Source organism: Pelodiscus sinensis, chromosome 3, assembly GCF_052426305.1.
Source record: "Pelodiscus sinensis isolate ZL-2025 chromosome 3, ASM5242630v1, whole genome shotgun sequence".
Taxonomy (NCBI): Eukaryota; Metazoa; Chordata; order Testudines; family Trionychidae; genus Pelodiscus; species Pelodiscus sinensis.
In genome coordinates, this window is record NC_143054.1 from 171,602,334 (window position 1) to 171,744,126 (window position 141,793).

At 43.4% G+C, this 141,793-nt stretch overlaps 2 protein-coding genes across 6 annotated transcripts; both read left to right on the forward strand.

Annotated features, from left to right (window-relative positions):
• The first annotated feature begins 4,032 nt into the window (after nt 1-4,032).
• KCNG3 (potassium voltage-gated channel modifier subfamily G member 3) lies at nt 4,033-30,525 on the forward strand. Of its 4 annotated transcripts, none has more exons than XM_089777510.1 (3): nt 4,035-5,351; nt 23,605-23,678; nt 28,078-30,525. In XM_089777510.1, the coding sequence occupies exons 1-3, from the start codon at nt 4,687-4,689 to the stop codon at nt 28,146-28,148; spliced, it is 810 nt and encodes a 269-aa protein (XP_089633636.1). In that variant the 5' UTR covers nt 4,035-4,686; the 3' UTR covers nt 28,149-30,525. The 4 variants fall into 4 exon arrangements, with proteins under 4 accessions (XP_075781548.1, XP_014434457.2, XP_089633636.1 ...); XM_089777511.1 differs by having other exon boundaries at nt 4,035-5,318; XM_075925433.2 differs by lacking the exon at nt 28,078-30,525 and having other exon boundaries at nt 4,033-5,351; nt 23,605-25,768.
• Nucleotides 30,526-42,199: 11,674 nt separating this feature from the next.
• Nucleotides 42,200-61,030, forward strand: COX7A2L (cytochrome c oxidase subunit 7A2 like). 2 transcript variants are annotated; one of them, XM_025190087.3, is made up of 3 exons: nt 42,200-42,262; nt 58,159-58,293; nt 60,100-61,030. In XM_025190087.3, exons 1-3 carry the CDS (start codon nt 42,215-42,217, stop codon nt 60,241-60,243), a joined length of 327 nt encoding a protein of 108 aa, XP_025045872.1. In that variant the 5' UTR covers nt 42,200-42,214; the 3' UTR covers nt 60,244-61,030. The 2 variants fall into 2 exon arrangements, with proteins under 2 accessions (XP_025045872.1, XP_006134044.1); XM_006133982.5 differs by lacking the exon at nt 42,200-42,262 and adding an exon at nt 42,451-42,626.
• The last annotated feature ends 80,763 nt before the right edge of the window (nt 61,031-141,793 follow it).

Here is a 141,793-nt window from a genome sequence, read left to right on the forward strand (position 1 = left end):
TCCTACCCTTTGTTTCCTTTCTTTTAACCAGTTCTCAATCCAAGAAAGGACCTTCCCTCTTATCCCATGGCCATGTAATTTACACAAGAGCCTTTGGTGAGGTAATTTACACAAGAGCCTTTGGCTTTCTGAAAATCCAAGTATACTATATCTACTGGATCCCCCTGGTCCACATGTTTGTTAACCCCTTCAAAGAACTCTAATAGATTAGTAAGACAGGATTTCCCTTTACAGAAACCATGTTGACTTTTGTCCAACAAATTATGTTCTTCTACATGCTTCACAATTTTATTCTTTACTATTGTTTCGACTAATTGGCCCGGTACTGAAGTTAGACTTACCGGTCTGTAATTGTCAGGATCGCCTCTAGAGCCCTTTTTAAATATTGGTGTCACGTTGGCTACCTTCCAGTCATTAGGTACGGAAGCCGATTTAAAGGATAGGTTACAAACCACAGATAATAGTTCAGCAATTTCCCTTTTGAGTTCTTTTAGAACCCTTGGATGAATGCCATCCGGTCCCGGAGATTTGTTAACATTAAGTTTTTCTATCTGTTCCAAAACCTCCTCTAATGACACTTCAATCCGGGACAGTTCCTCAGATTCATCACCCACAAAGGACGGTGCAGATTCAGTAATCTCCCCAACGTCCTCAGCCGTGAAGACTGAAGCAAAGAAAGCATTTAGTTTTTCCGCAATGGCTTTATCGTCCTTGATTGCTCCTTTTATAGCTCGATCATCTAGGGGACCCACAGGTTTTTTAGCAGGCTTCCTGCTTCTAATGTACTTAAAAAACATTTTATTTCTTTTTGAGTTTTTGGCTAGCTGTTCCTCAAAATCTTTTTTTGCTTTTCTTATTACATTTTTACACTTGATTTGACAGTGTTTATGTTCTTTTCTATTTATCTCATTAGGATTGGACTTCCACTTCTTAAAAGATACCTTTTTGTCCCTCACTGCTTCTTTTACATGGTGGTTAAGCCACGGTGACTCTTTTTTAGGTCTCTTGCTATGTTTTTTAATTTGGGGTATACATTTAAGTTGGGCCTCTATTATGGTGTCTTTAAAAAGTTTCCATGCAGCTTTCAGGGATTTGGCTCTAGTCACTGTGCCTTTTAATTTCTGTTTAACAAACCTCCCCATTTTTGTGTAATTCCCCTTTTTGAAATTAAATGCCCGGGTGCTGGACTGCTGAGATGTTCTTTCCACCACAGGAATGTTGAATGTTATTAACAAAATTGTCGTTTTCAGATTAGTTTGCTTCCTAATATTCAGCAATATTGTTGTTATGGAGAACTCTGTATTAGGTGTCATGTTAAAATCACTAATTTATTTTAAAATGTCATCTCATGTCATCAAGAGATCCACTGGGAAAAGTGAAGTTTAATTCTTGTATTCCTATTCTCTAATCATCCTTCTGCTCCTGCCATACATCTTGTATATAACGTGTTATAAAGAATGTGATATAGTTTCTAGATGTACTGTTCCTAGCCATTGCTTTGTACTCATGTCTTAAAGTCATATTATTTATATATTGCTCTAAGGACTAGCTGATAAGGTGCTAAAAGGGCTGAATGATGGATTAAAGCATTTGAAATTGCCAAGTTAGGAATGGCTAGGTGAGTCATTATCAACATCAATGTGGTAATTGCTATTATTTGCAGCTTTTTAAAATATTTTAACTGGATCTTGAGCAATAGCTCCTGAAAGTGTGAAATACAGAGACATGAAATTTAAAGAAAAGGTGAAGGTTAGTACAGTGATTACTTATCAAATAAAAATGCAAGCAAGGAACTTTGAATTAAAGTCAGCATTTGATGATAGAAACCTTTCCAACTACATGAAAATAGAAACTAGAGTTTGTTATCCATACAGAAATCTAGAAAATAATGTATTGTGGGACATAGGGATGTTAAGAAGCGTGTAATTTGTTATTTATATGATCGACAAAAATGTGCTGACTACATGATTAATCGATGAGGGGTAGCATTGCTACCACTCAATCCTGGCTCCTGCTGGGTCCAGCAGCTACCCCCACTGCAGCTCTGCACTCTGCACACTTATATTGCAGAGCCATAGCAAGGGTTGATGCCGGATCCCGGCACTAACAGCCAGTGTGTGAGCAGGCTGGCAACCTGGCATCAACCCTTCCTGTGGCTCTGCACTATAAGCACTAAGAGCCCGCTCAGGGATTGATGCTGGGTCCCAACACAAGCTGGGACTGAGACAGCCTGTCAACCAGCCTGCTAAAAAAATTACTTGTAGGGGAGAGGGGAAGTGTTGCGTGTAGTTGATAACGTAAACGGATAAGCACCTGCTTATCGGTTAATCGTGTAATAGGTTACACTGTAACATCCCTAGTGGAACATTGATTTGTAGGCTTGACTACTTTCTTTCCCCTCTCTGTAAATTACCAGAGAAAAATGGCTCTTACTATGACCTCTAGTGGACATAATGCAATCAAGCATAAAAATGACTGGTCTTATACAGAGACATGGTGGGTGCAGTTATATCGTTTATTGGTGTACAACTTATTTTGGTTAAAGACAAGCTTTTGAGCTCCTACAGAGTTCTTTTTCAGTCTGGGAAACTTAATCAGTGTCATAGATAAATACAAGATTCCTCCCAGTAACAATGTGGAAATTTCATCTAATCTTCCTAACATATTGTAGGAAGATGATATAAACTGATTAATATCAATAGCATTTATTTCATTATCTCATTGTCTTTGAAATCATTTCTGACTAAATGGCAGGACTATTCACTCCTTTTTAAAGCTTTATAGGTGTCCTATAAACATCAGCTGTCAAGGTAAATGGCTAGTAACAAAACACAATAGCCCATAAAACAAACACATATATAAAGAGCAGCAGAAAGATACAACAGTAAAACAAAGTTTATTTTGTCAGTGCTTAATCTCTTTAGAACTACTAGATTCTGCCCAGGTTTGGCATCAGTTTTGAAGAGAGATACTTACTTGCTCTTCCCCTTGGAGACAAGGAGCCAAAGCCAGTAATTCCTGGTGTAAACTGAACAAGATGGATGGAGTTCTCCCGTGGATGATTCCAAGGTGCTCCCAATGCTATGAATATGTGCATTGCTTAGAAAAAAATCAAGGGAAAGTAAAAATATCAAATTCCCTTGTACTAAATTCCAAACCAAGAAATATGGGACAGGCTCATTGTATTGGAACACTATTTTAAAATTATGTTCAAAAGGACAAACTCCTGCATAAGGCTAGGCAATTAAGAAAGGCATATCTAGTCTTAGTAAAACAAACATTCTGTGCTGGTATAACAGAAAAATGAAGATAAATAAAACCAGTTTATAAAAACGATACTGAAGTGGCTATAAATAAGACAGCCAGAAAGAACTGATGCTGTTTTCTAAATTATATGTTGGTCTGTAAAAGGACAGCCAAAAGATAAGAAGCAAGCGGGAGGAATGTAATCTAACCCTGACATGCATCGGGCATCTTAAGAACAAACACATCAGAATACAGGGGAAAAAATGAACCCTAACGAGTGTTGTTTCCCCACCCCATTTTCTCAATCCTGTGTGGGAGGGAGCGCGCTCTGCCCACCCAGTTCCTAACCCAGCGAGCTTTAAACAGCGGGCACATCACATCACCTCGAATATGAATGTAAAGATACGGTGAAAGCAAACACTGCTGGTTCCCAACTGGGTTAAACAAGCGTGATCAAATTGCTTCTGCTCCAGGGACTTTTAGTCACTTTGTTGACAGTTCTTTGCTGACTTCTCCAAAGTCTTTGTATGCAGAAAGCTGCCAGAAACCAACCTCCCTCTCTCCGCAGTTCTGCTGGAGCCAAAGCCCTCACCTTTGCAAAAGTCACGGCTTGCTCCCCCTAAATCCACCCTGCGTTTGCCTTGCGCCCTGCCGGCTGCCTAGGGAAGAAGGCGAGCTCGGTATTAAAGCTTTTAGGGCCGCCTGCAAGTTCTGCTCTTGTGAAATATTAATGCGCTCGTGAAATGGAGCTTTTAGCCAACCCTTTCGCAGGCCAAACCCGGGAGAGTCCCAGGGGCCCGCTGGAGAAGAAATGACCCGCGCTCCCCGGGCGGCAGCGTTCCGGGCGAGCCAAGCAGGCGGGGCGGGGGCGGAGGAGAAAGCAGCCGCTGGGTGAAGTCCCCCGGAGCCGCCACCACCACCACCACCCCTGGCGGCTCTGCCTGGATAGAGGCAGAGTCAAGGTGGGAGGCAGCTCCCCTCCCTCGCCGTGCCGGGGAGGCAGGAGGAGGCGTGTCCCCTCCCCGCCGCCTCTTCCCTGGCTCCGCGGAGCCGCTCTGTCTCCAGCTCGCCTCCGAGCAGACAGCGGGCGGCGGCAGCGGGGCGAGCGGAGGAGGCAGCGGAGCGGGGCGCTCCAACTTGGCGGAGCTTCCCCCTTCCTGCCTGGCCCCGCGGCGGCACCATGGGCTCTGCGCCGCCTCCGCCTGCCCCGGCCGGCGGCACCAGCACCCGCGCACCGGGAGCCCCGGGCGCCGCGCCCAGCGCGCTCCTGCGGGACCCTCGCTCCGCGCCCCACTGAGGCGGCGGCTCCCGGCTCGCCTGCGCCCCGCTAGCTGCGAGGGGGCGTCCCGCCCTGTCGCCGCGGCCGCCCGCAGGGGAGGCATCAGCAGGGGGCCCCGGGGCCAGCCGCCGCCCCGTGCGCCCCCGCCGCCCGCGCAAGCCATGAACTTTGGCCGGGGCCGCTCGGTGGTGTTGAACGTGGGGGGCACCCGCTACTCCTTCTCCCGCGAGGTGCTGAAGGACTTCCCGCTGCGGCGGGTGAGCCGGCTGCACGGCTGCCTCTCGGAGCAGGACGTGCTCGAGGTGTGCGACGACTACGACCGGGAGCGCAACGAGTTCTTCTTCGACCGCCACTCGGAGGCCTTCGGCTTCATCCTGCTGTACGTGCGGCACGGCCACCTGCGCTTCGCGCCGCACATGTGCGAGCTCTCCTTCTACAACGAGATGGTCTACTGGGGGCTGGAGTGCGCGCACCTCGACTACTGCTGCCAGCGCCGCCTGGACGACCGCATGTCCGACACCTACACCTGCTACTCGGCCGACGAGCCCGAGGCCGCCGCCCCGCCGGCCGGCCAGGACTCGCGGCCCCCTGCAGAGCCGCCGCCTGCGGCCGAGGGCAGGAAGTGGCTGGAGAGGATGAGGCTGACTTTCGAGGAGCCCACCTCGTCCGTGGCCGCCCAGATCCTGGCCACGGTCTCCATCCTCTTCGTCATCGTGTCCATGGTGGTGCTGTGCGCCAGCACCCTGCCCGAGTGGCGGGCGGCGGAGAACCGCAGCGTGGAGGAGCAGAGCAGGTACACAGCAGACTCAGTGAGGGAGCCCTCCGGGTAGGATGCGTCACTTATTTTCCCCCTGTCCGGTCCAGTGTGTCCCGTCCAGTGTGTCCTGCCGCTCGTCGTGACGGTTACTGACTCTTACTGAGCGCTTAGGGAAGCACAGAGTAGGATACTGCACCCTCCCCTGCGGACTCACAGCCCGGCCAGAGCCAACCCGAAACTCCCCGGCCAGGAACACGCTGCCCTGGCAGTGTCTGCATCGGAACCTCCTTGTGCCCGGCACGGTGCTAACTCCCTAATGCCAGGCCCCTCGCCCCCTCCCCGTGAGCTCACACTCAACGATTCCCTCCTCTGTACATTAGACGGCTCCAATTATTTATTATAGTAGAAACCTCCTAAGTAACACAGGAGCCTTGTAGCTATTCTTAGAAAAAGGAGGACGGATTCTAATCTCAGTTACCATGGAGCAAAAACGGAGCAACTTCATATCGGAGTAGCTGAGCTCAGAATCTAGCCCATCCTCTTTATAAGCATATTCCTCTCTGGGACATCCTGCAGCCTTTCTGTCCTCCAATAATTATAACTCATAGGGATAATTCTTTTGAAGTCTATGAATCTCTTCATAGACGATACAAGAGAGGAAAGAATGTGGGATTGGCCCTGCTAAGTGAGGGAAAAAAGAACTAAACTCCCAGACTTTAAGTAGGTGTCTTTTGCCCATTTTAAATTGTGCTCTAAAAATTAAACACAGTATATATTCTAAAAATACAATGTACACAAAGTAAGTGAGTAATTTTACACTTACAGTCCTTGACTGGAGCAGAGTCTAAGCAGTCTGTTAGACTGTCCCCTTACAAGTATATTATGTAGTGTTGCAACATATTTAAATTGATTCCATACATTATATTTCATCTTAACCAAAACATATTTAAAAACTTTAAAGTTGTGAAAATGTATGTTATGGCTTTATGAGCAATCCTTATTGGACCTGATTCTACTCTCGCACCAGTTTGTAAAACCACTGATGTCCTAATTTAAGCCAGTGGGAGAACAAACTCACAGACTTTAATACAGTCTCTCTCCTAAGTAAGGTTGCTCATCTGAGGAAGATTGACATTTGTACCACTCCCCTTTCCCCACAAAAACTCCCACCCCTTCCATTTTTTCTGTTCATCTTTGCTGATTGGGGATGCTTATCAGCAGAAGTTTTTATCCTCCACAGTTCGAGCTCTCCTGCTTTTCCCTATGGTAAAGTCATCCCATCATTATGAGATCAGTCTGTTGACATAGAAGTAATTGATATATATTATGCACTGGTAGTCAAATTCATTCCTTGGAAGTATGTTCATGATTTCCATTTACTTAGATATATGTGTATACAGTAGTTCCAAGTTCACTATAACTGGGCCAAAGATTTCACTGCAGGATCAAGTGGAGGTGGAGATGGAGTGAGGGAGTTGGCTCCTGTTTAGATACAACTACCCCAAGTAAAAATAATCTGTATTTAAGCTTAATATGTGAAAGTTTCTTGTGGTTTAAGAACTTCAGCTTTAAGTTGTCCCCAGGCTGCATAGTTATTTCAGCTATCTCCAAAGAATAGATGGGTTGGATGATTTTTATACAACAAAAACTCAATTAGATCAGCTAACAGAACACCATGTGCTGTGACACTTAGGCACTATTGACTTTATTCACAATAATTCTTCATGGCATGCACGCCAACAGTAAAGTTGTTACACATATCCAAATGAATTTTTATTTAAAGCTGGGCAGTACATGTTCTGAGTTTTATACAGAGCTTAGTACGCAGTATCCCTTCCACCAAAAACAAAAACATGTCAATAAGGTTATCTTAATGAGTAATGTTATAAGTTCAGTAGTTGCATGAATTGGCCCTAGGCACCAACATACAGTGTGGAGAGTACCTCACTGGGGTGGGAAGAGAAAGAAAGGAATTGAACAGTGATCTGAAAAAACTCTGTAACAAGGGTAGTTGAGAGCTATTAGTGATAGCAAGGGAAATTGCAAATGACTGGCCTACAACATGGGGAATCGCTGTTATGCATCAACAATCCCTATGCAGCTCTTGCAGAAATTTTTACTATCTGACCAATGATGTAACTTGGTTCATTTGAAATATGGCTTCATTCATGCATTATTGCTGAACAGATGTGCATAGTCTGACACTGAACAGATTGCAAATAGGAGTGTGTTCTTCCTGTGTTTGCCACCATATTTGCAGGACACATTAGTAGCAGTGGCATAATTCTTACCTAGAGTGGATATTATAGCTACGCATATCCATATTGAAAATCCTCAAGAACTGGAAGCACATGAGTCTAAAGCAGAATTGTAAGCAGTGTAAAAACTGTCATAGGCACATTGTCATTAGCTTACTGAAGTTAGTTTACATCTGTTGAAAAGCTCAGCCTGTGGGCATGTTTACACTGGGGTGTTATTTCAAAATAATTCCCCTTATTTTGAAATAATGAGGCGAGTGTCCACACTACGAAGCCTGTTATTTTGAAATAATGGACTTGTGATTTCAAAATAATAACTCCTGCTTGTGAAGAGGAATAAGCTTATTTTTAAATAGTTATTTCAGGAGTTATTATTTCAAACTGGTAGTGTAGACATAGCCTGAGAGTCCAATCCTGCAAACATATGAGTATTTAAGTTACTCACATATTTTTAAGATCAGGCCACAGCAAACTATCAGGTGCGTTTACTGCCTCACTGCTTGCTTACATATAAATTCCCTTGCTTTGACTGGTATAGTCAAAAATTATATTTAGGGCCAGATTTTCAAAAAGAACTTCACACTAAAGTTTTCCCATGACATCCAGTATCTTTTTAAATGTAAGTATCTGCTCTGTTTTTAGTCTTTACTATGTCCATTAATAAAAAAAATAGTCCTTTTATTAACGCAATGATCTTCCTCATAAGAAAAAACAAAACAAAAAAATCACAGTGGAACAAACTACCACTAGTTTCTTTGCAAGAGGACAAAGAAATAGCAACTTCTGTTAGATTGGATCTTTGGGTTGCAGCCCACTGTTTTACAACATTTAACAACAGACTCAACTGTGCTTGGGGGTAGGGGTGTCAATAGATCCTTTTCTTCTAGGGATTTGCGACCACTGAGCTGAGTAAACATATTTCTTAACAAATCATTCATCCATCCAAAAGGAACATAGCACAAGAGCAAAAGGTAAAAGCAGTAGAGGTCTATATGCACATTTCCCCTTACCTACACCTGTTCTTTTCTTAGGCCAGGTTTATACTGCAGGGGAAAGTAAATAATGTAGCTGAAGTTGACATACCTTAAGCTGAGCTTGGCACTGTCTCCACAGTAGATCTGATTTCCCTTACTCCTCGCTACAGCAAGGAGTAACAGTACTGATGGGGGAGCCCTCAGCATTAGATTTAGAATGTCTTTACTAGACCCTCTAAATTGAACTGCAGAAGATCAAGCACCAGACCATCAATCCTCTGGTAAGTGGCCTTAGAAATTTAGTAGATTCCATCCAGCCCAGTTATTACGATCTCTGGACTTGGAGATAGCTTGATTGCTGCGTCTCAACCCAACAATAAGTAAACTAAGGTGCATATGAATAAATAGACATACACACACTCTTAATTCCTGTAGTCTCTATACCTATACTCTGTTAAGGACTAACCAAAAAGCCAAATGAAGTAAATGCAAAGATTCCCATTGGCTTGCAGCAGGTTTGGATCAGGTCTCCCAGTGGTTAGCTATCCAGATAGACTACTTCCTTCCCTGATTAATCTCCTGGGATATTTCAGTATATTCTGGGGGCGCTTTCAAAGAGAAGATGAACAAAATAGTAAAATACCAGAGTGTTTACTGCTTTTTTTAAAAAAAAGATGACACATGCAAGAACTGAAATTAAATTTAATGCCACTGTCAGAACCTTGCTATTCCCCTCTCAATTCTTTACCTGTGCACTCCTTATATATATTTATCATGCCTCATTTTAAAATGTGCCAGCCTGATACAGGCATCTGTAAACTTTATAAAAATCAGTTTAGAATCAATATTTTCTAAGTTAGAGATCCACTCTCACTCACTAGTGTAGAATAAGCTATGACAGTTACACTTAGCCTTCATAAAATAATTCTATAATACAACATAAAGAGATGCACTCTGTTGCACCAGTTTTGACTGGAAACCACAACGTTTTGTTGTGTTTTTTCCCAGGTTATTTTTCAATAAAAAAATTAATTTGTCTTGGAAAAGGCACCAGACTTGTCACCCTCCACAAAATAACTGATGAACAGTATAGACAAAAGCAGGGCAAACTTTCTATAAATAGCCCTACCAATTAGCCTTGACCCTCTTCTCTAGACATTACTACTAAGTGATAGAGTAGTTCAGCCCACAGTCTAGTCAATTCTCTGTTTTATGGAGACTGCTAGCAAGAATGGTGTATGATAATGCCAGTTGATACCAGCTTCCTGCACATGTGTAGAAAATGGACTGAGATCAACAAACCTTTCACATCTTCTAAATGGCCATCAGGAGATTATGAGTTTTGGTCATGACCATTTAAGTCATGATATGAACTGGTGACCTAATAGCAAAAGTCTGTATTTTTATCGTTCCCCTGGCACAGGAGCGGGCAAGAGGCTGCCAGCAGGCTAGATCCAGTCCTCCAAGCCTCTAGATCCAGCCTGCAGCCGCCTTGCTGAGAACGGGCATGAGAACAGCTCATGCTGTAAATCAGCGGGGCACAACCTGGGGGTCTTCGTAGGGGGTCGCAGCACTGTGATCTGGCTGGCCAGTATTTTCTGCCTTTCCTGACTCTGCGCCCGACAGACGTGTGGCGAGGGAGTGGCCTGGTAATTAAAGGGGCCATGACTGCATTTTGGTGGCCCAACAGTTATTTTTTTTCTCAACAACTGGGTCCATCATTTTTGGCAATTCAGGGGTCATGAATGAAAAAAGGTTACACACCACTGCTGTAAATAGGTAGCTGCTCTCCACCCTGGATGGCTGAAGAGGCAGGAGGGAGTCTTCACATGCTGCCCCCTCGCCAGCAAAATCTCTTAGCTCCAAAATGCCAGTTTCTGGCCAATAGGAGCTGAGAAATTTTGCTCAGCAGGGACAATGTGGGAAGCCTCCCTCCCTTCCTCTCATGCCCAGAGCGGAGCTACATGGAGCAACCTTGGACTGCAGCAGACAAGTCTGCCTTATCTTTCTGCAGGGCTGCTGGCTGGGTGCTGACTAAGTAAGCATTTCCCAACCAGAGCCTGCCTCTGGCACCCCACCCCCTCTGACTACCTGCCCCAGGCCACAACCCAAACCCTCTGTACCCCTTTTCCAGGTTACAACTCCCTCCCAGATGCTGCACCCCCACCTGCACTCCTCCCACAGTCCAGGATCCTCTCCTGCACCCATACCCACTCCCTGATCCTGCACCCCATTCCCTTGCTCCAGTTCATCACCCAAACCCTCTGCACCTCCTTCACAATTCCCTTCCAGACCATGCACCCCCTCTTAGAGCCCTCCCCCAGGCCAGAATCTTCTCCTGCACCCTTACTCTGTCCTGGACCATTTCCACAAGCCCCTCATTACAGTCCCCTCCTTCACCCAAACTCCCTCTCAGACCCCAGACACCCTCCTGCACTCCAGTCCCCTACCCCAAACTTTCTTCTGCACCCACCTTCCATCCCAGACCCCACACACCCTCCATAGAAGTGTGGCCCTTGACCACTTGCCAAAATCGTGGAGTGGCCCCCAATACAAAAATGTTGCCCACCTCTGCCTTGGAGTAAGATCCCCTTTCATTAAAGCCATACCTTATCATATTACTCCTGGGAAGAGACAGATACTTAGGAACTCAGGAAAAGTCATGTAATGATCCTTTTAGGGAGAGATATAGAGATTATGAGAATTCCAAATCCTGCAAATCCCAGAGATTTGCAGGGAATGGGGTTTTTGTTTTAAGTACCAAACTGAGTCCTCCACTGATTCTTCTTCCTCTCCTAAACTCTGAACATCTCTTTCTCATTTTCCTTTCTCCCAGGACTCTCACCCTAGAGGACCACTTTACTCTTAAAGTTCTGTCCCATGGAAGTATATTCTCTGGAGCTTTTCTTCTCCAGGCTTGCTTTAGGAACTACCTTCCTCTCTCCATTCAGGGATAGTTCAAAGTATAAGCTTTTCCCCCTTAGAAACACACAAATTCTTCTCACCCACGTCTCCTCTTCCAACTAGGGTTACCAAGTGTCCGGTTTTTGCCCCATCCGGTAAAAAAAAAACCCAGAAAATACCGGGCATGTAAAATGTCCAGTATTTTCTGTTTTTCTCTGATGGAAGGCCGGTGGGGACATTTGTCCCCTGCTAGGTCTGGTGGGGGAGCAGGGATCGGTGGGATTTAAAGGTGCAGTGACCTTTTTTTTTTCTTTTTTTGCTCAACAACTTTGTTCCCCCCGGGTTTTTTTTGCTCAACCCATTTTTTTCCCGCCATGGTTGAGATTTTTTGTGAAAGTATCTGTCAACCCTACTTCCAACTGCCCAACAGTCCCTCCTTTAGAGAAATTACCCAATCTGGTTCTGTAGCTGGGTTTAATTAAGGTGCCACAGAATGCAGTATTCAGGCTTTCTGCCTCTCCTTAATCCTGCCTCTACCAGTGTGCAAAATTCACCTTATCACAGAGCCATTTGACAGAAAAAAGCCATTACAACCTATTGTGCCAATAGACTGTGGTGCATGCTCATTCTAAAAACTATTTTTCCATAGAATAATTTATTAGCATCAGGGAGAGACCTACCCCCAGGGCCTCCACATACTGAAAGCATGGGTGACTTTGTGTTGAATTAAACCCTCAGTTAGCAAGCATGTATAACTGCTGCTTTCCTAAGTAAAGTAAATAAAAAATAGCTGCTTTTCCAAACACCTCTCATTACCAATTATCAGAGGGCATTTGATCACATTATAGACTAGATATCTGCAAAACTTTAATTAAAAAACTTAATCTGTGTTTGAATCTCAGGAGTCCAGAAAATACATTTGAAACCACTTGTGTTTAGTCTATCTTCACAAAACTTCAAAACATCAAATACATTCATTTCCAACATTTAATGAAAACCAAGACCTTCTTCCCACTCTCAGATCCAGTTTGTCATGTTTTAGCTCCAAACACCATTTTATAGCTAAATCAAAATCCTTTATATAGAGAGCTGTGATACATAATAGAACTACATCATTTTAAATATAGTGAAGTGAATGCCTCTGTTATAACTGAGTTTTCTCATAAGACATTCATACAAAGGTACATTTAGTCAGGGACACATTGTAACTAGCCCTCTGTGTGGGTGTATCAGAGAAAGAGAGGGTGTCAGGAGCTGACATCTTCCCTTACTTCCTCACGTGGCCTGGCTGTAATGGGCATGTGCAAGGATTGCTCAGGGCTAGGTGCTGCAAACTTCTGCAAAATGGATAGGAGGAGATAATTATGAGGCACAGCTAGAATTTTCCCACTCCCAGCAGACAACTGAAAAGCAAGTGCACACTGTAGTTTCTTTAGGCATAGTAACCTCACGTTTCTCCAGGGCAGAACCTCCCACGGTGTCTATTGGAAAAAGGCACCTTGTGGCTGCCCTGATTTGGGGCTGCAGTCATATATGACACAATCTAGCCCATTAAAATATACTATCACTGGCAAAATGTAGAATGTAAAGATGTTGACAGGGAAGTTTTGAGAAAATATCTGTTGAGAATTCCTATTCACCTTACATATTCTGGCTCTGATTCTGCAGTATTTGTTCAGGCAATACTCACATTAATTTGGAAGGTATGTGTGGAAGTCATTGGGAGTTTGCAGGAGCAAAGACTTGACCATTGGGACCAGTGGTTTGACATTTTTCTAGTTTAATGCTGCTTTTATGTGGAAATAAGGTTTTAGGAACAATTTATGCATAAATGGAGGTTGATGGACTTTAATCTCTTATTGTCTTGTCTGTTTTCTTCTTGTGTCCTGTTGATTATGTATGTTTTATTTAGAAGTTTAATAGAGGATAAAGCTATTCCAGGGAATTCTCTTTTTTTGAGATTTCAGCTAATTTCTTGGCGAATATTAGAAAGAAAAGAAAATGATCAGTTAAAAATAATTCACAACTGAAGGATGCTTTGTGATAATTCAGAATATGATTACTTTGAATACAACACTAGTCTTGTTAGTGACTTTAAAAAATCATTTCTGAAGCAGTCTAAACCAGTCTATATGTAAAATAGGTTATTCTGTTAGGGAGTTATCAGTCAGAACAGAAAATTAAAGAAAGTGATTGGTTTAGAAAAAGCTACAGAGGACTGATTTTCGTTTCTCAGGCAAAAAGAGAACCACATTAAAAAATGCTGAGGTTCTTATTTGAAAACTGATAAATACCTAAGGATTTAGCATTTTTTACGAGAACTAAATTTGCATCATGCCTAGGTACAAGTAGGGGGTCACTGACGCAATAGAAGATTTTACGTATCATCTGTGCTGGAATATCTAGCCATTGAATAAAAATGCGGTTTCAGCATTTTCTCTGAAATCTCAGATTTTGTGAATTTCTGAGGGAGCATTATTTTATGTTTGTTTAAAAAATATGTTCTCAATTTGTAGGTAACAACTGGCAAGTTGTTTTTAAACTGAAATGAAGAAGGGGAAAAACCTGCTAAAAACCTTGCTTGCAGATATATGGAGTAAATGTTGCTTTGCCTAATCAACATAAAGTCTGTTGTAAATATGTATTTAAACTTTTTAAACTTACATATTATTTAACAATGGACTATAACATATAGTCTCTCAGGTAAACATATAGTGAGATAGTTTTCAAATGTACATGCTTTATTTATCCTTTTCCATACTGTCTCCTCCTTCATTGAAGAATAAGCCAGGTATTGATGTAAGTAATTATTCAGTTTATTTTAAGAAAAGTGAATACAGAACATGCTGTGTCCTCACATTTCCAAGTGAATGCATCTTGGTTTGAATTTCATATGAAATATCAAAGATAATTAGGCCATATTAAGGGCTAGCTCCTAAATCTCAGTTTTCTTAACTGATGCTATTTATCTATTAATGAGCATACAAGTAACAAACAATGAATCATTTCAGGAAGAGCTACTCAGTCTGAAGTTGCAGAGCTAACATGTAGCTCTGCTGAGTCCTCTTATAGGCCATAAGTCTGATCATCACATTATTCTTGCTCTTCCTGGTCTCAGTAGCACCAACTACCCATCCGCCGTGACACATGTGGGACAGGACAGGACATGATGGAACAAAGCTTATGGAATTTATCTATGAAGGGAAAGAGAGAATGGTCACAGAGAGGAACCTCATCCTTCCTATCAATAACCAGGAAATGGGGAAAGGGAAGAGGAATAAAAAGAAGAACGTTCTTTTCAATAGCCAGGAAATATGTGTGGATATATGACAGGGATGGAGAACTTTTTTGGGTCGGGGGCTGCTGAACCACAAAAAAAATCAGTCGCGGTGGGCAGGAGTGTCAATGTGGGTTACCCAATGCTGGTGGGGAGCCCTAAGCTTTGGGGCCAGATTTAGGCAAGCCAGGGGCCACATCCAACCCCCAGGCCTTATGATCCCCACCTTTGATATATGGAATAGGAAGGGGAGAAGAGCAGATAAGAAACGAGGAGTAATGGTAGTTCGGAATAGGAAGCCTAGTCCAAACTACCTAGTACGTGCCATGTGTAGCCACGCAGCACGGAGTCCGCACTAGCGGACATTTAAAAATGGCGGCACCCGGCGAGATGCAAATGAAGGCCGGGAAATTCAAATCCCGGGCTTCATTTGCAACTCCGGTTGCCTACATTACCACCCTAGTTCGAACTAGGGTGGTAGTGTAGACATACCCGAAGTCACCAAGACTAGAGTCTGCTGTTCCTTATATGTTCCACATCCAAGTATTGACCCAGCTAGACCCTGCCTCATTTGGGTTGCTGACTTTCTATTTGCAGAATATCTAATAGCCTTGCCCATCCCCGCCCTGAGGACACACCCCTGTCCTGCCCCTTCTCTGAGGTCCCATCTCCACTCCCTCTATCCCCCCTTCGTCCAGTGCTGTCTTTTGCCTAACCTTGCTCACTCATTGATTTTCATGAGGCTGGGGCAAGGGGCTGAGATGTGAGAGGGGGTGAGGGCTCTGGCTGGGAGTGCAGGCTCTAGGGTGAGGCTAGATATGAGGGAAGAAGAGTGTAGGAAGGAGCTCCAGGCTGGGACTCTGGTGAGAGGGTGCAGGCTGATGAGGGGTGCAGGGAGTGAGGCTTCCGGTAGGGGTGCTGGCTCTGAGGTGTGGTCAGGGATAAGGGATTTGGTGTGCAGGAGGGGGCTCAGGTCTCGGGCCTAAGGGTTTGGATGGTAGAAGGGGGCTCAGGCCTGGGGCAGAGGGTTGAGATGTGAGATGTGGGGCCTTCAGGTGGGGGCCTAGAGTCCAAGGGTGCAGGAGGGGGCTCAGGTCTGAGGTAAGAGATTTGGGTGCAGAAGAGGGTGTGAGATAAGAGAGGGAGTTTGGGTATGGGAGGGGGCTCAGATCTGGAGTAAGATATGGGAGCATGGGAAGATGTAAGAGGTGCTGTCTCCAGATGAAGCTTACCTCAGGCAGCTCCTGGAAGTGGTGACATCTTCCTCTTGCTCTAAGGCAGAAGTGTGACCAGTTGGATCTGCATGCCACCTCCACCCACAGACACTGCCTTCACAAATCCCATTGGCCATTGTTCCCGGCCAAAAGGATCTATGGAGCCAGAGCGTAGGTCTCGGGCAGGACACACAGCCCCGTGGCTACCCCTATGCCTAGGAGCCAGAGTGAAATGCTGGCATCAGGTCTGTCCTGCTGTGGGCTTCCAACTAAGGATGTTAAGCAGGTAATTGACTAATCATGTACTCAATACAATTTTTCGATAAGGGGCCCCTCTGCGGCTCTGCAGTTTAAATGTAGCCCGGCTCCGTCTGGGGTTAGGCCTGCGATCTGGCACGAGCTGGGACTCCGCAGTCCCAGCTCGCACCAGGTCCCTGACCGCTGTACCTCAGTCTCCCTTCTCCTCCCCCAGCAGAGATGGTGTTGAGGAGAACTGGCGTTTAAACCTGCTCCCCCCAGCCTGCTTTCCCCTCTCCTTGCTGCCTCTGATGTAGAAGCAGTAAAGTGGGCTGTGTCAATGTAAGTAGTCGACTCGACTACCAATAAGCCTAGGTCAGTGTTTCTTAAACTGGTCCTCGGATCCACTCTGAGAAACTTACTTACTGGCCACTCCGGTTTGTTTATTTACTGGTTTGGCAGCCACAGAGCCTCATGACTCGCATTGGCTCTGGTTCACCGTTTGCAACCAAAGGGAGCCACGGAAAACCCGGCTGCAAATGACGAACTAGCACCAATGGGAGCCGTGAGCAAGTTTCCCAGAGTGGATCCATGGACCACTTTGAGAAACACTGGGCTAGGTTTATTGGGTAGTCAACTATTCGACTGCTTTTTTATATCTTTACACCCAACCAGACTTTTAACAGCCTTGTCAGTAGTGTTGTCAGGGTTCCTATTTGACCTGAGGTTCTGGTTGAAAATCAGATGCCTAGGAACCCCATGCCTAGCTTGTATACATGAAGGGATCAATGTGTGCTTGAGGCTTCAGGAGGAACTATCAAGTGGAACTTTTTTGAATATGCAACTACCCCTCCCTTCTGTTTCACTTAAATGTTCACTGCCAAGGGTCAGAGTCACAACATAAATCCTGGAAAATAAATCCTAGAAAATGAATTGGAATGGAATGAAGTCCCCTTAAATCTTCTTTACTATATATTTTAGAAATGTGCTTCTGTATGTCCATCTGTCTTTGAATCTGTTTGTTCGAGAACTTATCCTAAATGGTAAGAGTTAGGTCCACCAAATTTGGTATGCAGCTTCCTGTTACCATAACTTAAAGCAAGGTAAGGATTTGATTACACCACAACAATGAGATGTGTCTGCAGTTTGATTGGGAAAGGGGTCTGGCAGGAAGGACAGTTATACTGCAGAATGACCAGAGGGGGGCAGCAAGGGGCCAGACATGGGGACTGGGACAGCTATAAACCCATTGGACCAGCAGGGGACAGGTGTGGAGAAAGGGACAGCTATCTACTATATAGTTCACAGAGTTTGTCTGTGTGTCTGTCTGTCCCCCAGCCAGGAGACATGCACCTCTCCCCAGGCTGTGCCTGTTGCAGCGACCATGGACAGATGCTTCTCACATAGCCAGAAGCAACTCTGGGGAGAGAGGAGTGAGGTTGTCCTCTCTCCGTGGGGCAGTCTGTATACTAAGACCCTCATCCCCAGCCCAGAACAATGATTTAAATGAAAAAAATCAAAACTTACTTGAATCAAGGACCCAAGCAATGCCGGGTAAATCTTCTAGTATAGAATATTTTGGGGGCACACTTAATATTGTACATAAATTCTGTACCCACATCTAGGATTTAATTATTATTATTAAGATCCCAGCCAGTTCACAACCTATAAAAATGTGCAGACCCTATCAGTGTCTATATTAGGATAATTTGTATTAGTTTGCATTTGCTATTCAGTAGAGGGACAGAGGAAACAGTCAAGAAAATTCCAGAGACATAGTTTTTAATTTTTTTGTAGAGCATGGGAGAGATATAAAATGATGTAATATTCTTAAGGGAACCACATTCCTCTGCCAGCTATCTTAACAAAAAAAATATGAGCAACAAATAATCTGTTTACTAAGTTCAATAATGTCTTCATTGCAACATATAATCTGTACATTTCTGGGTGTTGTGTTTTGAAATAACATTTAGGTCTGAACTGAACTGTCAGATGCTGTAAATCTAAGTTTTTAAAAGTGGAGATTTTGTATATCTGAAGGGCATCCTTATAACTTATGTTTAAGGTATTCATTGTCTCTATTATAATAAACACTAAGGGTATGTCTAGACTACATGGCTCCGTCGACGGAGCCATTTAGTTGAGTTTACTAGAAATAGGAAATATTTACTGGACATAGGAATATTTAAATAATCGCTGCCTCATTTACGTCAAAATGGCCGCTGCGCTGTGCTGATGAGCTGTTTGGCGGCACAGCAGGGCAGTCTGGATGTGCTGCGGTCGACAAGGGAAGCCTTTGTCGACCGCTCCAGTAAACCTCATTTCACGAGGCATACCGGAGCGGTCGACAAAGGCTTCCCTTGTCAACCGCAGTGCATCCAGACTGCCCCGCTGTGCCACCAAACATCTGATCGGCACAGCACGGTGGCCATTTTGATGTAAATGAAGTGGCGACTATTTAAATTGCTGCTTCATTTTCCTATATCTAGTAAACTTATCTACATGGCTCCGTCAACGGAGCCATGTAGTCTAGACATACCCTAAGATTTCCAAATCTTCAGATCATTTAGAGAACAGGTCCTTTTACTGTATTTCACTGTAATTCTTTAGAGGAAACATTTTAGTTTATGTGGCTCTATCCATTAAACATTTTTAGGGTAAATTAAGTTAATGTATTTGTAGAGGCCTTATTTGAGAGAAAGGCCCCTATCTCATAGATGCTTAATGGGACTCCCTGGCTTTATCTCCAAATAGTGGCTGCTTCTGACTGAATGGGTGCTTACCTCTTCATGATGGCTGCAGTTAGTTTAGAGCAGGGGTCTCCAAACTTTTCTGCCCGAGGGCCGCATTAACTATCAAACAGCAGTTCGGGGGCCGACTACACACTTGAGGTCCAAATAAAAAACAATCAAAACATGGATGTTGTTTTTAATTATTTATTTAATATTATTTTATTCAGTTATTATTTAATAACACATTGATACACTACACATGAACACCTGTATTAGTGTGAATGGTGAAATTGTTTCCTGGATGCCAAAATAGAGCCCAGCCCACTAGTGACCTCATGAGAGAGCTAGCCAATAGGATAAGAACGCACTGGCCAATAGGGAGCAATTGTCCACGCCAAGTCCCAACCCCTCTTGCTGTGAGGGACGCGCAGAGCCCGGGCTCGGCCGTCGGTCCGCAGGGCGTGTGGCCGTCCGTTGGCGGCTCCGATCCCCCGCACCCCCGGCCGGGGAGTCTCGCTGCCCAGGGCAAGGGCTGCGCGGGTCCAGAGTCCCTCCTCCGTCCCGCTGGCTCCTCCGGCTTCCCTCTCCTGGCTGCCTGCCCAAAAGAAAGTGAGTGCCGGCCGCCCCTGTCCTTCCGGCCCCTCCCCCTTTTGAGCCGGCACGCACGGGGCGTGCCGCTCACCCTGGCGTCGCTGCCCCTTCTCCTCCTGGGTCCTGCCGCCTTCCTCGCCTGCCGCGCCTGCGGCTGTGCGCCCTCGCTCCCCTCCCCGTGGGCTTTCCCCTGGGCTCCGCTGCGCTGCGCCGCTCGGCGCTTCTCCGGGGGAGGGGCTGTCAGTGTGGGGAGTTTCTTCCCCGCCCCAGCTCCGCGGCGCTGCGCCGCTCGGCGCTTCTCCAGGGGAGGGGCTGTTAGTGCGGGGAGTTTCTTCCCCGTCACAGTCTCCACGGGCCGGATGAGAGGGCCTCGCGGGCCGCATCCGGCCCGCGGGCCGTAGTTTGGAGACCCCTGGTTTAGAGGATAGAAATTATGTTTTTGCTTTTGCCTGACCATTACTACTCCCTCCATTTTTGAGACTGAGGTGTCTCTCTCTCTTGTTAAGAAAAAGGACCTGCCTTAAAAGCCAACCCATAGTGGCTAATGGAAGTGATGAGCTTCAGGAAGCTATAAAGAATATGATCTGTCTAACAGACCGCTATCTTCATGGTTCAGAGGACATCAGCATATGGGCTAGATTCTGTGCTGTGTCTCTCAATAGAACTTGTTTTTATTACAAAACAGACAGAATATTCTCTGGTTTCATTTCAGCCTATAATGCTCATAAGGGCTCTGAAAATGTTTGGGCACATAGACGACTGTTATCTTTGAGTTACAATTTGACCCTCCTGGCTGGTGAAAACCAATGCAGGCATGTTGTTTCTTTGTTAGAGCTGATTTTTAGTGCTTCCATGAGGCATATATTTTCTTGAAGCCATAGATGGATTCTTGCTTAACAAGTAATCTCATAGCATTGACCATCTTTCCAAATATTGCTCCTTTCTGGATCTCCAATGGTAGTGAAACAGCTCCAGGAAATCTAGAGGTTTCAAAACTTTTTGACCCTAGTCAGCTGAGTTTTAGCCCTGTGATGATACTGAGATGACACTGGTCATGTTGGATTTTGAGCTTCTGCATTCAAAGGTGAAGGTGCTTGTGAGATGGGGAAAGCAATGAGAGAAATGTCATATACTATAGTAGCCCCCTTAATTTACAAGATATGCTCAAGATGAGTTAAGTAAGAGGGCATGTTTCTGCTTGCAGGATATTATCCTGGACCCCCAGCAGCTATTAGATACGCAGAAACAGTAGTTGCTATTTGTGCCTTTTGCTGGCCCCAATTCTGGAAAACATGTTATTAAATCTCACAGACTTCATTGGGCCTTAAAGCTAAGTCCTTGTTTAAGCACCCTTCCAGGACAGGATACTTTCCTCCATCCAGGACGTATGTACTTGGTGAGAAAGTGGTGCTCTTCTCTTTCAGATGTAGTTCTTGTCATGGACTTGGTTACTATGAAATCAGGTTATCGCAATGCATTTTACATTTTTAAACGCTTTAGAAATTTCAGCAGAACGTGGTGGCTCTACTTGTACAACACACAGATAGCACATTACACTGGTCACCATTATTGGGTTTACCTATAAAGTTCAGGTAAGGCATAGGTAATAATTTGAATCAATTAATAACTACAGCTTAGTGACACTGCCTTGGCTAATTCAATATGTAGCAACTGGGTTTAGAGGAATGTCATTGACAGACAGACTCCAGTGCAGTATACATGCTGGAGAAGTGGGAGGCCGAGAACAAACTTTTATGAGCTGTTTTCCCTAAATGTGGATTTTCAGCTTCCCAGTGCTCACTGTGTGGTTTAATTTTTGTGGCCCATGTCAGCTGACACATCTTTCTTCGTATATATGTTGCTCTGCTAATGTGCTGCCACTCCGTAGCCTTTATTAGATTTAGAACTTGCAAAGTTATGGAGATCTTAAGCTACACAGGGATCTAGAGTTTTAGATTTACATATTACTAGCATATTTACCTGATGTTGCTTGTGTCCTTAAGAAGGGGCTCAGGATGTGGGGAGTAGAGTGGGTGCAGGAGTCAGGGTTGGGGGGTCAGGATGGCCTCTGGGCAGGGAACTGTGTGTTGGGGAGGATGGGACCCCCAGGTTTGTACCAGGGCTGCTTGCTCTTCCCCTTCCTGTCTCTGTCAGGGAACGAGAGCAAAGTGCACAATAGGAACGTACAATTTTGATTATTTGGCTAATCATATAGTCAATAAGGGTGCTTCTGCCTTTGAAGAGTAGCCACAGCCCTGGGGCTATAGCTAAACTTCAAAGGCAAAAGCGCTGTGGGGAGCATGGGGCCAGAGGGGGACTCAAGCAGTCCTCAGCTGGCCTTGTGCTCCCAGCGGCATTTCAGAGTGGCAGCGCCACATGGAGCCTAGGCTCAGCTGGGGACTCTGAGTCTTCAGCTGACCCTGGGCTCCATGCAGCTCTGCTGCTTTGAAACGCCGTGTGGAGTCCAGGGTAAGCTGGAGACTCCCCCACTGACCCTGGGTTCCACGTGGTGCTGCCACTTTGAAGCACCCCTCATTTCCCCTCCCCACCGCTTGCTGCCTCTTTCTGATAGAGGCAGCAAGGATGGGGGGAAGCAAATGGTTGACTAGCCTGTTGACTATCCGATAAGCATTTGCTTATCAGATAGTCGACTAGTTGTTCACATCCCTAGTGCACATCTTATATGCCCCCTGCATTCCGCAGCCAAAATGAGGAATTCTGCAAACTGTGCACTTACCTCTCACTCCCTGATGAAGAGGGACAGCCACCAATATCCCCATATGATTCTGGGGGGAGGAGCTTCAGCCCTCCCTCCCCCCTCCTTAAAGAGCACCTGGGAAGGGGGATGTGAGGCTCAGAACTAGGGCAGTCCTGGATAGGGGAGGGGGAACTTCCTCAGCCAGCCCCTTTCACTTGCTTGGTGATTTTATCTCTTTTCTGTATGGTTATGCAACACTATTCCGGGCACATCCCATTTCCCTGGCATAACCAAACTCTTATGTTGCTTTTAATTATGAAAAGAGGAAGCTGTATACTGAATTTGGTAGTCCTAGCTCTTAACAGTTTAGGAGGAGTTCTTGAACAAACAGACAGTCAGACAAACTCTCTCAAATATATAGGAAGATTTATCCAGCATTGCTCAGCCCTTAACTCAAATACATTTTGTTTTTCTTCATTTAAATCATTGTTTCAGGGCGGGACTAGGGATGAGAGGTTCAGTATGCAGGCTGCTCTAGGGAGAGAGGATAACCCCAGCCCTCTTAACCCAGCAGCTAGGGGCCAGGGGAGAAGTGTCTGTCTATGACTGCTGCACATCCAGGGGAGGGGCTAACAGACAAACAGACCCACGAACAGACAAACTCTCTGAAGTATATACTAGATAGCTGGCCCTTCCTCCACCCTTGTCCCCTGCTGGTCTAATGTGGTTGTAGCGGTTCTGGTCCCTGTCTCTGGGCCCTTGCCCCCCCACTTCCCACTGTGGTCATTCTGCAGTATAACTGCACATCCTGCCAGACTCTGCCTTTTCCATTTTATAAGAAAAAATTGAATTCCAGGCATATTCCACTGTCCTGGCACAACCAAAGCCTTACCTTGCTTTAAGTTATGTTAACAGGATGCTGCATGCCAAATTTGATGGTCCTAGTTCTTACTATTTAGAAGGGGTTCTTGAACAAATGGAGTCACAGACGGACAGACAGACAGGTGTACATTTCTAAAATATTTAGTAAGATGGATAGGTGTCTACTTTATTTTAGACATTATCCTAAATTGTGAATACGTGTTCCTTAGTGTTCCTGACTTTGCAGAAGTGAAGTATCCATATATAATGATGCTGGTAATGTTAACAATTTGTAATTCCAACAAAGCATGTAGAAAATAAATTGCAGATATATTCAAATCCTTATCAGTAATCAGTTCTAAGTTGCACTCAGAAGTACACATTGCTATATTGTTAATGACTGCAGCCTTGTATTGCATTTACACAAACAAGCTCAAAATAAGATAACGTGGCTCGCAATTTGATACACCCTCCACTGAGGGCCTGAATTAATATCAATTTAGTAATATTCACAAAGAATCATTAATGCAAATGTTCATATAGAATTACAATGCACCACTTTGTTTCTTTTGACAGGATCATTGAAGCTATCTGCATAGGCTGGTTCACTGCCGAGTGCATTGTGAGGTTCATCGTCTCCAAAAACAAGTGTGAGTTTGTCAAGAGACCCCTGAACATCATTGATTTGCTGGCAATCACTCCTTACTACATCTCTGTGCTAATGACAGTTTTCACAGGGGAAAATTCTCAGCTCCAGAGGGCTGGAGTCACCTTGAGGGTCCTTAGGATGATGAGGATTTTTTGGGTGATTAAACTTGCCCGTCACTTCATTGGTCTTCAAACACTTGGTCTGACTCTGAAGCGTTGTTACAGAGAGATGGTAATGCTTCTTGTCTTTATCTGTGTTGCTATGGCAATTTTTAGTGCACTTTCACAACTCCTTGAAAATGGGCTGGACTTGGGAACAAAGAATAAGGATTTTGCCAGCATCCCTGCTGCTTGTTGGTGGGTAATAATCTCCATGACCACGGTTGGTTATGGTGACATGTGCCCCATCACTATACCTGGAAGGATTCTTGGTGGAATTTGTGTGGTTAGTGGAATTGTTTTATTAGCATTGCCTATTACTTTCATCTATCATAGCTTTGTGCAATGTTATCATGAGCTCAAGTTCCGATCTGCGAGGTACAGCAGAAGCCTTTCTGCTGAATTCTTAAATCAATGAGTGTGCCTGCTTTTTGTAATAGTGCTTTGCTTAGCCTTGGTGGAAGAGAAGATGGACACTGCTTGTGCACACCCATTTTGCTGGATGATCTAAGGAATTGCATAGTCATCAGCCTCAGAAATACATCAGTCACCATGCTCATCTGAAGGATAACTATTTGCTTTGGGTCTCATGGTAAGAAGTGTGATCACCAGTTTATTTGAATCTGATGTTGAGATCTGAAAGGAAGAAAATCGTATCTTCCAAAATAACAGTGAGCCTGGAAAGTTCTCAAGACCTCATGGGGTCTGAACTTCTCTCTGCCCGTCCAGACAACTACACACACAAAGCATGGGCTTGGTACCAAGAAAGAGGATGGCCTGCGGCTCAGTGGGAATTGCAGGTACCCACCCTTCTTCATACTGATATCCCATAGCCTTCCAAGGAAGCTATAGCAGATATCATTCTAACGTTTTTAAATCTAGAGTTTCCTTGGAGGAGTAGATACCTTGTTGACATAAAACCTGCTTTAGAAGGGTTGGCATTGGAGAAGAATTCCTGCTACTTTTAGTTCCTCCAAGTCATGCAGCAGTTGGAATAATCTGATTCTGCAGTTGAAGGAAGAGGAAAAGAATTTGAATACACAAAGCAAAGAGAGTCTCCCAGCCCAGTTCTGATGTCACGTAAAGCCACAGTGACAGTGAAGTCAGTGGAGTTACTCCAGATTTTTACTGGAATAACCAAGATGAGTGTACTTCCCTTTCTATTTTGTGTCATATGCTTAACCACAACTGCCATGTCTCTGAAAGTAAGATATACAGTAGCAACTAAGGTCATATTTTATAAAGATCAGAGTAAAATCGAGTTGTTGATGATGTGATCAATATTTCAACTGGTAGTTCAATGGGATAGAGATTAGGGTTGTACACAAATTTGAAACGTACACAATCTACTAAGTATAAGCTTTGATTTTCCACCATCCCTTTTTATTAACCACAAATATCACCTTATAGAGAAATAGTATTCCAAGGAACATGATGTGAGTCTGTCATTTGAGATGTTCTAAAATTTCCTGCACAAAGCACTAGAAAAGAGGTCTGCAGTGTCTGTTTCCATTTTCAAATTGTATGATTATTCTTATTGAAAGACCTATTGTGAATTGATGCAATTAATTTAAATTTTAACAACTGTAAAGCAGCCCAGGTGATATTAAAAAGTAGCATTTTAGCTGGGTAGAAGCAGTGCTTAACAAAAAATATATTTTCCCCTGTAAGTATGGAATTAAGATGAAGTTAGGTTCTCACGTTTCATATAATACATTTCTTATGTAGTACTGCTTTATAACATTATTAAATATGACTTTGGAAAGTTACCATGTAGAACTGTGCTGTTAAATATTAAAACAAATTTAGGCACAGCTAAACCAATACTATTTACCACCCACCATTAACAGGAAGGCTACGTCTAGACTACATCCCTTTTTCGGAAAAGGGATGTAAATTAGACGTATTGCAATTGCTAATGAAGCAGGGATTTAAATCTCCCGCACTTCATTAGCATAAAAATGGCTGCCGCTTTTTTTGGCATGGAGCGTTGTCGGAGAAAAGCGCCAGTCTAGATGCTGATCTTTTGAAAAATAAAGCCTTTTCCGAAAGATCCCTTATCCCTTATTTCAAGAGAGATAAGGGATCTTTCGGAAAAGGCTTTATTTTTCAAAAGATCAACGTCTAGACTGGCACTTTTCTCCGACAAAGCTCCGTGCCAAAAAAAGCGGCAGCCATTTTTATGCTAATGAAGCACGGGAGATTTAAATCCCCGCTTCATTAGCAATTGCAATACGTCTAATTTACATCCCTTTTCCGAAAAAGGAATGTAGTCTAGATGTAGCTGAAATGTTTTTATTACTCAGAATCACCAGTCTATTTGAATTTGGTGTGCTTGCCTGAAAGTCGCTGTAAACTGTTTACTGTGTTTGCATTGTAGAATCACCTTTGGATGTTTTGTGTACATTTGTCAGCTTTAGAAATAGAGTGACTGGCACCTAGTTACAGAAGTCTTTAGTATTTATAACTAAAACTAAAAAATATTAGGAAGGGTGCTTAGCTATTACTTAAAGGCCATATGCTGAAAAAAGAAATATGTTGCCATTTTTGCTGCTGAAGACCTGAAAAGTTATGAATCATGTTAATTGGCAAGCTGTCACTTTTAGGGGAAGGGGATATGTACTGATAAAGCCAGTCATGGAGAGAATGGAAATTATTGTACTGCCAGGAGCTGTAAAGTAACCTGAATGAAAAGTTGACTATATGCTTGATTGCAATACCCATAAGTTTACACTTCCCAATACTAGTTTGCTTAGTTTCTTTTTTCTGTAATAGTTTCTAAAGCAGCATTCCTCAAAGTGGCCATGAGCCCACTTTGGGAAATCCACTAGCAGGTGTGCATCACTTTGTTTATCTAAAGGGTTTGTAGCCACAGAGCCTTGCAGTTCCTATTGGCTCTGGTTTGCCATTTCCAGCCAAGTGGAGCCGTGGGAAGCAGCGTGGCCCAGTGAACCAGAGCCAATGGGAGCTACAAGGCTATGTGTCTATGGACCTTCTAAGTATTCAAAGTGGCGCAGACCCACTAGTGGTTTTCCCAAAGTGGTTCCGTGGCCCACTTTGAGAAACACGGTTCTAGAGAATCTATTGTTGTGTAGAGCTGCTGCTACAGCTTTGACATCTCTGTATTTTGCTCAGAGGTGAATAATCCTTGCAAGATGAGGAGAAGGGAGAGGGCAGAAAAGGGGGTCACTTTTGGAGCAAGAGCCTCAGCTGGTATAGGCTGGCCATTTCCCATGACTCTAGAGCATCTGTCCCTGGTATCACCAGCTGAGGTTCTGGGCCTTACCATAAATAATACTCTTAATTAAACAAAAAAATTCCCCTAAAAAATGAAAGTTAGCCTTTTCACCCATTGAAGACTGAAGATACTTCAGCCAAAGTTAATGTTTTGATAGAAGCCCAACGTTTTTTTGAAGAAAAAAAAAACTCTACAAAAAATTGGCTTTGACAAAATGAAAAATTTCCATCCATATAATACTGAATTTCTATTATGTTCTTCCACTAGTGTTTAAAAGCTAGCACTACACATTCTTCATATTCTATTTTCCAATTATTAGAAACACTTGGGTGAATTTGTTTTCCATGTAACTTTTTCCAGACTACAGTGCCTTCAATCTACAGATTATATTTAAACAGATTAATGCCCTCTGCTTGGGGCAAAATACAATATACAATTTTAGCAATTTGTGTCTATCTCATAGTTTTAAATGTATACAGATATGAAATATGCTTCATGTGAAATAAAGCAAAGTCAGTTATAAATTCATGTACACTATGACTTTCAAGTACTGATTTGTACTGTACAGGCAATTGAATATTAGATATTCCAAAGACAAACAAATGTCTAGAATATGTCTGACGTAGGTGTGCAGAAAATGTACTATTTTATAAAGAGTTTCCAATGGGTAAATTCTTATAGACTACAAAGAATATAGTCACCTACTTAAAATGCTTATGTAAAGGAATATATGTTTATGAAAAGAGAAGATCATCTTAAATACAACTTTTAGATTGCTGTAGATCAATTTTTATTGCAGAAGGTAAACAAAAATACCTAATGTATTTTAAATTTGCATTGCAGTAGAATAATTTTGAATAGCTGAATAAATATTAAGTAAGAGTGTAGTCCATATAAACTTACCCTAAATATAAGCTAGTAACAGAGAGACATTTGCTCTTTTCTTTATTTTAGTGTAGCATGGCTATTAATATATTGACAAGAGGTCTCCCTTATTCTTACAGGGTACATCTACACTACGTGGAAGGTCAATGCTGCCACGATTGATGGGTTTGATGTAGTGGGTGTAGTATAGACCCACTAGATCAAACTCAAAGGACGCCCCATCTGCGCCAGTACTACTGCTTCTCATGAGGAGTAAGGGAAGCTGACAGGAGCGTTTGCTCCCATCGGTCTCCCTCTGTGTGAATGGCATGGAAACGCGATGTAATATACTTTTCTGGAGTTATGTATCTTATTTTGACCTTTCAACTTAGTGTAGACCAGGCCTTACAAGCCAAGTTGAAGTAGCCTTATATCAGAGGTAGCCTTAAAACAGAGAGCCTTATAGTGAAAGGGTTAGGATATTTTTATTTATAGTGATGCTTATTGTCTTATTTTCAATAGATTAGTTTTCCTAGTGAAACTTTCTATAAATATCCTATATATATTGAATTATATATGTGCATAACGATAAGCATTTATTTAAAATGGTTAATAAGTTACTTCATCAAAATGCCGCTCGGCTTTCTTTTCAGTTTTATATAAACATTTTGGTGTAGAGTTCTCTCCACCTAATACAGCATTTCAAAAACTAAAAGAGGATAATTGACTAATTCTCAACCACTTTCCTCACCTCCACACCAGAACAAAATTGTGTTCCTATATGTAAAGTGCTCAGTAACATCTCTAGGGACAAGTTACCAAAGAACATAAAAGACAATTTTTTATGTGTATCCTGACAATTTAAATAAAAATATGAAGAAAATATGAATGCAACAAATCTTAAAGAAATAATAAGTTGTCACAATAGTACACAAAGGCTTCAAAATTCAGCCAGTGTAAATTAATACCAACCTCTGGAAATTTTACCACTTGACACCAAAGGCTAATTATCAATTAGATTTTGGGCTCAAACCCACAAGGGGTGCTAAGTATTGGAGAGTGCTCTTCTGCTGAAATCAGTAGGAGTGGAGGGCACCCAGCAACTTGCAGGATTAGGCCCAGAGTCTGTTTTTTTTTCTTACTCTCCTGCACAACAAGATACCACCCCTAAATCTTCAGTTGTGGAATATTAGTTACTGTCTTTGGATATCAGGTTGCTCCAGCAGGGATACTCGATGCTTCTAAAGGTACATATAAGAAGAGGAATATAATCTTTGACCTTTTATCCTAAAAATCAGATTAAGACAAACAAAACACCACAGAGACAAGTGATTGCAGTCACAGTGGCCATTCCCAGGTGAGACTAGACTCCACATTGACTATTTTCAAAAATGTTGTCTAGATGGGTGCAGGTTGTCTAGGGCATGAATTTAAATTTTGAGGTTTAAAATATCCTCTGTTAGAGGGGCATATTTTGAGCCTTGTGAACATTGCAGAGAGCCCAGTGAATATGAAAATCCTTTTATGAGATTCATGACCTGACTAACATTTATGTAAGGGAGGGATGGTGGATGCAATTTCCATTGTGCAAACAATCTGTGGCTGTAGTACAGCCTTCAGCCAAATCCTACTGATGGCTTTGTGGCTCCAAAACCAGAGGCCTATCTCTCTTCAACTAACTTAATCACAAATACCGTAACAGATCTGAACTTCAGCCCAGGAGAGGACATAAAGCCCCAACATTTACATTATGCCAATTTCTTCTCACAAGCTATCCATGGTAAATTTATCAGTCAAGCTCTGGCTATTTTTAATTTGTATTTGCAGTATACAAAGGCCCAGATGTTGCAGTTTTGTCTATCTAGGTGCAGGGGTCCTTTCACAAGGAGGCAGCTGCCAGATCATAGCCCAGGGCTGTGTATAATGATTGATCATGTTGATTGAGAAAGAGATTTTGTTTTCATGACTTTTCATGAATCTGGTTCAAAGAAACAAAACATACTTTGTTTTTTTAATTTTCACATTTTGAAATGGATCATTTTCTTACTGATGTTTGTCTTTGTTTTACTGATTCTCTTCTCCCCCTGCTGCATAAAAATAGCTCCTGTTTATATTAATGAGTGTGGTAGATTCCTAGCTCCATTGAACCTATCATAGTTTATACCAGCTAAAGATCTGTTTCAGTAGGTAATGTAGTAGACAATAAATTGCAATTCATATAATTAAACACTGAAAATTAACTAACGTATGTATGGTTTATTGAATAAAATGTGGAATAAAAAAACCTTTGTGAATGGCATCATGGGTAAAAACTCAAGAGGAATATGTTGTGAGATTGATATATACATTCAGTGAAATTGTTCATCTCTCAATCTAAATTCTAAGGGTCAGAGATTAAATATAAACTTTGATCAAATTATTAAAGTGACAATGTTGACTGATGCTTTTTAGAATCCTTTGTTATTTGCAAATTTAGTAATGAATAATTTTTATAGAATATTGATTTTATATGGTTTGCATAAGTGTAAAAAACCATTCTGTATAACATTTGACAAGTTAATAAATTTTTGCTTCCTTAACTATCTGAATACAGTATTATGTACATGTCATCTCCACATAAATCTCCTGGATTCTCCAATGTATTTTCCTGTGTGAGGCATAAGATACAACACAAAATAAAATTTATCAGACTTTTTAAATAGAAGTCTTACATTATTCTATTTTATTTTAAGATATTGCAATTTTTTTTTTTACCATCAGTTATACCAAGAGAACTTCTTGTATGGATAGCACTATATTGGTGGGAGAAGCTACTGCTGCTTCTGGAGGTGGTTTTATTATGTCTATGGGAGAGCTGAGTCCCACTGGCATAAGTGACTACACAAGCAATCTTACAGCATCTGCGTCAATACAGCTGTCCATTGTAAACTCAGTAGGTAGACATGGCCTTACTTTTCAACTCCCATTAGAACTTCAGAGTCAATAAAGTTGTGAGAGAATGAGCTGAATTTGAATCTAGCAAAGCATCAACATAATTTTACAAGACCCAATTCTATCCTCAGGTCCTTCTCGGTAAAGACAGTAGAGACAGTAGTGGTAGTGATGGGTGACTGGTGTAATTATGAACAGAAATTGGCCTGTAGAATCTTTTATTACTAGAGCCAAGGCAGAATAATTTCAGAGTCCAGGCTGTGTTTTTAGTTCTGAAAGTTAAGATGAGTTATTTTGCATACATTTAATCTGAAAGTCACTGAGGCACAAGAAATAATGAATCCCACGGCACTGTTTTTACAGACTCACTTTTCATAGTAAGAACTAGATATATTTCACAACCACAGGGGACAGAGTAATCAGAATAGTAAGTAAAGCACCATGTAATTGAAATATGTAAACCTTTAGACTAATTCTGATTAAATCATAACCCAGAAAACAGATGGAAGCCTGATTTAACTCCACTGAATTCATTGAAATGTGTTCACTTAAAAAAAAACCTACTACTTAGCTCTGAATTGTTCCAAAGTTTCAGACAACTGAAATATTATCTAGTATAACATTTACTGTGGAAATGATTGATATTATTGTATTAATTACTATTAGAGAAAGGTAAAAGGATGCAAGACACTGTGGCAATTCTTTAACTGAAGCCATCTCAACTATTGTTCCAAAAATAATCATAGATAACATTCTTCAGATTTCTTTAAAAAAAAAAAGAATTTAAAAATTAATTATTCGGACAGCAGATCAGATCAATTTTGATTTTTTGGTGACAGAGCAATTCAATTATGACACAAATTAAAAACGCAGATTAGAAAATAATCGTTTGTTATTGTATTTGTCAGTTTAAAAGGACAGATTAATCAATGAACAAAAACCAAAAGACTTCTAGGTAGTAATATCAGTGTATATTGTAAATGACTCAATTGAGAGCTTCTAAGATACCTGGAGAAGAGGAAAAGAAATGAGAATTAATTTTGAGCACCCTATTGAAATACCTTATTTGAGGTACTGATAACCTGCAACTCCCATTAAACTGGAGTTATGCGTGCTTAATACTCTAAAAAAATAGTCCATTTAGTCTCAGAAAGTATTTTTATAATGCTTCATGTTGTAGGAACCTTAGTCAGATACTAAACAGATTCATTAAAAATTCACAAATCAAAAAGTGCAACCTCAGAATCAGTCCCAGAATTACCTAAACAATCTTTTTGGTTATTAATCTTCAGTGTTTGTGATCTTGGTATATTATGGTGCTTTGCACTTTAAGAATAAATAAAAATAAACTCACATAATGGAAAAGAAAACACTGGAGAGTCATTGGCCAACAATTTTCTCCAACATTTGGTTGTCTTCGCACAGCGCTGAGAAGCATGCTATTCCGTGTCTCATCTCATGAACTGCATACTCTCTGCCCTTAGCACCGGTCTCCACAAAAATCTTCCTCTATTTATCTACCCAACAAGCTCAGGTTTTCTACAGCTGATTGTCTTGTTGATATTAGGAATCACTCCAATTAGACTGTGAATTTGGACACTTGCTTCTTCATTAGCTATACCTTGCACACAAACAAAGGGCTGCAATTACTTGTAACATTTTAATTTAAAGGCAAAAAGCCTTTTAGGGTGTGTCTATTCAGCAGGGCTTATATTGAAATAAGCTACCCAAACTGAGCTACATCAATTGCATAGCTTATTTCAAAATAGCTTGTTTCAAAATTGGGAGCATCTACACAACACTTATTTCAAAATAGAACACTTTTCCTCTGACTTCCCTTACTTCTCATAAAATGAGGGTTACGGGAGTCGGAGTAAGAAGTTGGCCAACTTGAAAGTATTTCAACATTATTTCAAAATAACGCTAGTTATTTTGAAATAATATTGCTGTGTAGATGTTACCCTTAATGTCCTGTTTCCTTAGCATCCAGGAAGGTGAGACTGCAGCAGTGTCACTTTTCAACTGTAATCTCTTTGCTTCTCCAAAATGGCACTAGAGCAGTACAATTCTATGGAAGACGTCTAAGTGATGTTTAGAGTCTAAGGGTAAATCTAGACTGTGTTCTTTTTTCGAAAAAAGACATGCAAATTTGGCATTAATTTGCATATCTTCTTCCAATCGCTTTTTCTGAAAAAGAAAGCAGTTTAGACGCGGTTCTTTCGAAAAAAAACCCCTCATTTTTTGAGGAAGAAGGGTACTTTTGAAAAAGGGTTTTTTGTTGTTGTTTTTTTTCAAAAGAACCATGTCTATACTGCTTTCTTTTCCAAAAAAACCCAAGTGGCTTTTGAAAAAGCAATCAGAAGAAGATATGCAAATTAGCACCACATTTGCATATCTCCTTTCGAAAAAAGAACGTAATCTAGATGTACCCTAAGTGCTGTTGAGGCATTCTACTCAGATATTTCAAGTGCTCAATGCACTCCAGTTCCTGTTCAGATTTGAGAAGGAATAGCTTTCCCTTTTTGAGCAATTGTCTTTGTAGAGTCAGGTGATATCCTTAGACCTAACTACTCCACTTCCACTCTGTTTCTCTTTTAGCAATTTTAGCCACTCTTCTTGCAATGAAGAGTCAGTATGATCAGCAAAGCACAAATGCCTAATTTTTTCTCCCCTCAGGCTGTCTGCACTACCAGGTTATTTCAAAATAAGTTATTTAGAAATAATAACTCTTGAAATAACTATTTTGAAATAAGCTTATTCCTCTTCACAAGCAGGAGTTATTTTGAAATAACCAGTCCATTATTTTGAAATAACAGGCTTAGTAATGTGCACGCTTGCCTTGTTATTTCAAAATAAGAGGAGTTATTTAAAAATAAACCCCCAGTGTAGACATGCCCTCATTTACTATCCTAAATAAGTAATCAGCATAATTAGTTCCAAAAATACGGGTAGCTCCTCAAAAACCTGTTCTTCTCAGTGACAGATGACAAAATGAGGAGCAATGGGCTTAAGTTCCAGTGATGGAGGTCTAGGTTGAATATTTGGAAAAAAATCTATTTCATTACTAGGGTGATGAAGCATGGAATGGGCTATCTAGGGAGGTGGTTTAATATTCTTCTCTGGAGACTTTTAAGTCCTGGCTTGGGTAAGTTTATATTGCAAGGCTATTTTGAGATACCACAGGTATCCCAAAATAGCTACTTCACATCTTTTGAATGCATCTACTATTGCAACATATAGCGGACCCAGTATTTCGGCATCCCTGCAAACCTTGTTCCATGAGGGATACGGGATGTCTTGAAATAGTGTGTTATTTCGAAATTTGGTGCTGTGTAGACATGCCAAATTTTGAAATAAACTATTTCAAAATAGAATTAAAATAAGATATGCAATTTGCACAGCGCAAATTTGCATATCTTATTTCGAGCCCAGGGTGCAGTGTAGACGCACCCTTTGACAAAGCCATATCTGGGATGATTTAGTTGGGATTGGTCCTGCTTTGAGCAGAAAGTTGGAGTAGATGACCTTCTGAGGTCTTTTCTAATCCTAATCTATGATTCCCTGAAGAGGAAAATAACTTTTCCTTATTCACTTTCTCCACATCATTCATGATTTTATAAACCTATTTTCTAAGATGAATAGCCCCAGTTTTTTATTCTCTTTTTATATGGAATCTGTGCCATACTCCTAATCATTTTTGTTGTCCTTCTCTCTGTCTTTTCCAATGCTGATATAGCTCAGTTGATGTGTGGCTACCAGAACTGCACACAGTATTCAAAGTGTGTGTGCACCATGAATTTAAACAGAGGCATTTTGATATTTTCAGTCTTATTATCTATCCCTTTCCTAGTATCTCCTAATATCTGTGAGTTTCTTTGACTGCTACTGCACAGTGGGCAGATATATTCAGAGAACTATCCACAATGACTCTGAGATCTCTTTTTTGAGTGTTAACAGCTAATATAGAATAGTGGTAGAAATGTAGCCGTGTTAGTCTGGTGCAACTGAAACAAAAAACAGGACAGTATAGCACTTTAAAGACTAACAAGATGGTTTAACAGGTGATGAGCTTTCGTGGGCCAGACTGTTCTATGTCATAGGGATTATTTGCCAGTGAGCAATGTTCCCTCTAATTTTTTCCATCCATGTTCAGAATAAATTTTATGTGTATTGAGACACGTACAGATGTGCAACACCAATAGAAATGCATGCTGCTGGCATGCATGCACGCACGCATGCCGCCCAGCACTCTGCTAATCAGCTGAGTGGCATCTGAATCTCTCCTGGGCAGCTACCCAAGCTCTCAGCTCACAAGAAACAGTGCCATTGAGCACTAGTTTGCATTCATCAGCACTGAATTTCATATGCCATTTTGTCACCCAGTTTTTTTAGATTCCCTTATAACTCTTTTTAGTCTGCTTTGGACTTAACTGAGTAAATATGTATGGTCTGCGAACTTTGCCACCTCACTCTATACTCCTTTTCCCAAATCGCTAACGAATATGTTGCACTGCATAAAACCCACCCACAGCCACAATCGCAGAAGTGGGCCAAAAGAGCCGAATAACCAACTGTGTGGACTTACAGCTCCATCCATGATTGAGACTCAAAATCTAAATGGCCATACTACCTCCCACATGCAGGAAAAATTAGGTTTGATCTATACTTAACATTTAGATCAACATAGGAAAAAATCCACACCCTAGCACCTATCCCAACCTAATCCCTAGATGCATCGAGGTTGGTGGAAGAATGTGGCTGTTGTCTAGCTACTGTTGCTGAGGGATGTGGTGTTCCTTCAGTGACAGAAAAACCCTTTCTGTTGCTGTTGGCTGCATCAGCCCTGTGGGATTATGGCAACAAAGGTCCAGTGCTGTAACTCCTTAGCCTTGGTGTACACTAGGGCTTTATTTCAAAATAACCCCTCTTAGGTCTAATTTGAAAGCAGAGCGTCCACACTACCTAGCCCATTATTTTGAAATAAGGGGCTGCTTGTTTAAAAATCTGGACTCTTGCTTTTCTTGGGGGAATAACGCTAATTTAAAAATAATTATTTTGAAATCGCATTAGTGTGGACACTCTGGTGTTGTTCGAAATAACTACTCTCCGGATTAATTTGAATTATTCCCCAGTACTTCCTGGGGCTCTAAAGTTGAGATAGCGTGTCCACATTAATGGAGCCTGCCTCAGCCTAATTTTGAGGCTTCCCTGTAGTGGGGACACGCTAGCTCGATTTTGTAAAATCAGAAGTTAAATTGAATTTAGTGATTTTTAATAGTTTCCTATTATAGACATAGCCTTAGTGTAAAAGTGGCCTTAGTTAACTCTCTATTTAGTTTACATTTAGCTTCTGACATTTAAAAATCAAATTTACCCCCATTTCAAACAACTTGTGTAATTAATTTACTTGTCATCATGTGTGCTGCTATGGATTATTTGTGCGTCACTCAACCTGGGCAAGAAAATAGCCCCATCAGTTGAATGTCATGGTTCTCTACTAAAAAAACAATGCTCTCTGCAATGTTTGTTTCATAAACACATTTTGTTTCCGATAGTTGTCTTTCACTCCCCATTGCCACTGGAATTATATAGGGAAAAGACCATGAGGAGCATGGCATCTTCATCTCAGGCTTCCCAATATGGATGTGGAGGGCAAAACCCCACACAGCTGATATGCAGAAATGTGTAAAACCTTTGGGCCTTAAAGGCAAGGGCACAGCTCCTATTGACTTCAAAGGCAGAAAGATTAAGCTGTCTGCTGCCCTATTTTCAAAGTGGCTATTTGAAAGACAAGCATATTTTAAAATGAAATTGTGTTCAATTATTTCAGGATTATGTTTGTCTTCTGGTGAAATTCTTAATGGTAACTATGTGGCAATCAATTCATTATCTTTACTCCAACGTTTGCTTATTGGAAAAATAAAATTAAAAGAAAATCCAACATTGCTTTTGTAGTTTAGAAATATGTAGAGAACACAGAGCAATGACAGAAGACCCAAAATAGTAAATGTGCCATGTATTAAAAGTTCCTGTAGTGCTGTTGGTACCAGGAGCTATAATAGTAAGTGACATTTTACTGCTAATTGTAATTTACCTATTGGCTACGTCTAGACTGGCATGATTTTCCGGAAATGCTTTTAACGGAAAAGTTTTCAGTTAAAAGTGTTTTTGGAAAAGAGCATCTAGATTGGCACGGACGCTTTTCCGCAAAAGCACTTTTTGCGGAAAAGCGTCCGTGGCCAATCTAGACGCACTTTTGCGTGAAAAAGCCCCGATCACCATTTTCGTGATCGGGACTTTTTTGTGTAAAACAAATCTCAGCTGTCTACACTGGCCCTTTTGCGCAAAAGTTTTGTGCAAAAGGGACTTTTGCCCGAATGGGAGTAGCACAGTATTTCCACAAAAAGCACTGATTTCTTACAGTAGGAAGTCAGTGCTTTTGCGGTAATTCAAGCAGCCAGTGTAGACAGCTGGCAAGTTTTTCCGGAAAAGCAGCTGATTTTCCGGAAAAACTGACCAGTCTAGACACAGCCATAGATTTTAATTCTTCTGTTAAGCAATATTACAGAGAAATAGCCCTTGAAAAACACTGTGATGTCTATTCTGCCCAAGCACTATGGGAGTTTGAAGGAAAAGAAATTACAGACAATAAAAGAAAAATAATTCTGAATGCATTTAATGTATATAAAAGGACACAAATGGCTATTCTTCCCTTCCCAGCTCTGTACTGCTCCCTCCAAAATGCCACCTCCAAACTTTTGGGGCAGGATCAAACATTTTGGCCAAATTTATATAATCCAGTAATATGAGAATTATATCAATTGTATGACTTGAACTAGCTCAAGATTAAAGACAAGATATCTGTTTTTTCATCATTTTTAATGGTGCTAAGTCTGTTGTACAGAAACCTGCTCACTGACAATTACAGACTGAAGAACATATTTCTTACTGCATCATCTGTGCTTGTGTTCAGCATATAATAGCAGTAAAGCATTAGTAAATTCAGGGGCACTTTTTATAAAACAGCTAGTCTATTGGTTGACTGTTCTGCACATAAGGCTAAATTGTTTTTGACAATCCATAAATGTGTTGGTAAAATATCTTAATGTGGCAGTTTTACATTTATATAGCATATTCTTAAAGAATATCTTTTAGTTTGGTTGATATTGTGTGGGTGTGTGGTTCATCTCTCTCACACACATACATACAAAGGCAAACATTTAAAAAAGTTGCCATTTCAACCTTTTAGAAATGATTGCTGCATAAACAAAACATGAGTGCACACAGCAATTTCATGTTCTAAATCCACCCACTCACTTGTTCTCTGCGATTCAAGAATCGAGCTGCATGGGCAGATTCATAAGGTTTGAGTTACAGACATCTGTGCTGAAATAATGTTCAGCATGTTAAGGTTTGGTTCATTAAGTAATTTGTTCAACAGAAAAAAGATTTTTTTAAATTGTTTTTATTTTCCCTTTAAAACATCAAAACAGATAGAGCACTATACAAACATGTGACACAACCTCAAGGAGTAGCCTTATGTAGATGAGTGAAAAAGATGGTCCATCTTAAAAAATACTATCCTAATGTTCTTTTTATATGAAACCAAATGAATCCAAACACAGGAACAGAGGAGTGACCATCTTAGATCAGGCTTATGGTCCATCTTGTCTTGCATGCTGTCTCCAACAATGGCCAGTGCCAGAGGCTTCTGAGGAAGGAGCAGGAACCAAAGAGCGGGCAAATATGGGATAATCTGTCCCCACAAATATATTGTCCTAATCCCTAACAGAGACAGGTTTAAGGTCTGAGACTTTTGTCCTCTGTGCATTTTTTTTGCATTAATTACTCTAACTGTAAATATTTTTGTTGTCCACATAAACATTTTATCACCCATTGAAACTTGTTACATTTGTGGTCTTAATGAAATCTTGTGACACTGAGGGTGTGTCTAGACTACAGAGTTTTGTCGAAAAAAGTGGATTTTTGTCGACAAAACTATACCCGCGTCTACACTACTACTGAGTTCTGTCAACATAACGTTGACAGAACTCAGCAGTTTTGTCGACGCTGGCAAACCTCATTTTACGAGGCATAACGCCTTCTGTCGACAGAGTTCTGTCGACAGAAGGTGTTATTGCATGTAGGGTTGTGTCTAGACTACAGGGTTTTGTCGACAAAGCAGCTTGCTTTGTCGACAGAACTGAATGTAGTCTAGATGCTCTTTGTCGACAGAAGCTTAAACTTCTGTTGACAAAACCCTGTACAGGCAGTCCCCGAGTTACGCGGATCCGACTCATGTCGGATCTGCAGTTACGAACAGGGCCCTCTCCCTGGTCTCCAGCAGACCAGGGAGAGGAAGCAAAGCGGCAGAGCACGCGGGCAGCGGACAGCCCAGACGCGTCTGGGCTGTCCGCGTGCTCCGCCGCTTTGCTCTGCTTTGCTCCCCGTCCCCCTGGTCTGCAGACCAGAAGGACGGGGAGCAAAGCAGAGCAAAGCGGCTGAACACGCGGGCAGCGGACAGCCCAGACGCGTGTCTGGGCTGTCCGCTGCCCGCGTGTTCCGCCGCTTTGCTCCCCGTCCTTCTGGTCTGCAGACCAGGAGGATGGGGAGCAAAGCAGAGCAAAGCCGCGGAGCCCGAGGGCAGCAGGATAGCCACGGCGCGTCTGGGCTGTCCCGCTGCCCCCGTGCTCCGCGTCTTTGCTCCAGACGCCTGTGGTACAGCAGCTGGGGCGCTGCCGGTTGGTCCTGTAGCACCGTTCTGGGCGCTACTGGACCAACCCGGCAGCACCCCAGCTGCTCTGCCCCAGGCGTCCTGATTCAGCCACTGCTGGTCAGTTTCAGCAGCGGCTGAATCAGGACCCTGGGGCAGAGCAGCTTGGGTGCTGCTGGGTTGGTCCAGTAGCGCCGAGGAGCGGCGGCGCTACTGGACCAACCCAGCAGCACCCCAGCTGCTCTGCCCCAGGCATCCCCAAGTCAGCCGCTGCTGAAACTGATCAGTGGCTGACTACAGGAAGCCCCTGCCCCGGGCTTCCTGGAATCAGCTGCTGATCAGTTTCAGCAGCAGCTGACTTGGGGATGCCTGGGGTTCTTAAGTTGAATCTGTATGTAAGTCAGAACTGGCATCCAGATTCAGCCGCTGTTGAAACTGATCAGTTTCAGCAGCGGCTGAATCTGGACGCCAGTTCCGACTTACATACAGATTCAACTTAAGAACAAACCTACAGTCCCTATCTTGTACGTAACCCGGGGACTGCCTGTAGTCTAGACGTACCCTGAGTTCCACACTCGAATTACAAGCTCAATGAAAAAAATATTCCTTTTATCAGGTTTGAACTTTCCACTGTTCAGTTTTATTTAATGTTCCCTTGTTCTTTTTGTAACTGATAGAGAAGATTCTTATCTCACTTGTATAATTCATTATGTCATATACTCTTCTCATGTTGCCTCTTATTTTCTCCTTTCCAAAGTAAACAATCCAAATTGTTTCAGTTTCCCTGAGGCTAAAATCTTTGAACAGAACAGAAGAAGGAAAAAGACTAGTTAGTCTCTGGGAACCATACCCTCCCCGCCCCCAGCCACCTCACAACATGTATAAGCAAGAACAATCGTTTCATGGAGTCATGTTAGTATCAAGCTCAAAACCCTCTTTCCAAAGGTGAAGGTGAGTTCAGTGTACACAGGGGCTTTTTATGCTAACAGAATCAGTGTTATCTTGCAGAGTAAATCCCTGTAGGTTGTGGGAGGCGTGCTGTGAACAGGAGGCCATTCCTGTTAGTAGACCCAAAATTACGGAGCCAAAAAAAAATTAAATTAAAAAAAAAAGCCACCCCAAACAAGTACATAGTGATCAACAGACGGGCGGGCGGAGGAATCTTTTCATTTGTGTCTCTTCTGGTAAATGGGTCACTTTGTCTCCTATTGCATCTCCTATGGAATTATTTTTTCCCAGCCTTCTTTTTTTATGATTGCTAGGCAACACATTGTGATCATATCTTTTATGGGTGACTGGATGGCACCCAGGACTGATAATTGGATAGAGAGTCTTTCACTTGTAGGAAATCATAGTGAATCTGATCCAGGTCAGTAATGACTAAAAGTTATCAGTGATCTGCGAGCGTATGATAAGAATTTAGGGAGAAGGGGGGAGGTAAATTTACCTCCCACTGTGCAAGCATGCAGGTTAACAAAAAGCAGTCATATTTGGCATCCTTGTTGATAATCTCAGAGAGGACAAGGACTAAGGCCCCAACCCACAAAGATATTTAGGTGTTTCATTGCTACTGATTCTGGATCTGAGTGCATGATTTGGAACCCATCCATGCTAGAAGAAAGATTCCTATTGATTTTAATTGGTCAGCCTGAGGTGAGACAGTTGATTGTTGATTAGCGTTACTAATGTTGATTAATATGGGGAAGCTTCAACAGTTGTTAACTAAGCTGTCTCCATTCTGTGAATACAGAGAGGACTTAATTTTCCAGAGCTGCCACAACTTCGAGGATTAAATTCACTCAAATGAAAGAAGCCTCATCATGATCACCTTTGCAAGAAAGGAAATCTTCACAAAACAAACTGCAGTGTAGATTTCATTTCCACTAAAAAGATAATAGGTGCGGGGAGACAGGAATTGTTTGGCAAATAGATCCGCAAACACATGTTAAACTTCAGGAAATGAAACTGTATTTCCAAGTTATTTCCAAGCTTTTGACAGGAAATGATTTTTTTAAATTCTGTGTGATTATAAAGGGAGTACAATACTAGCATGTCCAATACTCACCATTACCACAGCATTTGTTACCAGCGCACATCAGTCTGGATTCCGGTTTCACAGGGCAGCGGAGTGGGAGGGAAGAATGGTGGCAGAGCAGTAACAATGAAAAGTACCGACAATCGTAACGACAGAGCAGGGCCACCCGAGTCCTCATTTGCATAGGCACGTGCAGAGACACACCCACAAGTCAGTCACCTGGAGCCACAGTTAAAACCGACGCGCAGGGGAATGAAGGGCGCTCAGCCCTCACGGGGGAGGAGACTCCCTTCGCCTGCCCCCCCGCTAGGTTCGGAAGCAGCGCACCGGACCGCACGTCCCCTCCCCGGGCATCTTCTCTGCCGCCCCGCCCCTACCCAACGGCAGCCCCCCCACGAGCTCAGCTCCTTCGAGACCCGGCCCGCTGCTTCTCTGGCCCGCAGGCTGCAGACGCCGGCATAGAAAGCGTCCCCCGGCTAGCAACAGTTGTTATGCAGGAGGCGGGGTTTCAACCGCCCTCCGTCGCTTATTGGTTGGCTCTTGGGCCTTTCCCCAGAAGCCGAGCGAGGAGGGTCTCAAGCCCGCGTGCGGAGTTCCAATGCGCAGGCGTATGAGGCTCCAAGCTGCCCAGCTGCTGCCTGACTGGGTACTGCCGCCCACCCTAAGCGTTCGCTACAGAACACGAGGGCGGTTAGCGCTCCCGCCATGCACGAAGGACTCGCCTTTATTACTCAAGTCTTCCAGGCACCGCTTGTGGCAGGTTTCCGAGTTTGTTCTACAGGCACCCGGCGCGGCCCGCTACAAAACTGGTTTCCCTAGCCCGGGGCCCTGGCGGCTGAGGAAGCCCCGGAAAGGGGAGGGTCTTTTCCAGGAGTGTGGCGCGGCCAGCCGGGCGCCTGGGGGGGAGGTAGCGCGGCGTGTGCGCAGAGCCCGGCACCATGTATTACAAATTCAGCGGCTTTAGCCAGAAGCTGGTTGGGGCGGTGGCGTCCGCTGCCTACGTCCCGCAGGTGAGCGCGTGGCCGGCCAGAGTCCGTGACCTTCCCTGCCCTTCCCTGGCCGCTTCCTCCGGGGCTCGGAGCGGGACATTCCGCTCGGTGCCTCCGCGAGCAGGTCTCCGCGAGCCTGTGGGATGGTTGCCACGCGCCCGCTGACAGGAGCGGTGCCTTCCTGGGCGGCCGGAGTCCCTGCCGCGGCTGGCGGCTCAGGCCTGGGACAGAGGCTCCGGAGCGGCGTTTCTGCCAGCGGGTCTCACGTGGCGTCCGAGCCCATCTAGTCTGGGTCGGGGGGGGGGGGGGTGTCGTTCCCGAGGGGCTTGTGCGCCGCGCCTGGCAGGGGTCGGGTCAGGGCTCCCGCCGGCTGCTCCTGGCACTGCGGTGTGACCTTGGGCAAGTCGTCACCTTGCTCCGCTGTTTACCCGCCTGTAAAATGGGGCTGGTCTTTCAAAGATGGGAGCGGCTTAACCACTGTCTGTATTCAGAAAAGTAACACTGCTTCAGCAACTAACACTCAACTGCCTGTTAGTCAAACTAATGCCTTAAGCTATTTGTAAATGTGGATAATATCTGTTCAGCGTCAACCATAAGTTTTCCTTGTCTCTGAAATCAGATAAACAGTGCTGACAACTAACTGACTACTAAAATGATGCTACTTTGAAGTGCAGGGGAAGCCTTAGTTAAAGATATTTGGTCTTAGCCAAAAGGCCAAGAAGCAATTCACTAGGCTTTCTTCAAACCCAGATGCCATAATTTCTCAGCTGGAGGGGGTCTACAGTTTTTTTTTATTAACAGTGAAGGGTTTGGCTGTGATTTGAGGCAAAAATCAAATAAACACTAGGTTGAATTGGCATTCATGAATGCTTTCTTTTCCCATGGTTGGGATCTGGTAAGCTTAAGGTAAATTCAAAGGTCTAGGTTGAAAACAAGAAACCATAATCCATCTCTGTGTTCCCTCACTTTTGGAAGACTAATCTCTGCAAAGGATTTTTATCACCCAATTACAGAGGGAAATTGCTGAACTAAAATTCTATTATAAGTTCCATACTATTAACTTGGAATTGAATAAAGATATTAAGTGCTTCACACACTACAAAGACAATCTTTCTCTTCTCCCTACTGCCTCCTCTTCTCTCTCCCCCCCCAGTCGATATTCACAAGTACACATCACAAGTTATGAATTGGACACATCCAGCCTGACTCAATTAACTTCATTAACACTGATCCTACAATCTTTTGTATATATCCTGGATTCTGTAAATTACACTCTGACTAATCTGATGAATTTTAGTTTAGGTTTGTTTGGGTTTCTTTAGTTTAGAAAAGAGACGATTGAGGGGAGACATAATAGCTGTTTTCAGGTATGTAAAAGGGTGTCATAAGGAGGAGGGAGAAAACTTGTTCATCCTGGCCTCTGAGGATAGATCAAGAAGCAATGGGCTTAAACTGCAGCAAGGGAGGTTTAAATTAGACATTAGGAAAAAGTTCCTAACTGTCAGGGTAGTCAAACACTGGAATAAATTGCCCAGGGAGGTTGTGGAATCTCCATCTGTGGAGATATTTAAGAGTAGGTTAGATAAATGTCTATCAGGGATGGTCTAGACAGTATTTGGTCCTGCTATGAGGGCAGGGGACTGGACTTGATGACCTCTCGAGGTCCCTTCCAGTCCTAGTATTCTATGATTCTAAGTGTTTTTTAGCCACAAAAGTTCATGAGATAATGTTTGTTAGTCTCTAAGGTGCCACAGGGCTGCTTGTTTTTAATGTTATAGACCAGTGTTTCTTAAACTGTGTTCTACTCTTTTTTTTTTTTCTCAAACTTCTCCCTGACCCTTTTCCTCCAACCTTTTTTTTTCTTTCCTCCCTCAACAAAAAATCCTTGGTGGTGTTCTTAAAAAAATGGTTTGGTGTTCCTCAGTCTTAAAAAGTTTAAGGAATGCTGTTATAGACAAACTTGGCTACCCTCTGAGACTGTGTTCGTTTTTGTCGCTCTTCCTTAATGTACACTGTATTGGTGGCATTTTCAAATTTGCATATGCAGTTGAACATATCACAAATAAGTAGAGCCCAACTCATCCTGGGAAAGATCTAACTCAGCAGGCAGGAAACATTGATTTGAATAATCAATTTTAATTGTTTTGTACTTGTCCTTCATTTATTTTCTTAGAGAGAGTGCAACTCTCACAGGTTGGCAACAATTAAAACATTTGATTTCCTGCTACTTTAGCCTTTATGCTAAAGTTGGTGTTTCTTGCTAATAAGAAAAATGCACTGTATCTGTATATGTTTAAGTAATTAAATAGCTTACATGTTTACTGGGGATTACTTTTATTTACTTGCAATATATGACAAGTTGCATTTGGTAGAATATTCAAATTCAGTTAAATACACAACATTTTAAACAGATTTAAAATTCTTAAATTCTAGATCTGTCAAATTTTTGCTTTTGAAAAAAAATCAGTTTTAAAAACGAAAGTTGTCTGTAGTGAATTGGACTGATACTATTTAATCACCATGTGCTTCAAGATTTTAGAACTAGTAGATTTCATCCTTGTGCACCTAACTTCTATTCATAGTCTAGAAGAGTGGTCCCCATCCAGTAGATTGGGATCTACTTGGAGCCTCTGACAGGTGATCCTGACATTTTTGGCCAGGAAGCTATCAAGGCTGGCACTTTAGTTGCTCTTCCACCCACTGCCCTGCTGCTGCTGCTCCTGCCCTCTGCCTTGGAGCTGCCCCCCCCCCCCCCCAGGACCCTTCTGCTTGCTGTGCAGGGTGCTGGAGGGAGAAGGGGGTGCGGATGTTAGTGTCCCTCCTCCCCCCACTCCTGTACCCTATCTCCACACTGAGATAAGGGGATGGAAGGAGTTTGGCAATGCAAATCTGGTACTCACACTGTGTGTCTCTTTTTCACAAACACGCACTGTCCTGTACTCTCGTCTCCTGACCCAACACACATGTGAGGGGTCGTTGTTACTACTTTTACTGCCTGCAAAGTGGGGTGTTTTGAGGGTTTGACTGGTCTGTGCTTTTCATAATTTTCATTTCTCTTACATTTAAATTAATTCTTTGAGTAGTGAGTTTTAAAATGTCTAACCTGGCGTGGCTGAAGTCATTATACCTATGGTAATTGCTGCTCCTGGATGTAACAGGCATGCTCCTGAGAGAGGCAGAGCAGGCTGTCTCCACATGGTGTCCTTACCTGCAGACACCACTCCTGCAGCTCCCATTGATCAGTAATGGGGAACTGCGGCCAGTAGAAGCTCTGGGATCAGTACCTGTGGTTAAGAGGCAGCATATGGTGCCATTGCTGTACATGCCAGGTGCTTTCAGGAGTGGTGCAGGCCAGGGCAGGAGTAAGCCTGCCTTAAGCACACTGCTCCACCACCCAGATGCTGTCTCAGTTAAATGGTGCCCAGTCAGAGCCTGCTTCCTGAACCCTTATCCTAGCTTTGAACCTCCTCCTGCCCCAGATATGGATCCCCCTGCACCCAAACTCCTTCCCAGGGCTTGCACCCATAACCCCCTCCTGGGCTATGTCCACACTGCCCGCTCGCTCTTGCGCAAGAAGATTTACAGTATGGTGTCAGAAGACAGGGCTTCGTGCGTAAGAGCTATGCTCTTTTCTAACAACTGTAAGCCCTCTTATGCATGAGCTCTTGCACAAGCGGGCAGTGTGGACGTGCATCAGAGGCTTCTTGCTCAAGAAAGCCTTATGGCTAAAATGGCCATCAGAGCTTTCTTGCACAAGAGAGCGTCCACACTGTCATGGATGCTCTTGCTCAAAAGCACATGGCCGTGTGGACATGTTCTTGTGCAAGAGTTCTTGCACAAGAACCCGCCAGTGTAGACATAGCCCTGGACTCCAGTCCCCTGCCCTAGGCTAAGCCCGGAGGCCCTCACACACTCCCAACCCCTGGCCCAACACCAGAGCTGGCACCCCCATCCTTTACCCCAGCATGGTGAAAGTGAGTGAGGATGTGGGAGGAATGGGGCTGGAGTGAGAAGGGTGAGTTTTTAGAGAGGGGGTGGAGCAGGGGTCGGGGCCTCAAAGAAGGATATTTGGGATTGAGGTAGATCTTAACATTGCCCTTAAATTGAAAAAGTGATCTTGTGGTTTAAAACGTTAGTGACTACTGGGCTAGAAGAAGACAAGCTTTCTTAAACTCTGAATTGGTCATTGAACTGAGCAAGTTGAATAAGCTGCAGTGAAAAACCTATATTCTTGGCATCTGCAGAAGTCTACTGCTTAAAAAAAGTGGCTTAGCACTTCAACAGTCTCTAGTTCCAGGTTCTCAGCCAGTGACTTCCAGTTCAGTGGTCTGATTCTGTTTAGACCTTGGGAGAAAATATGTACTAAACATTTTTTGCACTTTATTTAAATCATTTGTAGATTATAATAGTTTTAGGCCTTAGCACAGGCTTTTTCAATTTAATTTTAAAGAGGTTTAGCTTTTTAAAATAAACCTGCATTTAATTTCTATAAAAATAATGTTTTTAACATATTTTTTTAAAACTATTCTGCAGTGATTTCTTCTCGCAGAAGATAGTCTATACTGGAAAGCCAGTTTTACACTAAAAAGAGCTCACCAGTATAAGGATATCAACAATCAAGTTCTTTTGCTGATGTTATTTAATTTCCCTTATGAAACACACTCCACTAGCAAAAGAACTCTCAGATAAGTCTACAGTAGGGCTTTTGTCAGCATAGCTCTGTTGGTTAGGGGTGTCAGTATTTCACATACCAAACTTCTGTAACTTTTCATCATAGGGCAGGCCCAAATCTTCAGCCACCCCAATGTTGCTTCCATTGTTGCACACATGGGCTGTGTCTACATTGGCACCCCTTTCCGGAAAATGGATGCTAATGAGACACTTCGGAATTGCAAATGCCGTGGGGGATTTAAATATCCCCCGCGGCATTTGCATGAACATGGCTGCCGCTTTTTTCCGGCTCGGGGTTTTGCCGGAGAAAAGCGCCAGTCTAAACGGGATCTTGCAGAAAATAAGCCCTTTTCCGGAAGATCCCTTATTCCTACTTGAAAGTTTAGAGTAGAAAATCCTCATGTTTAGAGCCACCATAAAAACTCCTGCTGCACCCCTCAGCCTCACTTCAGTAGAAGTCTCTGGGACATCTTTATAATGCATCTGGTCGCTGGCAAAACTTAAGCATGGCCCAGCAACATTATAATGGAAGATGATTTAAACCCAAAGCTCAGCATTATTCAATAACATTTTCCTTTTAGAAATAATTTTCTACTCTAAACTGAGCATCCCCTTTGGAATTATTTGGGGGCAAAACTATATGGGCTTTTAAGAAATACTCTATTCTACATTTTAAACATTTCATTTAAATATTTATTACTTCAAAGAAAGGCAGAGGCAAATACATAGAGAGAATGTCCTCTGTTAATCTGACCCTAATGTTCATTTAAGTGTGATGGTGTATTTAAGGAAAGCAGTATATTCTGCAGACATCACTATGCCACACTGTTTAATGATCTACTGTAATCTTACTTTTAATTAAATTATTAAAATGGAGCCCTTTTATAAATTGTATATGTAAACAAATTTCTGTATATTACAGTCTAGCTTATAGAAAGGTCTTGCAAAAATGTACAATTTCATAAATACTATTGCATGTAAAGAATTTAGAATTGGGGTTTAAAATGTTTTGAAGAAAATGAAAAAAAATCACTACCCAGCTGAGGGAGAAACTTTTTCCCTTGGCTCTTTAAGCTGATCCCTTTGGGATATTAAAATCACATAGAAATCATATGGACCCTTATGGTGTGTCAAATCATCTCATATTATCAAGAGCTGCTGTTTGAGATGATATAGTTGAAAAATGGGAGCACTAAGCATATATTTTTTATGTAGAATACTTGCTTGGATAAAAATACCTTGTGTTATCTCCCTTCATAAATATGTATTTTGCAAATATAGTGTTGTATTGTTAAAGAAATACAGACTCCTGCATTTGGCTTGGATTATAAAGGACCCAATTCTCAGATATGGTTTAAGTGTGTAGAGCAAAAGGATGACTGGGAGCAGAGGTGTCTTTAAGAAACCTTTGGCACTTGCCTGACTCTGGGCTAGCTGTGTGCTGGATGCTTCTTTCATGTATTAAGTTAGAGTGTCCTGCTGTAGATAGTCAGCTCATAGAATTATCACAGCAAGTGTAAGGGTCACCAAAATGCAAGGAACCTTGTTTTGGGAAGAGAGTGACATAGGAGAGTACTCGCATTATGTCTGCCAGGACTGCCTATTCTGTCTCTGAGGCTATGTGCTTCAGTTTAACTGAGATTTGGGAACAGCATGGTTGTCTTAGAAAAATTGTCTAAATAGGCTTTAGGACATGGGATTTATAGCTTAATTTAAACTACCTCATGTGTATTACTTTTTAAGAAAGCACTTGCTCTTAAAATCACAATTCACTTTTGTAAATCTACTTGCTTTCTGTACGTGTAATGCAAACAAAAAAAAGCCCTTTTGAACTGTATTTAATTTTTATCATTCTTTTGCAATTTATAAATATGGGAAGTTGTCATTTTTTCTCTGAAGGTAATAGTTTTAGAACTGCAACAATTCTAGTAGTATTCTGTGAGGGGTGTATGTGTGTGTATATTGCAGCACAGGACCCCTTTTAGGGTATTACTGGAAACTTAAACCAATTTTTTTGGTTTGCCATAAAGATTCTTTGGTAGCTTGGTTTTACAAGTTACAAGGATGGCACCTTTAAAATTAAATTGTGATGCATATTAGCCTCAATTTTGACTGCTTCATAGTAAAACCAGCTGGATGCCATCCTTTTGAGACAATGGGAGTCCACTTAGAATCTGCTGAAACATACCTACACTAATAATACTGTAATGTTTGATCACAGTCTTTAACATTTGAAAATTGTCAAGTTACAATTTTAGGAAAGATAGAAAATACGGCAAAAGATCAGCTTGGCTTAACAAGGAGATCTTGCATGATCTCAAAATAAAAAAGGAGTCCTATAAAAAATGGAAACTAGGACAAATAACAAAGGATGAATATAGGCAAGCAACACGGGAATGCAGGGGCAAGATTAGAAAGGCAAAGGCACAAAATGAGATCAAACTAGCTACAGGCATAAAGGGAAACAAGAAGACCTTTTATAAATACATTAGAAGCAAGAGGAAGACCAAGGACAGGGTAGGCCCACTGCTCAGTGAGGAGGGAGAAGCAGTAACAGGAAACTTGGAAATGGCAGAGATGCTCAATGACTTCTTTGTTTCGGTCTTCACCGAGAAGTCTGGAGCTGTGCCTAACGTAGTGAATACAAGCAGAGAGAGGGTAAGTTTAGAAGATAGGATACACAAAGAACAAGTTAAAAATCACTTAGGAAAGTTAGATGTCAGCAAGTCACCAGGTCCTGATGAAATGCATCCCAGGATACTCAAGGAGCTGATAGAGGAGGTATCTGAGCCTTTAGCTATGATCTTTGAAAAATCATGGAAGACAGGGGAGACTCCAGAAGACTGGAAAAGGGCAAATATTGTGCCCATCTATAAAAAGGAGAATAAGAACAACCCAGGAAACTACAGACCGTTAAGTTTAACGTCTGTCCCAGGGAAGATAATGGAGCAGGTAATTAAGGAAATCATATGCAAACACTTGGAAGGTAATAAAGTGATAGGGAAGAGCCAGCATGGGTATGTGAAGAACAAGTCATGCCAAACTAATCTGATAGCTTTCTTTGATAGGATAACGAGCCTTGTGGATAAGGGAGAAGCGGTGGATGTCATATACCTAGACTTTAGTAAGGCATTTGATACAGTCTTGCATGATATTTTTATTGATAAACTAGGCAAATATAACTTAGATAGGGCCACGATAAGGTGGGTGCATAATTGGCTGGAAAACCATAGTCAGAGAGTTGTTGTTAATGGTGCTAAATCCTGCTGGAAAGGGATAACAAATGGAGTTCCACAAGGGTCTGTTTTGGGACCCGTACTGTTCAATATCTTCATCAATGATGTAGATATTGGGATAGAGTACGCTTATTAAGTTTGAAGATGATACCAAACTGGGTGGGATTGCAACTTCTTTGGAGGATAGGGACATAATTCAAAATGACCTTAGCAAGTTAGAGAAATGGTCAGAGGTAAACAGGATGAGGTTTAATAGAGAGAAATGCAAAGTGCTCCACTTAGGAAGGAACAATCAGTTCCATACATACAAGATGGGAAGCGACTGTCTAGGAAGGAGCATGGCGGAAAGGGATCTCGGGGTCATAGTGGACCACAAGTTGAATGAGTCAACAGTGTGATGCTGTTGCAAAAAAAGCAAATATGATTCTAGGTTGTATCAACAGGTGTGTTGTGTTGTAAGCAAAACTCGTGAAGTCATTCTGCCGCTCTACTCTGCACTAGTTAGGCCTCAGCTGTGTCCAGTTCTGGGCGCCACATTTCAAGAAAGATGTGGAGAAATTGAAAAGGGTACAGAGAAGAGCGACAAGAATGATTAAAGGTCTAGAGAACATGCCCTACGAAGCCAGGCTTCATGAACTGGGCTTGTTTAGTTTGGAAAAAAGATTAAGGGGGGACATGATAGCGGTTTTCAAATATCTAAAAGGGTGTCACAAGGAGGAAGGAGAAAATTTGTTCCTCTTGGTTTCTGAGGTGGGGTGTTCTGGCTCCGGCAGAGCACTCGTGGAGCAATGGCCACAGGTATGGTTATAGAATCACACAAGGTTATGGCAGAAAGAGACCTCAGGAGGGGCATCTAGTCCAACCCCCTGCACAAAGCAGGATCAATCCCAACTAAATCATTCTAGCCAGAGCTTTGTCAAGTCAGGGCTTTAAAAACCTCAAAAGATGGAGATTCCAATGCTTCACTACCCTCCTAAAGAAAGCTTTTCCTAATACCCAATGTAGACCTCCCAAGGCCATTGTTCCTTGTTGTCTGCCATCGCTGAGAACAGCCTCACTCCCTCCTCTTGGGAATTCTCCCTTTGGTTAGTTGAAAGCTTCTGTCAAATCCTCCCCCTTCACTCTCCTTTTCTGCAGACAAAGCCCACTTTCCTCAGCCTCTCCTCACAACTCTCATGCCCAGGCCCCATAATCATTTTTCATTGCCCCCTGTTGGACTCTCTCCAATTTGTCCACGTTCTTTCTCTAGTGGCAGGCCCAAAACTGGATGCTGTACTCTAGATGTGGCCTCACAAGTGCTGAATAGAGGAGAATACTCACTTTTCTGGCATTGCTTCTACTAATGCATCCCAATGTGCTTTTAGCCTTGGCAGCAAGTGCACACTGATTCTCATCGAGCTTCTTGTTCACTGTAATCCCCAGGTTCTTTTCTGTGGAACTACTGCTTTGCCAGTTGGTCCCCAGCCAGTACATGGGATTTTTCCAAGCTAAGTGCAGGACTCGTCACTTGTCCTTGTTGAAGCTCATCAGATTTCTTTTGGCCCAATCTTCCAGTTTGTTTAGATGACTCTCGAACCTCTCTCTCCTGGCACGCTGCTTCTAGTTATTTCTCTTTGTATAACCTACCCCTCAAGATAAAAGGTTAAGACCAAAGCAGACTCTGAAGAGCTTAAAAAAGATCCCACAAAACTAAGTGATTGGGCAACAAAATGGCAAACTAATTTTAATGTTGATAAGTACAAAGTAATGCACATTGGAAAAATAATCCCAGATATATATATATACAATATGATGGGGACTAATTTAGCTATAACTACTCAAGAGAGTGATCTTGGAGTCATTGTGTATAGTTCTTTGAAAACATCCACTCGTGCAGCGGCTGTCAAAAAAGCCAACAAAACGTTAGGATTCATTAAAAAGGGAACAGAGAAAAAGACTGAGAATATCTTATTGCCTCTATATAAATCCATGGAATGCCCATATCTTGAATACTGCATACAGATGTGATCGCCTCATCTCAAAAAAAAAAAAAAAAAAAAAAAAAAAAAAAGATTTGCATTGGAAAAGTTTCAGAAAAGGGCAACAAAAATGATTAGGGGTTTGGAACGGGTGCCATATGAAGAGAGATTAAAAACTGGGATTTTTCATCATAGAAAAGAGGAGACAATGAGAGAATACAATAGACTTATGAAATCATGGTGGGTATGGAGAAAGTGAATAAGGTAAAGTTATTTACTAATATAAGACCTAGTTGAGTCACCAAATGAAGTTAATAGGTAGCAGGTTTAAAACAAAAGGAAGTTTTTCTTCACACAGTGTACAGTCAGCCTATGGAACTCCTTGCCAGATCATGTTGTGAAGACCAGGACTTTAACAGCATTCGAAAAAGAATTAGATAACTTCATGGAGGTCAGGTCTATCAATACCATTCCTACCCATCCTGGGTAATAAGTATCCCTACCCTCTGTTTGTCAGAGGCTGGAAATAGATGACATAAAGGGATCACTTGATGGCTACCTGTTCTTTTTACTACCCTCTGTTTGTCAGAGGCTGGAAATAGATGACATAAAGGGATCACTTGATGGCTACCTGTTCTTTTTACTCCCTCTGGGGCATCTGGTATTAGGCACTGTTGGAAGACAGGATACTGGGCTAGATTGATCCTTAGTTTGCCGCAGTACGGCCATTCTTATGCCTGCACACAACGATTAGCTACCTCCTGCCTGCACATTGTGTAGTTTTTCAAACTTTTTAGCTGAACCCTGTCCCCATTTGAGTTGTTATTTTTGGTTGCACTCTCCCAAAATTCAGACAGGTTCCATGCTCTGCTGAAATTTTGCTGTTGATACTATGAACAAACAGCAAATAGGAATGATCCCTTCTAAAAATGCTCGTGCATTAGCCTTGTCAGTATGTAAATGTAATCTTGGTTAATAGTTTATGCTCAGTCTCTGGAATGAAGCTCTCTTTCGACATTTTGAGGAGCTGTTTATTATGTAGGCTTTAAGGTTTAGTGAATTCATACACACCTCCTTTTAAAACATTCTGTAGCACTAACTTAATTTGTTTTTCAAGCATAAACTGTGAGCAATCTTACATCTTCCCTTCCCCCTCAATCTAATTCACTTTGAGGAAGTTGCCCACTCTATTGGATGTGGTGTGTGTTGTATTAGAGAAGTCTTCTAAGTACAGGCAGTCCCCGGGTTACGTACAATATAGGGACTATAGGTTTGTTCTTAAGTTGAATTTGTATGTAAGTTGGAACTGGCTCCAGATTCAGCTGCTGCCACTGAAACTGACCAGGGGCTGACTACAGGAAGCTGGAGACAGAGTTGCTCTGCCCCCAGCTTCCTGGAATCAGCCTGATCAGTTTCAACAGCTGCTGAATCTGGAGCCTGGGATAGAACAGCTGGGGCGCTGCCCGGTAGGTTCCCACAGGACCAACCAGGCAGCACCCCAGCTGCTCTACCCGAGGCGTCCCGCAACAAAAGCCTGGTCTGCTGAGTGTGCCCCCTCCCCCCCCAGCAGACCAGGGAGACCCGAGCAAAGCCGCACAGGCGGAGGGACCCCGCCGCCCGTGTGGCTTTGCTCCTTTGCCCTCGAGCAAAGCCGCACAGGCGGCAGGATGCTGCCTGTGCGGCTTTGCTCCTGTCTCCCTGGTCTGCTGGGGGGGGGTCCAGCGGTTTTTCTGGACCCCCCAGCAGACCAGGGGGACAGGAGCAAAGCCACCCAGGCGGCGGCTTTGCTCGGGTGTCCCTGGTCTGCTGGGGGGGTCCAGTGGCTTTGCTGGACCCCCCCAGCAAACCAGGGAGACCGGGAGAAGTTTTTCTCGCCCCGGAGGACGCAGGTGGCGACCCGCCGCCTGTGAGCTCCAGGGCGAGAAAAGCCCCGTTCGTAAGTGCGGGGACTGCCTGTATAGCAAAACACTGCAAATGGAGAGTAATGCTGAAAAGTGAACATCATTCTGTTGCATTTGAATTTTATTTTAAGTATATATTGGTTTTGATTGTCTGCTTTTTGAATTTATGGGTAGAGATGTAAAATCCAATTTAGACATTATGTTTAAACAGTTAACCTGTTCAACTGGCTTGGGCTGGCCCCATTGGAAGGTATGTGGGAGGGCTGTTGGTTAAAGCACATGCTTACTGAGCAACTGATTAACCCTTTTTCATCCCTAATTTTGATCATTTGAAAGTGTTTTGCATATTGCTGCATTATGAAAGATCTAATCAGATCACATATGACTATATTCAATTTGGATGTTCCTTAATTCATTCCCCTTGCACATATTCATGATAGTACATGATTATGTAACTTGAATTTTATTTACATATAATATAACTTTTTACACCGCACCTTTTCCCACTTTAACTAAACCAGTGGGAATGTTGGTCTCCCTCTATCAGCTCCTTGATCCAGCTGTTTCATTTCATGCTGTGCACCTGATCTGATCAGTTGCCTTCCTTCACCCCATCCAGTTCCTGTTTATTTTTCCCTCTTCCACATCACCAGGCTTCCTATATTAATCTGTCAGGGACCATTTTTCTGGACCATGATTGTCAGAGCATAGGGCTTTATGCATCTATGCCCATGTGCTCTCTGAAATCCTCTTGTTTGCGCAGAGGAGAATGGGTGGTAACATTCTGGCTGTATGTATTTGGCACAGAAGATATTTACCAAAAGTCAGCAGTCTGGCCCATTATATTCAGTGCTCATAAATAGACTCTTGTTCCAAAATACTTTGATTTGGGGAAAAGGAAGAAAAACTAAGCTTTTAAACATTTCACAGCAGCATGAACTATAAATAATTTCTATTACACAAAAGGTATTAAACATTGGCACACTTTATTAAAAATAGAAAAATGTTATCAAACAGTAAAAATCTGATTCTCAGCATTTCTTGCACTGTAACCTTTTAATGTTGTGCACTTGCGCTCCCCATCCAGTTCAGACTTCAGTAATGGTCTCTTTCTATGACTTAAGAGAATAAATAAAGATTAGTGTCATGGTACTACAAACTAATCTGAAAATTAAAGCAAAACAGATTTTAAAAGTGTAAGTAATCATTCGCAATAGCACAAGTAGAAATTCTATCCTTTGTCTTAATGTACCTAGCTTTTTGTTGTTCACTCAAGTCTTTGAAACATTTTAGACTCTGGGGGGAGTGAGGGGGGTTAAAGATCAAGTCTTATCTGAATTTTCTTTTGCCAAAAAGTATTTTCATTGGATTCTTTAATTTCTTTAGAGGCTCACAGTGTAAAAATACTACTGACTTTGCTCTTTGATAGTTAAAAAAAAAATTAAGTAGTAAAAAAAACAAAATAGTGAGAAGAGAGGCTGAGGCAAATTAGAGCTTGCTTGTCAGTATTGAGTAAATAAGACACTGATCAGTGACCTTGGATTAAATGTAATTCCAGGGAACAGTTAGGTTTGCATTTCTTGCATTACTTGAAAATATTTTGCCTGTCTCTGGATACAATAAAAAGGAAAACCTCAGTGCATGATATCTCTTAAAGTCTTAGTACACAGTAATTCTAGATATCCATTCTTTCTTACTAGTCTAATCAAAATCCTATACAGTACATGATGGGTGGTAGTGGTTTAAAATAGAAGTGATTTTTTTAAGTGACTGATATACTGTGAAACCTGTCTTCTTTTTTGACCAATAAAGATAGGTGTGGGATGAAAAATTCAGGATGGATGATAAACGATGACTGTAGCACAGAACTTATAGAAATGGCTTGCAACTTACTATGACTCAGCTACAGCACATTTCAGTTTATTTATATATATATATATGAATAGCGAGAGTCTAAAATATAAGTAGGAAAAGAGCAGATTAATTGCAGTGATGCGGAATTGGAATTTTAAAAGGTAAGTGTTAGAGGGAGAGAGATGAAAGTTCCAGTTTGTTAGAGCAAAGGGTGGGAAGGACTGTTCCATCTGGCTGAATATAGTATAACTGAATACCTGTGTAGATGGACTTCTCTGGAAGCAGAGGAGCACATGGGGGTTCAATTTGACTGCATCAATTTGCAGTAGACTAAAAACTAAAATTTCTGTATATAATACATTTCTCTTGTGATTGGGAACACTCCAGAATATAAGATCTACTGGAGTAGTCAACTGAAAAGTAAATTAATATATTAGTTGAGTTGACTACTCTTATTCTCCCCCTTCCCACCGCTGCCTCTATATCAGCTGGTTCCCTCCCTCCCCCCAGCACTGTCTCTGCCCCCCCTCCCTGCTGCCTCCTATTAGAGGTGGGAGTGGGGGCAGGGGAAGCCGCTCCAGCAGTAGTCGCTGTCTGTGGGTCCCAGCAGGGAGTTAGGACTGACTGCCCGCAGACAGGGGCTGCTGCTGGCTGGGCAGGCAGCCTAGCTCATTCCCAGCTCGGACTGAGACCCAACTCCACTGTGACTCTGCAATTTAAAAGGCAGTAGGAGGCAGGCAGCCTGACCCCCAGTTTTAAATTGCAGAGCCACAATGGGGTTTGGTCCCAGCACAAGCTGGGACTGAGCTGGCTGCTTTCCCCATTGAATAGTCAATAAAAATTCTATCAACTACCCAATTACTAAAATAACCAAATGTTAACGTTCCTAGTACAAACTTCTGATCTTTCTCCCTTGTAGTAATCTATTCATTATTCAAATCCTAAATGATTTTATTACACTTAGGGCTCGTCTACATTGGCCCCTTTTCCGGAAGGGGCATGGTAATTTTTGAAATCGCAATAGGGAAACGCGCGGGGGATTTAAATATCCCCCGCGGCATTTAAATAAAAATGTCCGCCGCTTTTTTCCGGCTTTTAGAAAAGCTGGAAAAGAGCATCTACACTGGGCCCGATCCTCCGGAAAAAGCGCCCTTCGAAGTAGGAATAAGATCCTCCGGAAAAGGGCGCTTTTTCCGGAGGATCGGGGCCAGTGTAGATGCTCTTTTCCGGCTTTTCTAAAAGCCGGAAAAAAACGGCGGACATTTTTATTTAAATGCCCCGGGGGATATTTAAATCCCCCGCGCGTTTCCCTATTGCGATTTCAAAAATTACCATGCCCCTTCCGGAAAAGGGACCAATGTAGACGTAGCCTTGATGCTTAGAATCATAGTAGCAAAAACTCTTAATTTGCTCATCAGTCCTTCTCTCCTCCCTCCCCCAGGTGTCTAAGGAATTCCCCTGCTGTTCAAACAGTGCCACAGGGTAGAATTTTGGCCTTGAGACACTCTTCACTTCTGTTTCAGGCTGATTACCATTTCAGGGGTACATTACTTAGTTGACTTTAACTTTGCATTTGGAAGGTCCTCTCTGCAATAATAAAAGCTAGAAACAATAAAAAATAGAGAATTAAATTGGTAAAACAATGTACATCATGTAAAGTTGCCTACTTGGAATTGACAGGTGAATTTCTCAAGTCCTGAGTCAAAAATGAGATTTGATAGTCATCTCCCAATATATTTTAATTGGCTATCATTCTAGATTTTTTTTTTTAAAGTACGGGTGTCTGTAGCCAGGTTAGTTTTCTGTGTGTAATGCTTTTTCATCTGAGCTGTGGTATGTGTGGTGTTTTTTTTTTTTTTTAACATGATCAGTGGTACGTTCTTTTCAACTGTTAAATATCAAGGTACTCAACTCTTTGAACTCCATTTTCCAGGGACTCAAACCACTGGTATCAACAGAATCACCAGCTCTGATTTTTGGAACGCCAACTAAACTTGCCTCAGATTCACCAGCAGCTGTTTCTTATTTGGGTAAAAACAAGGTGCCAGACCTCCAGAAACTATTTCAGGTAAGAAATGCTTTAAGGGTAAATGTAAATAAACAGGGCTTAAGATAGTGGATCATATTCTGCCCTCCATTGAACCTGTGCAACACCTTCAGTGGGTTTGCATAATGGCATATACACTGTATAATTCAAATTCTGCAACATTTGGTCCAAAGAATGTTCATATTTGAAACTTTTAGAAAGGGTTTGTAGTAATTTTCATAATATCCTGTAGTTTAATGTTTATAGATTGATAATGAGGACCTGTCTGAATTCAGTCTATTTTGGTCATTTTCACAGTCACAGGATATTTAAAATCTCATGATTTTACCTATTAATGTGAAATGTCATGGTAGTGTAATTTTAGGGGTCCTGACCAAAAAAGGAGTGGGGAAGGGGGGTCACAAGGTTACTGTAGAGGGGTTGTAGTACTGCTACCATTGTATGCTGCTGCTGCTGGTGACAGTGCTGTCTTCAGAGGCAGGCAGCTTAGTTTGGTGGCTGTGGGCTAGAAGTCCAAAGGAAGAGCTGTCGCAAGCAGCAGTGCAAAAGTAAGGATGTCCTGGGATGGTATTGCTGCCCTTTCACATAACTGCCTGCTGCTGCTCTGAAATCCATTCAAGAATAAAGGTGGCAATACTATGTGTGTGTTTTATGGCCATGAATGTGGTAGGGCCCTATTGATGATTCATCATCAGTCTCTTGACACTGCACAGGAATTCTTGTACTGGCAGGACATCTGCTAGAAAGGAGAAATTCAGCACTCCTTTCTTCCTACTGCTACAGTGCTCATCACATTCAGATGAGTTGTGAACATGTTTTCTTTCTGGGAACATAAGAAAATCTTATAATCCAACAAAGCTTCTGAATGTAAGGAACAAACTGTGGACTAACCTGCTGTAGTGTCCTCCAGAGCCATTGTGTGGATTAAGAACTTGTTTGGGATGGACCAATGGATGGAGTTTTTAAAAATAAGAATAAACTTCATATAACATTCTGTTACGAGAATTACAAGGGGTTGTGATTTTTAAAATGTACACAGCTGTCTTGCATGACATTTTTATTTGGACTGTGTAAGCTGTCTTGCATGACATTTTTATTTGGACTGTGTAATGCTAAATTGAACATTAATTGATACAAATCCTCAGCTATTCTCTTAGGCTACATCTAAACTACAAGTTTTCACATTAAAAATATGCTAATGAGGGACTCATTTGCATGAGTCATGATCTCATTTGCATATTTTCTGCCAACCCGTTTTTGCACTGGGGACGTTTTCTTTTTGTGCAAAACCCCCTTTTTCCACAAGATCCTTATGCCCCCCAAAAAGGAGGTATACTGATCTTGCGGAAAAAGGGTTTTTTGTGCAAAAAGAAAACGTCCACACTACTTGTTTTTGCGCAAAAAATGGATTGGCAGAAAATATGCAAATGAGATCACGACTCATGCAAATGAGTTCCTCGTTAGTATATCTTTTGCTGAGAAAACCAGTATAGACGTAGCCTTAGTGACACTTTTCAGTCAAGTGTCTTTTAGGATGGATTTTGAGAATATATTCTAAGACATGGTTACGCCTACAATTTGCAAGGTGACTATGACAAACAGAGGCACTTAAAATAAAACTAGTTTGCTCTTTGTTTTGTGCAGTTAGAGGTAAAACCCTAATTTTTTTGTTGACGGATTAGTTTACATAAAGGTTTGTGAGGGTTTTTTTTTCCTTTATCTTCCTCCACTATCTCAGCTTTCTTCTTATGTTAGCTGTGGTAGCTTGTTTGTGATCAGTATGCACTCAGCCTTTTTTTCATTTCCTGTGCTCTTGTTCTTCCACAGAAAGCTGATGGATTGCCAGTACATCTGAAACGAGGAGTTCCTGATCAGCTACTATATCGGACCACTATGGCTCTAACAATAGGAGGGACCATCTATTGTCTCATAGCTCTCTACATGGCTTCACAACCAAAATCCAAGAAGTGAATGAAGCCTAACTTACGGGACTGCCAGCATGCCTCTGAAGGAACAGTTATCTTACCCCTTTGAATTTACTAGTTAACACCACTTTGAATTTACTACTTAACCCTGTGATTATATGTTGTGAATTCTTCAAATAAAGGCATTAAGAAAACGGTTGCCTTCTGATACATTGGAAAGCAAGATAAATATCCATTTTAAAAATCATTCAACCTCGCTTGTCCAGGTCTCCAGTTTCTCTTTCCCATTTCTAATGTAAACTGGACACACAGTTGTCTTAAAACAGCCTCTGAGCACTTTAAGGTGGTAAAACTTGCACCCTACCTTTCAACAATGTTAAATTGGAAACGAAAACTTAATTGTCAAGTTATACCTTAATACCCACTTTCTCTGAAGGGAAGGAGAAAGAGAATTTTAGGGTACTATGGGTTTATGGAAGCAATAAGTGATTTATGTAACTTTCTACTTGATGTCAAAAATATTTTTTTCTTGTCATGCATGTTCACTTTAGAAGGTATAGTATGAAATACTTCCAAAGACTGATAGTGTTAACGACGGAAACATGGTTACTTAAATTTGTACCATTAGTGAATAGTATGACAGGGTTATGGTGTCCAAATCTAATGTCACATATTTATTCCTCAATATGAACACAGCTGCTGGTAGCAGTGTTGCACTTAGGCAGTGTTCTTTATTGTAACACCACCTATACAACTTTGTCCTTTTCTTTTTGTCAAATTATATTTTTAAAGTACTGTTTTTACTGTGGAATAAATACACCAATACACAAACATTGAAACGTTTTTGATTTAAAAGTCTTGTTCGATCTTTTCACAGGGCCCTATATTTGTTTCAAGTTTCAACTTACACTTTCTGAAACAGGCATCTAGTTGAAAAGTCACTAAACCTCACAACTATGCTAATAGCCAGGTCTTTTAGTAGTCTTTTACAAGAAATAATAACCAATATCTGCTTTAGTGAAAGGTTGCTCTATTTCATATCGTAGTTGCATGTTAACTTTTCCGTCAAAAGCATTTCTGGAAAATCATGCCAGTGTAGACGTAGCCCTTGTTTGTATCTATCCAACACATATTGAATTACATCCTTCATCTACATTTGCAGAAGTTGGCAGTCGCTTCACTAAAAGTACACCTAGCGGCAATCTCAGTTTTTCACCCACATATAGATGGTGTTTCAGAGGTAGCGCATCCACATTAAGGGAGCCTGCCTCAGACTAATTTCAAGGCTACCCTGTAGTGTGGACATGCTATTTTGGGAGTTATTTTTTCAAAATAATTCCATAGTGTAGGCATGCCCTAAGTGTAGTACTTTGCATTTGTCCTTATTAAACTTCATCCTATTTCCCTCAGACCTTATCTCTAATTTGTCCAGATATTTTGAATTATGACTCTGTCCTCCAAAGCACTTGTAACCCTTCCCAGCTTGGTATCATTTGCAAACTTTATAAGCGTACGTTCTATACAAATATCTAAATTGATGAAGATATTGAACAGAAATGGTCCCAAAACTGACCCCCTGTGAAACTGCATTTGTTATGCCCCATCAGTGTGACTATGATCCATTAGTAACTACTCTCTGAGAACAGTTATCCTTCAGTTATGCACTCACCTTATAGTAGCCCTTTATACTAGCCCCATCTAGATTGTATTTTCCTAGTTTATTGATAAGGTCATGGAAGACGATATTAAATGCTTTAGTAAAGTCTAGGTATGCTATCTCTACCACTTCCCTCTTATCCGCAAGACTTGTTATCCTATCAAAGTTATCGGATTGATTTGACAACGTTTGTTCTTTACTGGATTTGTTACCTATCAACTGCTAATTTTCCAGATATTTACAGATGAATTCCTTAATTATTTGCTCCATTATCTACCCTGGCACAGAAGTTAAGATGACTGGGCTATAGTTTTCTGGGTTGTTCTTATTTATCTTTTTATAGATGGCACTGTATTTGCCCTTTTCCAGTCTTCTGGAATCTCTCCCAATTTCCATGACTTTTCAAAGATGGTAGCTAATGGCTCAGATACCTTCCCTACCAGCTCCTTGGGTATTCTAAGGTGCATTTCATCAGGCCCTGGTGACTTGAAGACATCTAACTTTTCTAAGTAATTTTTAACTTGTTATTTTTTATTTTAAGGTCTAAACAGACCCCATTTCCAATAGCATTCACTATGTTAAGCATCCAGTCACCAGAAGCATTTCTTCTTTGTGAAAACTAAAACAAGTCATTAAGCCCTCTACCATTTCCAGGTTTTCTGTTATTGTTTCTCCCTCTTCATTGAGGAATGGGCCTGCCCTGTCCTTGGTCTTCCTCTTCCTTTTAATATATTTGTACAGTGTTTTCTTGTTACTGTTTGTCTCTAGCTAGACTGAACTCATTTTGTAGCTACACCTTTCTAATCTTGCCCCTACATATGTGTTATTTGCAATATTAATCCTTTATAATGTGACTAGTTTCCACATTTTATAACTCCTTTTTGATTTTTAATTGATAAACTAAACAGTAACAAGTCATCAGGACCAGATGGCATTCACTCAAGAGTTCTGAAAGAACTCAAATGTGAAATTGTGGAACTATTAACTGTGATTTGTAACCTATCCTTTAAAATATCTTCTGCTCCAAATGACTGGAAGATATTTAATGTGATGCCAATCTTTAAAAAGGGCTCTAGAAGTGATCCTGGGAACTACATTTTGGCAAGTCTAACATCAGTACCAGGCAAATTAATGGAAACTTAAAGTAAAGAACAGATTTGTCAGATACATAGATGAACATAATTCATTGGGGAAAAGTCTACAGAAACCATGTAAAGGGAAATCATGTTTTACTAATCTACTAGGGTATGTCTACACTAGCTCGTTAATTTGAGGTAGGTAGGTAAATCAGGCAACTGGAGTTGCAAATGAAGCCCGGGCTTTAAATATCCTGGGCTTTATTTGCATGTTCCTGTCCAGCTGCCATTTTTAAATCCCCCTTAGTTCCAACAAACTGCCCATGGCTTCACACGGCAGTTTAAAGTTAATCTGAACTAAGTCCTTAGTTCGGATTAACTGTTACACCTCATTCCATGAGCTAGTTCTTTGAGGGCATAAAAAAATGTGGACAAGGGAGATCCAGTGAATATAGTGTACTTTGATTTTCAGAAAGCCTTTGACAAGGTCCCTTTCAAAAGACTCTTAATTAAATTGTCATGGGATAAGAGGGAAGGGTCCTCTCATGGATTAATAACTGATTAAAAGATAGGAAACAAAGGATAGGAATAAATGGCCAGTTTTCAGAATGGAGAGAGATAACTAGTGGTGTTCCTCAGGGGTTCTTCCTGGGACCAATCCTATTCAACATATTCATAAATGATCTGGAAAAAGGAGTAAACATGGAGGTGGCAAAATTTGCATATGATACTAAACTGCTCAAGATAGTTAAGACTAAAGCAGACTGTGAAGAGCTTCAAAAGGATCTCACAAAATTAGTAGTCTTGGCAACAAAATGGCAAATGAATTTTAATGTTGATAAAACATATTGGAAAACATAATCCCCACTATACGTATAAAATGATGGGGACTAAATTAGCTATTATGACTCAAGCAAGGTATTGAAGTCATTGTGAATAGTTCTCTGAAAACATCCACTCAAAGTGCAGCAGCAGTCAAAAAAGCAAACAATGTTAGGAATCATTAAAAAAGGGATAGAGAAGAAGACAGAGAATATCTTACTGTCTCTAAAAAAATCCACGTTATGCTCACATCTTGAATACTGCATACAGATGTGGACATCTCATCTTAAAAAAGATAGCATTGGAAAAAGTTCAAAAAAAAGGGCAACAAAAATTATTAGGGATTTGGAATGGCTGCCATATGAAGAGAGATTAAAGAGACTGGGATATGACAGAGGTCTATAAAATCATGACTGGTGTGGAGAAAGTGAATAAGGAAAAATTATTTATTTGTTCCCATAACATAAGAACTATTGGTTACCAAATGAAATTAATAGGTAGCAGGTTTAAAACAAACCAAAAGAAGTACTATTTCATGCTACGCTCAATCTTCCTGTGGAACTCCGGCTTTGTCTACACTACACTGATCTATTGGAAAAAGGTATGCAAATTGCACTCCCCAATTTGCGTAACTTTTTCTGACAGTTTTCTCAGAAGAGGCTTTTCCAAAATTTGGTCCATCTACACTGGGCCAAATTTTGGAAAAGCATCTTCTTTTGAAAGAGCCCTTATTCCTCATGGGAGGAGGAAGAGAGGGCTTCCAAAAGAGCGAATCTGCTCTTCCACAAAAAAAGGTGGAAGAGCAGACGCATTCGTTGGATGCGGCAGAGTTTTTCCGGGATACTGCCGGTATCCTGGAAAACCCCCAAAGTGTAGGCATAGCCTCCTTGGCCAAAGATGTTGTGAAGGCTAGGACTTTAACAGGGTTCAAAAAAGAACCGCATAAATTCATGGAGGTTAGATTCATCAGTGGCTATTAGCCGGGATGTGCTGGAATGGTGTCCTTATTCTCTGTTTGTCAGAAGCTGGGAATGGGCAATAAGAGTGGGGAACCTGTTCATTCCCTCTGGGGGCACTTAGCATTGGCCAGTGTTGGAAGACAGGATACTGGGCTAGATGGACTTTTGGTCTGACCTTGTATGGCCATTTTTATGATCTTATGTTTTAGATAATTTAAGATCTCCTAGTCAAGCCAAAGTGATCTCTTGCCATAGTCCCTAACTTTTCTTTGCCATGGAATAGTTTGCTCTTGAGCCCTTACTAATGTCCCTTTGGAAAAACTGCCAACTATCTTCAATTGTTTATCCTCTTGTCTTGCTTTCCATGGTACCTTACCTACCAGCTCCCAGAGTCTGCCTTCCTGAAATCCATTGTCTTTATTTTGGTGTTCTCCCTTCCTTAGAATCATGAACTCTATGAACTGTATGATTTCATAATCACTTTCCCCCAAGCTGCCTTCCACTTTCAAATTCTCAACCAATTCCTCCCTATTTGTTAAAATCAAATCTACAACAGCTTCTTCCCAGTAGCTTTCTCAACCTTCTAACTTAAAAAATGGTCTCCAATTCAGTCCAAGAATCTGTGCCCTGCTGTGTTAGCCTCCCCACAGATGTTTGGACAGCTGAAGTCCCCCAAGTCCTGTGCTTTGGATCATTTTGTTAAAAAAAAAAAAAAAAAGCCTCATCCACCTCGTCTGCCTGGGTAGGTGATTTGTAGTGGACCCCTAGCATGACATTACCCTTGGTTTTTTACATCTTTTAACCTAACCTGTAGACTCTCAACAAGTCTGTGTCCTATGTCTATCTCAACCTCAGTCCAAATTATACATTTTAAATATATATGGCAACACCTCTGCCCTTTCTTCTCTCCCTTTTTTTCTGTTTCTCTGCAGGTGTTCTGGAACAAGTGTAACTTTGTCACCACAGAAATCAAGCTTTCTCCCTGACTGGGCCATATTGCCTTTGAGTGGTAACCAAACAGTGCCCCTGGAGGCTGAACCCAAGGAGCAGCTGAATATGTGCCAGCTGCAACCAGAAAATGAAATTCAACAGACCAAAATGTCAGCAGTCTTTCTCTCACAAGATATGTTTTAAAAATGACTGGTCTCTTGGCTACAGTAGAGCTGGATGGGTACAAAATTGGTATCCACACCCACATTTGCATCTGTAAAAATGATCTGTAGGTATCATGTAGATATAAAGCAGATATCTGGAAATGTGCTAGCTTCTAGATACAAAAGTGGTATCTGCATTCATAGCTGCAAAAATGAGCGGTGGATATCTACATCCACAGATGTGGATATTGGTGGACATAAAGTGCACATCTGCTAATTTGCAGGCTGATAGTGGTTTTTTATGAGAATGTACAAGATGGCTTAGGCCCTAATGCTAGAAGAGCTGTTACAGCTGACAATCTTAAACTCAGAGGCAATGCCTTTTGGTGCATCGATCAAGTGCTTAAAGCTCAGTTCAATGGTGGCTAGACACGTACATATTTTTGAGGCTATAGGCCTTAGTCCTGCTGTTTCTTCTCTGCATTTCACTCTTGGGTGGCTTAGGTAGCACCCAAGTCACACTAATCAAAATAAAATCTAGCAGGAAAAGTCTTATGCAGGAGAAAAGTCTATTGGATGTTTAAAATAGGTCATTTTTGGTTTGGCATGGCTCCTCTCCAACTGCAGATTTCCAGAAGACTCAAATGGATTGAATGAAATATGCTAAATGAGTCACTGTTATCAGTGATGATGCCAAAATGAGCTCTTTCTGTCCAAAAACCTAGTAGAACCACCATATCTTTAACAGGAAAAGACTCTTTTTACCCTCATGGTGACCAGGTGCAAGTACAAAAACCTAAACTTTAATAAAAGTAAATCAGAGTGATTCCTCCCTCATAGCATAAAAGCCAGATCCATGTAACCAAAAGCTCCTTTCTGTCTGATCTCTTTAACCATATAAATAGGAAAGGCAGCTGATGTCTTGCTCCAGAAACAATAAATGAACCAGAGGAGACATTTCTTGGCCATCCAAGCTTACCTTCCAGTTCTGAGAGTTCAGCTTTCCTCTCTACCCTTCTTTCAAGGAAGTGATCAGAGTTTATTGGACTCAGCACCAATTCAAAAGATAAAGCTTCTCCACTCCTATGCTATCATAGATAGTGGAGTATGGCACCCAGTAGACGGACAAACAGCTTTTCTGGCAAAAGCCACAGCTAGGAGACTCCCCAGAACTCTCTAGACAAAAACAAACAAACAAAAAACTACAGGGAACCCTTGGTGATGCCTTAAATCATTGCCTACTAGGCATAATGTTTCTGTTTCAACACAACACTCCTGTTCCAGTGTGATGGTCTTAATAATAGACTCCCTGAAGAAGCATTGCTCAAGAGTAAAGCTATCCAACAATTGTCAGCTGCCCCTCTTCTCAGCTTGTCTTTCAGAAAGAAAGCAGGTATGATATTGCCTCCATTCTAACCATCATGCTCTTAGTTACAGTCTCCATGTCTCGTGTTTCCTTCCACTCTTTCTCTGGTGTCTGCACACACCTTTCCATTCACTGGTCCTTTGTAGTTTACTTCTGAGAAAACACCATGGCTACGTCTTCAAAGTAGGAATAAGAGATCCTCCGGAAAAGGGCTTTTTTCCAGAGGATCGGGCCAGTCTAGACGCTCATTTCCGGCTTTTCTACAAGCCGGAAAAAAGCGGCGGACATCTTTATTTAAATCCCGCGGGGGATATTTAAATCCCCCGCGGATTTCCCTATTATGAAGTATAAAATTAGCATGCCCCTTTCGGAAAAGGGGCCAATGTAGACGTAGCCCATGGGTTTGCACAATGTCCTATCTTCTTTTTTGTTCTCAAAGCCATCGCACATTTACAACCTGCAACATGCTCTTTCTGTACTAGCTTCTCAGGCTAACATGCCTGGATATATGTTGGAGAATACCACTGCTTCTTGTCAGAAGCTGTCGGGGGTTCTCACTACAGATTTTTAGTGGCTGCTCTGAAATTTTTCCTAAGGTTCTTAACTTTAGGAAAAACAAGTGCATAAGCATGTGTATGTGTCCAATCATTGTAATTTATGTGTGTAGGATTTTTTGCAGACTCAGTATTAAAAATAATGTATAATTGTGCACAATTCTTGTCTTTTTTTTTTTTTTTTTTTTAAGACTTGCTAGCTAGCTGCTAAGCCTGAACCCTTCCCTCCCCCAGCCCCAAGATTGCTTGCTGGCTGCCTGCTCTTTTAGCTTTTGCATCTCCAGAGAGGGGCAGGGCCCAACCACTGCTGTTGGCCCCCAAAGAGGGGCCATTACTTTGTGCCCTCTCCAATTACTGAGCAAGAGGCTGTGGCCATAAGAAAATCCCCTAGTGGCCGCATGCAGGCAGGGTGGCCACATTTGAGAAATACTTATCTAGATTGCAAGATCTACAGCTAGGTGAAGAGAGTGACAAAAGACAAAGTGCCTTGGTTGCACACACAGGGAGAGGCCATGACTCTTATCAGTGTATTCAATGGAAATGCAAGAAATTCCTAGGCCTAGTTGTCCACTCCACATTTATTGATGTTACTGAAGCTGACAATTTTGCTCAAAAGTAAAAAGAGCTGGATTTTTTGATAGAGGCAGGATAGAACACTTCATGCCCTGGTGCATTACCCAGCTGAATGTAAACCCCAGTGGTGTGAACACTGCCTTAAACAATTTATCTCACAGAGCTTGGCATGCTTCCATAATGGGCCTATGGAGATTTCACACGGTAGGCTTGCAGAAGCTGGTCCCAAAGGCTACATACATAAAATAGATATTGAGAGGCCAAGGGAGAATCCAGCTTCAAAGTACTGTTGTCTTAAGAATGGGCTTGAATTGTTCTGTTAACCAGGATGCATTTTTCTACCTATGTCAGGCCATGTTCTAGTGGAGCTCAAGATAGTGAGCACTAGCTGTCAATACCCTTTTTGAGAGGAGCAGTCGGCAGAAGGCACATTGTTTTATGTTGCATTTCTTACTGCTAAGAAAAGCTGATTTCATACTTAGTAATCTTGCTACCTTGGTAACCAGTGTAAAGGAAGAGACAGCCTGTCATACTCACTCATTATCAGGTCATTGATAAATTCCTGTATTCCTGTAAATAAAACTTTTTTTTTTCCTGAGGAAAGATGTAATTATCCTTAATTGTAAATTCAGCATCTGGGGAGACATTTCTCAGGGCTCTCTTAAATTAATAAGATTCTAAATGTCCTCTCATAAAACAAAGTTAAAGTTGCATTCTGTGTGAACATTATTAATTATAAAGAATCATAAATGCACATGGTGCTTTACAAGCATAGGAAGATGAAGTTCATTACCTCAGGAATTTGCGATCTAATTCCAAGACAGACTAAAAACAATTTATTAGTAGTAGTAGTCATTTATATTTTGGCTTGCTGATATAGGGGGGAGGGGCAATTGCCCCAGGGCCCAGCAATTCAAAGGGGCCTGTGGCTCCGGCTGCTGTTACTACCACAGTAGCAGTGGTGGCAGCTGTAGTCCTAGGCCCTTTCAATCGCTGCCAGAACGCCTCACAATGTGCCCTAGGCAGCACTAAGGGCCCAGGGGGAAATGTGTTCTGGGTGGTTCTGAAGGCTGGCTGCCCCTTCAGGAAGTGTGAAGCCAGGCCTCTCTCACCTTGCCCAGGGGCCCACATAGGCTGCTTATATTTTCATAGCACCCAGAAGTCTCTGTTGGGTCCTGATGGACAAAGTTCCATGCAAACAAGGACACAAAATGTCCCTGCTTTTGAAAGCTTTCATGCTAAGAAAAACTGTACAGGCCTTTCTGTAGTACTGCAGTATTAAAGCTCCTCTTAAATACATTAGTAACTTATCCTTACAGAACCTTGTGAGGTAGGTCAGAATTATATTCCCTAGCTTATGAAAGGGAATCCAAGATTGTGACTTACCCAAGGAGACACCAAGTCTGTAGCAAAGTCAGAAACAGTCCTATTTACATTACTTCCTAACACAATTGTGCATGTGGGCAGGAGAGGAAAGAACGCATGCTTGTAACTGGCATTATTATTGCCTTGCATTAACATTTTGCTTTGTTTCTTAAAAGAGCCTCTCAATATTATTCCATATTTTACAGCAGAAATCTTAACACCAGCACCCATGAGGACACAGGAGAACAAGATGCTTTTTAATTAGAATGCAAACCCTGGCTTTTAACATTTTAGCATGAATGCACACCAGAGAATGAAGTTTTAATGCATAATCACACCCTAGAGTATTGGGGGAAGAAGGAGGAGCTGGTAAATTCTACACTGTTCAGAAGAGTGATTATCTTAGAATAATCATCCACCTCTTTGGCATTTTCTTATTATCATAACCCTGTAAGCGGCAATATGTTAAATGATGATCATTTACCTTCATAGGGTATGTCTACACTACAAAGTTAATTCGAACTAACAGACGTTAGTTCGTATTAACTTTGATAGGCGCTACATATACAAACTGCTAGTTCGAACGTAATTCGAACTAGCGGTGCGCTTAATTCAAACTAGGTAAACCTCATTCTACGAGGACTAACGCCTAGTTCGAATTAAGTAGTTCGAATTAAGGGCTGTGTAGCCACTTAATTCGAACTAGTGGGAGGCTAGCCCTCCCCAGCTTTCCCTGGTGGCCACTCTGGGCACCACCAGGGAAACTCTTCTGCCCCCTTCCCAGCCCCGGAGCCCTTAAAGGGGCATGGGCTGGCTACGGTGCCCATGCCAGGTGCAAGCCTGCCAGCACCCAGCAGGCAGATCCTGCTCCTGGCACAGCTCGAGCCAGCCACCCGCTGCCACCCAACCCTCCGCCTCTTCCCGGGACCAGGCTGGCGGCTCCCAGGAGCCTGCCCAGGTCCGCAAGAGGCGGACGCCCGCCTGGTCTAGTGCAGACATCGTGGACCTCATCCACGACCTCCACACTAGGCACAGGAAAGTGGCCGTCTAGGGCAGGATAGTTGCCAGCCTGGCCACCCAGGAGCAGGTTTGCATGAAAATCAAGATGGTCCACTGAGACCCCTGACTTAGAATGGCCGTACTGGGTCAGACCAAAGGTCCATCTAGCCCAGGAGCCTGTCTGTCAACAGCAGCCAACACAAGGTACCCTGGAGGGGATGGACCGAAGACAATGACCAAGCCATTTGTCTCGTGCCATCCATCTCCAGCCTTCCACAAACAGAGGCCAGGGACACCATTTCTACCCCCTGGCTAATAGCACTCCATGGACCCAACCTCCATGACTTTATCTCACTTCTCTTTAAACTCTGTTCTAGTTCTAGCCTTCACAGCCTCCTGCAGCAAGGCGTTCCAAAGGTTGACTATTTGCTTTGTGAAGAACAACTTTCTGTTATTAGTTTGAAGCCTGCTACCCATTCATTTTATTTGGTGGCCTCTAGTCCTTCTATTATGGGAACTAATGAAGAACTTCTCTTTATTCGCCCTCTCCACACCACTCGTGCTTTTATGGACCTCTATCATATCCCCCCTCAGTCTCCTCTTTTCTAAGCTGAAAAGTCCCAGTCTCTTTAGCCTCTTTTCATATGGGACCTGTTCCAAACCCCTGATCATTTTAGTTGCCCTCCCCTCTTCCACCCTCTCTCTTCCCCTCTCCCACCTCCTTTTCCCAGTCTCCCCGAGTTTTGTTCAATAAAGAGAGTTTCTATTTTTGAACACACGTGTCCTTTATTTTATACATCAGGAAGGGGGGCTAAGGAGGGGTAAGTGGAAGGAGGTGAGGGAGGAATGGGGTACGAGTCCCCGATGGGGAGGACTGGGCTGGCTCTGCGGGCTCCTCGGGGTGGAAGCTCTCCTGAAGCCCCTTGATTGACCCCCCCCTCCGGATGGCAGCCTGCGGCAAGTGCAGCCGGGCTGATGGCCGAGTGCTGTGACGTGCCGAGTGTGGGCACTCAGGGCACTCCAAGCCAGGACTGCTTTGCAAGCGGGGAACCCCTGAGAACTGTCTGTCCGGGGTGGGAGTTGGGTCCCTTTAAGCACAGCCCTCGGCTAGCCTGAGACAGCAGCTGCATGCTCTAAGTCCTAATCTGATGCCCTGCCGGCACTGCTTCCAGCCATCCTTAACCTCGGTTCAGGGTCCACTCAGTGTGGACATGCTAGTTCAAATTAGCAAAACGCTAATTCGAACTAGTTTTTAAGTCTAGATGCGCTAATTCGAATTAGCTTAGTTCGAATTAACTAATTCGAACTAAGTTAGTTCTAATTAGTGCTGTAGTGTAGACATACCCATATAGATGTAGCAGCCTGAATTCAGTTCTATCCACATAACTAAGGGCAAGCTTACAGTACAAAATTAAGTCAACTTAAGTTATATTGACGTACAGCCACTGCAGTCATTATGCTGTGCTCGCGTCAGCGGTACACATCCTCACCAAAATGACTTGCACTGATTTAGCTGTCAGTGTGGGCCACTGTGGGATTGTTTTGGAGAGACAGCAATAGTCGATGTAAGCAATACAGTATCTACGCTGACACTATCGACCTAGCAACATTGACATAAGCAGTATGCCTCTTAAGGTATGCCTACACTGCAGTGCTATTTTGAATTAACTTAATTCAAAATAATTAATTCGAATTAAGCTGATTCGACATAACACATCTATACACAAAAACTATTTTGAAATAGTGTTTTGCTGTTTTGAAATAGCACATCCACGCTGAGTGGACCCTGAACCGAAGTTAAAGCTGGCCAGAACCAGTGCCGGCAGGGCATCAGGTTAGGACTTAGTGGCTACGTCTACACTGTCCCCTTTTCCGGAAGGGGCATGTAAATTTCACGAGTCGTCGTAGGGAAATCCGCGGGGGATTTAAATATCCCCCGCGGCATTTAAATAAAAATGTCCGCCGCTTTTTTCTGGCTTTTAAAAAAGTCGGAAAAGAGCGTCTAGACTGGCCCCGATCCTCCGGAAAAAGCGCCCTTTTCCGGAGGCTCTTATTCCTACTTCAAAGTAAGAATAAGAGCCTCCAGAAAAGGGCACTTTTTCCGGAGGATCGGGGCCAGTCTAGACGCTCTTTTCCGGCTTTTTTAAAAGCCGGAAAAAAGCGGCGGACATTTTTATTTAAATGCCGCGGGGGATATTTAAATCCCCCGCGCATTTCCCTATTGCAATTTCAAAAGTTACCATGCCCCTTCCGGAAAAGGGGCCAGTGTAGACGTAGCCAGTGTGTGGGGCTACTGCCTGAGGCTAACTGAGTTCTGTGCTTAAAGGGATCCTCCCCTCCTCCCCTCCCGGACAGACAGTTCTCAGGGTTCCCCGCTTGCTTGTCTACCTGATGAGGGACAGCAAAGCAGTCCTGTCTTGGAGTGCCCCAAGTGCCGAAACTTGGGACACCACAGCACTCGGCCACATGGAGCCAGAGTTGCCCCTGGGCATGCTGGTGCATCTCGTGGGGTCGTTGCCATCAGCCTGGCTGCGCTTGCTACAGGCTGCCATCCAGAAGGTCCATTGGGGGGGGGGGCTGTCAGGAGGCTCTGAGGGAGAGCGTCCACCCTGAGGAGCCCTCAGAGCCTCCCTGGTCCTCACCACCAGGGGCTCGTGCCCCATTTCTCCCTCACATCCTTCCACTTACCCCTCCCTAGCCCCCCTTCCTGATGTCAAATAAAAGACACGTATATTCAAAAATAGAAACTGGGTTTATTGAAACTGGGGGGAGGGGGATGAACCTCTGCGGAGACTGGGAAAAGGAGGTGGGAGAAAGGAGAGGGAAACCTGGGAGCTGGAAGGGGGAAGCAAGGGGAAGAAGGGGGAGGGGAAGCTCAGGGCTCAGGGTTGAGGGTCTCGCCGGACCAACTTGACTTTCATGCAAACCTGCTCCTGGATTTGCATGTAGCCTTTGGTGGCCAGGTTGGCAACTATCCTGCCATAGACGGCCCCGTTCCTCCATCTAGTGCAGAGATCATGGACGTTGGGGGCACCCCCCCAAACCTGAATAAGGTTCATGATCTCCACCCTGGACCAGGAAGGCACCCACCTTCTCCAGCCCCTGTCTCGCTCCTGGGAGCTGGCAGACTGCTCCTAGGGAGCAGTGGAGGGCTGGCTGCCAATGGCTTGCTGGCTCATGTTTTGGAGCCACTGGGTCAGGGGCCCCGGTGGCCACTGCTGGCACTGGGCTGGAAGGCTTGGAGCTGGCACAGGCACTGTGGCCAGGGTCTACCCCTTTAATGGCTCCGGGGCTGGCGGAGAGGAGAGTAAGTTTTCCTGGTTGTGCCCAGAGTGGCCACCAGGGCTCCCTGAGATGGGCTGGAGGCCCCCTATTTCGAATTAAGTGTCTACACAGCACTTAATTCGAAATAGCTATTTTAAATTTGGCATTACTCCTCATAGAATGAGGTTTACCAAATTCGAATTAAGGGCTCCACTATTTCGAATTAAATTCAAAATAGCGGTTTGCATGTATAGATACTATTACAGTTAATTCGAAATAACGGCTGTTATTTCGAATTAACTTTGCAGTGTAGACATACCCTTACAGAGTTGGTTATTTAAACCATTTTCTACACTAACAAGCTTATAGCACAGCTGTACTGATGCACCTGTGCTATTGTAAGATTGTTTGTTTCTCCTCAGGGAATTCTGCACCAAACAAATTCTGTGCCCAATGTTTTAAAATTCTGCAAATATTATTTGTTAGTAAATAAATGTGACTCTAGCATGGCAGTGAGAAGCACAGGCCACAGGTACAAGGAGGTGGGTGATCTCTCTAAAGCCCCCCCACTTCCTCCCAGATGGCCTTGTCAGTAAGGCTGCGTGGGTGGAGGGGCTTAGTGTATGAAGATCCTGGTGTGGGGTGAGAGGTTACTGTGTGGGGCAGTCAGAATGTGGGTAGCTCGGGAGATCTGGATGCACGGGGCAATGGCACTCTGCAGGGGATCCAAGGTGGTCGGGTGAGAGGGGGTGGAGAGTCTATGTGTGAGGAGATTGAGCTCAGCGCGGGATGGGTCCTGGTGTGGGAGGTGCAGTGTGGGGCTCTGGGCGATGTGGTGCCTGGTGGGGTGGGGGAATCCAGATGTAGGTGGTTCGGGCTCAGTGAGGTGAGTGTCTCAGTGTGGGGGGTTTTCAGGGTGAGGCCTGCTTAATGGGGGAACCTCCACTGCTGCTGAGCTGGCACCACATGCTGCATTCCTGCTTCCCCCATGGTGCCCCATCCTGCTTTCTTCCCCATCTCATCCTCCTTTCTTGTTGCTCCATGTCCCGTCCCCCTTCTCTGTCCCTCAGTCCCACATTCCCCTCCCCCCTCCCTAGTCCATCTCCTTCCTTCCCTATTGCCTGTACCTCACCTTCCCTCTCCCCATCCCCTTTCCTTATTTCCCCTGCCTCTCCTCACCCAGCCTTACTATGGACACTCACTGTTGCACAGAAAATAGAAGGCTTCTAGCACACAGAAGGGGAGCATGACTGGCACTAGCATGTCAGGAGCAGTGTTCAACTGCACAGTGTGGGGGGTAGAGGCATGTAATCCTGTGTGCCCCCCCATGCCTCTCTTGTGCTGGGGGGGCAACATCGCCCAAAACTGTACCAATGGTCATCCTCTCCCACACCTTCTCTCTCTACCCCCAGAGTGCCTTCTCTTTGCTTCAGTGCCCATTTTCTGCAGGGAAGCAAAGAAATTCTGGGATGGGAAGGGCTTTATTTTTGGAGGGACAATACCACAGAATTCACCCAGGAGCAGCTTATGTAGCTGCTCTATGCCAATGGCAGAGTGCTCTCCTGTCAACATAATAAAACCATGTCCATGAGCGGCAGTAGCTATTCTGGCAGGAAGCATTCTCCCTGTGTGCTGTACACATTACCACTTATAGGCTACGTCTAGACTGGCATGATTTTCCGCAAATGCTTTTAACGGAAAAGTTTTCCGTTAAAAGCATTTGTGGAAACGAGCATCTAGATTGGCACAGACGCTTTTCCGCAAAAGCACCTTTTGTGGAAAAGTGTCTGTGCCAATCTAGACGCGCTTTTCCGGAAAAAAGCCCCGATCGCCATTTTTGCCATTGGGACTTTTTTGCGCAAAACAAATCTGAGCTGTCAACACTGGCCCTTTTGCGCAAAAGCTTTGCATAAAAGGACTTTTGCCCGAACGGGAGCAGCATAGAATTTCTGCAAGAAGCACTGATTTCAGACAGTAGGAAGGCAGTGTTCTTGTAGAAATTCAAGTGGCCAGTCTAGACAGCTGACAAGTTTTTCCGCAAAAGCAGTTGCTTTTGCGGAAAAACTTGCCAGTCTAGACACAGCCATACTGAAGAAATGTATATGTTTTGTTAACATAGCAGCTAGTGTAGACATGGTCTTAGTGTAGTTACTGAGAGAGCTAGGTCAACGTGAGCAGCCTTATGTCAACCCACCTCTGTAGTGGAGACCAAGCCTAACTTTAAATAAGATGCTTTCTGTCTTCTATGGGAGTATTGCATAAATACACTTTCAGAGGTCAATGTCTGACAGAATACAAGCCCATCTTTCAACTGCTTTAGAAGGGTGGTAACAAAGGACTGGATTCCTAAATGTAATTTTACAGTGTGATCAAGCATTTAATCTGAAACCTGCTTTTTAACATGTTAGTCCTCTAACAATGACATTTTAAGTAAAAGCCCATATGAAAACTTGATTGTTGCTATGTTCAATTATGAATTACATGATCCTGCCCTAAAGTGAAGTCCTGAGAAAAGATGTTTTGATTTTGCAATGATGAAAACATAGTCAGGAATGCAGGGAAGTGGTACCCAAATCAGAAATCTCAACCTACCACAGAAAGCTGTCTGCGGATGGTGTACATAATAAGAAACATAGATTTCAGGTTTCAGAGGGGTAGTTGTGTTAGTCTGTAATTTTAAAAACAATTAATTATCCTGTGGCACCTTAGAAATGGAAAAATATAGAGGATCATGAGCTTTTGTGGGTGAAACCCACTTCATTAGATGAGCTGGAGTGGAAATACAGAATCCTAAATATATATAACAGCAAAAATGGTTACCTGTCTATTACAGGACCTTTGTTAATAAAGCTAATTAAGTTTCATGGCCATTTGCCATGTACATGTGAGAGACATTGCTTGTCAAATCAGTGTGAAATAGGAGAACAGCTTCTCTCTCCAGGTTGCCTATCAATTACTGCCCTTACTAACAAACAACATTCATTTCAGACTGTAAAACACATTTTATTAGCAAATGTACAAAGAAAATCAGAAAATAAGCTAAGTGTAAATCTAAATGAAGGAATAACAAGGAAAACATTGTTAAGCTGCTCCTAAAATTAGCTACTGAATATTTAAATATTTACTTGCACTTTCCTGTAAGGTATTAGCTTGCCTTTAGCTCCTGACCTTTTTCAAAGACCAAGTGTTCTCACAGGACCTTGTTCTGGCCTCAGTACACTGCTGTAAATTGTAAGTAACTCCACTGAATTCAATACATGGGTTTTAGCATTAGGGCTTAAAGAAAGTGACCCTGAGTATTAATTTACTCTAAGATAATTTGTTTTGTAATTAATTGGAACTGATTCCGATTAGCTGCAGCATGAAAGCTGGGCAGGAACTGCTAAAGATAGAAGAATGCTTGATGTGAGGTCTTTGGGGGAAGCTACAGATAACATAGTTGCAGAGTGGGGAATGGGGGCTGAGGAAGACAAGATCATGGGGTGGCTCTAGGCTGCCCCAGACTCACCTGTAAGGGGGTCTCATACTGGACAATCCCAACAGTTGTTATGGGACCAGAACAGGTCAGTGGATTGAGTGTGCAGCCCTAAAAGGTGGCATAGGGCAGAAGCAGAGTTAGATGTGAGGATTTGTGTGAATCCCCCCCCCCCCCAAAAAAAAAACAACTGGATAGGGTATGGATTCAAGGCTCTGGGGTTTTTGCCCATTGCTAATAGGCAGCATATTTTAAATAAGAAGACATCTATCTTGTACTTTGGCTCCAAAGGAGGCTATTCCATACTGGAAGATCCACAGACCTCACACCCTCACTACACAGAAACTCTGCAAAAAAACACCACTGTCAAAGTTTTTTTTTCTTGAGAAAAAAAAATGTGCTTCATTTTTTCACAGCATTTTTAATAGTCTATGCCTTGCCATGAAAGGAATGAAATTGTAGACACTGTTTGAAGAGTATCTCTGGAATGTTCATATTAAAAGGAATAAAGCTGTTGTGTTTAGTGTCTTTCTGCCAGTTGGAGCAATTCTCTCTTGGGAAGTACAGAATCTTGTTAATCAAGCATCAGCTGTTGGCTGGGGGTTGTCAAGTGGCAAAAGCTTCGAAGAAACTTTCATACCTACGTCCATTTGTAAAGGCATCAAAAACTTGCTAATTTCAAGCATTCCACTGTCTGGCTCAAATAAATGCTGGAGCTATTCACTCACCTGCAAAGTTCTTACATTTACAGTTCTGTAACTTACAAATATACATTTATTTTGTACACTTTTTAGTCCTGGAGGAATTCTGCAATTGTTGCATTTGAAGCCATAGTAAAACTGCAGAATTCCCCCAGGACTGACCTTTGTATGTTTCATCAGTCTTACTATATAAATTGCTATGTCTGTACACGGCTTGACATTGCCTTAAGACTCCTGACTGCCTCACTGACTCACTCTGGTCTCCAGTGCTGGGTGTCCAGACATTCAGGGCTAGATTATATTTTCTGTACATTATAACAGGGATTTTGCTTGGGTGAAGGGGGTGGGGAAGTGATTTGTAACAGCTTGATACTGCCTCCTGCCCACGGGGGAAGGGCATTGTCATGGTTTAGCATAATCCCTGATGCTTCTTGGTGAAATCGTCCTCTGGGGATCAACAGCACCTAGAGCCCTGATGTGGCCACACTGTGATGTAGAGAGGGGAATCCTTACACCCAACTATTCACCTGCATGACTGAGTAATGACTAGATACAGTCTAGCCATTGCAATGTTCTTACTTCATTTTCAGTTAATACAATCACAGAAGCAGGGAGGACAGGCCTTCCTGCTGCAAAGATGCCCAGGGGACACAGGAGCCCAACTCCCCTTAGATGCTCACTACTACTGGTATCACTAGAGTGACCACCTGTCCTGTATTGGGTGGGACAATCCCAAAATGCAGAGTTCAAGTCCCAGTCCCAGTTCAGCATTGGTTCCAGATTTCCTGTAGTGCCGCTCTGTGCCTGCCCAAGGCTCAGGGGCAGCACTAGCTGTTTCCTGGGAGTGGTGGTGGTGCTGAAGTGGGCCTTAGCTCCCTTTTGCCATGAGGTCCTGCCCTCTAGCCAGGCCAAAAGTAGTAAAGGCCACACAGGTGGTGTTTTAGATGCTGCTTGTAATTATTAGAACTGGGAGCACTGGCTGTTGCGAATCTGGAAGCACAGGAAACAGGAAGGAGGAGGGAGGAGATGGGCCAGGCCTGAGGGAGAGCTACAGAGGGGAGCAGCAGCAGCTTTGTAAAGGGGTTCCACCTTTGTTAAATAAAGGCCTGTTGAAGTTTGTTACTACCTTACTTGCATGATACAACTTCTGGGCAGCATGCTCCAGGGGCAGAGATGCAGACCAGAAACTGCTCCTGGGCACCTTGGCCACACACCCTGGGCAGCTGGAAGCGCCAGGGTACCCCAGTCAGCTGTTACCGTAGCCTGGCTCCAGCTGCCAGCCTGGATTGGGGTGGTGTCCTTGGGGAGGAGAGAAGGAACAAGGGGAGGGCCATGGAGGAGGCAGGGCTCCTGCATGTGTCCCTCTGTTGCCTTTTGAAAAGGTGTCACCCAGATATTACAGCAGTCAGTCTGGATGTGCTACTCTTAATTCCCTGGCCTTTTTAAGGCCATGGGGAGAAGCAGGATAACTTTGCAACACTATGGGCTTTGAATCATGCTCCTGGCCAAAAATCTGGAGCAAGTGATGTGGCGGGGGGAATAGCCCCAGGACACATCATCACCCTGTGACTTGGCATGACTAGAAACCACTCAGGGATATTTGAAGAACAGGAAGGTGTGCCTGAGAATGCACAGCGGGCCACTACACTGCCAGCAGCAGTCAGCCTAATACCATAGATAGATTAATCATCCCGAATGAGTGCTGTAGTAGAAGCTGTCAGTGTAGCGCCACTATAATAGGGCTTATCTCTATTTCCTTTTATGTTTACAGTACTCTGGATAATCAGGGAATATTGTGAAAGGCACCTGGGATTAATATTCAGTATAAAACACAAGTATCCTATACAATGGAGCCAGGTGTTATTTGTAAGTACAAGAATCACAAACAAAGGAGAAGTGTGATTTAGTAATCATGTAATAATCCATATGGAAGCTCCAAGCTATTCTAGTATAAACTCCATTCTAAGTTATGCACAGGGTACGGATGCTTAAAGAGGCTGTTCTCAGTTAGGTTGTGTCTAGACTGCAGGGTTTTTTCGAAAAAAGTAGCCTTTTTTCAAAAAAACTTCACCTGCGTCTAAACTACAGCCGCGTTCTTTCGAAATTAAATCGAAAGAACGTGGCTTTTCTTTTGACAGTGGTACTCCTAATTTCACGAGGAATAACGCCTTTTTTCGAAAGTGCTCTTTCGAAAAAAGGCGCTATGTAATGCAAACTGTGCTTTTTCGAAAGAGAGCATCCAGACTGCCTGGGTGCTCTCTTTCGACTAAGAGGTTTGGTTTTTCGAAAGTACTGGTTGCAGTCTAGACGCTCTTTTTCGAAAGAGGCTTTTTCTAAAGTATCTTTCGAAAAAGCCTCTTTCGAAAGAGGCTTGCAGTCTAGAAGTAGCCTTAATGTCAGGGAGTCCAGGATGGACATTTTTGCAGCACAGTTCTGCCCTACTCTGTTAAAAAGAGAGTTGCAGGGTTCAACATGTCTCTTGAGATCTTCTGGATCAAACTTGCTCATTTTAAAAATAAAATGATGTTTTTCGTCTAACTGCCAGCTCCGCAAATTCAACCTGTCTCTTACAGTCAAGCTGGATTCTTTTCTCCTGTGCATCACTACCAGGAAAGACCAGTAATCAACAACAAAACAAAACTAAGTGTCCAATGCTAAAAATTACACTCACAAGTGCGTTTTGTATAACCCCACTGTTGGGGTTCACCCAACTGAACTTGAACCTCAGACCTCCCTGCCCTCCCCCTGACATGGGGCTGGAGTGCCAGAGGAATGAGGTGTCTCAGTTGGGGGCCACATTAGTGAGGGTTGGAGGTTTTTGGAACGGTTGGTTTTTTGCTTCCCACTTGTATGATCCCGACTGATTTTTCTGTGGGATAGTGGCCCTTTACCCAAAAAAGGTTTCCCATCCCTGCCATTAATAAAGACAATGTTGAAACCTTTTGTGTTGGGCATAATATTTTACTGTATTTAAAAATGAAGCCTGGCCAACAAGCCTCCAATTGGGGCCCAGCCCCCATCTGGCCACAGCATTATAACGCTCCTGCACCCTGACACACCCCAACTCTGAGGCCATCATACAGCTAAATCCCCTGTCCTGAGCCCCTCATACCCCCACGTCCCCAGGCTGCTGCCATAACACTCCCGCACCACTCACACACCCCAAACCTGTGTCCTAAGCCCATCATTTATACCTAACCCCCCTGCCCTAAGCCCCCTCATACACTCCAACCCAGGCTCCTGCACACCCACATCACCAGCCTCCACCATAAGACTGACAGAGACAGCCTGAATGTGGGCATGAAGCTGGATTCGATCAGTTATGATATAAACTTCAAAGAACTGTGCGAAGATGCAGCAGCAGAAGTCCCATTAAATAAAGTCTGTGAGTACAATGTTTCAGTTATGCTATTATTAATCATTATGTCAATTATCAATAATATTAAGTTGTATATTTTCAGTCATGCAAATGGGCATGCTTATATGGCTCTTTGTTGACCACTTGTTCTGAATTTTGAAGTAGTTTGGCTCTTCGGCTTGAAAAGGTTGCTGACCTGTGATTTAGCAATTCAGTACCTTCCAGCCTGCAAAACACACCAGCAAATGCCCTCTGCAGGACATTCATGGTACACGCGTGGTCTATCAGAATGGATGTAATCCTCTCAATCTCCCAGAGGCGAGGGAAACTAGACCTGTTTGCCACCAGGGATAACAAGAAGTGCAAGAACTTCTGTTCAGTTCAGAACTTCTATCATGGTTTTGTAGCAGATGCATTTGTGATTTAGTGTGTGTGTGGGGATAGCTGATGTAGGCTTTTCCTCCAATATTTCTGATCCACAATGTGCTGTTTAAGGTCTGCAGGGACCAGGCATACCTAAACCTGGTGACACTGGCTTGGCTATGCCAACAGTGGTTCTTCACCTTCCTCGACATGTCAGTGGAAGCCCCAATAGCCCTCCCTCTGTAACTGGACCTTCTAACACAAGATCAGGGGCATCTCAGACATCCAGACCTCCAATCTCTCCACCTCACAGCATAGAAGAGGAGTGGCTTAATCCCTTAGAGCTTCAGGTACAGGAGGTCCTGCTAAGTAGTAGGAAGCCCTCCATGAGAGCTGCATACCTGGCTAAGGGGAAGAGGCTCTCCTTTTGGTGTGTGCAGCGTGATACTCTACCTGCGTGGGCCCTGGTTTCCATAGTTTTAGGATACCTCCTAAACTTGAGAACCCAGGGATTGGCACCCTCTTTCATCAAAGTTCACTCGGGTTATTCCCACTATTCTCTGTTTGTACACCCCATGGTGACTCATTTTAGAAAGGGATTGGATAGACTTTTCCTTTATCCCTACCCTCTTATGCCTAAGTGGGACCTCAACTTGGTTCTCAATAATCTCATGAGTCCTCCCTTTGAACCACTGGCTGCATGCTCATTGCTGCACTTTTCACTTAAAGTTGCATTCTTGGTAGCCATTACATCTGCCAGAAGGGTGTCCAAGTTGAGGGCACCTTCATCAGAGCCTGGTACAAGGTCTTCCACAAGGACAAGGTGCAGCTTAGACTATCCCCTACCTTGCTACCTAAAGTGGTCTCCCAATTTCACCTGGGTCAGGACATTTCACCTGGTATTTTACCCTAAACCCCACACTAATGCTAGACATAGGTCTGGACGCACTCTAGCTATGTGTAGGGCCCTGGCATTTTATATCAAACAAACAAGGCGCTTTAGGATGTGTAGGGCTGGATTAAGGGGGGGGCTAATTAGGCAGCTGCCCGGGGCACCAACCTATGGGGGGCGCCTGATGGCAGCTGTAAGGGGCGCCACGCGCTCGGCCACATGGCACCCCTTACAGCTGCCATCAGGTGCTGCGTCCCTGGGGCCAGGGGCTGCGTGCGCCCCTTAGAGATGCACTCCGGCGCTGCACGCCTGATCACCGCTGTAAGGTGTGCAGCACGCCGGGGCCGCGCATGCATCACGTGCCTGCTGCCTGGGGTGCAGGGATGGCTCGAACTGGCCCTGTGTCCATGCAGTTATTTGTAGCAATAATGGACAGGCTGAAAGGTGACCTGATCTCAACCCAGGGTATATCTTCATGGGTAGTGCAGTGTATATGCACCTGCTATGACTTAGCAGCGATTACACCCTCTTTGGTGAAAGAATGCTCCACTAGGGCACGTTTCCTCCATTGTGTCCCTGGTGCAAGCTCCCACTCAAGAGATATGCAGGGTGGCAACATGGTCATCAATAAACATGTGAACAGCACACTGTGCTATCAATAAGTTATCAAGCAGGGCAGTGCTCCTAATTCGAACTACCGTTAAACCTCCTTGCAGGAGGAATAACAGGTAGTTCAAATTAGGGCTTTAATTCGAACTACCGGGTCCCTGCTGCGTGTAACCGTGGGCAGTTAGTCCGGACTAATGGCATTTAAAAATGGTGACTGGATGGGAAGATGCAAATCCCAGGCTTCATTTGCAACTTCAAATGCCTACATTAGCCTCCCTAGTTTGAACTAGTGTAGACATACCATTAAAGCCCTGCCTGAAGTGGTTCTGGGTGGCCTTTTATGTGACAGAATATCCAGTCTGGACACTCTCTTTTGGAAGAAGTTTTTTCAAAAGATCTCTTCTGAAAAAAGCTTCTTCGGAAAGAAGTCTGCAGACTAGATGTAACCTGGAAGAAGAATAAAGCTGTTTGCTTCCCTTCTGTTCTTCTTTCTCGGTTTGCCCTTTGCTTTTTCAAGAGCCCAAGGGTGTGAGGTGCTCAACTCGCAATGAAATTCAATGGCAGTTTAGTGTCTCACTCCCTTAAAATATCCTAGCCTCAGTGTTTTAAAATTCTCTTCTTTGTGTCTTACTTACCAGCGATAGGTAGCATTAATGATCAAGGGTAGAATGAACTTGCTGGAAAGCCAAAGAAAAATCTTTGCAGAATTTCTGCAGATATCTACTGATTATGACAGGAAACCCCAACAGATTTTTTCTTCTGTCCCTATATGTGACATCAAGTAGCAAATGTGTCATTGTTTTTTTTTTATGTAGTTAGCTGTAATGGGCCATATCTTGCAAAGCACACAGAACTCAAACTGACGTCAATTGAAATTCTAAATTTGAATTCGTGGCAGGACCTATGATCCAGTTTTATGCTCTTTAGGGACTAGAAAACAGCAATTTTAGTTAATGGGACACAGTGTGTCTAGGTCATGGAAGTACAATTCTATTCTACCAAACAATCAGGCCAAAATGACTCCTTGTGCTTGCTTCAATGAATGTTTAAAGTCATATCTGCCCACTTTAATGATACAAATACATTTGTACTAATTTTCTCTCCTAAAGAAACAAAGAGAGTGAGCTGGATTCTATTCCTACAGGCCATTAGTAACATAACTGTTTATTAAATTGCAGTGAAAAGGTCTTTCATCAGAGCTGGATCTCTGTCAACATTCTAGCAGGATCAATGAGGGCATAATATGAAGACAGTAGACTAGGACAAGTGTCCTTGAAGGTACTGGTGAAGGTGTATAGAGGAATGAGAGAACTTTGCTCCATTTTGGGCCTCAAGATGCTTGTGAGGCTGTCAATGAAGAGAAAAGCTTTTTATTTATAAAATGAGCACTTTTGATCTAGAAGCCACCAAAAATCAATAAACATGGGACACACTGATGCCATTTTTGCAGTCTGTTTTCAAATGATAATCACCCTTTAATTGATCCTGTTGCTTTAGTCCGTCTTCAGCTTTCTTCTTATATACTTGGTGTTTTGATAGATGAGGAGAAAAAAGAGCTATAAACAGGAGCGATTCGAGGAGAGCTGCCTGCAACTGGCACCTTAGGCAGAATATGCGATCGGCGCCCCCACCTCCATAGCTCTCAATGGAGTGATATCATCATTGGGTGCCACGTTTAACACAGCACCCGAGGCAACTGCCGAGGTTGCCTACATCCACTGGCCGTCCCTGACTATAAAATACAAGACTGTCTTCTGATGTTCCTTCAAGCCAGTGAGAAATTAAAGCATTGAACAACTGACAGAATCTGCACTTAAAACAAGTTATGTCTTCTTGCTAAACCAATTTTTTAAATATATAAATTCTGGAAGGGAATAAAGGAAGCCTATTGTTCTATGTATTGTAATACCCTGCCTACCTTTTTATTAACACTCAAAAACACACCCCAGCTATTAATGCTATAAAGCTAACTCTGCAGTCCTTTCTCAGTTCTTATTAATTAACTTTGATAGGAATTTTGCCTTCATAAATACAATGGGCTTGGGATACAGTTAATTGATCATTTGCGTTTAGTATAGCAGTAAGGGCCAGACTCTGATTGGAGTTACACTGGCGTACCTCTAGCTTCCATGCATTTACTCCAGATCTGCACCAATATATCTCAAACAAACAAATGTGAGCATCAGCTGGTCTGCTATAAATTGTAAAAGCTGCATTTTGAATACTGTAGGAACTGACAACTCCAAACACAAATTAATAGCTTATACAGTTAGGAGGGCCCATTAGATCACCTTGTGTGACCTCCTGTATGACACAGGCCATAGAATTTCAGCATGATGATGCACATTTGTTCTCTTCAAAGACTGAAACAATCTCCTGCATTAATCATGATAGTTTCATTTTAGGCTGGAGAGAAATGCCTTTTGGTTCCAAATGAATAAATCAAATGTGAGTTGTTGTGTTAACCCTTCGTAAGCATTGCTAGGGCCATACCGTGCAGGGTGTGCTTTTCAGACTCAGTTCCAAAGGTTTTGGAATCCATTTGAGATTGTGTGTAAAAGGATTTAGAATAAGTATGAGGTCTTAATTCCCCCTCTCTGAGACTGCGGGTATATATTTACACCTGTGAGCACAGCCTAATGCCATTCTCATTTGGTCTAGTTTTACCCTCATGTTGAACAGGTATCATTGACCATGGATGGCACAAGCCAGGATTTTAGGCTACTCAAGAATAAAATAATTTTTTCAAAAATTGATTACAAATTTTGAGTCAGAGCCTCAGCCTGTGCAAATCAATATATGGCAGCTGTATTGGCTTCCACAGTTTATGTCAACTGAAGCTCTGACCTTGCATTTTAATATCACCATAAAGAATTCCAGCACTGACAAAACTGGAAACTCTGGGCTTATCTACATGCTGGCATGATGTGCTAGACAGGTGTGAGCACGCTGCACATTAATTGGTCCATGCAGCCTCTGCTGGTGCACAGTGAGGTTCCTATTGTGCTATAATTCAGCAGCACTTCACAGGTGGGCCGACAGACTCGTTGAGGCTTAGGAAAGAGGGGGAGGGGCAGTTCTGCGCTCTCAGAAGGTGCGGGGCCTCAGGCAGAAAGGGTGGGGCTGAGGCAGCTGGCTCTCGGCACTGTCCAGAGCATGCCACCCGGTGCTCAGCAGTGCACTATGTGGGGCTTCAGTGGCAATTTAAAGGGACTCGGGTTCCGGCTGCTGCCACAGTAGCAGTGGCTGGGAGCCCAGAGTCCCTTGAAGTGTAGGGCCCCAGTGCAGTCGATCCCTGTGCCCCGCCCCCCCATCAGCAGGCTTGGCACTCCATTAAATCACACTTGGGCTATGTCTACACTCGCGGCTTCTTGCGCAAGAACATCTTGCGCAAGTGTTCCTGTGCAAGAAGTCTTGCGCAAGAAAACATCCATACTGCCATGTGCGCGCTGTGCTTTTGCACAAAAGCTCCCGTGGCAGTGTGGATGCTCTTTTGCGCAAGAAAGCTCCAATGGCCATTTTAGCCACAGGGCTTTCTTGCGCAAGAAATCCCTGCCGAGCATCCACACTGCCCTCTTGCGCAAGAGCTCCTGTGCAAGAGGGCTTACACCTGTTAAAAAAGAGCGTAGCTCTTGTGCAAGAAGCCCTCTCTTACCACGCCGTACTGTACATTTCCTTGCGCAAGAGCGGGTGGGCAGTGTAGAAGCTCTGCGGATTCTTGCGCAAGAATGGCCATATTTGCGCAAGAAGCCACGAGTGTAGACATAGCTTATGTGTATCTTTAGTCCACACCAGCCTGGTTTGCACTGACCAATTTATGCGCAATATGTTAGTGCACCTCAGAAATCATAACCTTGTAATGAGCCTTATCCCACCATGCAGAGAAGCCTGTAGTCAACACCATATCCACTGGATGGCTTAACTCAGGTTATGACAATGTAAGTTTACACACATTGCTTCAGTCACATGCCTGACTGTTTTCTATTTGGTGTCCAAATCATTTCATTCTGTAGCCTGTCTGCTATGAACATCAGTTATGAAATGGACTCTTGTCCTCTTGGTACAGAATGGAGAACATTAGCCCTTTTAATAGAATCATGGGCAGTTTTGTCTGAGCAGAGGAATTTCCTAATGAAGGTACTCAGACAGTTCAGTAAAGATTGGTTACAGGAATGCTTATACAGGAACTAAACAAATAATGTGTCTTGATTACCACCATTCAGGCATTTGAACCCTTAATCTAAGTGTGGCAGGCTCTCTGGATAAAATTATCAAAAGTGCTGGAGGTTCCACTGATTTTCAATAGGATGTAGACACCTAAGTCATGATACTTTTGAAAACGCACTCTATAACATATTAACAGTCTCTCAGGTGTTCAGTGTCGGCTACAGCTAAATGATTAATTCAGAATGCTACATTTCAGCACATTACTATATTCCTTCTTGAAATTAAAAACCTTTAGAAATAAGTTCTGCTTCATTGATCTTAGTGCTTTACCTCATCTAATGAATTTTAATGTTTAGATAAAACATTTCTCTCATCCCCTTGCTGAAGACCTGTGCTTTCTTCTTCAGTCAACATATGACTAATTTCTTATTTAATGTTAAGCATCACTGAATGAACTTCATTTGAATATGAGAAATACCTGACATCATGTAACACAAATTACATGGATGCTGACAGCTATGTGGAAAGGAGCATTCATGTAGCGTTAAAGAAACTTTTCTGAACACCCAAAGAAGACATGAGGCATGAAATATCATTGGAACACCCTTTCCCCTATTTCTAAAGTGCTATATGAAGAAAACATGGGAATTGTGGGAGGAGCCAATCTTCTTCCTGGCTTTCTTCCATCCTAAAATGTTTGGCATTTGTAAAGATGTGCTGTGTGTTTGAAAAGTAATCTATTTTAGATGTTCATTTCAATGTACCATGCCTTGAAGTCCCTACTCAGTTTTAATGTAGGGTTTTGTCTACATGGGGACACTCAGGAAAATTAGTTCAATGTAACACAGAAGAAAGCAAATCTATACAGCATAATGGAGGATGGTGATTGGGTATGTCCAGATATTGTAACATTTTAGTTAATTTATTTTAACATAAAGATGTATGTACTCTCCCCCATGTACTGCAAAACCTCACTGACATTTGGTTTCTTGAAGGTAACACAGTGGAAGTTAGTCTTCTGGACATTTGAATAAGGAAAAGGCATTAGCTTTGACAACCAGCTAGGAAAGGACATTCCACACAAAGCCCTGCTCTTCACTACGGAGTTATTTCAAAACAACCCTCCTTATTGCGAAATAACAAGTGGAGCGTCCACACTACCACACCCATTATTGTGAAATGACAGGCAGGTTATTTTGAAATCTGTGCTCCTGCTTTCCTCCGGGAATAACACTTATTATTTCAAAATAGTTATTTGAAATAGCGGTAGTGTGGCTACTCGGCTGCTGCTATTTCAAAATAGCTACTCCCCAGAGACATTCAAAGTAATTAATCCCTAGTGCTTCCTGGGGCTCTAAGTCGACGTAGCATGTCCGCAATAATGGAGCCTGCCTTGGACTAATTTTGAAGCTCCCCCGTAGTGGGGACACACTATTTCGATTTTGTTATTTTGGGAGTTATTATTTCAAATTTAGTTATTCTGAAAAAATTTCCTAGTGTAGATGTGCCCATAGGGTGCAGCATGGAAAGAAGTACAGAAATACTTCCAAGGCCAAAATATCTTTTTTGAGGAAACCACATCTGTACACAGTATTCAAGATGTGGGCGTACCATAGTTTTATACAGGGGCAGTAAGATATTCTGGGTCTTATTTTCTATCCCTTTCCTAATAATTCCTAGCATCCTATTTGCCTTTTTGACTGCCGCTGCACACTGCGTGGAAGTTTTCTTGTGCAAGAAACCCCTTTTGCCCGTCCACACTGCCTTCTTGCTCAAGAGTTCTTGTGCAAGGGGGAGTATTCCTCATGGGGCAAGGAATAACTCTTGTGCAAGAAGCCCTCTGTTCCAATGCCTTACTGTAAATTTACTTGTGCAAGAACGCACATGCAGTGTAGACACTCCACTGCACAAGAGCTGACTGGCCGTTCTTACGCAAAAAGCCTGCAGTGTAGCTGTAGCTTAGGGGTTTTACACTTCCGTGGAAAAGGGTGTCCAAACCATTCATAGGGCACACAAAGTCCTTCAAGTCTGAAAACAAGTAATAATGTCATAGTCTCTTTCAAAATCCCTCTGAGCCTCTGCATGCACAGTCTGCAATGTGCACAGCTTCCCTAGTGGGTGAGGGAACAGGTCCTTCTGCTCCTTGCATTATTCCATAGCTGAGGCCTCTCTCTTCCTTAAACTTCCCTTTGGCCTCACCCTATGGCTATGCCTACACAACAGCATCATTTCAGAATGACATCAGTTATTCTGAAATAACAAAATGTGTTTCTACACTACAAGCCTTTATTTCGATATAATGTGGAGCTGAAGGACTTCTTACTCCGACTCCTGTAACTCTCATTTCACAAGGAGTAAGGGAAGCAGAAGGAAGACTGCTCTTCCTTCGGCTTCCTGCTGTGTAGACAGCACCAAATATTGACTTAAGCTATTTCAACTTAAGTTATGCAATTGACATAGCTGAAGTTGTGTAGCTTAATTCGACTTTAGCCCTGCTGTGTAAATGTATCCTCTGAGAGCAGGTCTGGCATGTCCTGTTAGGAGGCTTGCCCAAAATGGAAATCACTCAACTAGCTTCAAGCAACTACAGGCAGTCCCCGACTTACGCGAATCCGACTTACGTCGGATCCGCACTAACAAACGGGGCTTTTCTCACCCCGGAGCTCATGGGCGGCGACCCACCCGTGTCCTCCGGGGTGAGAAAAGCTTCTCCCGGTCTCCTTGGTCTGCTGGGGGTGTCCAGCAAAGCCGCTGGACCCCCCCAGCAGACCAGGGACACCCGAGCAAAGCCGCCGCCTAGGTGGCTTTGCTCATTTGCCCGGGAGCAAAGCCGCCCAGGCAGCGGGACTCCCAGGCGGCGGCTTTGCTCGGGTGTCCCTGGTCCCCCCCAGCAGACCAGGGAGACAGGAGCAAAGCCGCACAGGCGGCATCCCGCCGCCTGTGCGGCTTTGCTCGGGGGCAAAGGAGCAAAGCCACACGGGCGGCGGGGTCCCTCTGCCTGTGCAGCTTTGCTTGGGTCTCCCTGGTGTGCTGGGGTGGGAGGGGGCGCAGCTAATGTGCCCCCCCCAGCAGACCAGGCTTTTGTTGCGGGATGCCTCGGGTAGAGCAGCTGGGGTGCTGCCGGGTTGGTCCTGTGGGAACCTACCGGGCAGCGCCCCAGCTGTTCTGTCCCAGACTCCAGATTCAGCAGCTGTTGAAACTGATCAGGCTGATTCCAGGAAGCTGGGGGCAGAGCAACTCTGTCTCCAGCTTCCTGTAGTCAGCCCCTGGTCAGTTTCAGTGGCAGCAGCTGAATCTGGAGCCATACAAATTCAACTTGAGAACAAACCTATAGTCCCTATCTTGTATGTAACCCGGGGACTGCCTGTAATGAGTATGTCTCACAAGCCCCCGCCCAACATCCAATTTCTGGATGAATTTGATCCAGTCAGAATCACCATGCCCAACTCTGGCACACAGAGTCCCCCAGAATAAAAATAAGAGCTATGTACCATTTTCACTATTTCTTCCTTTATTCATATCACTAAATACTGTAATACAAGCAATTTATGGTACATATGCACGTTCCTTTCATTGACTTATGTTGCAGCTAGGTACGTAGCAGGATCTCCAAAAGCACCTAACTGAGTTAGGTGCCTAATTCCCTTTCACTTCAATGGGAGTTAGGTGCGCAGCCTACACAGGCACTTTTGAAAATCCCACTAAGTCCCTTGTTGCATTCTTGGGTACCTAAGTACCTTTGAAAACATGGCTCGTGCATCTGCTGCTCACTTTATTTGTGGCTAGGTCCTGGCCCCCTTTCTTATGTTGAGTTGCACCTTGCTTCACAAGTGAGTCCATTGATTTCAGTCAGGCTATGTCTACACTAGCACTTTTGTTGGTATAACTCATGTCTCTGTGAGGTGTGAAAAAAATACCCCTCTTAAGTGATATCATTTGCCCAGGCAGAAGCACAGATTCTGGACAATGCTAAACTGCAAGTGATGTTTTCCCACTGACATAGCTACTGTTGCTCATTGGGGGATCTCCCATCAGTACAGACCAGCTCCATGGGAGAATTTAACAGTGGTGAAGCTGCATTGATACAGCAGTGTAGTGTAGACATGGCCTTACACTAGCTGTGAAGTAACGTGCTATTCACCCTGAGGAGTAAGGTGTTAGAATTCTGCTCTTGTTCTTTATTCCTTCGGAGCAGTGATCTCCATGAGCCTTGAACCTCATGTTATCTTTCATAACTCCATGTAACAATGTTTACCTGTAGCCAGGGGAGCCAACAAACCCTGCAGCCCCCTGGGCAAGGTGTGGGGGAACGGGGCTTGTGGGGTCTTGGGTGGATGGGGTAAGACCAGAGGCAGCCAGTCCTAAGGCCACCCAGAGTGCAGTGTGCACCACCCCCACCCTTAGTGCTGCCTAGAGCATATGGTGTGGCAAATGCTCCCTCTTGTCCGTCAGCAGGCTTGCCTGTAGCACACAACCTTCCTAGCAAGTATTAAGGGAATAAGTTAAGTGGGTATTGGCTGTTCACTGGGCCTTGTGGCTTTCTGGAACAGAGAAGAACTAAGGCATGGGTTGAGCAAACCTGGTGCAGGAAATCTGGGAGCAGGATTTGGGAAGGAGGTTGGCGCTGATTATTTGTAAATAAAGCCAACTTCCAGAAAAGTGGTGAGTTTGACCACTCCCCAGTGTCTGGACTGTGTTTGCAGAGTAAGGTGGGAAAGGCAATTCAGATATTAGGTGGGGAGGCTTGTGGGGAGGAGGGTGTGTTTCCAATCCCTAAGCACCTTACAGTGCCTCTGTATACCCTCTCCCGTTCCAAGCAGGGAACCTGTGTCCCTTGGCCAGGGAGTCTCCCCTCTCTTTGACCCACACACTGCATGAGAGGATGCCGCCAGAAGATAAGTTCTTGACAGATTTTCCTGTGCTCTGCCATACAGAAAAAAGCTCTCCACATATTGCATCACAAAAAGATAAGAACAGAAGAACATAAGAATGGCCATACTGGGTCAGACCAAAGGTCCGTCTAGCTCAGTATCCCGTCTGCCAACAGTGGCCAATACGAGATGCCGCAGAGAGAGGGATCACAACAGGTAATCCTCACGTGATCCCTCCCCTGTCTCCCACTTCCAGAGAAACAGAGGCTAGGGACACCATTCCTACCCATCCTGGCTAATAGCCATTGATTGACCTAACCTCCATGAGTCCATCTATCTAGCTCTTTTTTTAACCCTGTTAAAGTTTAGCCTTCACTGCATCCCCTGGCAAGGAGTTCCACAGGTTGACTGTGCACTCACAGCACCATTTGGCCCCAACACCTACCTGTCTGGTCAGAAGAGCAGCTGGGGCAGATTTCAGTGACATTGCAACCAATACACAAAGTTTCGTCTAGACTGGCATGATTTTCCGGAAATGCTTTTAACGGAAAAGTTTTCCATTAAAAGCATTTTCGGAAAAGAGCGTCTAGATTGGCATGGACACTTTTCTGCAAATCTGAGCTGTCTACACTGGCTCTTTAGCGCAAAAGTTTTGTGCAAAAGGACTTTTGCCTGAACGGGAGCAGCATAGTATTTCCACAAGAAGCACTGATTTCTTACAGTAGGAAGTCAGTACTTTTGCAGAAATTCAAGCAGCCAGTGTAGACAGCTGGCAAGTTTTTCCGGAAAAGCGGCTGATTTTCCAGAAAAACTGGCCAGTCTAGACACAGCCAAAGAGTGATCTTCCAGGCCTTTCTAGCTCTGGTCGTACTCCTTAGATATGGTCATTGCTCCCCTCAATGGTTCTGAGGCATAAAGAATTTTAAGCAAATGCAAAAATCTTAAACTCCCCACACTTCCTTTGGGAAAGGTGTTATTGTGTCTTCTTTTGTGGCATTGAACCACTAGCAGCAGTCTTTGGGGGATATTTCTAAATTACCTCACTGATCTCTTCAGTCAACATGCAGCAGGAACTATCCAATTAGCAGATATTCCCTCATTTTAGTCTGCATTCCCAGATTCATTAGTCTAAATCTATTTCCAAATTGAAAGCTTTTTTCCACCTATAATTAGGCCAGATACTTGTATATTCCGAATTCTCCTGTATCTGACTGCATTTTTTTCCTCATTAATTTTCTTCTTAACTTAGCACTAATACTTTTATCAAAGTCACGGGTTTTTCTTCCCTCTTCTGGTGTTAACCTTGGGCAAGCCACTTGGCAGCTATATGCCTCAGTTTCAGCAACAGTAGAATGAGGATAAATATGTTTACCTATGAAAAGGTCTTTGAGATCTATCCCTAAAAAGTTCTATGTAAGTGGAGAGCATTGTTATAGGCAGAACACTCCTATAGTTACAGTTGCACAAGCATTTTCTATTTAGCATCTGTATAAACAGTGCTACCTGCAGGGACAGACCAATGAATAGAACATTTTGAACTGAGGCTCTCACACCTGCCTGCTTGTCCAGCTGTGATTATGAAACGTGTCCTCGGGGTACAGGGCATGGGGCACTGTGATGGCCCAGGAATATGTGAGGAATGTGTTTGGAGAGGGTATAAAAGGCAGCTCTGTATGGGAGACGAGCTCAGATGTGTCCTGCTTGCAGTGCAGTTAGCGACATCATCATGCCAGTTGGGTCCTCAAGCAGCTGTGTCCTCTGGCCCTGCCCCGTTTTCTCTTTTTCTATTCACAGCTGTTCATTGATTGTCTCTCTCTCCACGCTCTCAACTCACAATCAGCAGCAATCAGATGACCGTGGCACCTCCCTAAACATTGCTTAGTCCTTACTCCTCCTGGTTGTCTCGTCAGATGAAGCTGCTCAGCTGCTGTGCAGGAAGAGACTCTCCAGGACACATCTGCAGACATTAAAGAAACAACAGGCAGAGACAGTACTGCGGGTGCACTCAGGCTTGGTTCACGCAAGTTAGATACATCACTCTCTCTCTTTCCCTTGGCAGGCAAACAGCACGGCAAGAGCCTTAAGCATGTTCGGCTCAGGAGAGAAGGGGCAAGATGGGACAAATGGTGTGGTGGTTTCTGAAGAGGTTTGCTATATGCACCCAGGGACACTATTCTGAATATAGGCACCGTTTTCCCCAGACAGGGGTGAGCAAGCTGATACCTTGCTCCTAAGGGTAACGGAAGATGTAAAAGTGCAGCTCTTGCATGTGTGTGGCTTCAGACTAGGTCCATATGCTGCTCACCTACTGTCAGCCGACGGTCAGGGCAGTGTGTGTGTGTATGTTTCCGAGAAAAGGTTTAACGTCCGTGCCTTTACTGCTAGGACCGGGGTCCCATCGCAGAGGGTGGCCAGCAGGCCAACAGACGCCCCGTTATATAGGAAGAGCTTATTACATCTTAGATTTCAGCTGCTAGAATTTCATAATTCCTTCGCAGCGGGCAGTCTTGAGGAAAGACTGAAAGATGCCCCAGTGGATCCTGTCACCTGGGAGTGACACAGATCCAAACGCCCAAGCTCTTCCTATAACTGTCCCTTTAGACCGGCTGAAGTTCTTTTAAATTGTGCTTGGTTCTGTTACAGCAACTGAAGGAGGCAAGTTAAAGCTTAAACAGTTACAGGTTTATTAAAGAAGCTTATAAATCATATGGTTACAATGGCTATTGCTCTATTTCTTAACTATTAGCAAAATATAGGTCTTAAAAATGGTTACAAAGAAGATAAAGATAGAAAAATAGAAATAATGGTACCAAGTAACAGCTTACTCTTTCTATGTGTACACTTAAGACAGAGGACCACATCCAGGTACCATTTTTACCCCCTTCTGTGCCTCTCGACTCCAGCATGTCAGGCCAGGTCTGGTCCCTCAATTCCTAGGAAAGACGAAAATACGAGGTGGGCGTCCCCATAGAACCTCGGGAGGTCAAACACCTAACCCGACCAGCAGGTAGAGGGTAGAATGACACTCAAAGTGAGTGTGTGCTGGGCCCATCTTATATACCCATTGGGTCACGTATTTTCTCTTTCTTATCTGTAATGCCAATTGATGCTGGTCTGTCTGCTGTGAGACCAGTTCTTACAAGGAAGTTGTGAACTTAATTTACACTTGTAAGAGAGATTTGAGGTGATTAAATTTTGAAGTACTGGACATTGTTTTCTCAGTGGGAAATTCCTCTTCCTGGGACTGTGTGTGTTCGAATCAACATAGGTGCCAGCCGCAGCCTCGAGGCCAGCTTATTGACTTAGCTGCTCTCTATCCACATATCTGTGTTTCAGCTTCTCAGGATCAGATGAGCCAGCATAGACTATGCTGATATTATTGCTCCTTTTCTGTCCTGTATGCTTCAGAAAGGCAAATAAGATGGATGATATGGAGGCGGGCTGTCTGGCCACATTCCACCCCCTTATACGACACACCACATCCCAGGAATGCAAGATGGTGGCTTGCCAGTGCCTCTTGCCCACCTTGGAGGAATTTAAAAGTACCCAATGGCCTGATTAGAGGGTTTAGGATCTAGGAATTGACTAGGGACCTTTCCTGGTTATGTGTATTGAATGTGCACACAAGGGATAGCTACATTAACTAGGCATTGCACAATACATAGGGTTATGCAGAAAAGGATTACAACAATCAAAACAATTAAAATAGTTGTCATAATAGAGTGTAGGAAAGGAGTTAAGGAAAGTTTTAGCTGTTGGGCTAACCAATTTAGCCATGAGTTATTTACATTCTTAGTTACAGCATGTCTTATCCCATTTCGTTCATTGCCACTTCCCTTGCCTCCCCCCAAAGTTATTTTGAGGACTGCGGTAGTCGCTGTCATCGAACCATACCGGTCCCCATCTGAAGATGTCACTCTTGTTTCACCAGTCATTTGGGCTGAGAGGGACAAACTCGATTCCCAGTCTAGTGGAGGAGTCAAGTAAGGTGTTCTGGTACAGCAGTAGCAGTTGGGATGAGGAAGAAGACCATGGCGAATTGGAGTGCCATGTCTCATTTCAATAGTCTGTAACTAACAACAGTGGTTGCAAGCGCTACAACAGCAAGCAGTGTGTATATATATATATACAAAAGTTCATGGTGGTTTCCTGGATCCACACCAGCATTGGGAGGGATCCATCCCACTGGAGCACTGTTCAGGGATATTGCCTCAGTTTCCTGTGATAAAACATAAGGTTCGCCGGTCTTGGATACAATCCAAGCCTCAGTAATGGTTATTGGTGTTCCAGACTCCTTTTCCCTTGTAGGAGTGCAGTGAATGGATTTGTGTTCCCAAACTGGGGTGTTGGGACAGGGCTATTAAGCGGTTTAGTCCCATGACTGTAAACAACCCTGTTGCCACTGGGGTTGAGTAAGTAAAACCAATTCCTGAAACAATTTCCACTCCAGTTAAAACATACTTCCACCCTTGCTTACTGGTGGGTAGTGTACCAATATAATCTACTTGCCAGGTTGCCCATAGTGCTTTTCCATCTCTTAGTCTGGCAAACCATTGCCCTTCTGTTATATGTTTCCTTGAGTTCAGCACATAGGGTGCAAGCTTGTACCAGATTTTTGGCTTGTTTGTGGGTGATAGGCCACCCCCTGGCATGTGCCTGCCGCACCAGCTCATTTCTTTCTGTGTGTCCCAAGGTTTCATGTAGCCAAATGTACAGGAGTTCCCAATCCACTTGGGCAGCAAAAATTTGTGCTGCTGCATCTGCTAGGTTATTTAGCTGTGCAGCTAGAGTATTATTCTTTTGGACACATGACTTATGCTTAAGGCATGTGGGGTTGCATGCTGGTATATCCATTTCCAATATTCCAATTTCCAAACAGGCTTTCCTATTTCCCAGTTATTTATCCACTGGGTGGCTCCAGCCCATACAGCATAGGAGTTAGTGTAGATGGTACTGGCCCCTGCCTCACAAGCTAATTGATTGCTGCCAGCTCTGCAAGCTGAGCTGTTCCTTCTATGTTTGTGGTCAGGGGTGCAATGGATGTGTCTGCTGAAACAGCAACAGCCTTCCCTGTCCACTTTCCTTTGAAATAACCAGGCAGCCTGTATTCACATATAATGTTGAATTTAAAAGCAAGCCAAAAGTGTTATCAACTCAGCCTTGAAATAGACAGTTAAGTTTCAAAGCTTGAGTTTCTAAACTAATAATTTGGTTTCTAGAAAGTTAAATGTCCTTAAGAGTTGAATGCCCAACAGAAGCACTAGCCAATTTGTGCCTTGTCTATTTGCAATTTTAAGCAAGCGGACATTATCCAAAACAAAATAAAACTAGTTAATTTGAAATTCACAAAATAGTTACAATATATAGAGCTCATTCTTTATGCAGTTAACCAATTAAGTTTCAGTAGAATCCTTAATTTTCCTTTGCAGATTTAACAAAGGTGTTCATAGACAAAACAATTACATTTGATTGTTTCTTTGCATAGATGGTTTGCATAGTGCTTAAGGAAGAGGCTGCAAAGAAACAAGGTGTCATTTCTAAAACAAGATTTCCCTTCACATATTACAACCATCACTTAATTCCTTCCACACTCCCACAGAGTCCACCTTTTATCTTCACATTCCCTCAAATCACTTGCTTTGTCCTTTCAAAGAAAATGTTTCTCATTCCTAGTAACTTTCCAATGTCTGCTCTACTTTCCTTATTCCTGCTAAATGACTTTTCCCAATGAGACAGGTTTGTCTACTATTAATTTGGTAAGGGAGGGTGAGCTTGTTTACTAAGCCTCATACCTCCTGGTCCTTTTCTTAAACATATTCCTGAGGGAAGAAAAACAAAAAATAAATCTGAGTTGCTTTAACTCTCAGCACCCATCCTTAAGGGAATCTAGCTCTGTCTGGGTACTGAGGGACATGCATTTCTACCTCTCCAGGTCTGCAGCAGAGGTATTAGCCAATTTTGAAGAACACTTCTTTACAGGTTTTCCACAGAAGACAAAAGCTGAAGCTGTTTCCCTCTCCTTTGAAGTTGAGGGTTTACATATACACAAGTAAGTTAGTCAATTTGTCTTCTAGGTCTGAAATTGTATGGACAGCAATTAACACTTGATCAGACCAAGGGCTATGCCCGAACCTTTGCAAGATTTTGTTCAAAAGGGGTAACATCTTTTACAAATGCCAATTTCTCAGTCTTCTCTCTGCCTTCTTAAGACTGCTTACATTTAAACTTTTCCTAGTATACCCAACCTCTTATTGGGACTAAAATAGCAATACCAGTACCTCCTTTTCTTTCTTTCTGGAGGGCTACAATTTGAACTTTCTGATCTCTATTACCTGCAAGCTTCTTTGTGCTGCCAGCTAGGGCATTTACATGTCAAAGGAAATCACAACCTGTTGTGGCTCTCGGAGCTTTCACAGCATTTTAGTTTGTTTGCAGTTTTTTTTTTTTTTTTTTTGCTCATTCTATAGTTTACAGGAAAATGTGCAATCTTTGTTTACAACACTACTTAGCCACATTAAACTTTGCATATAGTGTAACTCTTTCTTTATGCTTACAGTTTTCCTGTACCTTCATTAAACAACTTGGACTAAAATGGTCTTACTGAAAGTAAGCCAAACCAATCTGTTTTAAACCTACAAACAAGATTACTGGACCTTGAAAACTTCATATTATTTACACTATATATATATCTACACACAGATACACATACATTCTCTCTGAACCTTTCTTACACTATTTCTACATAGCTATACAACAATTACATTCCCTTTTTATTCAATGGGGTAGTTCAGTTCCAATAGAACCCCCTCCCTTTAGAGTTCTTTTAGCAGTCTCTCTAATCAAATGTTCAGATTTGAGTCAAATTTGCCTGGATTATTTACAGACATTCCTTTGGAAAAAGGGCCCATTTTTCCTTCAGAATGACTGTAAAGAAACCACAGTTTTCTATCTACACCATTTTAGCATTTGCACAACTGCATTTGCTCTCCATTCTCTGCAGAGTTTAAATTCTCTGATTCTCTTTTCTTAAAACACTTTCTTATCTCTAAAATAAAAACTGGCCTTGTTTCAGATATTACTCTTGTAAGTATGCTTAAGGACTTAGATTTCCAGTACTTACTGCCTTTTTCTCAGTTTCTACCACAAGGCTTTCAATCTTATCTGTTACCTGCCTACTTGTCTGGGCCTGATCCTGTTTTCCTTTTTCTGCCTGCTTGCCTGGGCCTGATCCTGTTTTCCGTGCTAAATGGAAAGTGGCTCCTTTCCACAGACTCAGGATTTGTCCCATTCTTTAGCTTGCAGGCAGTTCTATATTTACAGAACTGCACCCACAACTCCTCAGGATTTCCCCAATCCTTTTCTAACATTTCTCTATCCCATTTTGGGTTGCCCCAACCTTCTTGGGCAAACCCTTTCTCCATACCACTAAAATCCATATCTATCATGAAAGGCTTCATGTTGCTGTATGTGAACCAGTAGCACAATCCTGCTGACTACGCCAATTCTGTCAGCCGACGGTCAGGGCAGTGTGTGTGTGTATGTTTCCGAGAAAAGGTTTAACGTCCGTGCCTTTACTGCTAGGACCGGGGTCCCATCGCAGAGGGTGGCCAGCAGGCCAACAGACGCCCCGTTATATAGGAAGAGCTTATTACATCTTAGATTTCAGCTGCTAGAATTTCATAATTCCTTCGCAGCGGGCAGCCTTGAGGAAAGACTGAAAGATGCCCCAGTGGATCCTGTCACCTGGGAGTGACACAGATCCAAACGCCCAAGCTCTTCCTATAACTGTCCCTTTAGACCGGCTGAAGTTCTTTTAAATTGTGCTTGGTTCTGTTACAGCAACTGAAGGAGGCAAGTTAAAGCTTAAACAGTTACAGGTTTATTAAAGAAGCTTATAAATCATATGGTTACAATGGCTATTGCTCTATTTCTTAACTATTAGCAAAATATAGGTCTTAAAAATGGTTACAAAGAAGATAAAGATAGAAAAATAGAAATAATGGTACCAAGTAACAGCTTACTCTTTCTATGTGTACACTTAAGACAGAGGACCACATCCAGGTACCATTTTTACCCCCTTCTGTGCCTCTCGACTCCAGCATGTCAGGCCAGGGCCGGTCCCTCAATTCCTAGGAAAGACGAAAATACGAGGTGGGCGTCCCCATAGAACCTCGGGAGGTCAAACACCTAACCCGACCAGCAGGTAGAGGGTAGAATGACACTCAAAGTGAGTGTGTGCTGGGCCCATCTTATATACCCATTGGGTCACGTATTTTCTCTTTCTTATCTGTAATGCCAATTGATGCTGGTCTGTCTGCTGTGAGACCAGTTCCTACAAGGAAGTTGTGAACGTAATTTACACTTGTAAGAGAGATTTGAGGTGATTAAATTTTGAAGTACTGGACATTGTTTTCTCAGTGGGAAATTCCTCTTCCTGGGACTGTGTGTGTTCGAATCAACATAGGTGCCAGCCGCAGCCTCGAGGCCAGCTTATTGACTTAGCTGCTCTCTATCCACATATCTGTGTTTCAGCTTCTCAGGATCAGATGAGCCAGCATAGACTATGCTGATATTATTGCTCCTTTTCTGTCCTGTATGCTTCAGAAAGGCAAATAAGATGGATGATATGGGGTCGGGCTGTCTGGCCACACCTACATGCAGCTTTGCTGCCTGCGGAAGTAATTTCCGATTGGTGCAGCAAAGTTTTCTACCTCAGGGGAAGAAACAAGGCAGCCCTCCCAATGCACCTGTGGCAGAAGAGTGCAGAGTATCTCCAGGAGTTTCCTAGAGAGCTTTATGGGGGATTCCCGGACATCGCAGTGTGCATTGACAAACTATTCTGCAGGGCCCCCTCTGCCTACTTGCACAAGCACATGAGAACTGAATGCAAACAGAGCTAATGCTGGTTATTTTTATCCTATATCCCCAATCTACCTTCTGAGAACAAACAATAAAGAGCAGAGCTCTGCCTCATGTCTCCTTGCAGTATCGAAGCACAATGAGTACTTAACAGAGCTCCTCTCTCCTGCATCAGGAGGCCAGAGCCCGAGTGCTGGGACTGACTAGACTCCACAGTTAAAAGGGGTCTTGGCTCACCAAGCCACTTTAGGAACCCTGTCACTTGTCCCTGATTCTCCTCTAACTACACTTCTTTGTCTACCACTTCTTCCTCAGGGTTCACTCCACTGCTTCCAGTGCCTCCACAATGTATCCACAGGGCTCTGGGTGGTGAGATGCGTCCCCACTGAGGACAGTGTGCAGCTCCTTGTAGAAGTGGAATGTCTTTGGCCATGCACCAGACAACAGCTAACCTCCCTTGCCCTCTGGAATGCCTGCTTCAGCAACTTGATCTTAGCATGGCACTGCTAAGGGACACCTTTCATACCCTTTCTCCTCCATGCCATGAACAATCTGCCCCTAGGTGTCAAAGTCCCTATAGCTGGCACAGAACTGGGTGCAGCCTCTTTTCCTACAGACCCAACAGCTCCAGTGTACCCCAGGCATTTACTGCAGGGACCTGGCATGCTCAGTGGGGCAGATGTGATCTGACCATCCATGTACAGCAGTTAGGAACAGGAATTTCAAAAGTTCCCGGGGCTTTAAAAAGGGAGGGGCACCTGCCTGTGTACCTGGCTGCAGGGCAGCAGCGTACAAACTGGTGATCAGAAAAGTCACGATGAGCTTTGTGGGACTCCCTCTGGCAACAAAAGCAATGTAATGTCCACACTGACACTGTGTCACTCTACCTTCATTGCAAAAAGCCCTATGCCTCTCACTGAGGTGGCGTAGCAGGAGACTTAAATTGGCAGGAGGAACACTGTCATGTGTACACCTCCACTGTTGGGTTGGTGATAGCTGATTTTTGTCAATTAAACTGTGCAGTGCAGGCAGGGCCTTAGTCTTAGTCAAGAGGAAAGCAAGGCCCTTCATATACACTCTCCTGCAAAAAGTAAGACCTGGATTCAGTGTCTAGCTCTTGTGGACAGTAGAGTCCTGATCTCTGAATCCCTTCCCCCATCTTCAGAAATAAGGAGTCTTGGCTTCCTTCTTCTCTTCCCCCCCCCCCCCCCCCAACCTGAGTATCTAGACAGATATAAGGGGGGAATTAAGTTGCATCCTTTAACTTAGAGATGCAGTAATTGACTTTCCCCTCCTGGAAGAAGAGGGTAACAGGAGACAGAGGTGGAGTTAATATACCATTCTTTGCTTCAGGCTGTGCCCACAGGCACAAGCTAGCTTTTATTAAGGTACCCTTTCCCCTCTCCCTTAAAGCCATGCAGCCTGGCTATGACTACACTACACCCTTTTCTGCTTTTTTTTTGGAAGAGGCTTTTTCAAAATGTGTTCTGCCTACACTGGACCAAATTTTGGAAAAAAACCCTCTTTCAGAAGATCCCTTCTTCCTTGTGGGACAAGGAAGACAGGGCTTCTGAAAGAGTGCATCTGCTCTTCCACAAAAAAAGGTGGAAGAGCAAATGTGTTCCCTGGATGCAGCTGAGTTTTTTCGGGATACTTCTGGTATCCCAACCCCCCCCACCAACCGCAGTCTAAATGTACTGAGTCACACCAAAACTGTAAATCTTCCTCCACTATTCCCTTAAAAAGAGTTTGTTTTTCTTCTAGCCTTCTGGAAACTTGAGGCCAAACATTTTGGATTTAGGCTTCTTACCATTTCCATATTGAAATAGCATCTTACCTATTTTACAACTGAGGAAAATGTATCCTGTAACCTCTCCAATTTCCATGCTAACATTTTTAAGCCCATTTGTTTCCTGATCTTTGTCAGCTATAATAGCTTTTTAACTTCATGCTCACTGTGGCAGGAGCATTCTGCAGATGTCCTAATCCTACCTGTTCTAATTCCCCAATCATGTAAATAGCCTCCCCATTCACAGAGTAAGAAAACTACAAAAAAAGAAAGAAAGAAAAGAAATGGATTTGCATAGCTGTGTGCCTGTTCTGCACCTTCTGTTCCTTGCAACCAGCCATTGCATTTTATTAATCCCTCTGTAAACTGAAAAATTGTTTCCCAGTTAAGCTGTCCTGCTCTATTTGGTGGTTATTTATAGTTGCTCCCCCACAGTTAACCTTTTTGTGGCTGTTCATTCTGTATCATTTTGTTTCTCAGATGATTACTAGATTGCTTTTACCATCCTAAACAATTCAGTGACACAGCTACTGACATCTTTGCTCAGAGCAGCCTCACCAATAGCCCATGTGGCAGAAAGATCAGCAAATGTTACTGTTCTGAGTTAGACCATTTCAGCTGTGTACATGAGATAATGGTGTGTGGACGATATATTCCCTAATAAGGTCATTTTTCCATGCATCAGAAATGGGCAGATTATATTAAATCCAGGTCTGCAACATTTTCAGGTCCCCCAACAGGCTCTTCCTTCCAGCTTTCCCCATTTCCCTACATGGATGACTCTATCCCCAGCCATATTCCACGAGCTTACTTTGCTTCAGCTAATAGTGCCTCCACATGCCAGGCCAGTAGCAGGTGCTCTAGCTGTCCTCCTTCCAAGCTGAGGTGCGCAGTGTGTCAGAGAGAGTCATTGCACAAGTTACTGCCCATCTGTCCCCTTTTGGGGTTGCCATATTCCTGGTGATGGGGAAGCTAAGCATGGGATACTACTACCTCCCCTTCTCCAAGCTCCCAAGGAGCCCCTCGCTAATTTCCTTCTTTCCTTTTTTGAGGGCTTCCTCGTCACAAGATGAAGGGGATTTAAATACTTCTTTCTTCTCTGCCTTCTGTTTGCTTGTGTGGAAAGGTGTCTTTAGCTTTCTCCAAGATCTATAGAAATCAAAATGGCTCCCAATTGTTGCTACACTTGTATGGTTTGTCATAGTATAGAGAAGTGTTCAAACAAGCCGAGGGGTTGGCTGTGACTTTCCTGTTAGGCTGTAGTATACCCTCAGGTGGAAAACCAGCGCCATGTACATAGGACACCACACTAAGGCTGCCAGCTATAATATTTAAAAACTGGACATTTCAGTAGGAGTGCCGGAACCTCCCCTTTCCCAACACTTCCCCCGAGCCCGCATCCCTTTCCTGAGGTTTTGCTGCTGCTTTACCCTTTCTCCTTGAGTGCCTCTCCTTTGCTCCTCTTTCCCCTTCCTTTTGTTACTCACTGGTTTCCCCCTCCCCCTCCCTGTGTGGGTTGGAAGGGACTTACCTGCAGAGCTGGGGCTGGGAGCTGCAGCCACCTGATGCAGGTAAGAAGACGTCCCGGATGAGTAGAGGTTGGCAAAGGTGATGACTAGCTGCCTCCCTATCCCTACTAATGAATAGATCTGACCAGACACCATCAAGTACCCTATTCAACCAGAATTTCCAGTCAAAAACTGGACACTTGGCTTCCCTACACTACATACCACCACAGGCTGCAGTCTGCACTCCCATCTTGTACTTGCAACTTTTCTGCTGTGATACATTTGGTTTGGAGGCAGTTAAAGAATACAGTGAATATTTCTAAACGATGTTAATAACTTGTATGGAAGAGCACTTGAATTATTTCTTAACTGGAGAGTGTTATCCTTATTACATCCACATAAAACGGGGAAATCTACGATTAGCTTCATCAGCACAACTCCCTACATGTGCCTTTCTACACTTTAAAGCCAGCAGCACCGCAACTGCACTGCTCCTTGGTCACTACCTGCTGAATCAAAGCTATTCCCAAATGCAGACAAGCCTTGAATCTTATTACTAGCTCTGCCATTAATATGCTTTGTGACTGCAGAGAAAACACTTCACCTTTCTGGCCCCCCATTTCCTTCTGCTCGCCTTTCATTGTCTTGTCTGTTGGACTTTGGAACAGGGATCATCTCCCCTTATATGTTTGTATGTTGCCCAGTATAACAGGGCCCTCGGCTGTCAGGGCATGTAGGCGCTGTGGTGACACAAATAGTTAATGACTGAATAGTTAACCCACTTTGAGGGCTTTGGATGAAAAGCTTTATGGAAGTGTTAGGTTTATTAAGGGCTTTGTTTCCTAAAAAAATTTCACAGAACTAGTGAGAACACAAGTGAGGCATTAATGAACAAGCAGGGTTATATTACTTTACCCCCAAAATGAATTTGTTATCCCCAAGAAACTAAAAATGACACCTGCATTCTATAAGATTTTTTCCTGCGGGGGAATGAAAGATTAAATAGCTTTATGAAAATGCCAAAGGATGAGTAATTACTTGTTGATGAGGCACCAAGCCCAGATTAATTAGATGCTGGAACTAGGAAAGGAGGTAGGAAAACCTTGAGTAGATAGATTTTTGTGGGCTGTTATGAATGGTGAAGGCCCTGTGAGCTTTGTGGCAAACTAGATCAAAATCACACAGCAGAAGTCCCTAAATTATGCACAGGAACCCCAGCGTCCTGTGTAACATTGCCCTCAGCGTCCCTCCACTTTCTTGAACTTCCCATCCTAACGCAGCACAATATGTGCAGTATCCCTTGTTGTTTTTCCTTTTGATATTTTTATTCTGTCCCCAGATTTTCAATTCTTTCTGTGCCACCACTCCCCCCCATATAAACAATAAATAATTGCATAGAAGACATTGTCAGGGAAAACCGAAGGTGCACAGGGAATATCTGGGGCATTTGGCAGTTACAAAGGTGTGGAATTTGGTTTTGGTTTTGGCCAACCTGAAGCTCATTGAAGCTTTGGGTATATGGCAGAGGACTTAAAATTTAGGGGACAGGCCCTAAATTCTTCCATTACCATTACAGCAATCACTAACAGCAACTAACTGCCCCAACTCTGTTCAAGGCCTCTGTCCAGAATGATAAATAAGCACATTAACTTGTAGCTACAAATGCACTGACTTGCATGTATTTATGCTTGTGACTCCATATGAATTTGGCACTACTGTGTATTGCATTAAATAAAATATGTAATGAGATCATGTGGATAATAGATTCCTATCACATCAAAACTAAGTACAGGCAGTCCCCGGGTTACGTACAAGATAGGGACTGTAGGTTTGTTCTTAAGTTGAATCTGTATGTAAGTCGGAACTGGCGTCCAGATTCAGCCGCTGCTGAAACTGATCAGTTTCAACAGCGGCTGAATCTGGATGCCAGTTCTGACTTACATACAGATTCAACTTAAGAACCCCAGGCGTCCCCAAGTCAACTGCTACTGAAACTGATCAGCGGCTGATTCCAGGAAGCTGGGGGCAGAGCAACTCTGCCTCGGGCTTACTGTAGTCAGCCGCTGGTCAGTTTCAGCAGCGGCTGACTTGGGGACACCTGGGGCAGAGCAGCTGGGGTGCTGCTGGGTTGCTCCAGTAGCGCCGAGGAGCGGTGCTACTGGAGCAACCCAGCAGCACCCCAGCTGCTCTGCCCCAGGCGTCCTGATTCAGCGGCTGCTGAAACTGACCAGCAGCGGCTGAATCAGGACGCCTGGGGCAGAGCAGCTGGGGTGCTGCCGGGTTGGTCCAGTAGTGCCGAGGAGCGGCGCTGCGGGACCAACCCAGCAGCGCCCCAGCTGCTCTACCCCAGGCGTTGTGGGCAGAAAAGCCTGGTCTGCTGGGGGGGAAGGGGGCACTAGCTGCGGCCCCCACCCCCACCCCCAGCAGACCAAGGAGACGGGGAGCAAAGCCTCGGAGGACGCCCGCAGCGGGACAGCCCAGACGCGCCGCTGCTGTCCCACTGCTGGCGTCCTCCGAGGCTTTGCTCCCCGTCTCCCTGGTCTGACCAGCAGACCAGGGAGATGGGGAGCAGCTTTTCTCGCCCCGGAGAATGCGGGCGGTGGGACCGCGGCTCATGTGGGCGTCCCGCCGCTCCCGTCCTTCGGGGAAAGAAAAGCCCTGTTCGTAACTGCGGATCCGATATATGTCGTATCCGCATAACTCGGGGACTGCCTGTACAAGGTACGAGATTTTAGGAATCTTTAACCCTAAACAAGCCACCTCAGTGGCAGATTAGACACTGTGCACAGTGGCCTTAGTCAATTGATGTCCCATAGAAAAATGGCCACCCCGTGCCTTGACCCTGATCCCCAATCCCAACACCCCTTTTGGGGAGCAGGATCCCCATGCCCTGACCTTGTTCCCCAGCAAGAGTGCTAGGTGTGGAGTGGAGCAGGGGAATTGCAGGCAAAAGGGGGGGCTCAGTCCCAACTTGATTTGACCCAGGGCCCCAAAAACCTGTAACCTGCCTATGACCCCAAACTAACCAACCAACCAGTCTACCTGTGATGTATTCCATGTTAGAGAAAGCTTTCTTCTTACTAATGATTGCTCTGATCACAAGAGTAAGAGAATGTCAAGTAAATGATGAGGCAGAAGGCTGAACAAGACCACATGAACAGGACATATTTAAGCCACAGAATACTAAATGTTCCGTAGTTCCTTTAATAGCAGGAACATTTCCTTAAAACATTTAATTTTCTTAAAAAAAAGAAAAAAAACGTATATAACATTAATTGGGCTTACATGCCCATATTGGGATTTGGGTGTTGAACTTTGCACCTTTGGAAAGCATAACCTAAATTTAACCTCAAACATAGTGTTTTAGGGGGAGAGAGAGGGTATGTCTACACTACCCCGCTAGTTCGAACTAGCGGGGTAATGTATGCATACCGCACTTGCTAATGAAGCCCGGGATTTGAATTTCCCGGGCTTCATTAGCATAAGCGGGGAGCCGCCATTTTTAAATCCCCGCTGCTTCGAACCCCGTGCAGCGCGGCTACACGGGGCTCGAACTAGGTAGTTCGGACTAGGGTCCTATTCCGAACTACCGTTACTCCTCGTGAAACGAGGTGTACCGGTAGTTCGGAATAGGCACCCTAGTCCGAACTACCTAGTTCGAGCCCCGTGTAGCCGCGCTACACGGGGTTCGAAGCAGCGGGGATTTAAAAATGGCGGCTCCCCGCTTATGCTAATGAAGCCCGGGAAATTCAAATCCCGGGCTTCATTAGCAAGTGCGGTATGCATACATTACCCTCCTAGTTCGAACTAGGAGGGTAGTGTAGACATACCCAGAGAGTCTAATTTAATCTGTTGAACAAATCCTAGAAAACTTTTGTATTTGGAGAATTTGTTAGGGCCCAATCCTGAAAACACTATTAGACTTCCACAGACTTCCATGAGAGTCTTTACAGTAGCAGGCACTTTCAGGATCAGGACTGCAAACACTTACACTTGAGAATAACTCCAGAGAAGTTCACCCGCCCACTCCTGAAATAAACAAAGAACCTCTGGCTGAGTTACTTAAGAGCTCAAAACATGGTTTAAAGACTGAGTTACACAGAATTCATGTCTCAAGCTGCAAAGGAAGGCAGCTCCTCCCACCCACTACCTCTGCTAATCTGATTTTGGGGGAAATTCCTTCCCAAACCCAAACATGATGATCACTTAGACCCACCAGGCAGTTAGCTCAGAAAGAATTCTTTTCAGTGAGGTTATGTCTATACTACCACCCTAGTTCGAACTAGGGTGGTTAATGTAGGCAACCGAAGTTGCAAATGAAGCCTGGGATTTGAATTTCCTGGGCTTCATTTGCATCTTGCCGGGCGCCGCCATTTTTAAATCCCCGCTAGTTCAGACTCCGTGCTTGCGGCTACACGCGGCATGGAGTAGGTAGTTTGGATTAGGCTTCCTATTCCGAACTACCAGTACACCTCGTTCCACAAGCAGCTCATCCTATATTAAATCTTGTTAGTAGGGCTGATGGAAAATTTTCCATAAACATTTTTTTCAAAAGAAAGCCAGATTTTTGCAGTGTCTGCTGTCCTTGGAATTTTTCAATTTTTCATCTGAAAATCAAAATCCCGATACTGAAAGCTTTTTTCTGCCAAGCCTGAACTATATATTGTTTTGAAGAAAATTTGAAATTTTCCATGAAAAAAAACCACATTTTCTTTCAAATCCTCATTGTATAACATGAGGATTTGTATGTTTAACCATTGGTTCTGCATTTATAATCTTTTTTTTCTCTTGTCTCAGATTCTTTTTTATTTGTTTGAAGTTTCATGATATATGTTATAGTACCTGCACAAAGACATTTTTATCTAACAAATACTCTTGTTGGAAAGTTACAATGTAACACCACTTTAATTTTTAGAATTCAGAATGAAAACAGAGAAGAATCAATATCAGAGTGAGATAAAGCAGACTACTCCCTAAAAGAGAGGCCCAGTTCACCCCACCATACCTGGCTTTCTGCTGAGTCCCACAATTGCAGAGCTACCTTACATAGCCTGCAAGCAGCATCAAAAATCTCTCTCTTTCTCTTTCTGTCTCGCTCTCTCTCACACAGTGTCTTAAAAAGTGATAGCTCTCAACCTAGACATCAGAACACCACACACAAGTTTTGAAGGAGCAGGAAGAGTGAGAAGCTGCCCTTTGCCTTCTAGCTAACACTACTTGGTTATGGGATTGCTTGGGGAGTACAATACGTGCTCACAGTTTTCTCACTGAAATTGACAGTCATTAGAGTGGGGGTAGCATGAGGTCAAAAGCTTGCTCTCTAAGTCACATTCACTATGACTCATCAGTAAAAAGCTCCTTGCACTTGTCTTGGTTGTAAGGATCATCAGGTCAATATTAAGAAGTGATAGAATGTCTCTAAAGCCTTCAATACCTTTCAGCACAAAGCGAGTGTCTTCTGAGGGCATGGTGAGTGCAGAATTCAGTTTCTAGTCACAGTGTCTGGCTTCACTGCAGAGTTAACCTGGGTGATCAGCACTCAAGTCTGCACATCCAATTTAGCTTACTTTGGATTTGAGTGGCCACACTGGAGTTACTGGGTCTCCAGTGGTGCTGCATCCCTTGCCCCTGTATATGTGACTAGGACTTCTGGGGGCATAGCCCATGGGCTGCAATAAGCTGAGCCTTGGCTGAGAGAAGAATGGATCATTGTCTCTAATCAGCCTTGGAAGTTTTCTTTATGCATTTCTATAGTTTCTTCTGTTCTGCAGTAATATACAGTAGCTGTAACCTGGATTACCCCCAGTTGTTGTCATTGAGGCTGTGTCTAAACTACATCCCTTTTATTGAAAAAGGGATGTAAATTAGACACTTCGATATTGCAAATGAAGCTGGGATTTAAATTTCTCACACTTCATTTGCATAATGGTGGCCATGGTTTTTCCCCCCCGAAATGGGGAATTTTGTAAGAAAAACGGCTGTTTAAACGGGGATCAATCAAAAATGAAACCCTTTGTCGAAAGATCCTGTACTCCTCATTTTTTGAGGAGTACAATATTGTTCGAAAAAGGGTTTTATTTTCGATCGATCCCCATGTAAACGGCCATTTTTCTTTCGAAAAGACCCGTTTAAAAAAAAATCCGTGAACATCATTATGCAAATGAAGCACAGGAAATTTAAATCCTGACTTCATTTGCAATATCTAAGTGTTTAATTTACATCCCTTTTTCGATAAAAGGGATGTAGTTTAGACACAGCTTGAGGGTCTAACCTGGGATCTCTTGAACTTAATGCATGAGCCTCTACTGCACACGGTAAAAAAATGCATCTCTCTCTGGTAGCAGGCTCATTAATTTCTAGCTGGCCTAGCCACCTCTACAGGAGGGACAAAGTGCCACCTAAGCAGTTTATCCCAGGAATAGACAATATAGACACTAGGCCCTGGTCTACGCTATGGAGTTATTTTGAAATAACCCCCCCTATTTCAAAATAACAAGTGGAGCGTCCACACTACCAAGCCAGTTATTTCAAAATATTAGGCTGGTTATTTTGAAATCTGTGCTTCTGCATTCCTCGGGGAATAATGCTTATTTCAAAATAGTTATTTCAAAATAGCAGTCATGTGGACCCACCGCTGCTGCTATTTTGAAATAACTACTCCCCAGAGACATTCAAAGTAATTACTCCCCGGTGCTTCCTGGGGCTCTTCGTTGAAGTAGCACATCCACTGTAATGGAGCCTGCTTCGGACTAATTTCAAGGCTCCGCTGTAGTGGGGACACACTATTTTGATTTTGTTATTTTGGGAATTATTATTTCAAATTTAGTTATTTTGAAATAATTTCCTAGTGTAGACATGCCGTTGTAGAGCATATGGCTTTAAGAAATATCCAGAGCACACTTCTGTGCACTTGGCAGTGGGGTGAGGTAGCACTCTATAAAGCCTGCATTTTATCCCTGGAAACCGTGACAGCTAAAGCAACTTAGAAATGGCTGCTGATAAGCTGTCGTTCCTTAGGAACTGAGGAAAGAGTCAGTTGCCATTTTGGGATAGCTGGAAATCAGATTCAGTAACTACTCTCTTTCTTAAAAGGCCCTTGACTCTAGCTTCATGTTAGCTACACCAGCTGCCAGAGTATATCTCATCTCTGCCCTGAAGATAACACTGGGCCTGAAATCCACAGAGATTTGGTTTCCATTTCACAAGTGAATTCTTTGTGTATTGCAACCATAGGATCCAGCCTCGGCTGTGCTTTATATCTCCCCAACAGAACAAGGGATCACTCATATTCTGTAATCTTCTGTTGGGCCCAGAGTGACCTGCAAGTTATCTTCACCCATCCATCCAGCCAGCATCAGTAAGCAGTCATTTACTCCATCTGACAGCTTAGTGGAAAGTTCCCCGCCCTTTTTCAAACTCCCTGACTTTCCCTGAGAGGCAAGTCCCATAATCCTTCATTCAGCAGCAGCAGGAGGGCAGGAAAACTTCCTACTTCTCTCGATTTACTGAGCCCTACCACTGAGGCCTATGAGGTTTCAGATTGTACCTTTACAGCTGTGGTCACCCTGACCTTAATGGAGCCTCTAGTTTCGTGCCTGAACAATTGTAAAAGCAAGTAAGTTAGGATATAACTTTACATCAACATTTATTCGTGGGTGCAAATTATGTTGCTTAGCATCTAAGCTCCTGAATGTGCTTTTGGTTACATAGATATTTAAACAACCTTAGGTGAAAATATGGAAGCCAATAACTAAAAATCTGCAAAAAAAGAAGTCTCTCATGTAAACACACAGGCTTGCCAACAGTTTCACCTGCTTGTAACTGCCCCTTTCTTCCAAAAGCATTGGCATTGGCAATGGCTCCCACAAATGACTTTCATTAGGACAATCATGCCGTATACACTTAGACTTTGATGGATACTTGCTTCTAAAAGTGGAGCACTGATAAACCAGAAAATCAAAGGAACACAATCTAACCAGTTATGTTTTAATTAAATATAAGCTGTTGCATGCAGTCCTCGTAGAGAGGGCTCATCATGTGCGTTATATAACATTAATGCTCACTGAATTGTAAAGCTCCTGGGAGTCCACTGCACAGTTTAGAGAAGACAAACATTTGTTTTTCAGAAAGATTCATTATCATTTGAAGTTCTTGTTTAATCTAAACAGAAATCCTAAGGGGATAACACTGAAAAGCCCTGTCTCTGTAAGTCAATTTTATATGGAAGTGACAGGAACTAAAATGACTGAAAAAGACCACTCTTTGCTAAGCAAGGATAATTGAGCTGATACCAATGCTTTCCTGAAGAATATTTTCCCTTCAAAACAATTATACTAGAAAAAATATGATGAGTCATGCAAATACTAGTAACTAGAGCAGGATGGAAAATGTTTTTTTCCCCTCATTCATGGAAAATGTTCATTTTTCAATGTTTTTAGCCAAAAAGATTTTGGTTTTTGTCTGCAAACCAAAACTTTGGAAGTGTTTGAATTTTGGGTTATTCAATGAAAACGTGAATTTTTCCTTGGAAGGCAGACACTTTCAGTGAAAAATTCCCTCTAGTTGAATACCCAATTTTCTATCGAAAGATTTAGATGGAGATTTATTGAGCAGCTCTCCTAGGAACTCCCAAAAGGCTTTTAATGGAGTGCACAGTACTATTCAGTCATATTCTCTGTGCAATCATCTCATCTATTACTTAATCCTTGTAATAAATAAAGTGAAAATCACATTCAGGTCAAGCAGGAAGAAGATATAATAACCTGATCAGAAATGAATCAGTGTTCTGTGTCTTTCAGCTGCTCTCACTACCTCCCTTATTCCTACCCACCTTGACTCTCATTCTCATGCTTAGACCTTAACTTTCTGCCTCTGTTTGTCATGCAACCTCTTCTGCTGAGCAGGATGGCTCACCTGTTTTGTCTTGCACCTACCATGCACACACAACCAGAGGCCTAAATATATGACAGCCTAAATATACCAAACAAGGGCTATTCTTTATCTTTCACATGGGATCGTAGGGATCAACAACTCTTTCTTATTCCCCTGCTCAGGATAAGAGCCCACCAAGACCAAAGTAGAATGTAGAGTGGCCTCTGTGAATCCACTATTCCATGTCCTAGCACTCTCCTGGAAACGGAGTTCCCCAGGCCTTTTCATACACCAGCTGGCATGGTGAAAGAAATAGGACTTACCAGTAGCAGATTACTTTCTCATCTAGAACAAGTGGGGAGCAAAAGAAGCAAGAATCACAAATTCTTTCTTGGACTGCTCTTGGAGCAGCACAGTTAGGTATCACCTCCTACTGAAGAAAAACTACAAATTGATTGTCAGTCCCCAAATTAGTGTATGAAAGAGACTCAAAGCACTCCAGGTTTTGAACAATTACTGTAGACTCGGGGGCATTTGTCTGCGCCCGCCAAGTGCTCAGGGATGGCCTGGCCCCAGGCACGTGGTGCATGCGCGGTGCCGGAGCCGGCCCCGGGCGCGTGGCGCACGGTGAGCGCCAGCCCCGGGGACCCGCGGATTGACCCCCCGCGGCGCATGGGGGGGGGGAGAGCGCCAGTGCTGGCCCCGGGCGCGCGGCGCTTGGGGAAGGGGGGGGAGAGAGCGCCGGCCCCGGGTGCGCGGCGCTTGGGAGAGAGCGCCAGCGCCGGCCCCGGGCACGCGGCGCTTGGGGGGGGGGGAGAGAGCGCCAGCGCCGGCCCCGGGAATGCGGCTTTGGGGGGGCCCCCGCTCAGGGGGGCCCTGCCCCCCAGGCGCCCGGCGGGCAAACAGCCACACCCCCTGGCGCCCAGCTTCCCCAAATGGTTGGGGACCACTGCTGTAGACTAATGCAATTTAAAATATGTATTTAGGCAATTAAAGATATTCTATTAAGTGTAGGGGATTCAATGGAACTAGTGTGTGTATCAAGGAGATTATACATGGATACATTTTTTTTAAATTTCGTCCATTTTCAGAGATCTTACTGATTCTAATGAAATATTCCCAATTTTAAGTCAAGGGAATGTCTCTCAGGTTATGTCTACACTACATTTTTTTTAAATGGCATTTTTTCCTAAAAAACTTCAATTACGTCTACACTGCAATCCAAAGAACTGAAGGTTTTTTCTGACATTGGTAAATCTCTTTCTACAAGGAAGAAGCCTTTTTCCGAAAAAGATGTTCCGGAAAAAGGTGTGTGTGGATGGGGAAGAGGGAGTTCTTTCACAAGAAGAGGAAAGAGGAAAAAGCACAGGTGCCCTGGTGGTCATTCTGCCCATAGTAATGCAAGATAGTGCCCATTCAATGTGAACGCTATCTGTTGAAAAAGCAGATCGCTTTTCTGATGCGCCTTTGCAGTGTGGATGCTCTCTGTTGGAAGAAGTTTTTTCTGAAGATCACTTCCGGAAAAGCTTTTCCTGAAAGAAGCCTACAGTCTAGACATAGGGTGTGTCTAGACTACAGAGTTTTGTCGACAAAACTATACCTGCGTCTACACTACCGCTGAGTTCTGTCGACATAACATCGACAGAACTCAGCAGTTTTGTCGACGCTTGTAAACCTCATTTTACGATGCATAACGCCTTTTGTCGACAGAGTTCTGTCGACAGAAGTTGTTATTGCATCTAGGGTTGTGTCTAGACTACAGGGTTTTGTCGACAAAGCAACTTGCTTTGTCGACAGAACTGAATGTAGTCTAGACGCTCTTTGTCGACAGCAGCTTTGACTCAGATAGGTAGAATCTTTAAAATGAATGAAACTTTTTAAATTACAATGGTTGTACCTGTTAATGTTTTACCCATTAGTTCCTACTTGAACATACTTTTCTGTTTCATTAGAGCTTTATAAATCAAAAGCTGTATAAATAATTGTTTCAAGCATAACATAAAATCACAACCAGACCAATACTTTTGATTCAGAGCTCAGTTCAAGAAGGTGCCGAGCAATATTTTTCATCCATGTGTGGAACAATTTTTTTATGTACACCAAGGCATATATGGATGTGCACCTCTAGTAGAAACAGAGGCTATTGGATGTAGATGCTGTTGGAGCTCTGCTAATCACCTGGATTGCATTTGAATCTCTCCTGTGTGGTCATCTAAGTGCTCAGCATACAGGGAACACTGCTGAGTGCATTCAATTTTCATATAACCCAGTGAGAGTCAAGCATACTCAGCACTTTTCAGGAAGTGTTCAGCAACTCATAAGATTAATGATAGAGTTTGAAAACAAAGCTGGGAACTTTTTAATTTTCTTGGAACTTTTTCCTCTCCTTGTACTTTAGTCTCAGTGGGTGTGTCTAGACTACAGGGTTTTTTCGAAAAAAGTAGCCTGCAGCGGTATTCTTTTGAAAGTAAATCGAAAGTATGCCGCAGTTTTTTTGATTGCAATAAACCTCATTTTACGAGGAATAAAGCTTTTTTCAAAAGTACTCTTTCGAAAAAAGGCGCTATTGAACGAAAACTGCTTTTTCGAAAGAGAGCATCTAGACTTTCTTTTGAAAAAGCGGCTCATTTTTTCAAAAAATCTGCTTGTAGTCTAGTTGCTCTTTTTTGAAAGAGGCTTTTTCGAAAGTATCTTTCTAAAAAAGCCTCTTTTGAAAGAGGCTTGCAGTCTAGATGAACGCACCCTGTGGTAACCAGCTTTATCTTCTATCACCTGAGGAACTCATCAGCCAACATTAAATAAGAGTGTGCAGATTCCTTTCTAGCTCTTTCCTTTTTATTGTGGTACTTTGTACAACATGGCTGCATCTAGACTGGCATGATATTCCGCAAATGCTTTTAACGGAAAAGTTTTTCCGTTAAAAGCATTTGCGGAAAAGAGCGTCTAGATTGGCACAGATGCTTTTGCGCAAAAAGCGCTTTTGCGCAAAAGCATCCATGCCAATCTAGATGTGGTTTTGGGCAAAGAAAGCTCCGGTGGCCATTTTCGCCATCAGGGCTTTTTTGCGTAAAACAGTTTTTACCTGTCTACCCTGGCCCTCTTGCACAAAAGCATTTGCGCAAGAGGGCTTTTTCCTGAGCGGGAGCATCAGTGTATTTCCGCAAGAACACTGACAATCACACATTAGATCATCAGTGTTTTTGTGCAAATTCAAGAGGCCAGTGTAGACAGCTGGCAAGTTTTTGCACAAAAGCACTTGCTTTTGCGCAAAAACTTGCCAGTCTAGATGCAGCCCATATGTTCAGTGTCCCTTTGCCATTTCAGCTGGCAAGCCAACTGTGCAACAGCTGAAAGGTGCTAGAGAAACCAATTTAATGAAGCCTTATGTTGCATCAACAGGATCACAGCCTATCAGGTACAAATGATAGAACATCAGACCTGTCAACTACAAACACTTGATTCCAGAAGTGTATTGTTACAGGCCATTTGAAACATGGGTGCAACAGGTGCTAGGTATGAAAGAGCTTGTGTGATATGAAAATATTTCTAAGCCAGACTTCTAATTGCCTTATAGCCTTTCATGTAAAAAGGCCATAGGGCAGATTTAAGGGCCCCTTGGAAAATATCACTAGTGCAGGGGGCTTCTACTTCAGACACCTCACAAAAGCCCATGTGCAGGGGGTGTGGTGTGCCAGAGAAAATGAATCAGAGGAATGAGGTGTAGCAGTTAACCCGAACTAAGTCCTTAGTTCGGATTAACTTTAAACTGCCACGCGTAGCCGAGGGCAGTTCGTTAGAACTAAGGGGGATTTAAAAATGGCGGCCGGCGGGAACATGCAAATAAAGCCCGGGATGTTTAAATCCAGGGTTTCATTTGCAACTCTGGTTGCTTGATTTGCCTACCTAGATCGAATTAACGAGCTAGTGTAGACATACCTTATGTCAGCAAGGAGCCTCCAGACTTAAGTCTGTGTCCAGGTTAAACTATCTCATAATACGAAAAGGAGCTTTCTTATGCCCCTGCTGAAGAAGACTTGTGTGCTGCTCAATCAAGCCAGGTTCCCTCACCACTTCCCCTGATCCTATTACTTTAATGGGTCCCCTGCCTCTGCTGGAGGTCATTCCCTACAGCCTAGAACTAAAGAAGCATAAACCGCTTTCAGTCTCTCTACCACGCTTAGTACTTCTAGAACTAGGTGTGTGTGTGTGTGTGTGTGTGTGTGTGTGTGTAGAGTTGGGAGGAGTGGTACTGTGCCTTCTGGCTTGAAGTGGCTTCCATTATATATAGGGTTTTACACTATGGTTCAATGACTCTGAGCAAAATTGGCCCAGCGCCCCTTCACCAGTGTGAGGATGAATTTGTCCAAAGGTGTCTCCCACTAATAATTGTATTTCACTTTGGGTATGTCTACACAGCAGTGTTATTTCAGAATAACTGTCATTATTCCAAAATAACATAGTCTGGGTCTACACCGCAAACTAAATAATGTTGAGCTGGAAGACTTCTTACTCTGACTCCTGTAACCCTCATTTTACAAGGAGTAAGGAAAGTCGGAGGAAGAGTGCTCTCTCTCAGACTTCCTACTGTGTAGACAGCGTCAAAAGCTGAAATAAGCTATTTTGACTTAAGCTATGCAATTAACGACACGTAACTTGCGCAGCTTACTTTGGCTTTAGTCCTGCTGTGTAGATTTGCCCTTTGATAGTCTCCTCCATCCTATGCTGGGGACCATTGGGGGTGAATGGAAAAGCAATATTGTCTTGGGCAGTATTGTGACCCAATGTTATCAGGCTGCTGCTTCATTGTGCAAATATAGCAGAGAAAGAGAGAAAGCAAAAAGTACTTTGAATATCTTTTTGTGCAGAAAAAATGTCCCACTGTTTCCCTTGATCAGGCATTTAAAAAGGCACCACAGAGGGGAAAGAGGCAGACTGTAAATGGGCTCCAGCAGGATTTGAGTCGCACCTTTGTTCTCAGAGATCAAATGCCTTTAAGCATTTAAAATAACTGATTAAAACACAGCACAAAGGTTCAGCCCCTATAGAACTTGATCTGTATGTGCTTTCATGGATGAGTCATCCTCATCCCACTTCAGCAGCAGACCAACCAGTGAAAGAGGGGACAAAAGTCAACAATGAAACAGTGAGTAAATGAAAATGTACAGGCTACTTAGGGAACTTGGCTCTTCAGTAAAAACTGCCCCACAAAAATAAAGCACCCTGAGTTTGAGCCGCGGCCCAGTGCAGTAAATGTAATGACTCCCACATACTCTGCTGCATTTTGGATTAGGCTCTCTAAAACAGAAAAAGGTTTGTAGGGAAACTTTTCCAAAGCATCCAATTGATAGACTTGAGACTTAGGAAGTTAAATGACATCAGTGCTTTTAAAAATGCTATCCTACATCTTCATTTTCACCCACAATTTTGCACATAGAATGACCTGCAGGTGAAATTAATTGTGGACACAGTTATTAATATTTAAGAATTAAATTTTTAAAGGCATAAATGGGAGGTAGGCAACTATTATTGGCTTTCCACGGTATCAGGGCTCCAAACTGGCCTTGTGCCATTGAAAATCTCCCCCCCCCCCACACATAATTAATAGCCTAACTCATGGATTTTATCACAGTAAGGATTTACCTGTTACCTGTGCCTGTACCTCCCAAAGGAGCATCTGCAATTGCTTGTGGACATAAAAATTATGGGAGCAAAAAATAGAATCTGAATATAGCAGTCTAAAAGTCTTAGGGTATGTCTACACTACCCCGCTAGTTCGAACTAGGAGGGTAATGTAGGCATACCGCACTTGCAAATGAAGCCTGGGATTTGAATTTCCCGGGCTTCATTTGCATAAGCGGGGAGCCGCCATTTTTAAAACCCCGCTGGTTCGAACCCCGTGCAGCGCGGATACATGGGGCTCGAACTAGGTAGTTCGAACTAGGATTCCTATTCCTATTCCACAAGGTATACCGGTAGTTCGGAATAGGAATCCTAGTTCGAACTACCTAGTTCGAGCCCCGTGTAGCCGCGCTGCACGGGGTTTGAACCAGCGGGGTTTTAAAAATGGCGGCGCCTCGCTTATGCAAATGAAGCCCGGGAAATTCAAATCCCGGGCTTCATTTGCAAGTGCAGTATGCGTATATTACCCTCCTAGTTCGAACTAGGAGGGTAGTGTAGACATACCCTTAGACAGTGGCAGACTGAGCTCCATGACTTTGTCTCTCTTTGAATTGTCATAGCTTTCACTCCATAACACAGACATTGTTACTGCTTTCAGCCCATAGAGTGACCTCATTACACTGGAAGCTGCAGTAATTAGGAAAAAAAAGTCTCCTTAAAGCCACCTTCACCACACTTGCACCTGATTACATATCTCTAAACCTACTGACCACATGGCTAAATGTAGGACAAAGGCTCCTGGGACAAATGCACATTATGGAACAGCAGTATCATGAGGCTGGTGTGATGGGTCAAATGCTGTAAATCTAGAGTAGCTCCATTATTTTGGATGCTCCAAGTGCAAGTGAAAGTAAAATTTGGCCCCATTTCTTTGTTAAGCCTGTGTTGTAGAATGTGGCACACAGTTGGCACAGAACAAACAGTAGATAATATATGTCAACAATGTAGAAACATCACAAATGGTCAGGGTCTAATGCATTGTGTAAGTCCTGAGCACTAAGGGTACGTCTAGACTACATGCCTCTGGCGACAGAGGCATGTAGATTAGGATACCCGGCATAGGAAAATGAAGCGGCGTTTTAAATAATCGCTGCTTCATTTCAATTAAAATGGCTGCTGCGCTGAGCTGATCAGCTGTTTGTCAGCTCAGCGCGCTAGTCTGGACGCTCTGCGGTCGACATCAAAGGCATTTGTCAACTGCCCCGGTAAACCTCATCCCACGAGACATAACGGGGAGGTCGACAAATGCCTTTGATGTCGACCGTGGAGCGTCCAGACTAGCGCGCTGAGCCAACAAACAGCTGATCGGCTCAGCGCAGCAGCCATTTTAATTTAAACGAAGCGGCGATTATTTAAATCACTGCTTCATTTTCCTATGCCGGGTAGCCTAATCTACATGCCTCTGTCACCAGAGGCATGTAGTCTAGACATACCCTAAGCTGAGTTTATAACAAAACTCATTATATGTGTTCGGATAAATTACGTACACCCAGATCTACACAGATACATAGACACCTAACCCCCGGCCTTAGGCATCTAAGTCCCATTTTCAGGCACTACTGCAATTCACAGAAATCCTGTTTGACTGCTGCTTAACCCTATAGATACCTAAATTCACTTAGCACCTTCAGTTTTTGCAATGAATTTCCTTCTGTGCTTTATGTTTTGGACTCTGGGCATGTGCACTGCTGCTCCCCTTCTAGGCCTGTGGGTGTCCCTCTCTTGTCTAAGACTCAGTGTGATCCATGAACTGGGGGAAGATAGGTAGTTTTCAGTCTCATTCACATGAGGGACCAGATCTGGTAGATGTGCTTAGAGGCTGCCTAATGTGACACACAAGTACTTGTGGGAGGTTAAGAGGGAGATTCCTTATAATCTTCATCTCAGTGGTTAGAGTAGTCCCTCAGGTTTGGGAGAGCCATAGTTGAGTCCCTGCTCTGCCTGATGAGAAGGGATTTGAACAGCATTATACAGCCCAAGTCCCTTTTGTGGATCCAGGTGCCTGCATTTCAGTTCTCACTCTGGGATGCATGGGTAACAGTACTTACTTATGGAGAGTTGATGTTCAAAATAAATGTGTGAGTTGGGTGAGAGCCAGGCACTGCTGATACCAATGGGAATTTTGTTGTTGATTTCAAACGGGACCAAGCTTGTACACCACTTTGAACATGTAAATCACCATGCAGTGATCATTTCAGATTATTTCCCGACCACTCCCTCTCAAGCACAGTCATATCATATGGTGTATGCCTGTTATATTGATGGCATATTAGATTGTTCTATTAGTGACACAGAAGCTAACTTTATATATTTCTGTACCTTCATGTAAACCATGTATAAAAATGTATCTTGTAAGATGTACATAGTTTCATTTAGAACAGTTGCCATTCAATTTAAACATGGGGCAGATTGGAAGATTAACTTTTCTCCATGACAAATCAAAAAATATTTAGGGTCACAACCTAATAAGAGGATTGAAGAATAATAGAAAGAGCTTACCATAAAATACCATAATACTTAGCAACATGTACAGCTGACATTTACCAGGGTAGGAAAGGAAGGTCATCCACTACCCACCGTCATAGTACTGATGTTAACACATAGATACCAGAAAAGTGCTTCATTGTCACTTCTCTCAGTGGTAGATAACAAGATCCTATAAGTTAGAATTACAAGACACTGCTAATTTTAAAGACAGCCCTATTGTGCTACTAAAAACAACGGAACATACACTAACAGCTCCATCTGGGCTTCTGTGTTTGTAGCTATCCTCAAAATGCTGGGATGAATAGCTGCAATATTGTGCCCATCTATAAAAAGGGGAATAAGAACAATCCAGGAAACTACAGACCGGTCAGTTTAAAGTCTGTCCCAGGGAAGATAATAGAGCAGGTAATTAAGGAAATCATATGCAAACACTTGGAAGGTAATAAAGTGATAGGGAATAGCCAGCATGGGTTTGTGAAGAACAAGTCATGCCAAACTAATCTGATAGCTTTCTTTGATAGGATAACGAGCCTTGTGGATAAGGGAGAAGCGGTGGATGTCATATACCTAGACTTTAGTAAGGCATTTGATACAGTCTCACATGATATTCTTATTGATAAACTAGGCAAATATAACTTAGATAGGGCCACGATAAGGTGGGTGCATAATTGGCTGGATAACCGTAGTCAGAGAGTTGTTGTTAACGGTACTAAATCCTGCTGGAAAGGGATAACAAGTGGAATTCGGCAAGGGTCTGTTTTGGGACCCGTACTGTTCAATATCTTCATCAATGATGTAGATATTGGGATAGAGAGTATGCTTATTAAGTTTGCAGATGATACCAAACTGGGTGGGGTTGCAACTTCTTTGGAGGATAGGGACATAATTCAAAATGACCTTAGCAAGTTAGAGAAATGGTCATAGGTAAACAGGATGAAGTTTAATAAAGAGAAATGCAAAGTGCTTCTCTTACGAAGGAACAATCAGTTCCATACATACAAGATGGGAAGCGACTGTCTAGGAAGGAGCATGGCGGAAAGGGATCTCGGGGTCATAGTGGACCACAAGTTGAATATGAGTCAACAGTGTGATGCTGTTGCAAAAAAAGCAAATATGATTCTAGGTTGTATCAACAGGTGTGTTGTAAGCAAAACTTGTGAAGTCATTCTGCCGCTCTACTCTGCACTAGTTAGGCCTCAGCTGGAGTACTGTGTCCAGTTCTGGGCGCCACATTTCAAGAAAGATGTGGAGAAATTGGAAAGGGAACAGAGAACAGCGACAAGAATGATTAAAGGTCTAGAGAACATGACCTACGAAGCCAGGCTTCATGAACTGGGCTTGTTTGGTTTGGAAAAAAGAAGATTAAGGGGGGACATGATAGTGGCTTTCAAATATCTTAAAGGGTGTCACAAGGAGGAAGGAGAAAATTTGTTCCTCTTGGTTTCTGAGGACAGGACAAGGAGTAATGGGCTTAAAATGCAGCAAGGGAGGTTTAGATTGGACATTAGGAAAAAAATTCCTAACTGTCAGGGTGGTCAAATATTGGAATAAATTGCCAAGGGAGGTGGTGGAGTCTTCCTCTCTGGAGATATTTAAGAACAGGTTGGATAGACATCTGTCAGGGATGGTAGACAGAGCTTGGTCCTGCCTTGAGGGTGGGGGGCTGGACTCGATGACCTCTTGAGGTCCCTTCCAGTCCTATGATTCTATGATTCTAATATATACAAAGAGGCAGACTCGCTGTCATCCTGCACCTTATGTAGTTACTTACACCAGAGAAAAATGGGTATTAAATGCTATCAAGTGAGAGCAGTGGGGATTTGTACCATTTTGCATTGGTGCAAGTGACTATATAGGGTACAGAACAATGCACAACCTGGCTTATGGTCTTTGAAAAACTAGAGGATCAATTTCTGCAATACATGAGGCACTGGGCATGAAAAGTTGCAGGAAAGGGATATTTATTGAGCTTACATAGAAGCCAGTGTTATGGAGGGGTTGGCCACCAGCTTGAATGGCTGAGCTTTGGGTGTCCAGAACCTGTCCCACTCATTGTAATATAATAGCGAGGTTTGCTTTTAAACTTCCATTTCAAATGATCTACAAAGTAAAAAGGGAAAATAAGAATTTGCTGAATCCTAGCCTTTCATATAAGTAAGGTCCTGCCCTAAAAATTAGCACATCTATCTTTTTTCTCTTGCCCTCTATTTCCTCTCTGACACTGACACTCATGACCTAATGCACATAATCTCTTCTATAATGCAGGTTGTGTATCACTTGAATGAGAGAGAAAGCGAAAGAACATGTGCTGTTTGCTCTGATCTACACTGAACCAATTTTCATTACAAATTGCATCCATTTTCTTAGCGTTCATGTCAACAAACTCCTGCACTGAGGCTCTTTGCTGTAAATTGTTCACCCTGTCTAATACATGATTTCTTAGGTTTCTAAAGCCATGCTCCAAAGTTAGAGTTTCTACAATTGAAATCTGTTTCCTATTTTGCAGTAAAATTGAGATGAGGGACTGTGGGTGTACAATATCTGCATCTAGGCTAATATACCATCACAGATATTAATGTGTGCACACGAAAAGAAAAAACATTCTGCATTTGATTCTCAGGTTAGAATGCTAATTTGCCAAGCAGGTTCAGTGTGGTTTCTTAAAATAAATAGTTTAGTAGCTCCTCAGATATGCCTTGTAGCATACTCTGAAGGAGACAAAAAGCTAAACATACACTTTCAAGAGGTTGATATCATACTATAGTGGACAGACTGATTTTGGTAGGTAGAAATTCATAGATATTTTCAGATTTCAAAACATCTAGTGTGCCTCTTACAGGCAGAATAGCTGTGGTATTTTCTAAGTCACAGATAAAATAACAAGTCTTGAGGCAATCTGATTTCAGCAAAATGCACCACAGGGAGCTTAAGGTTAACTTTAGAAGCTACTTTCAAGGAGTAGTGTCAATCAAGGAAAAACTACTCTCCTGATTGGTGACCAAAACAGACATATCTATCTGGAAAACCATTAGTGGCATTTGTTAGCAATCTCTTGTGCAAAATGAAAGCTGTTCAGGTTTCAGCTTCTGCCAGAACTACTTCATCTTGTTATTTTGATAGTTTCAGTTTTCCAGATAACTAACTGCCTCCAAGACAATGAGGTTACCTTTTAGAAACTTGGATTGATGTTCCCAATGTTCTGTGATTCAGTTAAATACATTTGGAAGGACTCAAGAACTCTGCTGCAAGCAATATATTCTTTCCTTTAATAGTTATCTACAGGCAGTCCCCGAGTTACGCGGATCCGACTTATGTCGGATCCGCAGTTACGAACAGGGCTTTTCTCGCCCCTGAGGACGGGAGCGGCGGGACACCCAGATGAGCCACGGTCCCGCCGCCCGCGTTCTCCGGGGCGAGAAAAGCTGCTCCCAGTCTCCCTGGTCTGCTGGGGTGGGGGGGGGGGGGGAGGCCCAGTTGTGGGTCTAGAGCATTTCTGAAAACCCTATTCTAAGACTCAGATTCTCAGAAGGTATTGAGGTACCTATCTTGCCTTGAATCAATGGGAATTAGATATCTAAATACTTTTGAGGATATGGGCCAAAGTGACTCAGTGAATCTGCGGTAGGGTGATAAACACAATTTCCAATTCCAGCTTTAACCATAGAGTCATCCTTCTTTGTCCTTCCTCTTTTCTACACACTCCTTGAAGGTAACCAAATTGTATATTCTTTTGGGGATCTGATCTAGGAAAGAAAACAAATTATGCAACAAGTAATGCAAAGGAGAAATAACTCAATTTCAAGTGAGATATGAAGAAAGAAAAACAAGGAAATAAGAAAAGGGAAGTAAAGCTAAATGTCAAAGGCAGAAGAAAGTCCTGTTGAATTTAAGCTATTCTGCATGCATCTCACATTGCTAATGATAGAAATTGCACACTAGATTCTCCTCTCTGAACATCAGTGCTGTCTTCTTTTCCAGTGTATTGGTTTCATGGGCTTATACAGTACATGCATCATGTGAGTATGGAATATACAAGAGAATGACAGGCAATGAATGTGAGAGAATTTTACCTTCCATGGTAGATTCTAAAACAAAGCCAAGTAAGTGGGTGTTGTGCAGAATGTTATGCAGGCATTTAAGGAGAATGAAACCAGTGGAAAAATGACATTCTATCTGGGTTCTTATGCTGCAGTCATCACTATAATATTTGAAGGCACCACCACCAGCAGTGCTTGAGCTGAAACTGCATCTGGATCATATTTATGTGAATCTTGTGTCACACATCTCTGCAGTAGATTGAGGTGGAAAGTCCTCCTGCACAGCTGCTCACCCCCTACAAAATACAACTCTGTTACATTCAGGGTCCTTCTACAGACCCTGCATTTCCCCTAAAGTTAATAAAAATAAGATAGTAACTTATTTCTCTTTCCCTGAAAGATGATTACAGCATGGACCTTATCTACAGCCTACTGAAGCCAAGGAGAATCATATGATTGGTGGAAGGCCAGGCTGAGCTACCTTAAAGACATTATTTGTGAGAGGAAATAGTTGGCAGGATGTAGCATTTGAAATTGTGCAATCTGAGTTTTACTAGCTCAAAGCAGCTTATATTTCACCCAGGACAAAGTTGTGTCACAGGTTTTATGTAACCTCTTTCTGTTTATCCTCTGTAGCTTTATTTCTCAGTGACTGTTTTAAATGATCAGTATAAACCAAAGAGAGAAAACAAAGACTAGATGGGTCACAAACAGAATGTCAGAGGCTGAGTTTGGAATGAAATTAACAAGAAAGTACAAAGTAACAAAATCTCCTAGATATAGGAGAGAGCTAAATAATATTAAATAAAATGTTTTGTTCTTTTTCAAACTTACTGATTATGCATGAGATTAATACAAATTTGGTTTTACACTTATTTTAGAGGGAAATTTTCAAAAGGACCTAAGGAATTTAGGAGAATATATCCTGTTGAAAGACAATATAAGAACATAAGTACAGCCTTATTAGGTCAGATCAAAGGTCGAACTAGCCCAATATGTTGTTTTTTGACAGTGGTCCATGCCAGGTGCCTCAGAAAAAATGAACAAAACAGGTAATGATCAAGTGATCCTGTCACCCTGATTATACAAAATTGAGGGACACCATCCCTGCCCATCCTGGCTAATAGCAAATTTGTCAGAGATGTTCCCCACTCTGGCACTCCGAATGCAGAAGGTAGGTGTGTCTACACAGTACCCTTACCTTGAAATAAGCAATGCAATTTGCTCTATGCAAATTGTGTAGCTTATTTTGATGTTATTTCAAAAAAGTGTATTTCTAAATTTGGCGCTGTCTACACAGTGCTAAATTTCGAAATAAGGCGCTATTCTGAAATGTCCCTTATCCCCCGTGCAATGACGTTTACAGCAGCGTCGGAATACCGAGACCATTATATTTCGATATAACGGCCTTGCTCTTAAGACACGAAAAATCCTCCCAGTCCCTGGCCAAAATCCCCTCTGGCCCCTGGCCACAATCCTCCTGCCTGCTTCCCCTAAGCCAGACTCCCCCTCCTTTCTGCTCCCTGGCCAAAATCCCCTCTGCCCCCTGGCCAGACACCCCCTTCCCTCTGTCCTCTGGCTAGACACCCTCCCTGCTCCCTGGCCAGACACCCTCTGCTCCCTGCCCAGACCTTGCACTCTCACCCCTTCCTAAACTCCCTCTCCCACCCACATGCTGCACTCCCATCCCTATCCCATTCACTGGTAGCCCTGTCCTACACACATATTGCCTCATTTTTGGCCCCAATCCAGAGACTATGGGGGCCCACAATATCTACTAACCCTGGGTACGTCTACACTACAGCGCTAATTCGAACTTAGTTAATTCGAACTAAGCTAATTCGAATTAGCGCAGCTAGACTTAAAAACTAGTTCGAATTAGCGTTTTGCTAATTCGAACTAGCATGTCCACACAGAGTGGACCCTGAACAGAGGTTAAGGATGGCCGGAAGCAGTGCCGGCAGGGCATCAGATGAGGATTATAGCGTGGAGCTGCTGTCTCAGGCTAGCCGAGGGCTGTGCTTAAAGGGTCCCGACCCCCACCCCGGACACACAGTTCTCAGGGGTGCCCCGCTTGCAAAGCAGTCCTGGCTTGGAGTGCCCGGAGTACCCACACTTGGCACATCACAGCACTCGGCCATCAGCCCGGCTGCACTTGCCGCAGGCTGCCATCTGGGAAGAGGGAGCAATTGGGAGGCTGCAGGAGAGCTTCCACCCCCAGAAGCCCACAGAGCCAGCCCAGTCCTCCCCATTGGGGGCTCGTACCCCATTCCTCCCTCACCTCCTTCCACTTACCCTTCTCTAGCACCCCTTCCTGATGTACAAAATAAAGAAAACATGTGTTCAAAAATAGAATCTCTCTTTATTGAACAAAACTGGGGGAGACTGGGAAAAGGAGGTGGGAGAGGGGAAGAGAGAGGGTGGGAGAGGGGAGGGCAACTACAATGATCAGGGGTTTGGAACAGGTCCCATATGAAGAGAGGCTAAAGAGACTGGGACTTTTCAGCTTAGAAAAGAGGAGACTGAGGGGGGATATGATAGAGGTCTCTAAAAGTATGAGTGGTGTGGAGAGGGTGCATACAGAAAAGTTCTTCATTAATTCCCATAATAAAAGGACTAGAGGACACCAAAGGAAAGGAATGGGTAGCAGGCTTCAGACTAATAACAGAAAGTTGTTCTTCACAAAGCAAAGAGTCAACCTTTGGAACTCCTTGCTGCAGGAGGCTGTGAAGGCTAGAACTAGAACAGAGTTTAAAGGGACGTGAGATCAAGTCATGGAGGTTGGGTCCATGGAGTGCTATTAGCCAGGGGGTAGGAATGGTGTCCCTGGCCTCTGTTTGTGGAAGGCTGGAGATGGATGGCACGAGACAAATGGCTTGGTCACTGTCTTTTGTCCATCCCCTCCAGGGTCTCTAGTGTTGGCCTCTGTCGGCAGACAGACTACTGGGCTAGCTGGACCTTTGGTCTGACCCAGTACGGCCATTGTAAGCTCAGGGCTCAGGGTCGGGGGTCTCACTGGACCACCTTGATTTTCATGCAAACCTGCTCCTGGGTGACCAGGCTGGAAGCTCTCCTGCCCTAGACAGCCACTTTCCTGTGCCTAGTACAGAGGTCGTGGACAAGGTCCATGATGTCTGCACTGGACCAGGTGGGTGCCCGCCTCTTGTGGATGAGGGCAGGCTCCCGGGAGCCGCCAGCCTGGTCCTGGGAAGAGGGGGAGAGCTGGGGGGCATCAGGTGGCTGGCTCGAGCCGTGCCAGATGGAGAGTCTGCTGGCTGGGTGCTGGCAGGCTTGCACCTGGCACGGGCACCGTAGCCAGCCCTTGCCCCTTTAAGAGGTCCGGGGCCGGGAGGGGGGCAGTAGAGTTTTCCTGGTGTTGGCCAGAGTGGCCACCAGGGAAAGCTGGGGAGGGCTAGCCTCTCACTAGTTCGAATTAAGGGGCTACACACCCCTTAATTCGAACTAGTAAGTTCGAACTAGGCTTAGTCCTCGTGGAATGAGGTTTACCTAGTTCGAACTAAGCGGAGCACTAGTGTAGCGCCTATCAAAGTTAATTCGAACTAATGTCCATTAGTTCGAATTAACTTTGTAGTGTAGACATACCCCCTGGAATCCCAGAATAGTAAGTTTGGCCTGAGGCCTTGAACCTCAGTCCTCCCAGCCCCTACTCTCACTATGGGGCCGGAGACCCAGGGGAGTGAGGTGTTTCAGTGCGGGGTGGGGGGATCACATGAATGAGGGTGGATGGGGGTTTGGAGGGTTTTTTGTTTGTTTCTCACTTGTGTGGTTTCCAACTGACTTTTCTATGGGTTAGTGCTCTTGTTTCACCACAGCTGCAGCACCAGGTCAGCAGGCATGCCAGGAATGATGAGGAGTACCAGCGGCGGCACCTCCGGTTCATGGAGCAGCTGCTCCGCAACCAGGAGCACTGGGTCCGGGAGGACCTTCGGCTGCGCCAGCAGAGTGTGGATGCCCTGGAGGAGCAGACCCTGGTGGACCGGTTCCTGCCTCCTCCTGCTCCGGCTCCTGCGGCTGCCCCTGCTCCCTCTGCTGCCCCTGATCCCTCTCCCGCTTCCTCCGCACCCCCTGTCCCTCCTGCCCCACCCTCCACACCCACTCCCCCCGAGACCCCCGCACCCGCAGTGTTGCGAGACGGGAGAGCCAGCCGGACCCCCAACCCTGAGCTTTCCCTTCCCTTCCTCCCCTTCCACCCCCTTCCAGCTCCCTCCTCCCAGGTTTCCCCCTCCCTTCTCCCATCCTCTCCCCTCCTTCCCCTCACCCCAGTTATGTAAAATAAAGAGTTTTTTTTTGCCAAAACAGGTGTCTTTATTTGACATTAGGAAGGGAGGTTAGGGAGGGGAAAAGGGAAGGGGGGGAGGGTGGAAGAAGGCCCCAGTGGGGCATGCAGGGAGAGTTCAGTCCTCCTCCACCACCTGGAAACTCTCCCGCAGGGCTTCCCGGATCCGGACGGCCCCCCGCTGGGCTTCCCAGACGGCGGCGGTGTGGGGCTGAGCGTACTGGCCAGCCATGCGGTCAGCCTCAGCCATCCAGGCTGGCAGGAAAGCCTCCCCCTTTCTCTCGCACAAATTGCGCAGCACACAACATGCTGCCACCATGGGAGGGATGTTGTGCTCGGTGAGGTTTAGGCGGGTGAGGAGGCACCTAAATCGGGCTTTCAGTCGCCCGAAGGCCCCCTCTATCACGATGCGGGCTCTGGTCAGCCTCGCATTGAAGGCCTGGTGGGAGGGGTTGAGGTGCCCCGTGTAGGGCTTCATGAGCCAGGGATGTAGGGGGTAGGCCGCATCCCTCACCAGGCACACAGGCACGTCCACGTCCCCGACCCTGATGTGGCAGTCGGGGAAGAAGGTCCCGGCATGCAGCCTCTGGCACACAGAGGAGTTCCGGTACACCCTGGTGTCGTGTGCCTTGCCGGACCAGCCCACATTAATATCTGTGAACTGTCCCCGGTGGTCACACATGGCCTGCAGGAGGAGGGAGAAGTACCCCTTGCGGTTGACATACTGGCAGGCCTGGTGTTCCGGGGCACGGATGGGGATGTGCATCCCGTTGATGGCCCCCCGCAGTTGGGGAAGCCGAGGGTGCCGAACCCCCGGATGACGGCGTCCGGGTTGGCGAGGCGGACCACCCTGTGGAGCAGCATCTGGTTGATGGCCTTGACCACCTGCGGAGAGAAACAGCAAAGCACGAATCTGTGGGGCGCCCGGGTGGCTGGGAGTGCTCGTGCCCTGGCAGTGCCCCGCGCCCCACTCCCGGGAGCAACCCCCCCAGGCGGCGTGTAGTACGGCCGGGAGAGACTGGCCCCTCTGGTGTGGGGCACTTTCACCTCCTCCCCCCCCGTCACCCCATTTTCCCTGGGGCGGCCCATCCCCTCCTTGCAATCTTCCTTGCCCCTGGCCCAGTGGCCGGCGAGTGCCGTACCTGCATGAGCACTGCTCTGACGGTGGATCTCCCTACGCCGAACAGGTTCCCGACGGATCGGTAGCTGTCCGGCGTGGAGAGCTTCCAGAGGGCGATGGCCACACACTTCTGGAGGGGGATGGCGGGCCTCATGCGAGTGTCCCTTCTGCGCAGAGCAGGGGCGAACCACTCGCAGAGCTCCAGGAAGGTGTTCCTCTTCATCCTGAAGTTCTGGGTCCACTATTGGTCTCCCCAGCGCTCCAGGATGATGCGGTCCCACCAGTCGCTGCTGGTGTCCAGATGCCAGATGCGGTGGGGCACACCGGCACTCGGGTGCTGCCGCAGCTGCACCATGGTGGCCAGGCGGAGAGGCAGGGGGCTGTCGTGCACCAGGTGGAACCAGGCAGCCTCCAGCCATTGCTGGCAGGCTTGCAGCAGCAAGTCCATAAACTGCACCAGAAAGTGCAGGGTGAGCTCTGGCTCCATGTTGCCACCTGCGGCAGCATCCCCGAAGGGAAGCACCGACACAGACGGGCGCAGAGATAAACGCTTTGCTGTCTCTCGGCGAGGTAGGCAAGCAAGCGGAAAAGCTGAGAACCGGCTGTCCAGGGGGGTCCCTTTAAGCACGAGTCTCAGGTAGCCTCAGACAGCAGCCACACAAAGCAACTACTGACCTGATGCCCTGCCAGAACCGGTTTGAGCCGCCCTTAAATGCTCCCCTGCGTCCAATCAGTGTGGACGCACTAGTTTGAATTAGCAAAATGCTAATTCGAACTAGTTTTTTCTTCTAGATGTGCTAGTTCGAATTAGCTTAGTTCGAATTAGCGCTGTAGTGTAGACATACCCTCATAGACCCCCAACCCAGACTCCTGTACTCCCACACCAGTCCCCGGCCATAAGACTGACAGAAGACAGCCTATATGTGCATATGAAGCTGGATTTGACCAGTTATGATGTAAACTTCAAAGAAATTGTGAAAAGATGCAGCTGCAGAAGTCCCGTTAAATATCGTCTGTTAGTACAATGTTTCATTTGAGCTATTAATCATTATGTCAATTATCAATCATATTAAGTTGTACATTTCAGTAATGCAAATGGGCTTTCTTATACAGCTCTTTCTTGACCACTTATTCTGAATTTTGATTGGCTCTTTGGTTTGAAAAGGTTGCCAATCCCTGTGATAAAGCGTACTTGGTTGCTGGTGTAGTAGAGCAACTAAGAAAAGAACAGATCAAAAGACAAAGAAACATAGTATTTTTGGGCTGTAGCTGAAATATGGCAAGTGGGGGAGGGAAGACATGGATTTCACACAGAGTTTAACCAAACACAAAACAAAGAAAAATACCCTGATTGCGACTTAATATACATTCCCCCCCTTATTTACTCATGATCCCTTCACAGTCCTGTCTGAATTTAAAAAATCATGTCCCCTCAGCTTCTGGTTCACAAAACTCACACAAAGGGTGTGTCTAGATTACCTCGTTTTGTCGACAAAAGTGGACTTTAGTCGACAAAACTATACCAGCGTCTACACTACCGCTGAGTTCTGTCGACATAACGTCGACAGAACTCAGCAGTTTTGTCGACGCTGGTATACCTCATTTTACGAGGCATAACACCTTCTGTCAACAGAACTCTGTCGACAGAAGGTGTTATTGCCTGTAACGTTGCATCCAGACTACGGAGTTCTGTCGACAAAGCAACTTGCTTTGTCGACAGAACTCAATGTGTCTGGACGCTCTTTGTCGACGGAAGTTTTGTCGACAGTATCTGTCGACAAAACTTCCGTTGACAAAACGCGGTAGTCTAGACGTACCCAAAGAGAAAAGGGCAGCAGATGTATATTTAACATTTAAATTTCAGCACTGTGTCCCATTAGTTCTTCTGGTCTCCTCCTATCTATCTATCACACTATTGATGGACCTATCCTCCATCAGTTTATCTAGCTCTTTTTTGAACCCTGTTAAAATCGTGGCCTTCACAATATCCTTAGGCAGGCTGACTGGGCATTGTGTGAAGAAATACTTCCTTTTGCTTGTTTTAAATCTTCTGCCTATTAATTTCAATTGATGACCCCTAGTTCTTATGTTATGTGAAGGAGTAAATAACTTTCCCTTACTTACTTTCTCCAAACCACTCATAATTTTATAGACCTCTATCATGTCCCCTCTTAGTCCTTGTGTAGGAGACAATAGGACTCCTAAATCCTGTAAGTGCTTTTGAAAATATGCACCATAGATTTAAATAGTGAATGTACACTAAATACATTTTGTTCCAGCTAAATATTTAGGCTTGTTCTAACTTCTTTTAATCATAGTACACACACACACATATAAGATAGCAAATTTAAAAAAAAACCAATAAATCAATCTAGCTATAACACCTGTGCTATAAGAGGATAAAAAATATAAATAAAAAATGCAAAATTAAGAAAAACTCAGGCAGGAAAAACAATACAAAAAAATCTAATTTGCACATTATGTGGAAAAGTAACATCTTGTAAGGAAGTTTTATATTGCCTGAGAGCACCAAACAGAGAGAACTGAAAAAATATATAAATTTTTCCTTATAGTGCATCCTTTAAATAGTGTGTCCTTAATTTATTGAAATTTCCTACAGTGTTTTTAATTAATTGCTTATTACATCACTGGTATGTTTATGGGAATCTTTTGGTTGAACCATAAAGTAATGCCACCAAATATGCTCAGATCCAGTTCTCTCTGGGTATGTCTACACTTGCACCCTAGTTCGAACTAGGGATGCAAATGCAGGCATTCGAAATTTTTTGAGGAGTAACGTTAGTTCGAACCAAAGGGTTTGGTTCCAACTAAGGCGTCCTGGCATGCACTTCCTGGTTTGAATCAGCTGTGATTCGAACTAGTGTGCCGGCAAGATCATGCTAATGAAACGCGGGAAATTTAAATCCCCGCTTCATTGACAATTTCGAATGCCTGCATTTGCATTCCTCGTTTGAACTAGGGTGCAAGTGTAGACATACCCGAGCAGCAGCTCAAGGCCTATGCATTTATTCTCATTTAATCCTGTTCTGAAAGGCTTGCACCATTATTCTCATTATTTTTTAAAGATCACATCTCAAAAGCACACTCAAAAGAAAACTACATATTGTGTATGTTTTCTACTCCAATTTCAAATGCCTTTCAGACTTCAATTTAGCAAGCCTAGAGCAAGGGGGAAATCCCATGTTTTGCATCTGTGTGTTACTAGAAAGTTAGAATGCTTCAGCGCCTGTGCATTTCTACTTCCAGCTAAGTCAAAGTTAATGTTTCACAATGCTGTTGATTTTGATTGCTTTGAACTGTTCTTGGTTACAAAAATTGATTCACGTCTCAGGCACTGCAGCTGTCTTGAATAAAAAAGAATCTAGCCAGCAATGAATGTACTTGCCTGAGTTTTGTTTTAATTAAACTGCCATTTCAGAACAATGTAGCATTTCTAAGACAGCTTTCATAAAAAAATAGAAGTAGAAAGTAGTTTTTGAATTATTCGAGTCTGCAAAGACTTATTCTTAAAAGGTTTATACCATTGCAGTGATTGCCTTTTAACTACAGACATATGGTTGACCTAGACTTAAGTCACCATGGACCATCAACATTGGATTTCATTATTTGCCCCTTTCTCTCTTATGCTGTCCTCATTGACAGTTGCCTCTCAAACAGGATATTCTCTGTTGGCCAGATTCTACCATCAGGTACTCTACTGTAAATCCAAAGCAATTCCCATGGAGCAACTCTGGATTTGCTCTAATGTAGCTGATAGCGGAAATTGTCCCCTGTGTCACCATAGATCTCAATTACTGTAATATTAACAATGTGCTGACTCCTTATTTTAGTCTTTTCCAACTCAGATGTCTCTTGGAACCATACAGATAATATGCTGATGTTCCAAGCAAAGGAGGTTGTGTGCCATGATGGATTTTATTGCTTTGATTTGACTACAATGATGGAAATATATCATCTAGAAGCCCTCCTTCCCTTTAATTGCTGTTAAAGAGCATGTTTCTCATCCTTCTCTCACCAATCTAACAAGAACAGAAAACCCATTGTCATGGTTTTGTTGCTCATAGTTCAAATTACTATGCTAATATTTTATAGGCATGCAGCAATCATGACATTTCTTAAATGTTCATGAATTGTGATTTTGCATCGGGCAGACCTGGTATTCTGCAGAAAACAATTATTTCTGCCTATTGTATAGGATGGGACCCATGTCTGTTGTGATCCCAGTTCTCACAAAAGGTTTGGCTCCTACCATTAGACATGTAGGTTGCTAGTTTTTATTAAGGAAACAGGCTGATTTTCATCTTTTGTTGGGAAAGCTGACTTGTTGCTACCATTAAGTGACAGGGCATCATAGAACAGCCACAAAATATTTTAATCAGAAAATAAATATTGTCGTTTATTCAAGGAATTTGTTGTTGAGGTCAAAGATTCAAACTTGTACATAACATGATTGGGATGTAAATCTGTCATGTGAAAAGGACACATTGGGCAACAATACAGAGCTTGCAGATCAAAAGCCATTTTCACTTCTAAGATCCACCTGGTAGATATATAGGGCCACTAATGAAAGTTACCCTATCCATAAGCACAATCTATGCAAGCATATCTCTTTTCCAAGAAAGGAAACCAGTGTCAAAATTGTGAAAACTATAAAAATTATTAGTGGTATTAGTATTATTAAGCATTTACAATATACTCACAGTAATAAAACACTCCTTGTGCCGGAGAGTTTACCATTTAAAACAGAGAGACAGAGATGACAGGACATCTTGAAAAGTTCAGATGGGGAGACAATTTAGAGCTGTTGAGTTCTCCTTTGATGTTGTCCCTCCATAATGAATATTTTGGGTCATTTCACAACCGGCGAGGTCTTATAGTAGTCCTGTTAAAAGAAATGTAAGTCTGATCCAGGCCATGTTCCTGCAAGGGTCTGCCTGGATGTATCTTATTGCCAAGACAGGATCTGAGTTTATAACAAATCTATGTTGCTTATAGCTAAAGCATGTCCATATCTGATCAAAAACCTGTAATATAATAGCATGTTGCCAACTCAAGTCTTCAAATATCATGGTTCAGGCCCCCAAGAAAATCACAGAATAAGATAAAAAGCGGGAGATATTTTTAAAATAATAAATGTGAGGTTCGGGGTTTTGAGCCTTATGAGTTCCCATTTTTAAGCTTTCCCCCCATAAAATGTAGGGCTAGAAACATTCTGTTTTTTTTTTTAAATAAAAGCCAAGATTTCCTTGTATTCACATGAATAGCAGCAGGTGGGGCTTTAAGAAGCAAAGCAAATAGCAGACTCACCATAAAGTTGTGAGAGTTAGCAACACTGGTAATAAACTTTTCTATTCAAAATAAAATGCACATCATCAAAGTGTTTAACAAGACAATATTCAAATCATTCAGCCAGCTAGGGAAGACTAAAATTCATTCATTCTTTCCTATATTTCAAATGTAGCCCTAGGCAGATTAACTGTAAGATAGTATCACCTCAGGCTATTACAGTGCTAAAATAAACTAAATTCATTTTTATGGCATTATTTTCTTGTGGATTATCAGAGGAACATTCCTCCCTGATTTCTCATCAGATTTGAACAAGAATGAAGAGGCAGCAACTGAATTATCTTCTTATCCACTAGAGGGAGGTACCTCCATATTAGGATAGAGCATAAAGCCACAAATGTAGTCCAATCAATGAATGAATCAATCAATAGTAAATAAAAAGTCCTGCATGCATGAATTGCTATGTAACATTAATGTTGCATATTACCTTTCAAAAACAATAACCTGTTGGTTTAGTTAATGCTCATATGTAAAAATGACACATTATGGAACAAATTAATTTTTAAATTGAATGGCAACAGAACTCATCTTATTTTACTACGAAGTTCATTGTAATTTAATTAGAGTGCCACTTTACTGCTTAATAGACTCATAGGAAATTGTTCTAGAAGAATAATTAAAGAGAACAAAGGTTAGATCAGGATTTCTGGCAAAGTTGTATTGCATTTGCCTCCCTTAAAACATGAATCCCATTAACCTTTCATGAAACATGTTAAATTGCCTTCAATTAACTGTCATTCTAATTCAAACTAAGTCATGAAAAGAAGTCACCTATTTAATGCATATCTATGCCTGCATAACACAGACTTATAATTTTTCATTCTTCCCTATTCATACACTAACCACTAAGGACAATAATGTCAAAAATAGATGCCAATCCCTTGAAGCACTTAACCTTTAAACATGTGAGTAGTTCCTCAGATTTCAACAGAACTTCTCAAATACTTAATTTTATGGATGTGTTTCAGTGATTTGTTGTATGGGGGCCTGAATTCACACAAAATTATAGGGACTCCAGTGTGGTATGACTAACCAGTATATAGTCACTGTTTGGGCAGAGGCACTGGATTATTAGCTTAGACTAATGTTTGGTTTATTTTTTTTAGTAAATTTTGAACATGTAAGGATGTAATAATAATATGCCTTAAAAGTCTATTTATTGGGAAAAAAGAAAACAAAACAAATCTTACCGACTCAACTGTGCTTTGAATGTAGAACACGTGCACAGTGGCTTCTTACTCTAGACAAGTGATACAGAATTTGATTTCTTATTTTACTGAAACCCTCTTGTCCCAACATTTTAAGCTGTTGTAACTAGAAAGCATATTTTAAAAAAATAACTGAATGGAAAACTGGGGAATAAAATAGAGTGTTTCAATATTTTGATGATACTTGGATTTGAGCAAAAATCCAGACATCAGATCATCAAACTCCTTAATTGTGAGATCTAAACATATCATAAATTAAAGGACCCTCTTAAGTTTTGCTAAAGAGTAATCACCAGAAATAAAAGAAACAAGCATGCTTTTGAAAAGAGGTTAACTGCAGTGATTCTGCTTCCCAGTTGTGTTCTAGCACTTACTGCCCATATCTCAGTTGGCTCAAACTGCTGATCCTGCTGAATTGCTGAAGGCTTAAATATCCTGGATGACATTTAAACTTCTTAAGCACTTGTTCTGGAAATCTTCCTACTGGCTGCTTTTATCAGCCAGAATGCTCTAATCTATTCCCAATAAAGATTATCCTTTTAATATATCACAGTTTTTCCATGCACAGTGGCAAGGTCTGCATTTTACAAGAGAACCCAGAGTTTCTACTCCCTCATCTGTATTTACCATGAGATCTCTACATGGCTCATTGGAGCTACAGAAAGCAAGGAGTATGATGTCTGTTGCCTCCGCCCTGTCACATTATCCAAGTGGCTTCTGCTAGTGGCTACTGGAGAGCTCTGGCCCTACAGAAGCCGTTTCCCATAGCTCCCAAGACTGTGACAGTCTCATGAGTGGTAGAACAGCACGGAGAGGAAAGCAGCACAAGTGCTCTTTTGCCAGATATATATGACTGAGGTAGCCTCTCTTCTATAAAACTGACCATCACAGTTCTGTGGAACACAGAGGAAAGGGTTATAAAGTGTGCGTGTGTTAGGAAGGGAGCATGCTGGCTTGATAAAACTCCCCCTTCACTAAGTTCACAGATGGAAGCATTGGGGGCTTTAGTTATTTATACATAGAAAATTCCTTCCAAACCCAATATAAAAGGTACAGCTGCTGAGATAAGATTGTTTAAAGCTGATTTTATCTGGCTGCCTTCTAGAGCTGGTCAAAAATGTCAAACCTTGCCAATTTTCAATTTGGGTTTGCTTGGTTTTAGGATGTTTTTTAAAGAGAAAATGTGTTTTCTACTAAATACATTTTCAGAAAAATATCTGTGTTCATTGACAGATTTTAGAGGTGCATTAAAAAAATGTTAATCTTGGGGAGGTCTGAAAAATTAATTAAAAAATACTCTCCTGATTTTGGGAAAAAAAATTATTTCTTGCACCAGCTCCACCACTTTGTCTGCTGCTTTCAGATAGCAAAGGTGCTTTTGCCAGAATCTAAACAATGGCAGTACCTTGCATGTCTCTATTTATTCCCAGAGAGTGGCTGAATAAATGACTTGCACGTCCCTTGAACACTGTTTTATTAGTTTAAAGCTGCAGGTTCTGTTCCAGGCATAAGCTGAAACAGAAACTCACTATTATAAAAAAATGTTGCAGAGGAGTTAAGAGTTTCAGAGCTGTGACTGAATGGAGTGAGTGAAGATATGTAATGCAGGAGACAGAGTTTAATGTCATAGTTTCCAATTCAAAAGTAGAGGATTTTGACCTAGTGTATCAGCCCCCAAATCCTGAAAACTGTAATTAACTTTTGACTAAAATGCAGCAGGCTAATGGATTTCCTATGTAGCCTATCGTTTAATTTAAAACTATTACGACACTGAAAAGCTCCCTGTCCTAACAGCAGGTTGTGGCAGCACAGCAGAAAAGAACATAGGGATTAGGTGGGTGTACTTTTAAAATGTATCTGAATCTTGCTGGAAGGAAACATTTATTTGTAAGAATACAATGGAGATGGTGAAAATAATTGTGGGGGACATCTAAGTACAAGAGCAATATTTTAAACTGAATAGACTAGAAAGGGTGCATTCCTGCCTGGGGAAATATAGAGCTATTCCTTGCTTATCCCATTTAGCAAAGCATTTTCACACCACTTAAAATATAGAAGCAGGTTACCCAGTGCAACATTGGCCTAAGTGATGCAATGAGCTGCTCAGGGCTTGCTCACATCCATTGCCTTTCCCTTGCCATGGCCATGAAATGGAGTAACTGACCCGACACATGCTTTTATCAGCCAGAACACTTTAATCTATTCCCTGTAAAATATTATTCTTTTAATGTATCACAATGTTTCCCAAAGTGTTCATTAATTTAGTGAGCCTCAGGGTTTGGGTGTGTAAACTGGGATACCAAGATTTCCAATGCACCTATAAAGTCAGACTCTGTAGGTCTAAAAGACCTGCATGGGATGTTGTGTATTCTAGTGGACTCAGCCAGGGCCTTACAGTCAGGTGAGGTGAGCTCTAATCTTGCTGCAAACATTCAAACCATGTGACCACCTACCTCTAAGTTGAAATATTCCCACCTTTAAAATACAAATAATACTTAGTACAATGTTTGTTTCAAGGTCTAATTTTAAGGTCTGGATAAATAGTGTTTGAAAAGACCTATTACATCCAAAGTATGTGTAGATTCCAGAGCCAGAAAGGGCCATTGTGTTAATGTAGATTGACGTTCAGCACTACACTGGCCATGAAACTCCCCAAAAATAATTCCCAGAGCAGATCCTTTAGGACAATATTGCTTTAAGGATGGAGTGATGAGAGGGAGAATCCATCACAACCCCCAGTAAATTGTTCCAACAATTAGTTAGTGTTACTAGTGACAATGTATGCCTTATTTCCAGTCTGACTATATCTAGCTTTCACTACCAGCCAGAGGCAACACATGGGGGGACATGCAGTGTCAAGTGACTCCATGGTTGGACGTCTGGAGGTGGGGATGAGGGAGAGAGACTCTGTCTTTCTTTCCTTGGGCCTCTTCCCCATTCAGCTGCTCTCCCTGACAGCCAGGTGGGGAGCTGATTCTTCCTGAGACGGATGGGCTGGGAGAGACAGACAGGGCCGAGCATGCTGGGGGAGGAGGGAAAGAGGAAAATCTGGCTCACATGGCTCCTTGTCTCTGGCAGCAGGCTCTGGGCAGGGAACAGACATTGTCACCCCAACAGCTGGGGACAAGGGCCCAGGGAAACATGTTGAGAGACAGAGGGGTTCAGGATAGGGCTGAGAGAGCTGGAGTCCCCCTTAGCATGCTCAGTATGGTTGCCAGCTTTCTAATTGCACAAAACCACACACTGCTGCCCTGGCCCTGCCTCTCCTCCCTGCCCCTCCCCTAAGGTTCTGCCCCTGCCCTGCTCTTCACTCTATTCCCTTTACCCATTGCTTGCTGACCCCAACCACCACTCACTTTCATCAGCTTAGGGCAGGGGGTTGAGATGCAGAAGGGAGCTTAGGGCTCTGTCTGGGGGTGTGGGCTTTGGGAAGGGGATGATGGATTTGGGGTGTGGAAGAAGGCTCTGGCTGGGACAGGAGGCTGAGGGTGGGAAGCACCAGTCTTGCTTACCATGTCTTCCAGGTCCCTGCAGCCCCTAGACTCCTGGTGGGAGGTTAGAGAGAGTCCATGCATTGTCCTGGTGCCTGCAGACACCACTCCCGTAGCTCCCATTGCTTACGGTTGCTGGCCAATGGGAGCTGCAGAGGTGGGGCCTGTGGCATGAGGACAGCACACAGATCCTCCCTAGCAACCCAAAGCCTAGGGCCTCAAGGAACTGGTATCTGCTCAAGGAGCCATGCAGAGCCAGGGAACCTGCCTTAGCCCTGGGATGCCATTGTGCCATTGATTTGAATGACTAGAGCTGTGAGGGTTCCTTTTTGACTGAATATGCCAGTTGAAAATTGGTCACCTGGCAACCTTAATGCTCGTCCCTGTTTCCTGTAGCCCAGCCCAAGCAAGGAGTGGGCCATCACTTCCTCCCAGCCAGACTCTCTCAGACAGAAGAGGCTCTGCTCTTCTCCTTGCCTGGATGCCAGTGATAGTGGCTGAATGTGTGTGGGGGAGGTGCAGGGAGAGAAAGACAGACCCCCACTCCCAACGTGGTGGCCTGAGCTGGTGGGTCACTGGGCAGAGAAGACATGTCTGGTGGTTGTCCTCCCCTTTAGCTTGTGTCCTCCCCACCAGTATGGAGGGGCACCAATAGTCTATGCTTCCAGCCACTGGATCATGTTATATCTTCTCCTGCTAGACTGAAGAACCCATTATT

Bases quoted from the DNA above. Each gene is read 5' to 3' on its own strand.
- COX7A2L (XM_006133982.5), top strand. From the start codon at position 42,555: ATGTATTACAAATTCAGCGGCTTTAGCCAGAAGCTGGTTGGGGCGGTG. The intron at 42,627-58,158 runs GTGAGCGCGTGG...TCCATTTTCCAG, and splicing joins CCGCTGCCTACGTCCCGCAG to GGACTCAAACCACTGGTATC. The intron at 58,294-60,099 runs GTAAGAAATGCT...GTTCTTCCACAG, and splicing joins ACCTCCAGAAACTATTTCAG to AAAGCTGATGGATTGCCAGT.
- KCNG3 (XM_075925433.2), top strand. From the start codon at position 4,687: ATGAACTTTGGCCGGGGCCGCTCGGTGGTGTTGAACGTGGGGGGCACC. The intron at 5,352-23,604 runs GTAGGATGCGTC...TTCTTTTGACAG, and splicing joins TCAGTGAGGGAGCCCTCCGG to GATCATTGAAGCTATCTGCA.